The sequence below is a fragment of the Misgurnus anguillicaudatus genome, chromosome 13 (genome assembly GCF_027580225.2).
Source record: "Misgurnus anguillicaudatus chromosome 13, ASM2758022v2, whole genome shotgun sequence".
NCBI lineage: Eukaryota > Metazoa > Chordata > Actinopteri > Cypriniformes > Cobitidae > Misgurnus > Misgurnus anguillicaudatus.
The window spans coordinates 12,368,804-12,512,982 of NC_073349.2; the positions used below are offsets into that span (position 1 = coordinate 12,368,804).

The following is a 144,179-nucleotide window of genomic DNA, read 5'->3' on the forward strand; positions in this document are numbered from 1 at the left end:
GTTACACAATGCACCTTTAACTACGTTGTAACATTAAACATCACAAGTCAGTTTTTAATTCGGGGATTTTTATGTTGGTGTTATTTTAAGTACTAGCTTTGATTTAAGTTTCTAAACTTGATATCACAGTCTGTAGTGAGATGTAGCAGACTCCACGACTTCTGGATGACACTCCGTTAGCCGATGTGGTGTCCGCGCTATAATTCAGTCCCTCAAAATGAAAAAGCAGAGCTGCAGAGGGCCGCTGGAAATTCTTCATGTGATGCGGCGGCCGTCCTAAAGAAGGGAGAGTCCCCCATGTTTACGTTTGCCACAAAACGAGGGGAACTATTCTGTGGTCTGCACAGCTATTTGGAAAATGTTAGATACGTGAGGGGGGTTCTCAGCTTGATTCGGCTGTGTGTGTAAGTGAGTGATGGATGTCTGTAAGGATTGTTTTCAGACAAACCTCTATGTCTTATTTGCGCTAATACTGTACCAGATACTGTACATGCGAGTGACTTGAATTACAAAATAGGTTTCGCATACACACTATATGTATTTGGTTTGGTTTGGTAACAGACAAGCCACATGGCTCCAGAGGGGGTAAACATAGCGTCTGCCCGACAATTAGCTTTAAATATAGACTTTAACTGGCATTACATTCGTGCTGTCGTACAGCAGCGTCGACACACTGACAGTTGTGGACACGCGCCTGTGAAATTAGGCTTTAAATATAGAGGACACGTTAAAATTGGACACATAAAAATCTTAGTCATGCACTGTTTGGGGAATTTGCTGCGCTGGGCGATGGCTGGGTTGTTTGTTCGCGGGGACCTCAGGGCAGAGAAAGTGCACAGGGGCCACACACGCTCACAAGGGGCCGTCGCGTCCGCACACTGTTGAGTCAGCAGTCCGGCACGGCAGGGGAAAACACACTGGTGTAGTAAAACTACTGTTACGCTCACAAACAAAAAGCACATGGTCGCCACAGACACAAACTAAAATGAAGCCGATGTGGATGAGTGTGTGCGTGCCATCGTCAGAGAGACCATTAGATATTGTGCATGAGATCTATATGTGTGCGTGTTTATGGGCGAGCACGTCCCTGGCGCCTAGCATGCAGTTTCTCTGAAGAGCGAAGCTGCTGTAGATCCTGAGAGGGTGGTGGAGGAATGGGGGTGTTTCTGGGAATTGTGCTGACATTGGTATGGCTGTGAATATGTGTGTGCGTTAGAGAAAGAGGGATGGGTGGACAATAAGTGCAGATATTTACTTTTTGCTTAACAGCGTATATAACTCTGAATGTTTTTTTTCATCTTCCGACATCGCAAAAAGTTTTATGCGCCTATAACTTTATGTCATCACATATAAACATGCACACGCATTTATAGAGCCTGTAGTATATTCAACCCTAAGAAACACTCAAATATGCGCTGAAGCATATATTCACAACCAATTAAGATCATCGCCTCCATCCAGTCAACCCTACACACTCCCAGGAGGCCTTTCAAAAACAATTCCATGCCACAAGACCTGACACAATGTGTGCAGGCACGCCGAAATATATAACGGCCACACGTCTCGGCCCCCCTCATCTGTCCTTAACAAAACCCTCCCAGAGTCCGACTGAATCAAAGCGCGGTGAGATCACGAGATACATCATTTTAAATATTTCACACAGAACTGAGAGTTCCCATACGCTAAGCAGATCTGCTCGCTGGTGAATCCAGAAACGCTGATGGATGAATCTCCACGGTGATGATCAGCATGGGTGGAGATGAATGCAAAGAAATAGTGCCTTCAGCTAAGTAAAAATAAAACAGCATGGGGCTGGAAGCGATTCATAAACAATACGAAAACAATTTTTATAGAGATGGATTACGGGTTTATCTTCCCGGTGACCTTGCGAAGCACTAAACGTGATGTGGCACCGCAACTAGAATTGATATAGAATATCAGATCGAGCATTTGTTTTGACTAAATAGGGTACTTAGTATTTTCTTCGAGGCCTGTATACATTACAATGCATGCATAATTACTTTTAATACATAGGATAATCATATAAACAACAATAAGACTTGACTTTCATTACAGGGGGTCTTCAAATTGCTTACAAAGCACAAATGGGTGATTCTTGCGAAATTAGACTTATGAGGTGTCATTTTGATAATAAAAGTAAATGCTATCAAAATAAGAAGCATACAGTTACAAACATCTCTTCATGTGTTATTTTGCACATGATTTCAAATGACATCATACAAACCAATTTTGTTGTTTTTTCCACATTTAGGGGGAAAACTTTCATTACCGCAACGTGTCCATGACTGGATTTGGGTTCTTTGACATGGAAATATTTATAATTAAAAAATCTAAAAAATAAAAAGCTTCAGTGCATGTTATATTATAAACATTAACAGTAAAGAAACAAGTGTTATTTGGTGATCATTGGTAAATGTAGAGACAATAATAAGGAATATAAATGTGTCCAAGAAAAATGTTCTCATCCTCCGCAACAATTTTCAATCAATGTTTGAGCCCTCAAGGAACTAACATTTAAAAAATATATTTTTTTTAAGGGACATAATTGACTGTGACACTCACCAGTTAAGCAGTTCTTATTTTTTCTCTCCAGATAAAAGTTAAAGTTTGTTTGTCATAGTACCTAGACAACTTTTTAGTTCTCATTACCGAAACATGAGTTTGTAAATGCATATATTTATTGTAATATCATGTTGCGGTAATGATAATTTTTGATAATGATAACCTAAAAATTTTTCATAATTCTATAGAAAATATTTTTAAATCTTATATGTGCAAAAATGTGTTACTGTAAATGCATCGGAGTGAAAGGTTTAATACTTGAGAATACAAAACCCAGAATGTTTAAGAAACATATGTGCGATATACTATTATAATGCATTATATCCTATATAGTGGCATCACAAAAAGTATTTTTTATGTTTGAAGGAGCGTAACTGAATTGGGTTTGTATCAGGAGACCTCACAGGACACGAGGAAGACCATGATGGAAGAGGAACAGCAACAGTGACAGAGTCCTAAGCAGCAGAGGAAATGCGCACACCTCACGCTTACCGTACCTCTATTCTTCTGCCGATCCCGAGGGAGGGAGAAAGAAAAAGAGAGAGAGAAATGAAAAAAGAAAAACGAACAAAACGACCTAAACAAAAAACAAAAAGGAGTGTGTGAGCGCGATGGCATGCGGGCAGCCGGAGGAAACGTTAAATGGGAAGAGCGGCGAGGTGCGTGTGAGAGTGAAAGAGCTGACGGCTTCCCACACAGAGTCCTGCAGTACGGTGGCCCTGCTGAGACGGGCCGAGGGGAAGCACTCAATTCCCCTGATGGACGGGGTCAAGGCTGGGCATATGAGGAGAGAGAGGAGGAGTGGTCAGATGGAGTCAGTTGGGGATCTTGAGGGGGAGAGTTGAAGGAGGTGTCGAGGTAAAGAGGGTCTTGTGGGACAGCAGGCAGGGATTCAGTGCTACTGTAGTGGATGACAAGTCACGCTAAGGTCATGCATGGGTTCGATTCCCATGGAACATACATACGGATAAACGATGTGTACCTTGAATGCACTACACACTTTGGAAGTGTCATGTTTATGAGAGAGAGAGAGAGAGAGAGAGAGAGAGAGAGAGAGAGCAGGTGGGAGGTCTGGAGATTGAGGTCAGTGTTTAAGGGGGAGCAGGGTGGTAGAAAGGAGGTGAAAGATTAAACTGAGATGTTTTGCTACTGGATTGGGGGTAACTGGTTTGTTTGGGGGTAAAGGAACAAATGTTTTGGGAATATGAATATGTGGAATTTTAACAATGGGAGAATTTCATTAATAAGCAAAAGATGACGAGGTGATGTTTGATAATGAAATGTTAAGGTTGTGTTTTATATCTGGTTGGAGGAAAACAGGAGGTTATTGTGCTGTGTCCGATGTGTGCGTGATGTGTTTAATGACTTATTGTGTGGCTGCATTATTGTACTTCCTGTAGAGAAAGGCAAAATCCCTGTCTGGGGCCAGCAGTGAAAACAATGATGTCATTAGTCTTTAGATGTCATTAGACATATTGATCTTTATTAGTAAGGTACTTTTGTTGTTGCTCATCATTGGGGATTTGAAACACCACACTTTGGGAATTAAGCTGGGCACACACCAAGCAGACAATTTTTGTAGTTCAACAAAGTCTGCTAAAGTAAGTAACTGTCACCTTTTTTTTTTGCCCGATGAACCATGTTAAATCTGAGGTGGCACTCGTCTGGGAGTCGGTTCATTATGATTGGCTGTTTGGCATAGCCATTCAGTGCACAGAAAGAAATGAAAGTCAAGAGGTCTAATTTTTTTCCAACTCTCATTGTAATACGTGAATATTTAACTCATTCCCCGCCATTGACGAGTTAACTCATCAATTAAGGGAAACATTTGCATAAAAAACTTGTTCCTGATGAGATTTTATGGTTATCTGTAATATGGCGATTATCCACTAGATGGCGCTCTTACCCAATTAATAAAAAAACTTGAGCTTTATTATTAATTTTACACAAAATTACTTCACAAAAATGCAATTATTTTAGCTTCTTGCTAAAAAAATTGTAAGTTTAAAGAAAAAAACCATATTTAAGAGTTTATAAGCAGAGAAAAAAATATAGATAAGATGAATCCAGTTTTGTGTGTTTGTCTGTTTATTGTTTGTTTGAAAAAGCAAAGGGTCTGTTCTTTCACTTGATATATTTGTATGTTTATATATTTTTAAATTAAATTTTCCTGGAAGGAATTTGTGCTGCCGGGTATTCAGTTAAAAACAGATATCGCTTATAAGTCATTACAGATATATTATTATATATTATATCTATCTATCTATCTAATCACACACCCACCCACCCATCAGTCTATCTGAACAACTGAACAAAACACCATAGCCAGAACTGCCTTGCAACTACACACAATGGCTATGTTTACATGCACGAAATTTTGTGAATCCAACTGAATTTAATCAGATTGAAGGTTACGACAATACAGTTTACAGGCACCCTATACATTGCAATCTGATTAAAATGTTGGTTTACATTTACATTTTTATATAATACGAACCAAACTTCTGTGCAAGCGCACAGCTAGGGTTGCCAGATTCTCGTATTAAAACCATTCTAATGGACATTCAAAAAAGCATCCCAATGACTATCCCAAAAGTATCCCAATGACTATTCACAGCCCAAATGCCAATAACTAATAACCAAAATATTTTCATCCTTACCCTACAGAAAAAAAAAAACTCATGGAAACAGTTTATATAGTAGCCCAAATCTGAACTCGAACAAAGCAGAGGATTTGGCCTGCCATGCTGCGCACAGCATCTCTCGTCCAGTTCACGCTTTATCTCTGGATTAATGTACAAAGTCAAAGCTAAATTGGAGAAAGTTGTTTTTTAATCAAACATTACTAAAATACTAAAATAGATTTTTACCCTTTTTGGTTTATATTTTATCAGATATAGTGAGTGGTACTTGACAGTGCAAAACTCATTAGCTACGTTTACATGCAACCAGATACAGCAATCGTTTGTAATCAGATTGATGGCTCAATCAGATTGAAAAGCCTTCATGTCAACACCTTAATCAATACGAGATCGATCGGATGCGAATTTTGCATTGAAAGGGGTGGTGTAGTCCGATCTGTGATCCGATCATCTGTGATCAGTAGAAAAGTATGCATGTAAACGCGTGAATCGTAGTTTCTCAATTAGATGCAAAAATACATTGTGCGAGGAACAATTGTGATCAAGTTCACGTCTTTTTTTTTACCTTTACATATCACATATTTCTCATCACAGAAACATGCAATAGCAAGGCGGTGGCAATAAACATTATTAAGATAATAGCGTTGTGCCTTTCGAAAATAGTGTTTTTATTGCCTATATATGAAAATCGCCTGCAATTAAAAGTGCGATATTTCCCCTCTTGTCAGTGAACTACAGCTCTGTGTAGTAAATGCCGCTTCATGCGATTTACTATTAATCATGAAACCGGCATTACTGTTGAGATGTGCGTGACAATCACATGCAATTAATTGTGCAGCCCTAGTTTTAATTATTCTGAGAAACTTTATTACTGCACGTTCAGGACACAGTCAGTGTTGCAGCCAAATTTTGCTTAAGTAGCAAAGATCTGACCTTTATGCTCCGCTATGATAAATGCAACTGCAAAAGCCTAATAGCAATTCATCTGAAATGAGCCATAGAGAACAAAATATAATCAATATCACATTTCAGCACTAATAAGATTAGGAATAGCAAGTTCTCCTGAGATCCATATGCAAACTCGAATCTCATTCATTAACAACATTTAAATTGAGTTGTACTTGCCTGTGCAAGATTTACTTCCACAATGCTAGTTAGATTGTTGCTATTGCTATGCGGTTGCCGTAACTTACCACATTAGAAAGATATTTAAGCGGCAGTAAAATCGTTCCAGTCACATTGCCACCTCACAATTGTTTATGCTACATGCAATGCAAATAAAAACGAATTCTCTCTTCTGATTGGGTCGGAGTTATCAGATCTTGCATAAACAATGTGAAGCGTCAACAGTAATGATACAAATAATTCGCAAAAGTAATAGTACTGCTTTTGCATTTATTGCTCTGACTGATGTAGGCTATACAATCAGACATACAAGCAAGCAGATCACTGCTGACCTGAAATCTCTTTCCCAGCATGCCTGAGGCCGCTCGTACAGCTCTACCGACACTGTTTTATGTGCTCTGATACATGTGTTAAAAATCAAGAACATACACTTTCCTTTTAGACAGAAAGGACCCTTGACAGAGAAAAGGAGAATGCCTCTTTGTCTCTAATAGGATCTTGGATGATGTTCAGTCCCCCTCTCCCTAAGTTTTTATGTAACTCATCATCTGCCTCAACCAGACTCACATGTTTTTCGGTATCTCGCTGAATGAGGGACTGCCCGAGAGTAAAAAACACGACAAAAAATTACTCCAGACATTAATGTGGCACAGACTAATGTTTGTTATTTTACCGGGGACGGCCAGAGAAAAATACATTTGTTACAAAGGTAACGCGAGAACGCGGTTCAGGGACGACAAACGAAACTGCACTACAGGGACTCGCAACAGTGAGCTAAATAAACACGAGCTCACATTTAGGTCAAGCAGATACGCTGCATGCACCCAAGCTTTTTTTGACGCTGGTACGACGGTGCCTGTGTGATCTCGTAATAAATGCATACCAATGTGTTTACATGCATGACAAATCCAAGCCCTGCCAAAACTGTTTGCTAGTTCACATAAGCTTGATGACAATGTCAGACAGCTCGCACTCACTCGAGCAATGTTGAATATCCTCTGTGAGATTGTAGAAGATGTAGGTTTAGGACTAGTAGTGGTCAGCATCTGATATCAATTTGAACGTGCTTACTGACAAAGTGATCTGTTTAAACTTTGCACACATGATATGCATGAGATGTTACCATCTCTCTCTCTCTCTCATTCAAACACACAGCTCTGTTCCCTTATGTGCAAAGAGCAAAGCTAAACAAATGTACACTCATTAAAGTATGAAAAAGAAATACGGATGGTTTTAAATACACTGTGTTAAATGTACAAGTCCTATGGATGGATGCACAAATTTCCACAAAACTACATTGATGATGAGATATTCTGATATAAATCTGATCTTTTGCTATATTAAACTGTTACTATTTTTCAGAATCTTTGAGATTGTTAATTATTTGTTATGATAAAAGTTGACTTTTAAAATAAATGTTACAAATGTGACCCTGCTTATGAAAACGCAACTAAAGTATTTTTTGTGATTTACTGTTTTCTACATAAAATCATCTTAAATAAAACATCAATGACAGAAATTGTGTCCGGTAAAAAATAAATATGCATCTTTGAGGTACTAATATGCACTCTTTACTAATATGTACCCACTAATATGACTTTTTGGGTGAAATGGTACTGCCCTAGTGAAAGGCCATTTTTGACCTTCATTTAACAGTGTATTTAGATGACATGAGAGATTTTACAGACTGGGTCACATATGTGGCAATTTTCTATATTAAAGAATTTGTTAAAGGAGACATCATGAAAATGTGACGTTTTCCACGTTTAAGTGCTATAACTGGGTCCCGACTCCCCAGTGCTTCTATCAACCCAGAAAATGTGAAAAAGATCAATCCAGTAACTTAGTTTTGGTAAACCATTCTCTGCAAGCATGCGAAAAAAATAGGTAATTGAAATTTGGCTCCCCTTGTGATGTCAGAAGGGGATAATACCGCCCCTCAATCTGCACTATCAAACCTAGACACTGCCATTTAGTCAGAGATGCTCACAAGTCTCTGAGCTTGAGTCCAAGTCAAGTCTCAAGTCTCTGGGCTCGAGTCCAAGTCAAGTCTCAAGTCTCATTGTAATAAAACTCTAATAATAAAGAAATTACAAACATTTATATATATATATATATAAAAAACAAAGTTGCACATTAAGTAAGATCTAAAATTAGCATTAGGTACAGAAATCAAATTAAATTAATAATGAAAACATTTTTTTTAGAGCAACAGAAGTGATTTTCTGTTTGTCTTGGGTTGTTTGATTAACATTAATGACACAGACTTAAGTAGGTTAATTGAGGTTACTGTCTCTTTAAGAACAAATAAGCACAGACTGGTTTCTTACGACATAAACAAATGTTTTTATTAGAAAAAGAATACTGTGAGATCATTTTGTGTGTATGTGCCCTGTCAAGAACAAAAAGATTTTTTATGTTAAATTGTTTTAAATCATTTGAATGTTAACATTTACAAGCCCTAGAAACACGTTAATGATAAACTTTCCCTATTTAAATTGCATATTACTCCACGAATCGCATGCGAGCCGAACCTCGGCTCCATCACAGCACTACCCAAAGCTTCCGAGGAATGGCACAGCAGCGGCCGGTGCAGTCGACATGTATGTTCGCTAATGTGTGGCCGCGCGCGCAGAGCAGATACGTAGTACGTCACGTGTTATGTCGTGGGCAGAGGAATAATAGCGAGCTTATCCGACGTGTCCTAAAAATAACCTTTGTTCACGAGTCCCGTGGCTTGAGTCCGAGTCGAGTCTGAAGTCTTTGAGGACGAGTCTCAAGTCGAGTTTGAAGTCACTGTCTCAAACTCGAGTCCCCATCTCTGCATTTAGTACAGAGATCAGCTTATTTGCATTTAAAAGGACACACCCAAAACGGCACATTTTTGCTCACACCTGCAAGTGGCAAATTTAACACGTTTTAATAAATTTTCTATATGATATTTTGAGCTAAAACTTAACATACAAACTCTAAAGATACCAAAGAATTATTTTACCTCACAAAAAGTCTTGTGAAATGTCCCCTTTAAGAAAAAAAGTCTAAACAGTTTATAAAGGTGAACGCAAAAACGACAATATAATCTGTAATTTGCCATTTACATGCAGTTTGACACAATGTCTGGTATTGACAGATTGATGCAAGGCAGCAGTCTTGCACTGATAAACCGAGAGAAATAAATCACATCACACACGCTTAGTTTTCATGTCAATCAGCACATTTCCAACACACAAAAGTCCGAAGGCTGCCAAACGCCTGTGTGTCTCTCCAAATTGTGAATGTATGACAGGAACAGGGCATGATCCAGCGAGCCTGCCGGGCTGGCTTAACCTAGTCCAGTTATAATTAGAGATGACCTCAGCAGGGTGATGAAGACCGGGTTTCCTGCTCGGGTGAGTGAGACCTGAGTTGGCCATTTCGGGGACTCCCCATCCCCCTCGAACTGGTTCCCTCATAGCTGAGGTGGGGTTTCCTCAGCTGTACATGCCATTCTGTTATCCTCACTTACATACATATGCTTGATCTGCACATACTGGAGTGTTATTTTTAGTAGGGTATTATGGGTTAAAGTATTTGTTCTCAGAGGTCTGGCAAAACTGGTGTAATCTTTTTGTGTATTATTCTGACAAGATTATCACATAGTCACAGCAATAAAATGTACAATTTTTGACTCAGATTTTTATATTTTTGGGGTTAAAACTACATTCTTACACTGAGTTTCCGTCATTTACACTGTAAGGCCATTTCACACCAAGGAAAATAAATAAAACTATATATATAAAAAATACATATAGATATAATATAAAGATAAAGTTTAAACTCATAATATAATAATAATCTAAATTTAAAAATACAGTGAAGTAAACACCACAACTATAATAACTAGACAGATCCCTTTTAGAGTATTTCTTTCAGCTGATTTCTTACAAAATCCGATAAAAACGTTTTCATATGTTGAAGTTGGTTGAAGTGCATGCATTGCATATACAGTATACAGTTGAACTTGCGTGCAAAATGCATTATTTGGCAATAAAATAAAATTACATACAAGGGTTGTAAACTTGGAACTGGATTATTTTTGTAAATGTAGTTATTATTGTATGTTGTGGATAGATACGTAAATCATTGTTATGTGAAATAGCTGTTTATTTACTTTTTTTAATGATAAAATTATTGAGTGCCCCTTTAAATTTCCCAATATAACTACCCTTATGAAAATTAACTATAGTGACCATACGTTAATAAAGTGACCATGCATAATAAAGTTTACTACAGTTTATCAATCCACTATAGTTAATACTACATAATATTATAGTATAAATTAATAAAGTGTAATAAATACTATATTATACTACATTATACTTTTCTACAATTTACTACAGTAAATAATAAAGCATAGCCTACTACAGTATTTACAGCAGTTCATCAATTTGCTATTGTAGCCTACAGTACTATAGCATACATTAACAAAGTGTAGTAGCTAGTTATGGCACAGTATACAGTTTACTACTGATTACTAAAGTATTTTATTGTACAGTACTTTTACTATAATAAAACCGTGGTTAATTTTCCTACGGTTATTTCAGATGCTTTACAATGACGCCCTCTACTGAATGATCCAGTAACACATTTACTAAACTGAGGCCCCACACTGTCACAACAACACGCGGTATCTGACACAATGATAGCAACTCTCTGTTCCCTTTTCGCAAAGTTTCAGATTGTCCGACATGATGTTTCACTAAAACACATGTAAATCGTTAATACAACAACGAAAATTGATCCGCTTACCACCAGACTAAAGTCGCTGCATCTGGCATCAAAGATGTAGGGATGATTCAAATGTGTTACCTCACCACACCACACCACAGTGAAGGTTTCAGGTGTGTTGGACTATGTGGGTACATCATGTCATGACATCAATGTACCGCGAGAGCGATTACACAGTTGTGATTTCAAGATTACGCTTATCGTTACTCTCGCGGTACTTTGATGTCATAATGCGACCGGTCTGCGCAGTGCCGCCTGAAATCCAGCTTCAGTGTGCGCTGCGAGGACCAAATGAACTACACTTCCCATAAACGCCGCTTCACAACAGTCCAGAGACCCGAGAAAAGCACCGGATTGCTCTCATACTGCCACAAAAAGAGACACAGAGGCGCGTTTCCCCACATAAATGGAGGCACGACCATTGGGCGCCATCAAACAGCCCTAAACCTTTAAACATGGTGAAGGACCAAGAAGTGGAGCGCATCGCCAAAAAGCTGGACAAAATGGTGCACAAGAAGAACACGGTAAGTGTGACCGATTTCCTGCAGCATCTGAAAAGCAGGTAGCAGAGAATCACGGCACTCACAGTTATGGAGGAAATTTCCAGAAATGGATGCACGAGTCTGGTTTTACGAGCGTCGACATTTGCTTATAAATCTCACGTATATCAATCCATTACGGTCACGTTAAAATTAAATGGTGAAAAACGTGAAACGTTATTTTTAAGCGATATAACAGTTGTACTTAAACTCTTTGAAAGCAGATACGACAACCTGCTGAAGGGCTCAAACTTAATTGCATTTTAAAATAGTAACGTTAACGTACATTTTGGAAACCTACTAGCGCGAGGCCGATTAATATAATCCGCGCGCGTTTTATGTTTGTTCTTTATTAAATGAACAGGAGATCCGGGTACAGTGTTTGATTATCGCCCGTTGTTTCATCCTCATCCAGACGCCAACTGACGACTTCAATGCACGCGTACATATGCGACTTTAACCCGCGTTTGTCTGTTTTGATGAGCTGGCAGCTGGTTGTTCTCCAAATTTCTCCAGTGCAAACAAAAGACAGATTTCTCCAATACTTCACAGCAGCCAGTCACTGTTTCGTATCCAAAACAGTACAATTAATGTATGTGCACATAACGTTAGCCATTTAAGGATGCACGGATAGTTTTTATTTTATTTTACAGATTTACCATTTATTGACATAGGTAATCAAATGCATACCTTGTAATGCACTGTAAAAGTCCCTTTGCATACAAGCGTCTGCCAAATGCATAAATGAAATGGATAATAAATTATATTGTCCTGTTCCTATATTTCTCACTCGCATACCGATGTTTTGCTCAAATATTTTTTAATTGGACATAAAAATGGGATAGTTCACCAAAAATAAAAAATGTCATAAATTCACCCTCACGTTGTTCCAAACCTTTATAAATTTCTGTATTCCAGAAGTCATATAACTTACAGGTTTGGAATGAGTCACATTTGAAACCATATGTTGTTTTACTGGTCACTTGTCGTCTTTTCCAACCCTTGTGATTTTACTTTCAGGATGGTGCCATTGATCTTCTCCGAGAGCTGAAGAACATGAAAATGTCTCTGGAGACCCTACAGGTAGCTTGACTGGATGAGAAATCGTTTCTGTGGGCTGAACTTTGTTTTGTGTTGGATTACATAACCATCATCCACTCAAGGAGTCTCAGACTGCTTTTGCTGTGGTTACTCTGCTTTTTCCCCACACATGAATCTGTTTCAAGACATACACATACACACCATAGCCTCTACACCGTAGGCTACACATCAATATTCATTTGTAATTCTGTGTCGTTGTTGACGTTGACATGCAATTACACATGCAGACAAGAATTGATGCATTGTTTACATTTTTGGAGCGGTGCCCTTCAGGCTACGCAGAGCTATGCACAATCGTACAGCGTAGCTGCTAGTAATGCGCGGGTCAGGGTTTTTTCAGAGGCTTTATTTCAGCCAAAAAGTGCTTGGAAACAGCCATTAGATTAGTAGCAACAACATACGCTTATGAACCACAGAAACCAGCATGTGCATTTTAATAACAAGATAGAATAATGATTAACATTTTTTACATTTACAAAGCAGCGTTTGTATTATCTATTAGAGTCTGACCTATATGCGTTTTTTCGGGCCGATACAGATATTAGGGAGTATTAAAAGACCGATAACGATATATCGGCCGATATTCTTTAGGTGTAAGTACACATATACTACAGTATATTATACTACAGTACTGTACATAGAATACACTATATACATTAACAGAATATACTGTATATAAATAAATACAATACAATGCAATGCAATAATCACTTACAAATGTGGTGATCAAACACTTATATTGATGTGACAACTTCTTGCCTATAGTACATATCTTTAACAATAAACTTTATTTTCTAAAATGAGTCTGATATCAGTGCACTAACAGTAAACTTGACTTAATATAAATAACTTTAAAACACGAACAGAACAAAATACATAAAACTTGCATCACTTGCAGTTTTGACGAGAATAACATTTTGAAAAGGGAAACTTATGAAGTCATTGGTTATTAGCTTTACAGTAAGTTCTGTACTTCACAAATTAGTTAGCCACTAACCGTTACGAAGACAATGCTTGACGGAGCACATACTGATGTACGCTAATGTTTAATGTTGTGCACAACGTTTTTATAACACAAACCCACAGTGTACGGCGCAAACTTTAGACTTTTATAAAACTAAAGCGTCTTTTCCCCGCCTCTTTTATTTAGCAAGGGTGTAGAGTTGCGCGAGCTTATTAAATCAATTGCTCTGAAATGAGGATGTTAACTAACAACACAAGCAGCTGTACTCTCATATACTGTTATATAAGTGCACGGCTGCGCGTAGTTTAAATGTAGAGTTTCTCCGTCTCGCGTCATTTCCCCCGCTTGCGTTTTAATTTCTCACAAGTCGACAAAAGAGACGGATTAAAAACACCAAATGTAAACGGAAATTGGTCTCTCTTGTCCACTTATAATACAATCGACCAAAGCGCGTCTTAATTCCAGGTGCAAAAATGTTGCGAAGAGACACTGTGTGACTGCTGCCACCTGAACTGAGAGACAACTGACTGAAGTGAAGGGGGTGGGGGATTGGCTGGTGTCACTATAGTGAGTGACCTGGGTCACCTTTAGCAACCAGTAGGGCGCGCTCTGCTGGACAAACAAGTACTTACATCTTTCAAAAGCATTAATTTGTTCTTTAAGAAATGTTTATATCGGCTGCATATCTGCGGCTTATATGCCGATACAGATATATCTGCAACATGCTCATATGGGTCGATAAAATCGGCAAAACGATAAATTGGTTGGGCTCTATTATCTATTCACAAATTCCCAACCTTAAATCCCCCTCGTCTTTCATCTTCACTTTTATTTCTCCGTTTGTTTTGTTGTTGCCGTTTTCGTGATGTGAGGCCAAAGGTTTGGGGAAATCAAGTTACGTTGCGCAAGTTACGTTGCTACGTAATTTAACCTTATCAAAGAACCCTAATAAAATATGAAAATATACATTGTTTTTATTTTATTTTTAATGACCCGCCCCGCAATAAAGTGACTAAATGCTGTACAAAACGCTACTACACGAAAATAGCTGTAGCCGTCGGTCTTCGATTAATTGTCGATAAAAATTAAATCGATAAAACTTAATGATTGTCGAAAAAACCAAGCTCATGTACGTGAGCAAAAGCACATACACTACAGCCGGTGAAAAAATGAAACAAGCGCGCAGAAGTTAAACTAGCCATGATCAAAATGATGCTCGATGCCAAACACACATCTTGGCCTTTTAACATCATGTAAGACGAGGCTAACGCAACGAAATGGCACCCGCAGTGGATCTAATAGGGTCCGATACAGAAAATGCAAATACGGTTAGGATACTGAAAGCAAAGACACTCTTTAGGGAACCCTGCAAGATTAGCATAGCAACACTGCTAACGCTGCTATACACAGGGAAGGAGACCAGAAGGCATTTTTAATGAACAGATTAAAATGTAATCTTAAATTCTGGCAAGAAATAAAAATTTAAACTGTAAATGACTGTCATTACACTCGCAACATAAATCATTGATCATCATTATTGACTGGCTGAGGCACTACACGATAAACACTGTTGCAGGTTTTCTAATGGAAGGTTGAAGTCTTCATAATATAAGCATTTTTGCTGAAAGTACGCAGCAGTCTAAGCTGAGTTGACATAGGGAAAAGTGCCCTTTGTGTGCTTCTTGGATATAAAATTACAACAAACAGCGTATCAATGAGTCGGAAAGTGAGGTGAAAACTAGAAAAATAATACTTGATGATAATGAAACTTTTATTTTGTCATGGACTGCGACTGTGCAGAGTGCCCATGTGAGGCGGAGTTATACACTGTGTCTATTAGCCATCATATTATATTACGAGATTAAATTGATGATTTTTATCAAAACACCAACTACAGTACGTTGACTCATTTTACAATCCCACTAGCATGTTATTTAGACAAAATAAAAGATTTTAATTTGCGTGAGGCAGCTGGCATTTTTACGCACACTTTTATGTCATTGGCTATGCCACTGCAGTGAAGGCTTATTGCACTACAGTTAACGATTATTCGATTGATTGATCGTTAATTTAAAAGATCATCGAATATGGGAAATTGCATAAATTGACATCCCTAATTTGAAGCTTTTTTGTGCTATAGTCAAATCATTGCAATCGTAAGATGCTTTTTGTTTTTTTCGCTCATCCTGTGTTTGAGAAGGTGTTTTGTTGCATTTTAACTGCCATACTATCTAAATTTGTACTTTATCTTTGAACCTTTCCCGTCAGACAGTAATTTATACATCTTTTAGACAGCAAAAACGAGTAAAATTGCATTGTAAATGTGCTCTTTCTCTTGTATCGATGTGCTGCTCTCTGTACGCTACAGTCCACCCGGATTGGGATGTCCGTGAACGCGGTGCGGAAACAGAGCTCGGAAGAGGAGGTCCAGACTCTGGCGAAATCACTCATCAAGGCCTGGAAGAAACTGCTGGGTAACGATTTCTGATTGTTTGTAATTTTGCCACGGTACCTTTAAATTATTTAAAGACTCCGGTTTCGTCCCGCAGTCCAAAAACTTGCAGTTTAGGTGAATTGGAATTGCCCTTTTCCCTGCTTGTGCATAGTTTAACTTGTGTGGATTAACTTGTGTATAGATTAACCAGTTCTCTGCATAAATATAGCCATAGATGGCGTACAGAATGAATAAATAAATGATTTAATAAATTCATGTTGAATTTCTATACGCCTAGACCTTAAATTCATTTTCTCTTTTGTACAGATGGAGCGGAGGGTAAATCAGAGGAGAAGAAAAAAGTAGGATCTCCTCTCCAGTCGTCCTCTTCTAAAGACTCTCCTGGATCCAGTGACACCAGGTGTGTGGGATCTAACCATTGACATGCTTCAAAATCAGTGGTTAATGTTATAAAATGTTTAGCTTATTGTTACCCTTTGTTAATATTGTTGTCTAGTTACAAACCGGAGACGCCTAAAACTCCCACAACCCCGGTAACCCCCAAGTTTACCTCCTTCCCACCTACCCCTGTTACGACGGACAGCGTGCGGACTAAATGCAGGGAGTTGCTGGTGCAAGCCCTGCAGACAGATGGTAAGAGATGAACACGTTAACAGGAACACAACCACTGATCTACATCAGCTACGATAAATATAAGTGAAGAATCAGAGTTAGAAGTACTAACTTGTGGTTTTTCGCAGGTGATTACCAAACTATTGGAGCAGACTGTGAACATCTGGCAGCACAGATTGAAGATTATATCCTTTTTTGTTGCTTAAAGGCCACCTGATATGTATTTTTGTTTCAGGTGTACCCAAAATGTGCCTGTGAAGTTTAAGGTCCAAATACCCTATTGATAATTTATTATACCATGTTGAAAAGACTTTTTTTTGTAGGTGTTGTTCTGTGTGTGTGTCTCTTTAAATGCAAATGAGCTGCTGCTTCCCACCCCGTTTACTGTTTGTTATACCAAAAACACCCAGTTTTTATAAGACAATCCCCATTGTTCATAATGAACAATATGTGAATTATGTAAAGTCAGATTAAAAGAGAAATTATTACCTAACTGTGGGAATTGGACAGTTGTGGGGGGTCTGCACAAAATGAGAAAAGTCCGAAAATACCAACAGCTTGTCCCATGAGACTGTTAAAGTTTAACAGGGATTTAAAACTTTTGCTGTATGTGCAGATTTTTATCATTAAAGGGTAAATTTGTACACACAATTATATTAAAACAATAGGCATGTTGCGATTGTCAGTGTAACCAGTAATACGCGGTGCTTTAGCCTCTCACCAATTTTCCGATTTTATTTATTACTATCAGAGTGGGTGAGGATATCTGACTGACGAAGATAATGGCAGAAGCTGCGTGCTTACTCTTTTTGTTATAATATGCATATATAATGTTTAAATAAGCAAGATCATTTTGTTGTTGTGTTTTTCATTACGAATAATAATAATTAGGGGTGTCACGATTCTCCAAATCCTCGATTTTCACAGACGCCGCTCTGCTGTGCATGCTCTGATTAAGTTCAGCTGAAGGCTGGAGGCGTGTGCTGTTTTTTGTTTCCCCATGTAAATGGTAAAATGCAGCTCGCGTGGTGTCTCCTGCATTTGCCATTCTATCTTTTGACTGGCTGTAGCTAGCGAAGTTAGAGGAGGTTGACTCGCAGCACTCAACACGTGTGTTTTTTTTCCGCTTGGCAAGCAGACCGGACTTGAAGTGGGGGCGTGGCAGCATCGACAATTCTATTTTTTAATTCGAAGTTCGAGGCTGTGACTTAATTTCGATGATTTCGAAATCGTGACACCCTTAATAATAATAAACCCATCATTCAAGCAGCGCTTTTAATAGAGAAAGAACCATTTGCTCAGCTTGGGACTGGTGCGCACACTGGCTCAACAATTGTTGCCCTCGCGTTGTACGTGGGGTCATAAGTGATTTAAAGCAGCATACGCAAGCTCTGCATTTAACTCTTTCCCTGCCATTGACTAATTATCTCACAAATAAAAAAAATGCTTCCTTGCCAATGACAAGTTTTTACGTTGATCCATATTTCCACTATTATCCACCAGGTGGCACTTTTACACAACTTATAAAGCACTGAAGCATCCTTTAAAGGATTAGTCAATTTTCTTAAAAGAAAAATCCAGATAATTTACTCACCACCATGTCATCCAAAATGTTGATGTCTTTCTTTGTTCAGTCGAGAAGAAATTATGTTTTTTGAGGAAAACATTGCAGGATTTTTCTAATTTTAATGGACTTTAATAGAACCCAACATTTAATACTTAACTCAACACATAACAGTTTTTTTCGGGGGAGTTTCAAAGGACTGTGGACGGTCCCAGACAAGGCATAATAGTCGTTTTGCTAGATAAGACCCTTGTGCCTCGTTTGGGATCGTTTGTGGTCCTTTGAAACTCCGTTGAAAAAAACTGTTAAGTGTTGAGTTAAGTATTAAATGTTGGGCTCTATTAAAGTCCATTAAAATGAGAAAAATCCTACAATGTTTTCCTCAAAAAACATAATTTCTTCTTGACTGAACAAAGAAAGACAACAACATTTTGGATGGCATGGTGGTGAGTAGATTGTCTGGATTTTTCTTTTGGGAAAATGGACTAATCCTTTAAAGGGACACAAGGCAGCATTTTTATGTTAATAAATCATCTTCGTAAGTCGGTATATGGTTAAATGACTCATTACATGACGAATGAAGACTCTCTCGCCCGCCCCTAACGTCTGTAGGAAGAAAACCCCACTTGCTGTATCCGACCTGGTGTCCTTCAGCCTCGTAAAGTCTCAGATATAGAAAGCATTTACTCCCAGACACTAGGGGGAGCTAGTAGAGAAATAATACTCAGACTTGCCTTGTGTGCCTTTTAAAGCCAAAACTCTGTGTATGTTTTGATCATCGCCCCGAATCTGATAAAAAAAATGCAATTATCTCAGTTTTTTTGGATAAAGCAACCCATATATGAGAGTTAATACGCAAAGGATCTGTTCTTTTATTTGGTATATTGTATGTTTATACGTTTAAAGAAAAACAATTCTGGAAGGCATACATTTTTTGTGAAAATCATAAAAAATGCTGCTGGTGACTGGCAACTTTTTTTTTAAAAACGCTTGTGGGGAAAGAGTTAAATTATTGCCTCTCATTCAAAAGTGAAAGTAAAATGCACACGGCTGCAGGCGAATTTATAAGCCCCTCTTACACGCATCCCTATTAAACAACATAGAAAAGTGAATTACTCCTTTTAGGTGACCTTTAAATGTATTTTTTTTTTTGCTGAACTAAACCAAATCCTGTCCAATGCTCTGAATACCTTTGGCGATGATTCAAAGTGTATTTTTTATCAGAATGTGTGTTCTCTGTGGATCAAACCAATGTCCTTTTCCCTGCTACTGCAATGCTCTTATCAGTTGAGCTACAGGTGCAAACGCGGTGCAAAAGTTTGCTTATGTACTTTCTCTCAATGTTTAAAGGACAACGTGATTGTTGGATTGAGCACCACATGTTTAAAGTCAACACTGTGCTTCCTTGACCACGTGATTCACCCATCTACCAGGAGTTTAAATCTACTGACATAAAATATAAGACCAGATTGAGGAGTCGCATCTCCAACCTCAAGGACCAAAAAAACCCAGATTTACGCCGGAACGTTCTGTGTGGCAACATCGCAGCGGAACGGATCGCCAGCATGACTGCAGAAGTATGTGTATGACATGGTCAATTTATAAGATTTGATTTGAGATTACAGTAGCTGCTTTTCAGAATGTGAGATATTTGTAATGTGGTGTTTGCTACAGGAGATGGCAAGCGCAGAGCTGAAAGAGATCAGGAAAGCGCTGACCAAGGAGTCCATTCGAGAGCACCAGCTTTCCAAAGTGGGCGGCACAGAGACTGATATGTTTGTCTGCGGCAAGTGCAAGGGAAAGAACTGCACTTACACTCAGGTATGATGCTACAACATCTCACCAGCTAGTAGGACCGTTTCACAACGTATTACGAAAGAGTTTACGCTGTAGCTACCATGCTCTGAAAAAACTTGCACAAGCCTGCTTGCACTATTATTTCACCTGTCTTAAATGTGAATGGAAGTTTGTAAATAGGCTTAGATTTCATTGACGCATGAAATTGGCAGGAATGTTGTGCATAACGTACAATCTCTCTGCAGGTCCAGACACGCAGCGCTGATGAACCCATGACCACCTTCGTGCTGTGCAACGAGTGTGGAAACCGGTGGAAGGTATGAATGCTTTTATACACACCCTAGCAGTGCAAAAGACGTTGCATTAAATGTGGGTTGCAGAATGAACCTAAGGAGCATGTACATTGTGTTACAATGCTACAATGTAGCCACACGGTGGCAGTATATACTCACTATAGCTCAGGTGTTTCCAACCCTGCTCCTAGTGAACTACCATCCTGCATACTTCAGCCTCAACCCTGCTCCAACCCACCAGTCTGTAATTAACGAGCAACCTTTGAACAACTTGATTAGCTGCTTCAGCTGTGTTTGATTAGGATTGGAGCGAATATCTGCAGGACGGTAGCACACCAGGAGCAGGGTTGGAGACCCCTGCAAAGCTAAATGTTGCACTTTTTTTCTTTTTTAGAAAAATATGAGAGTTTATAAATAGGGCTGAGTATCGATTCAGATGTTCCAGATCGATTCGATTTCGATTCACAAGCTTTCGATTCTCGATTCAATTTTCGATTCTGGTTCTCAGGTCAGTTTTTATACTCGATTCAAGCATCAACGTTGATGAAGCACCTGACACTGCCATTTTAAGCACTGAATGAATGAATGACAGGCTTGCCTCTCGCTTCTTGGGAACATTGCGCAAGGCAAAAAAGAGGGTGACATCTAGTGAAGAAGACTATTAATTAGATTAACATTAATCTTACGTTCAATGTTTGCAGAAATAAATATGAAAGAAAAAATCGATTCTGCTCTTTGAGAATCAATTTTGAATCGACCACATTTTAAAAAACGATTAATCGAAAAGTCGATTTTTTTGCCCAGCCCTATTTATAAACAGCATTTAGAAAATATATGTAGTGAGATTAATAATTCTTGTATTAAATGAGAAAATACTTATAGGCTGGTATAATTGGGGCTAGTTGTCACATTGGCAAAGTCCAATTACAATTGCTTATTTTGAATAGCAGTAGTTTTGTATGTCGGTTTCAGACGTGTTTTTATTATTTAAGTATATATTGTGGAGAAGAGAAATTAACTAAACAACATAAATATTAATTGTAGTACACATTGTGACAACTAGCCCCAGCCTACCATATACAGTACAGTGGCCAACTTAAAGCCCAGGGTACACTACAAATTTTTTGGCTGTCCCAGATGAAAGTTTGTCATCGTGAAACAATCGTTGCGATTTCTGTGATTGTGGCTCTTCATCGGTGTTCCTATGTCGTACAGTGAGAGAGGTTCAAAGACGGACATTTTCCCAGTCTTGCATCCAAAGATAGCCTACGATAGTTTTTTGACAGTGTCAGAAATTAAGCTTGATCAGGGCACAGTTTGTTTGCTGCTATGACCTGCTTACTGGTATTGTTTACAACTAGCTAAGGCTGTGATGATGGATCTCGTAGAGGCGGCAAAAACGCGTTATTCGTGCGTAGTTGGACGCTTGAACATTTGAGTTTACTCGCTTCATTCACGTGGAAATTCGCGTCATGGGTTCTGTGACTCCGCTGAGACTCCGCTCGCTTACTGTAATCGCGTCACTACTACAGCAAGGTCCTGATTGGTTAACGTGGCACGGAAATCCGCTGAAGTTCAGATTTTTCAACTCGCATGTTTCCAGCGACAACATTCAATTCCCGCGGAATGGGCCATCCGCCCCGCCCCATTCACACCGCGCATACCGGGCCGCAGGATGCCTAATCGCGTCTTTGCATTGACTTAACATGTAAATCACTCGCGCTTGCCGCAAATGGAGTTTCTGCATGAGAGCGCCCTCTGGCTTTTGGATGTGGCGACATTTCACTGTAATTCATAACAATTTATTCATTCAGAAAATGCGCATTTGCACGATTAATCGTCCCAGCCTTGCCATTAGAGCATACTGGTGACGTTGCACTAACGTGTGACGCAGCCATCGAAACTTCCGATTCAATAGGTGTCATCATCGTACAGTCTACATGCTTGTCGTACCCAAGTTTAAATGCTCCATGTCGCACAGTGTGATCTTATAGGAGCGCAAAAATCCTGCAGTGTATCCTGGGCTTTAGATGCGTTCTGAAAATAAGCTTTACCTTACTTAATCTTATTATCTTATAATAGTGGTGTAACGGATCGCAGTTGATGACCCACGGTTCGGCTCGCATGTGATTCGCGGATTAATACGCAAATTTGAATAGGGAAAGTTTATCATTTGTAAGTGTTTCAAAGGTTTGCAAATGTTAACATTCAAGTGATTTTAAACAGTTTAACTGCAAAAAGGCACTAAAGTGAGCAGTTTACTTTACGGACAAACGCACGTGCGGTTAAATGCGTCCGGTCCAGCTCGAGTCAGACGAAATCATCCTTCAAAGATCAGAAACTTCAGAGAGTTGCACTACTCTCTCTCATACTGTTGTGTATTAAAATACATTTGGCTAATAGAGCAATGATAAACAACGTAACGTTTTTATGTGGGCGACTGTTTATGCTGCGCTGTTTGTAATTCGCCTCTGTCTGTGTGTGTGCGCTCGTTTAAGGGGACTTAGTAGTGCACACATGAAGAGATATGCGGTCTGTGCATATTTGGTCTTAAAGAGACAGTAAGCTCAATTGGCCTACTTAAGTCTGTGTCATTAATGTTAATTAAACAACCCAAGACAAACAGAAAATCTCTTCTGAAGCTTTAAAAAATAGTAATTACATTAAAATAAATACAATAAATGAAGTGTTATTATTCATTTGATTTTTGTACCTAATGATTTTAGACCTTACTTAATGTGCAACTTTGTTCTTTTTTATAAATGTTTGTAATTTCTTGATTTGTTATTAGATTTTTCCCATACTTTTTTCAAAAACCCTAATGTGATCCGAACCGTGAGTTTTGTGATCCGTTGCACCCCTATCTTATAATCTTATTAACAGTAACAGTAGGAATTTATTTAGATATTAGCAATCTAAAACATGTTTGTTTATTTACACAATTTTTGGGTGCTACATACATTGTTTTGTCTTCTTTTGTTTCCCTCAGTTTTGTTAAGACTAAAGGACCAAGATTCTTCATATGAAGAGATGATCTAAAAGTCAATAGTGTAAGAAAATACTTTTCTTTTGAGAAAAAAAAATGGATGTCTTTTTTATACATTTCATTTTCATAGCTTTGTAATATATAATGTGAGTGTTGCTACTTAAAAAGCACTTTCTGTATTTCTTTTTTTTACCGGTGTAATATCATTACCATTACGCACTGCCGATAACATAGACCTAGTAAGTCAGCTGGCTTGATGACTTTTGCTTTCTGCCTTTGGTATGTGTGCCTTTCTGCTCTATGAGTACCAAGTAATTGCTCAAAGAATTTGTACATATTCATACTAATGTTTTTTTTTTTTTTTGATTGTGTGCTTTTCATATATGTACATGCAATTTATGCATTTCATAGATGATTTATTTAACCAAATCGTGATAGGTTGGTTGTGTTTCAAGAGTTTAGAAAGTCATAAAGGATTACCAGTATCTGAGGAAAGCGTACGCTTTATCCTCTATACGGCTAGACGTGGAGCAAATTAGAATGGTACATGATTGAGAATTCATATGTATTATATGAAGAAGTCAACTGTTTTGTCACAGTAAATTTGGCTAAAATAGTTTGTGGTTTGAGTGCTTTTTCTTTATGAAATCGATAGATTGTAGTTCCAGCAGAATTTGCAAGCAATCAAGCGTATGCCCCAACACAAGACCTGTTACAAAACACCCAAAAATGAAAATGCAGTTAACGTGTTGTTCTAAACCCAAAGGCATTTTGTTTTTCTGTGGGACATAAAAATTAAAAAAATGTTGCAAGGAATTTTGGGTTCCATCAAGAAATGTCATACAGCTTTGGAATGATATGAGGATGAGTGTCATATTCCTTTGAATAGTCATAATGTTAACCCTTCACTTATGCTGTTTTGCATTCGTTCCACTAGAGGGAGTAATAAACCAATACCCGCTTGTGTTTTTCAACCAAAGGCCTCAAGATATGGATAGTTCACCCAAAAATAAAACTTCTGTCATCATTTACTCGCCCTTATGTTGTTCTAAACTGTACCCGTCCCTCGCAAACACATAAAGGCCATAATTCGGCTTTTAAAGGAAAAATGGGTGAGATCCACTTCACCAGTCACTCAGTTATGTATTATAACTTGGGTGGACATTTGCATTGACATTTTGCATCACAATATGGTGCTGTTAAAGGGATAGTTCACCCAAAAACAAAACCTCTGTCATCATTCACCCACCCCCGTGTTGCCACAAACCTGCATGCACTCCGCCGTTCTGTTGAACACAAAGGAAGATATTTTGAGAGGTGTTTGTGGCCAGGCCGTTTGTGGACCCCATTCACTTTCATATAGGGATGGGACGATTTCCAGTTTCATGATTAACCATGATAAAATGTCCTGACGGTTAGTATTATCTTTTAAAATTTAATTATCATTACAACCGTGTTTGATTATTGTGATTTTGAAGACTCGCTGTAAATCCTGTCCAGCCAGAATCAGTTTGACGCAGGCGCGCACATGCAAAATAGTCTTTTGCACAAGAAGGCATTTAAGGGATGATGTATTGTATATTTATTCACGGTAAACATATTACAAATTTTTTTTACCACAGAAATAATTTCAGGGACATGAAATATTCAATTGTGATTTTCAAAAAATAAAACTTGTTCAAATGTTTTCTGTGTGTATCCGTTTTTTTTTTTAACATTTCCATCTCATTTTAACAAAACTATGATGATAATGATAACCGTGATAACTTCGGTCACTTTAATCATGATATGAAATTTTTATACCGTCACATCCCTACTTCCATAGTAGGAAAAAAGAATACTATGGAAGTAAATGGGGTCCACTTATGGTTTGGTTGCAAACGTTTCTCAGGGTGTCTTCCTGTGTGATCGTCAGAACAGTGAAGTTTATAGAGGTTTGTACCAACATGAGGGTGAGTAAATCATGACAGAAATTTCATTTTTGGGGGAACTATCCCTTTCAAGCAACACTAAAGAGTTTTTGCTCTTTGCTCCCCCTACAGGTTAGAAGCGTAATTGTCCTTTAACCACTGTCGTAAATACTGCAGCATAGCTGGCTCTGATTGGATTGTAGGTCTGCCGTAAAGCAAGTTTTTGTAGTTTTCACTCGAACTACAGGACCGCGACCCGACGGTTGGAAACTTCTTTAGTGCAGTTTTGGCCGATAGAGGGCTGCAAAGCAAATGTGAAAGTGCCATTCACCATGTTTCGAGTGGATGAACGACTGAAACTTTTTTGGAAACGTTATTTTAAGGTAAAAAAAAACTCTTTGGTGTTGCTTTAACAACAGGCTTGTATTTGATCCCTTCATCTCTTTCAATTTGAGGACTTTCATAACTGTTGACGTCCTTTGAATGTTTCTCTGTAGATTAACTTAATCCAATCTGGAAATAAATGACCTTTTGTGACTTGTATATAAGACACAGATGATGTTTCTGGCTATAGCCTTAGTATTAAGTAGTAATTGGACCCCTTAACAAAAAATTTGAATTATCCAAAAATAAATTCTGTCAGATCTGTTTTTGGATCAAAGAGATGGCTGAAGGTGCTTTTTGAGCTCTTAAACGCCACCCCTATTAGTTGAGTACCACCCAGTCGTCAAGGGCTTTAAACCTATGATGGATTAAAAGAAATATGGTGGACATCTTTCAAACAACCGTCTCCATTGTGTCTCTGCACAAAGTACAAAATAGCCTCCAGTCCTGAAGGAATTAAAGGGTCACTAAACAAGCGTGCTCTGCTGGTGAATTGAAACGAGTGACTGTTGTTTAAAAACGTTCAGGGTTTGAGTCAGAGAATAAACTACTAAGCCAAGAGCTTTAGGTAAAACGCAGTACAGGGGATCTGTAACATATTTATTTTTTCAATTAAGCTAAATGGTTTTGGTAAAGAATTGAATTAATATACACAGGTCAAATGATGTACACTGTCTAAAAAAGGTGAATAAATGGCTCTAGATGTCACTAGGGTGGTACCTTCATGATTATCAATAATTCCCATGTCTGCACTCTTAGAAATAAAGATACAAAAGTTGTCACCAGGGCCGGCACCTTCTAAAAAAGTCCTAGTATGTACCATTCGGATACCTTTGAGGTACAAAAGTGTACTTTTTGAAAAACTACCTTCGTTATTTCTTGAGAGTGTGCAGATAGCTTTTCTGCGTATTATGAGCCCAAGTTTCTGGTGTTTATTGGTCTATTAAAGGCTCCTTTATGATGTAACTGATCTCTTTTATTTTGACATTCCTGTTTCCCAGAGTTAATAATCTCTGTCAAGGCCTTATCGCCGGACACATCTACCACCAAATTCTTGTTGGAATGTCAATGTTAACTGAGACTCATGTTTGACTTCAGGAATGTTTGTGGAACTTGAAGGAGGAGGAGGAGAGAAATTCTGTATTGGTATTTCCGTCTCGCATTTTAGCCATTTGTTTTTTCCTTCATACATTTAAAGTTTATGCAACACAGATGTTCAAATGGTGCCTGTCAGATGCTGAAACATGCTTAAAAGTCGCTTCAGTCGTTTCTGTTAACGGTCACTAACACTCTTAGAAATGCTTGGTTGTTTGAACCCACGCTTGGGTAAATACGGCCAGATCTAAATTAAAGGTAGGGTATCTAATTTTGTAAAAATGCTAACGGTAGCCGTCTAGCAATGAAATCGCGATCCCACCCTCCATTCAAATCGGCATTCAAAGTCACGCCTCTATCAAAACGCATGAACACGCACAGATCAGACGGTAACGTCTCATGTGTCATTCACCAGTGAGAAAACTTTACAGTACAAAGTGAATAAAATTACCAAAATAACCAACATAAACGTGTTTACATCAGAATTAGTCAAAGCACACTTTCAGTTGTGTAGACGTAGTAACTATGTTGTTACGCTAATCTGTATAACAAACACAACTTTCATAAGCGACACAATGGTTCATCAAAGTTGAATATCTGAATCCATCTCAATACAAACATATCGCGTACCTACCTTAAAAAAATAAACAGTGCCATGACCCTTTCAGACCCTTTGGTGTCTGCGTGAACAAGCTTGCGCGGTGGCATTCAAACGCTTACGGATGAGGGACAAAAAAGGCAACGTGCGTTCGGACCGAGATCTAAGATTGGTTGAAAATTTTTGGGTCCTACACCTTTCACAGATGACATACATTTCTACAAATACATTTAAACAACTTAACATAGTAATCGCTATTAGGATGTGAGGAGACTTTTAATCAGCATAACTAAAATGTTTCTGGAGCAATTGTGATACCCTGCCTTAAAATAACCTGGAAAATGTCCATATCTGGCACCATAGATATATACACTAGATGTCGCGTTGGCTACGGCAGTTCATTGGAACAAATGCATCAAATAGAGCCGCCATCTTGAAACAGGGGAGCCTCTCTTCTTTAACGCATCAGCGTCAATGTAGGCAAAGGTGTAACGAAAATAAAATCACCATAAATCGTCATGAATGCCATTTTTCTAGGGGTTTTTTGTTCATTCCAAAGTTCTGACATGTATTTAGCATCGAGTCCAGATTTGGTATTAAGAAAATACTTTTTCTAAATATAATGCATAGCGCTAGTAGACCTAACATCCATACGCAGCACAAACGTCCGGCATCGTCCATGAATTCTAAGCACAGACGGAGATAGCAACTTTACCAAGCTACTTTCTATGACATGACCCCTGTTTCGGGATGGCGGCGGTTTTGACGCATGCTTTAAACCCCAAGGCGACATCTAGTGCATATATCTATGATTTGGGACAACCTAGCATAGGCTAATTTAAATCCAGTGGATGTTTTTGTCCATTTTTATCTAATCATAGGTTTTAAGAAGACATTTTTCATACACAGTTTAAAAAGGTACAAAACTGTATCCTCAAAGGTTAATTTTTGTACCTTTATAGGTATACAACTGAGGGGCAACCTTCCTATCTCTCTGATAAGCCAATACGGAAGTGATTTAAACTGCGATCGACTGTCCTCCAAAATCAAGTAAATTCCCATAGACCCCCATGTTAAAATGCCTGTCTTTAGAGCAGAAAAAATATGTTTACAGCCTGGTAGAATTTTTTTTGTCTATATAGCTAATTTTGCCTTTCATGACAACTGTGAGAGGTGTTTTATTTTTTGTAACTCATCCGTTTAAATTCTATTAAGCCTTATTACACGGCTCTCTGGAATGCTTGATTCTGATTGGTCAGTTGAGACATTTGCAGGTTCGTTCTTTTCAAATAATAACCGCTCCAAAGTAATAACGCATGGCCGGTACTACTTGTATGTTAAAAATCCCTCTGCGCCAACAAATATTACCGTTTGGCACCATCTTGTGACAAACACTGGACAACCACAATTAACAATGGAAAATTTCAATAAATTTTAACATGTACGGTACAAACAAAACGTTTGAACAGTGGATAGATTTGGACGATTCAAATGGCTCCCCAATTAAGACGAAAAAACGAAAATTGAACTACGAAGAACAAACAACGACAAGACACCCATGTTCCGCCTCTTTACCCATTTACGGATATCCGCGAGTGGTGCGCGGCCAAGACGGCAGGCACCGCCTACTTTTGGCTTAAAAAACGATCTTCAGAACCTATGGGTGACGTCACGGACACTACGCCCATCGTTTTAACAGTCTATGTATACAACCTTTGGAATGTTGTACCTTTTGGGTTACAGTATTACAGTTTACCCCTAAGGACCCATTAAATGTTAGGGGTACAAAACATTTAACTGTACCTTTAAATGTAAACAATAGGTCCTCAAGATACAGTAATGTACCCAAAAATATACAGCATTGTATTATGTTTAGTATACCTGTATAGGTACAATTCTTGGGGTACCACCCCAGTGACAGTTTTGTACCATTTTCTGACAGTGTAGGGAAAGCAGCATGTTTGTTTTGGCAATATGATAACATTTCCACACATGCCTTCAGCAATGGCAATGAGAACGATAAAGCCTGAGAAATCCCTCTGCGTTTTAAGCTTATCCTGCTTTTAAATTACTCGCTTGTCACATCGGCTTGGATAGAAAGTCAGGCCTGCTGCCGAAAGGTTTGTCAACTGAATGCTTCATTAAAATGATCACAGTAAGCCTTTAGTAGTCCTCTATGAAATGAGCTCTGCTAATGTGACATTCATGACAGAGATGAAATTGGAGAAAGATGATTCCCAATTTCGTATTTAAAATAGTTATTTTTAAAACGAAGGGCTGCATCTCAGACAGTTTCCTAAAAGTTAAACCAGAAGGGAGTCGTGTTTAGATGAAATGCTATTTAGAGGGACACAGTTGATCATATTACCATCTTAGGCTATCACACTTGAAGCCATTCACTGATGTCATTTTAAACCTTGTCTTTATCAAATTAAACTGTTTCTGTTCACATTTCGCTTAACTTTTTTAGCCCCAAGTCAGTATTTTTATTTGTTAATGTTAGTAAGATGTATCGTCATTGTTTGTAATGATGATAAAAGGCACAATATATAATTTTCCGTCGTAAGTCAATTTCTTGAAAAACTGCAAATGAATAATAACACAAATGTCTTTATTGTTGTTATTATAGTCATATCTTCTCTTAAAAAAAAAAAAAACATTCAAAAAATCTGCAACCAAGTCAAAGTTTATGGAATATTTCTCTGAATACTGGTAATGAGCTGGCCTGGGTTAACAGGGGACCGCAAGTCCAACCACAACCTGAAGAGGGCGCCCCGTCGTGGCACCCAAGTGTCGAGCAGAGGTTACGCAGTAATGGCAACCGACTCTGGGAAACAAAAAATGGTCCATAAATCTATAAACATACTTTTTAAAACATAGCTTGATTTATTTCAATACAAAATAGAATGCTAATGTCAATAAATAAGTGTCCGTAGAAGTCCATCGGTCAGGGACCGATCTCACTGCTGTACTGTACGTCTCGTAACACTACGAGAGAGTTTCACAGAGCAGCTGGAGAGTATGCAAGTGAATAAATGTGGGACGGTAAATGTGCGTAAGTGAAATTGAGGCTGACATGTGAGATGCGCATCTACAAGTTATGGTGATACACACTCATGGTAATGCAGATCATTGTATGGAAACACGCATCAGTCATCGATACAGACTCGTCTTGCATTCACGTCCATAGTTTGAGACCGTAACAAGGCTAGATTAATTTGGCACCTTAAAGAAATCAATGTAAACATAAGCAGCTATAGGTCACAATCTCTTTGTATCTGTCTTGTCCAGCCACGTTCACTTGAAAGACGTGATGACTATAATGTAACCTAGTCTACGGAAACACTGTGTACACCGCAAGGTAGTGATGCAAAATGTTAAAACACACTTATTGTGATCAACAAAACGGTTTACGCTGTAAATGAGGGTTTCAGCTCAATTGGTATTGTGTTTCCAACACAAAAACAAGGGTTCGATTTCTGGGTAAACATACTAATAAAATAATAAAAGTGTGTGCCAAATGCATAAATGTGACCGTTTTAATGTTTGAACGGATTTAATAATTAGTAATATTAGCATAAAGCATTTGCAGTTTTGTTCATTATAACTGGAACGTTCAAATTGTTTGCGTCACATTGTTTTACAATGTGCTGCGTCCACACTGTCAGCGATTTGCAGCGACAAAAGAATCAAGCCTTTTATGTTCGCAATTGTGAGGGACTAAATCTGTGTGCACACTGTTAGGGGACATGCACACCAAAGCTTTAATGCCCGCAACCGGCGCATTTTTTCAATTGTTTCCAATGGAAGCTCGTTGTTTTTCAAATAAGCCAGCAGCTAGCGTTTTTTTTTCCGCGCTGAAACTGGCGCTCGGTGCATAGCGTCGAGAGTAGGGCTGGGTATCGATTCAGATGTTCCAGATTGATTCGATTTCGATTCACAAGCTATCAGATCGATTCGATTCAATTTTCGATTCCGGTTCTCGAGTCTGTTTTTATACTCGATTATCGATTCAACTCAATGAATATAGATTCATCTAGTGAAAAAGTGACATCTAGTGAAGAAGACTAGTAATTAGATTAACGTTAATCTTACGTTCAATGTTTGTGGAAATAAATATGAAAGAAAAAAATAGATTTGGCTCTTTGAGAATCGATTTTGAATCAACAACGTAAACAAACAATCGAAAAATCTACTTTTTTGCCCAGCCCTAGCCGAAAGTTAAAAGAGATTCAACCTCGGGTGAAAAGCTCCGCTCGTCAATGTCAATTCTCACACGGCCATCCAATCACAGTGGAGGAGGGGCGGGACATTACTACAACAACCAACCAGCTCACAGCTCAAGTATCACAGCTATCAAAGCGCTCGGCGACATGAGCAACAGTGACCATCTGCAGCTTGTGGGGGTGTCCAGTCGTGCGACAAAGTTAAGAAGTGTTTTAACTTTATGCAAATGATGAGCCACTTTCTGGAGCGACTACCAATGAGAGCGAAGCAGTGGAGTTCACGTCATCCATCTGTGGTCAGTTACTGCAGAGGACGTTACTCATTTGTTTATGACAACCAGATTTAGAAACGCCCCCCAACGAATTAATTGAAAGAGACGAGCGGCACACAGCGACAAAATCGCTTATAATGTGAACATACTTTTAGCGACTAGCAACGGCACGGCAAAGCAACATGATCAAATTTTTCCAATGGAAGCTTGGTTACTTCTGGTGACATGAATGATGATGACTGTTGGTGACAGGAAGTAGGTGTGTCCACTAACGTGCAAAAAATGAGAGTTTTAATGAGTAGCGGCTTTCAGGAGTGATAACCAATAGGAGTGAAGTCGGTGGAGTACCGTTACTAGGACAACCATAATTAGGAACGCCTCCTACGACTTCATAGATGGGGCGACACACAGGAAAAAAGTCGCTAGCGGTGTGAACGCAACTTAAGTTGAGCAAAGTTTAACTTTTTATGCAGGTAAGCATGTGACAACATTTGGATTGCAGACAGTGGAGCTTCAAATAAATTTGGATTGTGTTGTTGTACAGTACAGTGACTTAAAAACTGAAGTGTGTGTTTTTTGTGGCACTAACATTAATTATTTAAAGGAACAGTATGTAGGATTGTGGCCAAAACTGGTATTGCAATCACAAAACTTGTGGCTAAAACTGGTACTGCAATCACACAACTGGTGGCCAATACACAACATGACAACATAAACATCAGTTGAGGGCTGCAACTCCACTTTTTAAATGACAATATCCGGACCACAATAGCCGGACCACTGTTGTCAGTGATATAAGTATTTGAAATGAAAATGATTTCTTAATGTCTAGTGACATATCAGGGCCATTTTATGATTAATTGATATAAATTTCTTACATACTGTTCCTTTAATTTTATGGGAGTGAAAAAAATGTGTTTTAACATCGAATGCAACACACGATTCAGCTGTAATTTGCTTTCAAAGTGAACGCTAAGTGCACGTCATGTGACACGCTGAGAGGTTCACCAGCACATTTCTCTCTCTCTCTCCCATTGTCTTGATATTTCACATTAAATCACACACACATACGCTCAAAAATCCATCTGGCTTAAGTTAGACTGGTCACGTCATGTTGGACAACAAGAGCAATGCTAAATATATACTCATATACACACATAATTTACACACCTATAATCAAAAATGTACATCTTCATGCACAACTGATGAAACGTAAAGAAAAATATAAAGGTATCAGTTGTTTTCGATACTACAGTACATGATGTTCCTCTAAGTTGCGTTTAGACGAAATCTTATAAATTCTCACCGTTCATTTAATTGGCTTAAATGAATATAGTTTGTATATCTCACTGTAAGTATATATTTACAAAGAAGCAAATCCTGAAAGTACCAGGATGTACCAGGCGTGGATGATTTTATCTATTTCAATGTGAAATGAGAGTTCTGACGTTGTTTGAGAATTGTCTCAAGCACTGGTCTCTGATCAGTTTAGACTGCTTAAACCACCACTACATAAGGATCGATGCTTAAACTCCAGTGGACGTGGACACGAGATTCTACACGCATACAAATGACAAATCAATATTCTGATCAGTGCTGTAAAAATAAAGAGTAGCTCTATAAGAAAATCCACTTTGGATTTGTATTACTGTGGTACCCACTGGAACAGTACTGGTTAGTTTCAGATTCACATTATGAAATGCTTAAACATTTGATGTGTATAGTGTACATGCATACTGTTGTATTTACTGTTCACCATCATGTCTAAAACCAATGAGTTTTTTTGAATTACTGTAACACTGAATTTTTTTTATCATTTTGTTTTTTATAATGGGTTTTATGGCAGCTTCTGGATTTTTGTAACAGTGCTTTTCATGTGAAAAATTACTTCTGTGTTTTGTATTTCTGCTTCTTTGTTTTAGTCACAGACCATTCACGAAACACAAGTGCACTATCACAAATAAATAGCAGTCAACTTGACGCCAAGGTTAATTTTAGATCCGAAACTTGAATTTGGTTACATGTCGGTTTTGCCAAAATATCTTGTAGATATATGATATTCCATCATGTAAGCAAAGTCAACAGTGATTACGTTTATATATTTTGGGGCTATGGTTAGACGCCTATTACTGACTTACAGACAAAATTTTGGCTTGTTTTAGCCCAGACATCTGCTGGACTGCTATTCGACACCTTTTAAGAGTAAAACCGCTTTCTCGGATTCTCTTGTGTGAAATTTGATTACCTTTTAAAAGCCTGCAAACATTATCACAACACCCAAGAGTGATGAGTGAGTTGTTGTTTTTGTGAATTACTGTGTATTTATCTTAAAGGGACACTTCACTTTTTTTGAAAATAGTCCCTAGCTATTGAAAAGTACCAAGGGCACTGCGTAATATCATAGCACCTGCTGCAGTCATGTTACTAGGGCTGGGCAACAAAAAAATAGATTTTTCGATCAATCTTTTTTTTTTTTACGTGATCGATTCAAAATCAATTCTCAAAGAGCAGAATCAGTTTTTTCTTTCATATTTATTTCTGCAAACATTGAACCTAAGATTAACGTTAATCAAATTACTAGTCTTCGTCACCCTTTTTTTGCCTTTCACATGTTACCAAGGAGCGAGAGGCAAGTCTGCCATTCATTCATTCAGTGCTTAAAATGGCGGTTTCAGGTGCTTCATCGACGTTGATGCCACCTTTACATAAAAAGTCAGAGGTGTGGAAGCATTTTAGGTTTCGCAAGCAAGATGACGACGATAGTGATGTGGCTTTTAATTTCTTTTTATTAATTACCCACTTGTAAACTGCTGTTCACTGTTCTTTTTTATTAATATAGTTTTTTGTATTAAAGCTATATTCATTGAGTTGAATCGAGAATAAAAAACCTGAGAACAGGAATCGAAAATTGAACCGAGAATCGAAATGATAGCTTGTGAATCAAAATCGAATCGATCTGAAACATCTGAATCAATACCCAGCCCTATATATTACCGTAGGGCCTCAATTATAAAGCGTGCGTACGCACAGGTTTGATCGTAAAGTGTGCGTAGGCAAAAATCCACGGCAAAGTCCATACTTATAAAAAACATCTTTGACGTGGAAAAAGTGCTTAGCAGCATTTTATAAATGAGGCCCCTTGATTATTACGCTAGGATGAGAGTATAGTTCCTAGCCATATCGGTCTAGAAAATCGCAACTTTTAATTTTCTGTCAGTCTTAGTACACAATGTAACTACAGAAGAGTCAAGTTTTAAATAGGAAAAATATTGAAACTCTTTGGTTATTTTTTAGCGCGATGCTAATGGTCTGATCGGATTCAATGGATTGTGCTAAGCTATGCTAAAAGTGGTACTGCCAGACCCGGAGATCGGCTGAATGGATTCCAAAACGGTAAAACTCAAATGTTTAACTCTAGGGGAGCTGGAAAATTAGCATATTTCAAAAAAAGTGGAGTGTCCCTTTTACATAAAACCAGTTTGCGATATCTCAGATTCTCTGTTCTTTAAAGTTAACACAAAACAGTGTTCGCAACCTGCATTGCAAAAAATGACTTTCTTAGTATTTTTGTCTTGTTTTCAGCAAAAATATCTACAAATTATCAAATTATAAAAGATTTTCTCGATGAGCAAAATGACCCAGGAAAATAAGTCCAGTTTACAGACAAAAAACATAAAATGTATAAAAAGCGAATTGGTGCCTAACCAAGCAAACAAATCTGCCAATGTAATAAGAAAACATTTCTCGAACCAAGTGTTTATGAAAAAGTAAACTTATTTCAAAAAAATATTTCTTATTCCATTGGCAGATATTTTTTCTTGTTGTAAGCACTAATTTATTAAAAGGTTAAATTTTTTTTTCTAAAAACTAGACTTGTTTTCCAGGGTAGTTTTGCTCATCGAGAAAATGCATCTTAATTTGAGATTTTTTAGATATTTGTGCTGAAAACAAGATAAAAATACTAAGTACGAACGCCAATTTTTACAGCGTGTGACATGTTTTTGAATTAAATACAAGCAATGGGAATAAATGAGGGGGTGTGGCTTGATTTTATCTATTGATTGGCTTGTATAAACCACTCCCTTCCTCAATTAAAATAACTTTTGGCTATTGGTGAACATTAACCAGTAGGTCATGGTGCCTACACTAAAAAAAGGGTGCTAAATAGCACTAAATGTAGGTCCCTAACTCGTAATCACTATGGTTCTACGCATGTGCTATATAGTGCATATATTTACTACACTTAGCACCAATATTTTTAAGTGTAGGTGACATAAGTCGAAAAAGAGGAGGAGCATGATATTGTATTTAGATAAAAGAATACAAAAACTATTATTTCTTCTTCAGAATGAATTGAACTGCTGAATCTAGCAGAACAAGTCCAGGAAAGTGGATTTATGTTTTTTGGATGGTTACAAAGAAAAATTGGGCAATATAGATTTCACATTGACTTTAAAATTGTCATTTTTGAATGAAGGGCAGGGAAGAACAGATAAATAGCTTTAAACAAAGCGAAACTGAGACTTAATTTCAGTACCTCAAATTACCTAGAGGGGGTGCCAGAGAAACTTTCACACTCACACAAACACACACACATACATACAGTGAGGGAAGAGACAGATACCGCTCTGTTGAGCACTCAGGAGGACTACGAGCTTGTTCGGTATGATGTATCTGTTCCAGATCGCCTTTAATATATGTACAAGAAAATAAAACGAATCACAGTTTAACAAAATAAATAACATTCAGAATACTCATTTTAAAATGTGTTTTGAGTGACCAGTCTAATTAAGACCCTGCATTCTCTCATGGTTTTTTTATTTAATATCTCTAAAACTGGTGTGGTCTTTATTTTATTTATATCAACTGTTAGAAATAACCAGGCCCATACAGAAACTATGCATAAAATTATGTCTATTTCCAAATAACGAATATGTGTCATTAAAGTAATAGTTCACCCCTACAATGAAAATGAGATGATAATCTACTCACTGTAATGCCATCCTAAGTGTATATAACTTCTTTTCAACAGCCAAGCACATTTTGACTTTTACGTTAGTATTTTAAACGTATTTAGCGATCGATACATTGCGTTTAATTGTAAACGCATGTAGATCTAAAATGGAGGCACTGCCGGCTCCACGTTGGTAGGTACGAAAAACATTGGTTGTTTTAACTAGTCACCATATACGTTGTGATGAAAACACGCAGTGACGTAAGAACCAATAATCGTCTTACGCACTGACGTAGAGCTAGGAAAATCCAGAATATTATTTAATACAACTCTTTAATATGTTTGGCTAAAGAAAGGAAGATATATATTATATATGTTTTTATATTGGATGGCTTTAATATATATTTCATTTTTGGGTGAACTATTACTTTTTATTATTTTCCTTTCAGCTATTGAACCAGGTTTATATTATTGAACATTAAAGTTCGCAGAAACATCAGCATTGAAAAGGTAAAAAATCAGCAGCTTCCGTCTGGGCCTGCGTATCAATTAGCGTTTAATATTTACTGTAAATATTTGTTCTACCTATCTATTTAGCACCTAAAAGTGCCGTCTCTTTTTTTACGATCTACCAGCCAATCACTTCTCAGCTCCTTGCCTCGAAGAGCCAATCGGAGCACAGAGACAGCGGACAGGTCAATGGTGACAGGTAAATGTGGTGATGAGCTGAACGGTCAGGCCACTCCAGTGTATGTTATTGCAGAGGCCTTTACAGCTCTCTTCCGCTAGAGACATAAAAAAGATGTATGACGGGTACACGTGTGCATACATAACAAAAAAATCAAGTCAGAAGATGGCTGTGTAAATCAGTAGTTGATGCTGCTGTACGTTCAGAGTGATGAAACAGGGACGGAGGGAATTACGAAAATGAAAACTGCATTTTCAACCCTGTGTTCCAGTTTGAGTCTGTGCAGGTTCAGAAGAAACACCCCAAAAATGAGGGATTCCCTCAAAAAGAGGAACACTGACCAAAAAATCAAGAAAATCATAATCCAACGATGATGACACAACAAAAGAGTACTTTATCCTCAGGTGGTTGTGCAGTGGGGAGAAATATGAAGGGGTTTGTGGAGAGAGGGTTTCTATGATTCAGACGAAGAGCGTGACCCTCCCTGCACCAGTGATCTGTAGATGGAGGAGTTGAGGAATCGTGGGTAGGAGTCTCTGTGCATGAGCATGTAGATCTGCAGCTGTGCGTCTTCAAATATATGAGGGGTCGGCTCCTGCATCCTCCTGTTGATCACCTCCCTCACTCGAGAGTCCAGACTCACCTTTAACAAACAGAGAGAGAAAGTGCTGTGTTAAGTAAATTAATTGTAATTAGAGCTAAGGCTTTTACTATACTAGTCTTACATCTGCACAATGTCTAATTCTACACGACAACTACAACTTCTACATTCCCATAAGAAAGAAAAATCACAGATAAGATATCTAAAATATCTAAGTTATTTCTCCTAGACATAATGTAATTAAATGAAGATCAAAGGTAAAACACTTGGTTTAGTCTACTAAATATTAATATAAAGACATCATTTCACAAATGCCTCCATTAGAGTTTCAGAACAGATCTCAACAATGTCCACGACTTGACAATAAGGATAGCCGGATGGCCCGTGAGCCGTGAGCGATGTTGACAAAACTGTCAGTGGCCCGATCGGGCACCATCACGAAAGTTTATCATTTGCACATGTTTTTAGTCTTTGCCGATTTAAATGTTTAATAAAAAAAACGCGAAACAGATGTCAATCGCTACTTACTCGCTGTTTGAGAAGATTCATGTGTGCGTACATCCGAAGCGTATACGCACAAATAGTTTAGACAGTGTGCAAATGTTAAGTTCATGTTTTTTTGCACTCGAGCGGACATATTTGGGTCAATGACGTGACGTTAATTATTTTGTGTTTGTATGGTTCAATTAAATGTAAAAGGGTTCAAATTTCAAAATGAATTTGCAGATTACTTGCATACATTCTCTTTTTTAACTCTTTCGCCGCTATTGACGAGATATCTCGTCAATCAAGAGAAAACGCTTCCCCGCCAATGACGAGTATTTCTGTCTTTCAACAATACCGCTATTTCAACAATGGCGCCCTTCCGCAACTTTTTAAACCCGGAAGTATTGCCCTATGGCAAGCAGCTGCATGTCCGTGTCTGTTTTAAAGATCGCTCTGAATGGGAACTCTATGAAAAGTCCGTCACAAAAATGGAATTATCTCTGCTTTTTGCTCAAAATGTGGTGTTTTTGCAGAAACCTACTCATATTCAAAAGCTGATTACAAAAGAACTGCTCAAGGTAGGATGATAGGGTTTTTTTGTTTGAAAGCAGAGGGTCTGTTCGTTCATTTGATATATTGTATGTTTATATATTTGAAGAAGAACATTTTCTGCAAGGCATTAAACTTTTGTGAAAATCATGAAAAACGCTGTGCTGGCTGGCAACTTTTTTAAAAAACGCTGGCGGTGAAAGAGTTAAGGTCCAAGTCTAAAATGTCTGGTTTTATTTCATTTTGACAGAATATTTGGGGGATAATTGCAAAAATGAGGTATAACTGGTCTGTGTCAATTGGTGTAACTACATAAAAAAATATATATATATATATGAAGAGTTTGGTTCCAAAACGCAATAAATCCATTTTGACAAATTTTGGTAAAAACGTGTTTTCTATACCAAGAAAGTGACAAGATGAAAACAACTATTTTCTGTTACAAACTTTCACACAGCATCTTTAGGTTATAAAAACATAAAAAATTCAAATCCATAAGTTGATTTTCAAAGATTTATTATAAAAACGGATTATTTTTTCCACAAAATGCAATAAATCCATGACAAGTTTTTATTCAAAATGCTATAAATCTATTGAATCAATAGCCTATATAAATGTGCATTCATCTTTGCCATGTTATATTCATTTAGTTGACTAGTTGTACACACTAATTAAAAATATAAACATTAGTGTTATTAATCAAAACACTTACTTTGTCATATTAAGATCACTGTCATTGCGGTTACTTGACGTCTTCGCTTAACGTCTTTCACAGCGATCGACTGTAAAATGTTTTTGGTCCTGCTCGATTTTCGTTGACTTTGAGTAAAATTATGGAAAGATCCTCTGGGGTCAATGTGTTAGCATGAGAAGCTTGATGCTGTCGGGAGAACAAGCACCCGTCTCCCGAGTGCCTCTCAGGGAAATTGTTAGATGTTGATGGCTTACGTTTCTTTCCCATCACAGAAAACCATCACAGGTTTAGCGATGCAATTAAAGAATTATTTTGTTTTGTTTGTTGATCACGTAGTACAAAGTAGATGAGGAAAACCAGGACTCCGTGTACTACGCGCGTCCGCCATTGCTTGTTTACATTGCGTGAACGGTGGGCTGTAATATCAGAAATGGAGTTATTGCGTTCTGTAAAAAAGTGGGAGTGGCGTTTGTCGCATTTTGGGAAAAAAGGGAGAAAAGATGACAGAATAACACGGCGGATATTGGATTTTGCGTAAAATTAAGAATTTACTTTTAACTACTGACCTGATATAATACTGATTTTGGCAGTAACTCATTTTTTTCAAAAATGGCGTTTATTGCGTTTTGGAACCAAACTCTTCATATATATATATATATATATATATATATTCATAAAAACTGTGGAATAAAATATAATCTTCTAGTTTAGTGTAATATGATGTTTTTACATACAATTTTAAATCATTTGTCAAAGATTATTATAAAACAGAGCTGTTTTTAGCATATGTCAGGAAAAATATTACAAAAGTGCATTAAAATTTACAGTTAGAAATTACTAATAAATGATATTAATTTTTTTTTTTGGATGATTACGCTTACATGCCATCAAGGTGGATAAGATATTTTATATTTCTCATTCTTTGGCGCAATAAGCGGTTACACCATTTGGCATTTTCAGGTCCATTCAGCCCATACTAAATTAAAATCCTTAAAGGATTAGTCCATTTTCTTAAAAAAAGTTTTTTTGAGGAAAGCATTCCAGGATTTTTGTCTTTTAAATGGACTTTAATGGACTCCAACACTTAACAGTTTTAATGCAGTTTAAAATTGTATTTTCAAAGGACTCTAAACGATCCCAAACGAGGCATAAGGGTCTTATCTAGCGAACGGTTGTCATTTTTGGCAAGAAAAATAAAAAATATACACTTTTAAAGCACAACTTCTCGTCTTCCTTCATTCGTGTGAAGCGTCAGCACGACCTAACGTAATACATGTGAAGAGGTCACGTAATCATGTCAAAAGGTCCCGGATGACGTATGCGAAACTACGGCCCAGTGTTTACAAGTGTAGAGAAAGAGGACCGTTCCGACGTTGTTGTATGTTGAATGATGCTAATTAATGTCTTTGTGTCAGTTTATTGTTTAAAATGGTCTGCAAATATGCATTTCATATATGTAACACGTGACCTTTCCACGTCATTACGCAATTACGTGAGGTCACGCTGGCTCGTCACACAAACGGAGGAAGACGAGAAGTTGTGGGTTAAAAGTGCATATTTTTTATCAAAAATGACAATAATTTCGCTAGATAAGACCCTTATGCCTCGTTTGGGATTATTTAGGGTCCTTTGAAACTGCAAATTTAAACTGCATTAAAACTGTTTAGTGTTGGGGTCCATTAAAGTGAGAAAAATCCTGGAATGTTTTCCTCAAAAAACATAATTTCTTCTCGACTGAACAAAAAAAAAGACATCAACATTTTGGATGACATGGTGGTGAGTAAATTATCTAGATTTTTTTAAGAAAATTGACTAATCCTTTAACTATACATAACTTTTTGGAGTTTTAAAATCATTAATTTATGCAAATCATTGATTGATACACTGTGTGTACCTCTTTGGGTGAGAGTATAGAGATGTAGTCTTCATAGATCAAGCGTGCTTTCTCCTCGATTGAGCTCTTGTTGATCTCTTTCTTCAGGTCTTCACAGGCCAGCCAGAAGAGCATGTTCTCCTCACTGTACTCCGTCCGCAGGAACTCGCGAAACTTGTTCCGCCCCGCCGGGTTCTTCATCAGCTTATCGAAAGACTGCGCCCACTGTTTAATCTCTTCTACGGTCGGTTTGGTGCTAACAGAGAGAGATCCAATCACATAAAGCAACTTTCAAACAATGCGATCAAGCCTGACTTCATTAAACAACTAAATGTCTTTAATTGTGTCAGTGTATGCTTGTATGTGCCTGTAAATCTTACCAAGTTTCACATGGAAAGTACTCCAGCTTGGTCTCCTGGGCCTTCCTTCGCCCACGCTTGTCATCTTCACTCCTAACAGTGAGACTAGAAGGTTGTGAAATGGAATTGAGAAATAACAGCAGTGCCTGAACAAAACAACACAAAACACACTGCACACACATACAACATGCAAAGTCCTACAGTTTGATACATAGCTCAACTTGGTAACGCATGATGTGAGAAAATGTCAGGGTCATGGAGTCGATTCCCAGTGAGGTGTGCATAAAACATGCGTGTGAATGAGTTATTGTTTGATAAAGTGTGAATATGGCTTTCATTTCCTATAGGGCCTTGGGTAAAATTACAGCAATCTTAACCACGTTTACTCTCCTCACACACGGCAGACTTGACTTTCACTCATCCAAAAGTTTGAAACACACACACGGCACAATAACACATGGGGAAGTAGATTCACTTGTACCCACAGACACATAATACACCATACATAACACAAGCATAGCTCTCATAGACCTATAATGTGATGAGGGCATTTATGAATTATCTAATGGTAGATGTGAAACAAAATATGGAGTGATAATGCAATAATGTCTGTGTATATGTATTGAGATTTGATTGTCTTGTGAAAAGGAAGACTGATGTTATTGGTTAATATTATTTGCCCTTCCCAAAGAGCCTTGTTTATGTCAAGGGAAAAGAAAACTTGTTTTATAGGTAAAAATCACATTTCCGTGAGTAATTATGAAAAAAAATAAGACCAGAAACATTTACTAAAGCCTGGAGTACAATCTTTTTTTACATGTACATGAACGTACGTGCACGGGTTAGAACGCACAGCCTTGCAAAGCATAGTTTATTTGACTCATACCTGTACATAGACGTTTGAAGCATGCGCATTGCAACAAAATGGGCTACATACTAAATTCTCCTGTACACGCATGTGTGACCTACTCGTATAGCGTATGCAGGGTTTCAAATATTCGGCGGTGCACTCTTCCGATATATACTATTCTGATAGATATACTGAATGACAACACTGTAAAACCTTAAAGTTAACTCAACTCAAACCCTTTAAGTAAACCGGTTGCATTAAACCACATACATTTGAGTACTGTGAACTTAAACAAATTGAGTCATATGCAGTTCAGTTATGCACTTATATTTAAGTTCACACTACTTAAATATAAGTGTATAATTGCACATGACTCAAGTTCACAGTACTCAAATTTATGTGTTTTAAAACTTAAATGGTTTAAGGCAACCGGTTTCCTTAAATGGTTTGAGTTAAAGGCGGAGTCCACGATGTTTGAAAGCCAATGTTGATATTTAAAATCACCTAAACAAACACGCCCCTACCTCAATAGAATCTGGACCTTCTGTTGATAGATTCACCCCACACATACGCAACCCAGGCAACGATGACGGGTAGTAGACACGCTCCTTACTGCTGATTGGCTATAAGTGTGTTTTGGTAGTCTGCCCGTCTCCTTTTCCAAAGCGTTTTTCAAACATCGTGGACTCCGCCTTTAACTTAACTGTTAGGTTTTACAGTGAATAGTTAATGTGATGAACTACAGCAGATTGTAGTGGGCAACGATTAATCGCGATTAATTGTATACAAAATTAAAGTGAGTTTTTGCGTAATATATGAGGGTGTGCTGTGTGTATTTATTATGTATGTATATATAAATATACACACACATTCATGTTTGTATTTAAGAAACATTTAAATGTGTATATATATTTATTTATATTTTTTATCTATATTAAATATAAATAAATAAAAAATATATAAATAAAACATTTCTGAAATGTATACATGTGTGTGTTTCAGTTTAAATATACATAATAATAACAAACAAAACACACAGAAATATTATGCAAAAACATACTTTTATTTTGTTCGCGATTAATCCCGATGAATAATTTCCCTACTTGTGTAAACTGGCAGAGCATTGCGTTAGTAGCACAAAGGTCATGGGTTCGATTCCCAGGGAACAAACAGGCTTATAAAATGTATAATATTAATGCACTGTGGGGGGGGGGGTTACACAACACCGTTTTCACCTAGAAACTTAAAAAGGTTTATGAATTTTGGCCATTTATTTACATGACGACAATGTTTTGGGGGCCTGAAAATGCATATTTTTGAAAACGGGTTTTAAAGTGCAAGTTTTTAAAAACAATTATTATCCTCTCCGTGTAAACTACAAAAACGCACATTTGTAAAAATGGTCACATTACATACATGCGTATTACGCGTTTAGACATTTTCTGACATCTTCAACTACTGGCCTAGCATGCGTTACCCTTTTTGTCTTTTTTTACAGAACCATGTGAAAAATGTGAAGAATTATTTGTTGGTTCAACTTAATGTAAGTTACCTGGTTGCCTTAAAATAGTTATTAATTAAAATGTATACAAAAAGTCAACTCAATTTTAAGGCAACCAGGTAACTTACTTTTTAAGATGAAATCATTTTTTTACAGTGTAGACTATGTTGACGCACTGTTGTCTGTAAACAGAACGCTTCAACGCATTTTAAGTACGTTGTTGTTTTGGAAACATACCCTATGTTGCTTTGGATTAAAACATCTATCAAATGCATAAATATAAATTTAACTTCCTACATCCACCCAAACACCATTGGGGCAACTTGAACTAGCTGTTAAATGGTTAGGAAAGATGAAATCAGTTTAATACAAAGTTCTATCAGCATTTGTTTGCAGATGCCACTTGGTTTGTTATCAATTTTGATGTCTAGCTTCAGTGTCAACGTGCTTTTTGGGTCCTCTGAACTTGGTCAAGTTTCCGAGCAGATATGAAGTGAATTGAGAATGTACCATGTGCAGACAGAGACAGGCGAGTGTGGCTCGTACCATGAGCAGCTACAGCAGCAGCACCAGCAGAAGCAGCAAGTGTTGGGTTTCTGTGTGGGGGAGGGATGCTGGGCCCGGCTGGGGGACGTCTCGCTCCGCACCATCGGAGACTCGCGGTCTGCCGGGACAGGTCCTGTGTACTGATACAAACTAGAGTAAATACACAAGCCCATGTGCACACACTAATATCAAAAACAAGAAAATGAATAATAAAAGGGCATAATCTAATTTCGGTCATCATCTCCAAGTAAACAAATATTAATGTTTCAACTTTCAAAGAAATTCATCCAAATCCCACCCTTAAAAAGGCCTAAGACTCAAACTGTCACCTTAAGCAACCAATATAAAATAAATATGCCGGGAAAAATGTAACTTGCTAGTTACTTAGTTTTAGAGCGCACTCATATTACGCACAATTGCCTTGAATCGTGCCCGAGCTTGCTTTTGTCATTAGGATGCGACTGTTTAAAGAAAACAGGAAGTAAACTCTCTCTCTCTCCCTTTCAACACTGGAGCCCATCACAACGTTAAGTTTCGGGCTTCAATTTTGAGTTGTTTGGGACGCGATGACACGCATCCCTCTCATCATATTGCTTAGACAATCTATCACTTGCACCGCTCAGACATTCATGTAACCGTTCTGCGCACATCAGAAGATTTTTACGGGATGAAGGGATGCAAAACTAGGGATGTTTTAAGGGATCAAGTTAAAGCAACACCATTTAGTTCTCCATGAAGATTGGCTTACGTCTCCCCCATTTGGTTGAAAAGCGCAACCGTGCCTCTTCTGCAGGGCTGTGTGCTCCTACCCAACCATCCAACTTACAGAGTGTGGTTTTAGCCGCTAGGAGGTTGAAGCAGCAGTAGAATTCGTCCAATAAAGAGTTACCACTCTTTTAGAGACGTTATTTAAAAGTCGACTACATAGTGTTGCTTTAATGACTGTCGCGCAGCTGAACCACACTCTGTAAGTTGCAAGCGGGCCAGACGCAATTAACCAAATCACACTAGTCAAACAGACCAGGCTTTGGGCATGGTTTGGTTTGGATAATGAGTGCACCCTTAAGGCTTAAGTGTACTTCCCTTTTAACGCATACGCAAGGGTCCCAAAATTCGTCATCAGAAAAGTATGCACATACTATATGTGCACCACTGGATTGTAACCGTGCATACTTTGTACTCACAGGTCAGAAGTATGTAGTATGTAATTTGTCGCAATGTGTATGAAGTATACCTTGCAAGGCTGGCCGTTTGAATGTGAGGGAACGCTAGTGTGTGTGTGTCCCCTATATGACCTTCTCGCTTCTAAGGTTATTTTTTATTTGCTAAAAAGCCTTAACTATAATTCTTTTACTGTCACGCTGCATACATAACTACTAGGGATAATCTGATCGATCGGCAACCGATTGGTATCGGCCGACAATCGGCATTAAATGACTCGATCGGTGCTCGCTAAATCTGCCAATCTCATGAACAGAACTTTCTGTTTACTTTTGTCATCATAGAGATCCTGAATGCGGCTGCAATTAGAGACAATTTTTGTTGTTGCTCATGTGCGACGTGCAGATTGGATTTCTCTCTTTGCCTTTACAGAGATGTGTATTTTCGATGAGGATGCCCTCCGGTCAACAGCGCGACCCATCTTCACATCCTCATCAAACAGCGTATACAACACATATCTATCGCGGACAACTGCATCCTCATGCCAAAAGTTTATTATTTGCATGCGTTTTGATCATTTAAACTTAAATTTTCCTCACAGCTGCTCTTGTCTGCTGCGTGCTCTTGCCTGCTGCGTGCTCTTGCCTGCTGCGTGCACCCGCAGCGCGCGCGCACACAGCAGCAGCAGCAGCCTGTCATCAGTGCATGTGAACAGAGCGATCTCTCTTCCGTATTAAAGCTACAGTAACCTAATTCATATCTCAGTAAAATTACTCTCTCCTCTTTACTGAAGAACAGTTGTACTTCATACAAATGTGTGTATATTTAATTCATACAGTAAAGACTGTAAAGTGTTTTCTTTTCATTACTTTAAGAGGCATAAAGCTTTTAAAAGGTATATTAAATATCTCTTTGCAGAAGAAATATTTGTTGTGCTTATTTATTTGATTCTCTATGTAAGCAATAAGGTACGAGAGGCTGTGCTGTGTCGTGAATGGGTAACGGCTGAAGGGCGTTGTTAGGCACGAAGCGAAGCGGAGTGCCTGCAACCCCTTCGGCCGTTGCTTATTCACGATGCAGCACTTGCCTCGAGTACCTTATTGCTTTTATAAAACGGTTACCACACAATATTAAAGTAAAAAAATATTAGTGCAACTTTCATGAAGTTAAATCAATAAAAGCATTCCTTCAGCTAGAAAAAATAACACGAAAGCTCAAATAAAAACAACAAACTGTTCTCAGATTTTGTCTCATTATATGTTTATGTGTTGCTAAGAGTGTTGCTAAGGGCAAAGTGATATTAAATAGAACCGTTGGGTGAAGCGGTCATAGCAGTGTTTTATCATGAATAAAGCACACCTATTGACCAATCAGAATCAAGGATTGGAACTAACCATTTTATAATAAACAATAATATACCTAATTACTGCAAGTAATATAACAAAGGCAACATATGTGGTATTACTTTATCTAGAATTTTTTTTAACAGTTACAGTCATCAAAGAGCTTGCATATCAGCTTAAAAACCTACTAACTAGTAACTACATCTTTAAAAAAATCATAAAACAGCTACAAACATAATATGCCTGCAGGAAAAAGAACTGGAAAGCATTAAAACAAAAGGCTTCTGTTTTATGTAAAGACTAGAGTATAGTTCAGAGTATAGTGTTATAAACAGACAAACTTTAATGCATATACACAATGCTCCTATAGTCTCACAAACTTCCTGCACTCATGTCCTGCCCCTGGCCAAAACCAACAACAAACCCTTTAAGTGTCTCTAGACTCAGCCTATATGATATATGCCAAACAAATAAACATACAAAAACAGGACACAAAGTGGCCATATCTTCAAATTTAATCCCAGTAAAATCGCAGGCTTACAGTCCACGACAATATATTTTGCAGTCAAGTTGGTCAATCTGTTGCCCACCCGCATGAGCCCCCGTGTGAGTGGTACAGCTACAGTATTTCATGAATGAAAACAAAATAAATCAATAAATCCTAAATGAGCTCCAATAAAAATATGTGGTCTTCTTAAGACCTCATGCTAGAAGAAACATTCTACAAGTGGGGGTTGTCGAAAACTGGTCATTGAGAAAATTACACAATTTATTGAAAGGTATGGCTTTTAAATGTGAATAAATCAGTGTTAGCCCTTTGATGATCAGACAGTGTCTTCATGTTTCATGTGATGTTCACACTTACAGCAACAAAAGGACTAGAGGTCAGCCATTCTCCAATAGGAAACATATAGGAATGCGCATCCACCAACCATCAAACATTCAGCTTAAAAACAGTCAACATGAGCAAGATTTCAGCAGGCAGTTCTTATAAAACTGCTGATATTCTGACAAGACTTTATGGTAATAATAAAAAAGTTTAACAGTATTGCAAGTCTCTGTAAGACGCCAGCACCTATGAAACTTAAAATCACTGACTTTGTAACTTTATATGTAGCTTGTTGTCATTTTTGTCCCTCCTTTCTTCACAACTTTTCCTTATTCCCCCTCGTGCGTAAAACGTTCTCCGCTGTAAAGATTGCTGTAGCCGCTTAAGTTATTTTTAGCTTTTCGCAGACCCCCATTCATCCTCCCCCTCTCGTCTTTCTTTGCCTGAGAGCTATTTTCTGCGCTGGGGTCAGTGGTGGCCAGAAATTTTGCCAACGCTCTCCACACTTCACAAATACTGTTGAAGAAACCGAGGGTTGAATCCTCCCCCATTCCTTCATTCTGACAGCGAGTGGTGTTGTATTTCCCTCTGGAGAATTTGTCCACATTAAACGCCTCCCCTGTTTGCTTTTGTAGCGCTGAACAATGACATCTCAAATGATATCCTGCGCACAGTTTTTGTTTAGTCTGCAGTTTTTCTCATCTTTTGTTTCATTTCATTTTCGCTCAGTTGACAGAGATGTGGACAAGTCTTTATATCGCATTTAGTTATGCAAAACTGGGAAGGGCAAAGGAACGATTTGTATAAAATATCATAATATCTTTCAGTATTTAATTATCATTTAATGTAAGTGAAAATCTAGTTGAGTCGTGTTTTCTACAAATTTGTATACACACAACAACATAGAGAGGAAAGAATGATATTTGAAACATATTATATATTTTTTAATATGTGTTATGCTGTATGCTCCATTATGTTGCAATAAACTAATACTTCCCTACAAATATGACTAAAGCATTTTAATACATAAAAAAATGCCATGCTACTGAGAATGCCTCGAGTTATGGTGCATATTAATTGCTAAACTGATTCACTGAAACAGTTTAAACTAATTTACAGAAATTAATATATAAAAAATATATAATATATAAAAAACTGCGTCATAGGTATTTCCGTATGTGACGGTGAAAACAAAGATGAGCCAAGTTGAGAAGTGATTTAACTCAAACTGCATCAAAAGTCGCTGTTTATTAACTTCCATCATTGCGGGTCTTCTCAAATTATACACAACAAGTTGCTGTTTCTTCTTCGTTTGTGGGTTAACTTGCTAAGCTTCTTCTTCTTTGACATTCGCGCTGCTACTGTGGTTACAAGCGTGGCTACTGCCTACCAGCGGCCTGCGTGTGTGTTTGCACCTCAACGCGGATGACAACGCAAAAGTATAAATGAAAACCAATGCGGAACCTACGCACAACTATAACGAGCCCTTAAGGCTGCGTCTTAATTTATCCAACAACGTGCTAGGCCAAGGGTCAAACAGAAATTGCGCGTTGCATTAATCGCACGTTAATAAAAATTGTGTAGTTAAAATAAATTTACGTTAATGCGTTATTAACATGTTAATTTTGACAGCCCTAGTAATAAAACAATAAGTAGGGCAAAGATAAATGGCTAAATTATGCAATAAACTATATAAATAATATCTATGAATAATAAAAAATAAATAAATCTAAACTAAGGCTGCGTCTGAAACCGCATACTGTACATAAACAGTAGGTACTGTATAGTATGAATCCTGGTAGTATGAATGAGATTCAGACATACTACATCCGCCGTACTACACGTGACATACGTCGTCATCACGTCATGTCATTCCAGCGCGAAAACAGCCGCATACCTACTCTTCTTCGTTGGATAACTTCTCTCCCGAGGCATCATGGGATAGTGAAGTGTCCATCGTATACACACTGCAAAATCTAACCGGCGATAGTAGTAGGTCATCTGGGTACTTTTCGCATACTGTTTTTCGAATACTATGTATTCAGACATACTACTCGCCTCGCCTACTGCTTTTCACGTACTATATAGTATGGAAGTAGGTGGTTTCGAACGCAGCATAAGACTCATATTGATGTTTTTTACAAATATTTTGTATAAAGTTTAATAGCACGTTATGTAGATGAATGCTTTATTTGTGGCAATCACTTCGTATGGTTAACAGCTATTGCTTTTTTATCTAATATTGCCATCGATAGATTGTTTGTTTGCAGCCAACATAAACTTTCAGAGTAGCATCGCTGATGAAGCAAACTTAATCTTGTGTCATCTCCACCTTCTCATCCAAAAAAGTCACATCTGTTCTTTCCACTTTGTTTGTTGTATGATGATTCGATCTAACTCCTGCCTTCTGTCAAATTGAAGTGACTACCTCCTCACGCTGTAACGGGTGGGATTGTTTGACTTTAGATCCAGGGAGGTATTTTAACTCTGTCCCCGCCATTTACGAGTTATCTTGTCAATTAAGAGAAAATGTTTCGCTGCCAATGATGCTTCCCTGATGAGTTTTTACAGTAATCTATAATTCTGCTATTATCCACTAGGTGGCTCTCTTACCCAATTTATAAATAACTGAAGCATCAACTAACAAAATTGTATGTTTTGATCATCGTTCTGAAAAATGCAATTATTTCAGCCTTTTGCATAAAATTTGGTATCTTTGAATAAAGCTACCCGTACTTGAGAGATCATAAAAAGAGAACAAATGAAGATAGGATGAAACTTTTTTCCATTTTGCTTGTCTGTTTGTTTGTTTAAAAGCAGAGGGTCTGTTATTTTTTTGATATATTGTATGTTTATATATTTATAGAAGAAAATTTTCCTGGAAGGCATTTGTGAAAATCACAAATATGCTGGCGAGCAACTTTTTAAAAAAGGCGACGGGGTATAAGTTAAGGATGGAGTTTACGACTGAGCTACTGGACCGACAAAACGTGTCTTGATTTTGACCTTGCAGCTGGACTTCAGAGGCTTTTGTTCCCTCTTGGCTCATTGGGCAGTGGAAAGGGGTGTGAGTTTGTATGTGCATAGGGGTCTGGTGCAGAGGCATAGTGGTGGCCCTTTCTAATCTTGTTAACGCTGCCTCTAATCCTGTTTGGAGGGATTTGGTCAACTCTTGGCAACCCTCAAAAACTGTCCCTATTGACCCACAGAGTAAGAGAGAGTGAGAGACAAAGCGTGCGAGAGAGAAAGAGAATGACATAAGCCAGGTTCCCTTAATCGAGACACAAATTCCAATGCAGGCATGACAATTCATGTTGCAAAACAATTATTTATGGATAACTGCATCCAAATCCTTTTGGGTGTTTATTATTTAGCTATGCTAAGGCAACTAAGCTATGCAAGTTCAAATTAGTGCGTCATTGCATACTGAAATTTGAGTTCATTTCATAATTCAAGTATGCGTTGCATTCTCAGGGTGGCCACAAGGGGCGCTTAAGTGAATATGAGCATAAATTCACGTCCTTTAGCCTTACCCTTCAGGTCAACATCTGTCATGGTAAGCAATAGTTTAGTTTAGCAATAGCAATAATTTAAATAGACCGTGCCAAGATTCTGCGTTACCGTCATGTTGAGGAGTTTTTGAAGGTTGAATAATAGACATAAGACATACAAGTCTAGCTGAACAGTAAAATATCAAATTAAGTAATGTGATACAGAAATTCAACACTACAACCCAAAGGAAATCTATTTCTGCACGTGAGAAAAAGAAGAGAGGGAAAATGTTTTATAGAGAGACACCAATACAGTGTGATAAAATAATACTGGCCCCTGGGAGCTCCGGTCTTATCGTGTCCCTGGAATAACACATGGCACATGGAGAAACTCTGAGAAAGAAAAGCAGAATGAATGCATGCTGGGACGCGTCTCTCTGGGTGGTGGAGGATTGAATAAAGCTCTGCTGTTCATGCCTGGGGGCTTAAACCAATTAAGAGCTCATTTGAGAATTAATCTGTGTGATTATTCCCTCATAATATCACACAGAGATCAGTGTTCAAGTATAGGATCAGAGAGAGAGAGAGAGATTGTTTAAACAATGCAAGTCAAAGGTTATGTATACATGCACAATGCACATACACTATACTGCTATACATACACACACCATAGACCATATACTGTACATTTCTATTTATATATAGTCCATAAGCCACCATGCTCTCTACATATCATCATCAGCCAATAAAAGTCATACTGACTGGTTGAGATTACACACACATTTATGACATCTGAATCTGTGCCATTCTTATTACTGCATGTAAATTCCCTGACAAGCTCTTGAATGAATGAGGTTAGTTGTGGGGACAGGCAGAGACATGCGATTTATGTACAAAACAAGTAAAAGCACACAGTTTGGAATCTGGCTCTTTAAGTGTGACTCAGAACTGCTGCACCTCCGGAGGGAATTTGGTGGCTGCTGCACAAGAGGTCAGAGGTTAAATGTGCAGAGGCGAATGACAGACGCATATTCTTTTAGTGCGAAATTGCAACTCTGACTTAAATCAATAAGATGATAAATTACCTCTAAGTGAATGTTTTATTAACATGGTACACATCGTCACAAAGCGACCCCTTGTGTGGCTTGTCAAATGTTGCCCATTAAATCAAATACTGTATGTTACACTTTGTGATATCGATAAACTAGTGTGCTTGATTTACGAGTTGATAAGTCGTGTTTACGAAGTCACTACCGTATTTTCCAGTCTATAAGCCGCACCGGAGTGTAAGCCGCATCATTCAAAAATGCGTCATTAAGACAAAATAACATATATAAGTCACAGTGGACTAAACATCGTGTTTATTTAGAAAATTATTTTACAACATTCAAGGCGAAGAACAGACATTTAATCTGGAAAGGCAAGTTATTCAAACAATAACAGACAGAACAGCAGGCTGAATAGATGTCTGTACATTAAAGTAATATTATCAGTTATTTAAACGATAAACAATAGCATACAGAACTTATCTGGAAGTTTGAATAGGCTAAATTAACCGAACAAGCCAACTAGCGTGAAGTTCGCAGACTCGTCATTCCGCATCACTGAATCCATTGAATTACATAAATACAGAAGCAGCATATGGCGGACTCTCACGGCTGTAGACGGTAATGTTGTCTCTTGCCTTATAAATGTCAAAATTAATTCATACTGACTTACAAGGCGCACCTGACTATAAGACGCATCAACCAAGATATGAAAAAAATGCGGCTTATAGACCGAAAAATACGGTAGCTTCATTATAAATTGCAGATTTGCGCAAAACTTATATATACTAAATGTTGACCAAAAAACTATTGCGAAATGACGGCATTTCCATTAATTGATTATATGTGACTGATATGTGACTCTCGCAATAAGTCATTCCAAACATCACGTCGACTGATATTGGTATGTTCACTTATATCACATCCACCGCACTAGACATTATTTTTAAACAAAGGAGGCGTACAAGTATTATCCAAACATTAATGCCAGGGAAAGCCCCTTACACTTAGGATAGGTGACGTATAGGTGTTCCTTGAAGGTAATAGTATATTATTATATCAAAAGAGATGTAGGAGTGTATTCAAACATTATTGTATCATCTTCAAACAATTAATTAAGTAACTTACTTACACCAGGTGACCAGAAAATGCTAATAAATTTCCATTGTAGTTTTGCGAAATACACCTTTTCCGAATTGCCTAAAAAAAACACCTCATGCAAGCATAAAAACGTTTTGCGATATATGGGAGTTTTTGCAAAATCGAATTTATAATTGGAAAGGTCAATTTATGCAATTTAAAGGGTAATGGAAACGCAGCTACTGTCATCAGGACACACCCCCAACTCGAAACTCGTAACATGAGTTTCCCACTCATGTTTAAAACTTTGTGTTGTCGTTCATGTGCATTTACCTCGTAAATACGATATCCGACATGACTTTAATGCACTAAGCATTCAAAATATATAAATGTATGATTCAGACGTCACTCTGTACTCATCAAATTCCAGGCCCGGAGGGAAAACGAAACACTATTGGCTATTTAAAAGGAGAAAGAGACACTCAATATGTCCCGCCCCAACTTCCTGTTTCAGTGGAAATAATGTCAATGCATTAAATAAAAACACATATTCAAAGGCACTATTTTAAAGATAGTGCCATAATGCAGCTACCCTCACACACACACACATATAATATATACTGTATAAGAAAGGTTCATATGCAAAAGCCTCTAAAAGCCATCTCTATCAAAAAAAAAAAGTATGCTCTTGACGCATACTATACGTTAATCAAATACTTTTGCATCAAATCCACTTAATCCCGCCCTCTGGCCATTCAAAAATAAAAATTTTACCAGGCAGAATCCATTAAGAGTTTGATAAAAAATGCCAAGAATTTCAAGAAATCAAGCTAGATGCACTTAGCCGGTTTTGGATCTGTGCTCTTCATATATTTAGTACCAGTAAATCTACAGTACCACAAAAGTGTAGACACACTTAAGCAGCTTTTTCTTTTTAAATGTCTTGAATTACTGTTAAACTATTTTTGTTGATAAAAGAAAAAGTGTCAACAAGCATACAGCATAAATGGGAACTCCTTTAATTCAGTTAAAAAAGTATCCCAAAATCCACCTCATGAAGTAGTTTAAGAGAACACCTACAAAGAAACTATCACTAGTACGGACAGGCACAAACATAGATTCAATGATTGTTTTTGCAATGTGTAACATTCATTAAAAGGACGTCAGTCACAATAAAGACTCAAACATAACAACCTGAAGATACCATGAGAAGACCTGTACCAAACATGGAGCTCTAATGAAGTTTTTAAAAATGAACATTTCCAAAACACATACTATCCTTTATTTTGTTTTAAATTATTTTACAGACTGACAGATTTTACAGTTGACACACAACCAACACATCACAGAAGACCTATCAAATAAAAAAAAATTTAATTGAAGAAAAGACGTGAGGGGAGATGTGACGAGAAGTGATGAAAGGGATCTTGTTCTAACAAGCTATGAAACTCAAGCACATAGGCCAACAATGAAAACAAGTTTTTAAAACTTTACCGTGTGTACACACACTAATCTACGTCAAGGATTTGCAAGCCAAGGGTATATTTGCTTTCTTATATCACTTCAATCATCAACTCTGCCAGGAAAAACACATATTGCTTTAACCCATGTGATGATGTACAGGTAATGCGTGTCCAATACAATGAAGAAACCAACCTGAGGGTATGGGTAGCAAAATATCTCATTTATGAATTTTATTGTAATTGGAAAAGCAACGAGCCAAAAAATCCGGGATAGGATCCAGCCTTCCCAAGAGATACGTTTGAAGATTGAATGGATGTGTTTCAAAGTAATATTTATAGTATGGATATTTATTCAGTATAAATAGTATGCACTTGGAAACACTTTTATCCGAAGTGACACTGCATTCATTGTATGTGTTTGCATGTTCCTTGGGATTCAAACCCATGACAAATCACCAGCTGAGCTACTGGATCACGTATAGCAACATGCAGACATTCAGGTGACTTTGGTAATTGGTCACCACAATGTCTTGTGGTGTTACGACCAACTATGACTGACTTTTGTTTATTTTTGCCCATTGTTTTTGTGGGGTGTATCTGGTTGTAAAAGGTTGTATCTTTATTATTCCTACATAACTTGTACCCAAGTTTGTTTATATTACTTTTAAAAATTTAATTACCCTGGGTGATGTTTGGGACAATGATAGTACCCTGAAGCAAAGAGGGCACGATAATCAGGGTTCCCACACCTTAGTTAACTTCAAATTCAACAATCTTTCAAGGACTTTCCAGGTCCAATACCCTCAAATTCAAGGACTAAATGTGGGGACACATTTCAAGTGAGGTTACATCGTGTTACCTTTAAAGATACATTGTTACAGTTCCCTTTCAAGGGAACTCGCGCTGCGTCACTGCGGTGCCACTTTGGCGACGCCTCCAGGGGTAAGTGCGTCTGAATGCATATATCAAATTCAACCAATGGTGAGGCTTAACGACAAAGACAGGGTGACGCGGGAGTCAGGAAGTATCTCGCTATTTGAAATATTGCCAAAGAAGGCGTTACAGGGACTCAGGAAGTATGGCAAGGGAGACGCAGCATCTCGTTCCCTTCTCAGGGAACAACAGTTACATACGTAACACAAGACGTTTTCATGTGTCAAACACAACTATGCAAAAAAGCATTTTGGTAAGAATCAACATTCGCATACAGAAGATATAAGCACTTAAAGCGAACAGTTTAGCGTGTGTGCTTAAAAAGTCTAAAATTTTTATGATAATATCCTACACTACACAGGGAATAATATGGATTTTTTCCAAAAAAATTCTTGCATAAAATAGATTCAAGCACTTTCAATGACCTGTATCTATGTATGTATATTTTCAAACACTTCCCAGGGCCTTGAATCCCCCCCAGATTCACAAACTTTCAAGGATTTCAAGAACCCATGGGAACCCTGAACAATGCTGGTTCATGTATTGGCACACGTGGGTTTAAACTTGCAACCAATAGCTAAATCATGGAGCTAGTAATGGGTTCAGTTCCCAAGAAATGTACATAATGATAAAAAAGACTGTAGGGTACATTGTGATTAGGATATAAGCATCTAATAAATGAATGAAAAATATGTATTTAAGTGTAAAAAAAATCTTAAAAACAAGATAAATGTAATCTTCACTCAGATAAGGCATTCATTATTTGGTACGCTATACATATTAAACACAAAACTTGTTGCATTTTCAACATTATATTTTCCATTACAAATTTCTGCTTATAACAAGAAAAAAACTGCAAACTGCTAATGAGAAACTCTCAAAATCCATATGGATGTGCATTTATTTTACCTGGAAATTATTTTTTGCAGGGCTCACTGCTATTGAACACAATGACCAAATCCATGAGACTGTAAATCTACCCAAACAAACACGCAAAAACGGCAAAGACAGAAATAGTTTACTTGGCCAAGAGATATATTTAATAGCATGAGCTGCGGCAAATATGTTGTAGTTTGATGTCCATTTAAGGAAGTTTAATTCCGGCTCATTCGGTACAGTCGCACGGGAAACGGAGACCTCAGTGAAGAAAGAGACATCCTGAGTAGCATGAGAAATATGAATTGATCAATACATCTCTCTGTCTCTCATTCTCTGTGTAATTTAAGCTTTAAAGGAACATTTCACTTAAAAATAGAACTTTTGTCATCATTTTTCGCACAAGCTATTGTGTGGCTTTCGAAAACTTTTGATGTGCCACGCAAGAGATATAAACCCCCTGACCCCTTATTGAGATGTTTTGTAATCTTTGAAACTTGACCAAGTCTCTATTTACTTTACTCGAAGACCAAGTCACCATTTACTTTACTGTCCTGCAAATGGTAAAATTGATAATTTACTTAAATAATTTAATTAAATCTGTATTTATATTTATTCATTTAGCAGATCCTTTCATGAATTTTTCAGAAATGCAACTTTTGTGTTCAAAAGGTAAAAATTAAGATTCGGAACGACGCAAGTGTGTAAACATCATCAGACCTGTTTTTTTTTAGAATTTCCCTTTATGTACCGCACAACATCCTGTATGGCCCTAAAGACAGTCAGAGTAACACAAAAACACACCTAAAGTGAGAGAAAGAGAAAATCGGGGAGAGTGAGAGGAAGTGTTGAAACTCTCCAGATGTTGTAAGTGGCACAGGGCGCTTGAAATCTATTGAGTCAGCTACCATCCCTTCCTCTTTCTGCGTGCTTACCTCTCACCAGATCAAACCAAACATCATTACACCACTGATAGCCATCGGTTCTGACAAACAATGTGTCCACAACACCACTACTGCTGCAGCTAACAATCCCACATGCCCTCTTCATCTGATAACATGCACGCCCACATTTCTACTCGACACAGCCATATGAATAAGCCACTTGTTAATGTAACATGACCTATATGTTGTACCGGAAGCCTCTGTAACTTCCGAAGAAGATGTAGAAACCTCAAGATCACCATTACTGATGCATGTTAAACTAGTAATGCAAAACCAAATCATTCATTTTTATTCATGAAATATGTAAATTTACTACAAAGTATGCATGAGTATATCTAGACTTAAAAGAGTTTTAGAAGAGAACTTGCTGGTTACTAGGGTTGCTAACCCATTAAGAGGTAGTTACTTAGGTTACTTGTTTCCCACCCTAGGTCTTTATGATATTTTGGTCAGAAAAAAAGGTAAAAAAGGTCACTAGCTATCACTGGGGCAGTACTCTTTAAAAAGTACACATTTGCATTTAAAGAGTTAATACTGTATTAGTACCTCAAAGGTACTGGTACCAAATGTAAACATACCTGTACCTAAATGCTATGAGGTTCTTTTTAAAGAGTCTTGCCCCAGTGACACCTAGGGAAAATTTTTGACCATTTTTTCTGACAGTGAATATAGAATATGGGCCGCGTCCTTTCTTCAATATAAAGGGCTCTTTATAGTTGTGTGTATATCCTACGGCGTAGGATACGCGTCGGTTTTCATATATACTTCTGCGTCGTCATTCGCGTAAAAGTGCAAACACACATGCAGACCGCTGGTAGGCAGTATTCACGCATGAAACCACAGTAGCAGCGCGATCGTCAACAAAGAAGAAACAGCAGCTTGTTGTGTTTGTTTTGAGAAAACCACCAGTAACGGAAGTAAATAAACAGCAAATTTTGTAAACTCCTCAACTTGGCCCATCTTTATTCTCACCGTCGCAAGTGGAAATACCAATGACGCATTTTTTTGGTCTAGTGGACCAATGACAGCGCTTGTGGTCCACATAGAACTGACGCACTGTTAAAAATTTGTCGAAGTGCACATCAGGCTACGGATAATCTACGGCATAGCTATGACGTAGACCTTACGCACGACTATAAATTGGACTTAAGTCTATAGGATATTTTCATCTTAAAAATGTTATTGTTCCAAACCTGTTTTTTCTAAAGTCCAACCTCTTTAAAAAGTAATAGTCCACATTTAATCAAGAAACTCCTTTAACTCTTTCCCCCCTATTGGCGAGTTAACTCGTCAATTAAGAGAAAATGCTTCCCTGCCAATGCCGAGGTTTTTCCGGCAATCCGTATTTTATTATCCACTAGGAGGTCCTCTTAGGGTGTTTTCACACCTAGTTAGTTTGGGCCCTCCAAACGCTCTCAGAGCACTTCAGGGTGTATGTGTGAACAAACCAAGTGATCTCAGACCCCCCTAAAGGGACCCAAAAGTGAACCGAACTCAGACCACATCAGGAGGTGGTCTGAGTACGGTTCGCTTTTGGGTTCTTTTTCGATTTCTTTTTGATATGTGAAATCAATGAGGTCCCAGTACGCTTTGCGTGTTGTTTGGACATTGTATTAAAATCAACTGCTGCACAGAAAGCTGGGATCTGAGTTCTTATAAAGTTGTGATGTGAACAAGAAAGGGTCTGAGATCACTTCAGTTCTGAAGAGGACTAAAAAAGAACTGGGTCCTCTTTTGAGTCCACTTTATTGTGAACACCAAAAGGACTGAGGTCACATTCGGCTAGTTCCTTTTCTGGTTCACTTTCAGTGAACTGGGTTTGGTTCTTTTGAACTATATGTGAAAACACCCTTACTCAACATATAAATCGTAAGTATTCCCTTAGGGCAAACAGTTCAAACTCCTTGTATGTTTTAATCATCGCTCTGAATCTGATCTCTATCAGAAGTCTTTCATAAAAATGCTATTATTTCAGGTTTTTGCTCAAAATTAGTTATTTTTGAAGAAACCTACCCATATTTGAGAGGTGATAAAAAGAGAACAAATGAACGTAGGATGAAACCTTTTTTTGTTTGAAATCAAAGGGTCTGTTTTTTCAATTTATATTGTATGTTTATATATTTAAAGAATAACATTTTCTGGAAAGCATGCAACTTTGTAAAAATCATAAAAAATGCTGCGCTGGCAACTTTTTTAATAAACGCTGGTTGGAAAAGAGTTAAGATTACAGTTTGAGAGTAAATAGACTGTCAAACCTAAAAGTTAACTCAACTCAAACCATTTAAGTAAACTGGTTGCATTAGTTTAAAAACACATACATTTGAGTACTGTGAACTTAAACAAATTGAGTCATATGCAGTTATGCACTTATATTTAAGTTCCCGTCTACTTAAATATAAGTGCATAATTGCACATGACTCAAGTTCACAGTTCTTAAATTTATGTGTTTAAATGGCCTAATGCAATCGGTTTACTTAAATGGTTTGAGTTAAGTTAACTGTTAGGTTTTACAGTGTAGATTTTAATGTAATTGTAAGTGGGCTGGTATAGAGATACATCATGTAGTGTGTTGATGTAGTAATCAAAACTGACGTGAGACCAGGGGCCTCATTTATAGACGGTTTCATCGTACGCACGTGCAATGACGCGATACGCGCCTGGTCCGAATTTTACTTCCGGTTTCTGTTTGTTTAATTGTCTGACTAGTTGCTAAACTGAACTCTTGAACAAATACCTCATCAAAAAAAATTTTGGGTTTCCTAGGTAATCTACATGTTGTTTATTTAGCTTGTTATATAAATAAACTACATTGACCCCGGATTTCCACCGACTGCGGAACGGCTGCGGATCCGCTGCGGAACAGCGGAGGAGTCAATCGGTTTCCATTCAAGTCAATGTGTGTATTTCCACTAGTGTTGGGCGATATGCCCTATTTTCAGATCGTCCTATCGTCAGCCTGTGAGATCGGTGATACACTATAGTATCGGGGGGCGGGGCAGTAGTTTACTAATTTTTTTATTTGTTAATTTTTTACTCATTATAACAAGTCCCTTGATTGGTGGACAAAAAAAGAACAAGAGCAACAACTTCATGACCGCAACCTTCTTAAAACTGATGCCATTAATGCGAGCGGCGTTAAAACCCTAACCATGATTACTAAATAACTGTAAAAACATGCATCTGCACACGCACACACACGTGCGCGCACATACAAATAATTCAATGCATTGGTTTAGTGCTGTTGCAGAAGACTACACATGTCAAGCAGTGGTGCTCTCATGAGGTGCCTTTTTAAACGCATCGGTCCAGCGGAACGCGATCATATTTTAAACACAATCATATATTAAACACGAGGTACGTGTTGCTACAACTCCTTGAAATGCATATCATAAACAGGATTAATACCTAGTGATCTGACTTCGGACAGAGAGCAGCTTTCTGCACGTACGCGAGAGTGAGAGAGAGGCGCTAATATGCAGCGGGTCATATTTGAATTCGCGAGATCTTGTGTTGTGATAATAGTATCGCGTGATCATACCTGAATTCGCAAGATCTTGTGTTGTGATCTGGGCTGGTCCAGCAAAACGTCATAATTTAACGTCATAATGGGTGGAGACAGAACTAGATATTGCGCGATCATCACGCGAATTTGCGAGGCCTCATGGGTCCTCGTAACTTCAGCACGCAGCCGCTCTGCAACAAATACGGAACTGGTGGGTATTGGCAGACGACGGAGCCGTAACGCAGCGGAGTCGATCTGCAGCCGCTCGAAATCCGGGGTTAAAGTACTTTGTTGTTATTTATTCTTAGCGGAGTTTACCAGAAGTTACGTGTTGACCACGAAAGCTGCTTGTTTATGTTGTTACTGCTGAAACCGTCTAAAAAACGCGCGTATGCACAGATATGATCGTAAAGTGTGCGTACGCAAAAATCCACGTCATAGAAGTCCATAAAAACTGACTTTAACGTAGAAAAGTGCTTTGCGCCACGTCAGGGTCTGAACATACGTACGCACTTTTGCTTGTCCGATTGCTGCAGGTTTTTGAAATATAAGCCATTGGTGCACGAAAAGGGTTTAAACATTGACAAGCACTTTTTTGTATGTCAATGACATTAATTAGGCGTCGTGTAAATGCATCAGCTGCGCACAAGTTTAATATCATTTGCGATTTATAGATTTCACATTTGAAAGAAAGGGGTATGTGCGTTTTCTGTATGTAAGTTCTTTTTATGACACGTATGCATTTTTGATAAATGATCGTAAGATCAATGTAGGATTTTTATAAATGAGGCCCCAGGACTCTTGAGAAATTTTTCCCTATTTGTTGAAGTTTAGATGAACTGAAGGTTTTGTCACACCAGTGTTTCTCATGTCAACCGTGGTGACACACACCCTTGACTATTTTCTGAGTTAACATGTACCATCAGAAAAAGCAGAAGCACATTGTGCCCGTGCTTAAGCCAACGTGACATGCCAGCTTCCTCTATGAGTCAATAAAACAGTCGCTTTTCTCAAAGCTTGCAGGCATCATAAAAAGGTCACAACCCCTGGGTGTAAGAGGCCAGATGTAAACTGTACACAATAATTAATAGGTCTTATTAAATAAGTCTGAATATTTGAGCTGGTGAATGAATTGGGAAATTGATTTTATCAGGTTTTCTCAGAAGCAATTTTTTGAAAGGTGGGAAGCAAAGGGATCGTTCCCAGACCCAGCCATTTTCAACAAGATCGTTTTCGACTTCCTGTTGGAAAATATCAGTGGGGTTTAGGAAACAGGGGGCATCTCTGTGTCAGGCCACTTGTGTGCTCATTTAACCCCATAAATAATAGATCATTGGTGGACTGATGTTATTCTTGCCATAAACTGTATTTTGGGCTTCAGGGTCTTAAACATGGCCATGTTTAGAGATCCAGTACCTTTGCACTCTCAGCACCAGACAGAGTTGTAGTATCTGCTTGACCAAATAAGCTGGAGACAGAAAACCCTACATGGGAGTTTGTTAAGTTTGTTAGGGTTTAAATTATAAAACATTACACAGATTGTTGCGATTGTTAAATGAAGACATTATTAAACATTTGTGCAACATGTTGTTGGTTAATGGGATGAACTCAACCTGTGTGTAAACTAAAAGGGGAACTGACTTCATAGATTCATCAAAACTTGAGATTAGTTTTAATTAGATTAATATCATTTGTTTGTATCGAAAATTCATATAAATTAGCACATTTTATTTTTTTTAAAAAGTGTCTGAAAACTTGTCAGGGTCAATGCGTATTTTACAGACTACATATTATTTGTTAATTTGATATCTTATAATTGTTAATGTGTATCCTAAAATACAATGTAAAAATGCAGCATGAAGTTTAAACAACTTAATTATGCAAGTCAATTTAACCTACTTTTTAAAGTTTGACTTTTGTGATTAGTTGAAATAACTTAGAAATTGTTTAACTTTATATTTTAAGTTAAAGTAACATAAAAATATATGTTGATTTTCTTTCAACCCAATGCCTGGGTTAAGTTGGTTGGGTCATTTTATTTTTTTTTTTTTCAGTGTTGGGTTACCCAGTTCGCTGGGTTAAAGGTCACTTTCACTTTCAACTTGACGCGGCAGTTTTAAATCCCATGTAAAAGGAGGGGTTTTCAGCAAGGACAAATTGTTAGATTTATTTGTATAAACAAGGTTTGTATCAATGTTTTAATATATCATCTACAGTTGCTCGCACAAAAGTGTGCTGAATAGGACAGCTCACATTACATTAAGCAAGGGATGTAGAGGCAGCCGGTAGTTATTGGGAAATAAGCCCCGACAGTGTGATCAGGACCCGACGCGAAGCGGATCGTTGTTCTTTCTTGTATCCGCTGTTTAAATGTTTTGTTTTTTCTGTACATGTTAAAATGAATGTCAAAATTTTCCATTCTAAATTGTGGTTGTCCAGTGTTTGTCACAAGATGGCGCCAAACAGTAATAGGGATTTAAAACATACAAGTAGCACCGGCTATGCGTTATGACTTTGGAGCGGTTATTATTTGAAAAGAACGAACCTGCAAATGTCTCAACTGATCAGAATCAAGCATTCCAGAGCGCCGTGTCATAATTGTTACTAAAAGTAACGCAAGCTTTGTCAGCTTTGGTTAGTCTGTCATAATCTCATTTGTTTTTACCAAACATTCACACGGGGCAAAAGCGTTAACTTTTCTTATTTACTTTTAATTGGTGACATCAGGCGTTGCCGAACTGAATTGTGGAATTGTGATTGGTCAAGTTGGGGCATATGCGTTGACGCTTCCCATTCACTTTTAATGGGTGACGTCATGCATTGCCGAACTGAATTGTGGATCCATCGGTGCCGGATCACTGCCGTTGCACACGGCAGAAGTTGAACATTTCTCAACTTTTTAAGCGGCAACGCATGCATCAGCCAAACAGATCGCCTTATGCAAATAACCTAAACTGAGCCAGCCAATTACGTTTATGCGTAATAATCAAGGACTTTGCTGCTGTAACATGGCTGCAGGAGGCGCAATTATATTACCCACCGCCCGAAAAAAGTCCCCTTAGTAACTTTCAATGGAAGGGGACTATTTTCGAGCAGTGCATAATACATTTTATAATTTAAAGTTATCGTATGTAATTTGTAATGATGTACCACAAATGGTAAAAGGGTGGTTTAATTTTTTAAGAGTGAAAATATAATTACAGTATATAAAATATTATTATTTTTTAAAAAGAACGAACCTGCTAATGTCTCAACTTACCAATCAGAATCAAGCATTCCAGAGCGCCGTGTCATAATTGTTACTAAAAGTAACGCAAGCTTTGTCAGCTTTGGTTAGTCTGTCATAATCTCATTTGTTTTTACGATACATTCACACGGGGCGAAAGCGTTAACTTTTCTTATTTACTTTTAATTGGTGACATCAGGCGTTGCCGAACTGAATTGTGGAATTGTGATTGGTCAAGTTGGGGCATATGCGTTGACGCTTCCCATTCACTTTTAATGGGTGACGTCATGCATTGCCGAACTGAATTGTGGATCCGTCGGTGCTGCGTCACTGCCGTTGCACGCGGCAGAAGTTGAACATTTCTCAACTTTTTAAGCGGCAACGCGTGCATCAGCCAAACAGATCGCCTTATGCAAATAACCTAGACTGAGCCAGCCAATTACGTTTATGGAAGACCGGAGCATGTATTGCGTCCACTATGATTAGCTGTTGGCCACGCTTCAGACAAGCCTTCCGTCAAGCGTTAACGCTTTCGCTCCGTGTGAATGTACCTTAACAGAATTGGTGTAAAGGTCATTTGAAATAGAAATGTTCCTCGCATGTTAATGGTTCTTTATGGAACCATACAGACAAATAGAAGTGGGCAATAAACCAGATGGTATGATAAACCGGTACAGATTTTGGACTATCAAGGTTAGGAGCCCACGCTCTCCAAAAAAAGTTTCTACACATAAGTTATTTAAGCACTGCGTATTTAAAACAAGTGATTTAAGCCATTAAAACACAAACAGCAGTGCTAAAAGCGTGCACTATTTCTGTGTGAGAGGAGCGTGCAAGCCGCTCTTCCGCTGCTCATTAAGCTCGTGAGCATTTTTTTGCCGCTTTACTGGCCTTAAATACACATATGCGTCAAAAAGTATCCTCATAAACACAGCGATTTAGGTCTTAAGAGAAAGTAAACAGTTGAAAAAGCAAACACATGTGTAACAGTATATTGGGTCCAGAGTGACTTTGGTCTTAAAGAAGTTACCTAACTGCATGGTTCAGCTATGATCCCAGCAATAAACGTATAAGTTTATATAAGGTGCAAAAACAGTGCCTTAAGATTGAGCAAAGGAGACTTCGAGGCATTGTGTAAAAAGTAAGAGTGTGAAATACGGGGAGAACACAGGGAGCCTCAGTGAGATGATGAGAGGAGGAAGTGGTTTTGCTGAAGAGCGACCGCAGCGGAGCAGCGAGCCACTAGAAACTGACCACACTTCAGCCTTAAATCACTGTGAACACACACACACCAGCCCTTAACAATAACACACAGATCAACAACACCAACACGCTTACTCAACTCATGGCTTTCAGGTTACATCTCAAACAACTGAAAACAGCTGAACTTCACATTAAGGGATTTTAGGATGACATCTGCAAAGAAGGTGGACCCTTCGAAGCATTTCAACATCTCTGCAACACCAACAACACACCCAGCAGATCATGAATGGACCCATGCAAGATTTGAACGTACAGACCTTCTAGCTACAAGCCTGGATCTTTGACTATTATGGGCATTTTGCACGGTACGCGGCAGCCGTGACTGTCTGGTTAATTCTGAATAGGAGAGGCGGAAAGCGTCAAAACGGGAGCGGTTGCCGAGGTGAAACGGAGTCTGTCCGCATGCCTTGCTCGTGCACCCAAAATTCTGCCCTTTCCACGGAGACGTCTCTTCACAGCAGGCAGCATTAAAGATAAACATATTTGCACTAAATACTGCACAAAACGCTTCTACTACACTAGAAAAGCTATAGCCGTGCGACGATTTCGGTGCTTGCTGCGTACCGTATGCCCATTAGGTTGTTATGCCATTAAACCAACAGACTAAAAATATGTTTCTTACAAAGTAGAACATTAAGTTTTAAAAGGAAATTTAGTTAATAGTAATTTAAGATAATTTACTAATTTTAGCCCCTACTGGGTCAGGAGGCCTTTTTCCGGGTCCTCCGGTTTCCTTCCACAGGCCAAAAACATGCAGGTTAGGTGAATTGGAAATGCCAAATTGCCCCCACCATGTGTGTATTAATCAACTTGTATGGATTAACTTGTGTGAAGATTAACCAGTTCTTGCCATGAATATAGACATAGATGCTGGAACGGCATTATATTAAAGGGACACTCCACTTTTTTTGAAAATATGCTAATTTTCCAGCTCCCCTAGAGTTAAACATTTGCTTTTTACCAATTTGAAATCCATTCAGCTGATCTCCGGGGCTGGCGGTAGCACTTTTAGGATAGCTTAGCATAATCCATTTAATCTAATTAGACCATTAGCATCGCGCTAAAAAATAACCAAAGAGTTTCGTAGTTGACTTGACTCTTCTGTAGTTACATTGTGTACTAAGACAGACAGAAAGTCAAAAGTTGTGATTTTCTAGTCAGATTTGGCAAGACTCTCATTCTGGCGTAATAATCAAGGACTTTGCTGCTGTAACATGGCTGCAGGAGGCGCAATGATATTACCCACTGCCCGAAAATAGTCCCCTTAGTAACTTTCAATGGCAGGGGACTATATTCGAGCAGTGCATAATACATTTTATAATTTAAAGTTATCGTATGTAATTTGTAATGATGTACCACAAATGGTAAAAGTGTGGTTTAATTTTTTAAGAGTGAAAATATTATTACAGTAGATAAAATAAATATATTATGTAAAATATTCAATTGCTCTGTCTTATGCCCTGTTAAACATCCAACAAATCCAATCCAGTCATGTTCAGTGAAAACCACTACATGTTTCTATAACTAAATGTCTAAGAGTATATTTTGTAGTTGTGTTCATTTATAAACAAACCACAAGTCATACACAAAATAAAAAAGTGACAAAACATTAGAAATCAACAACCTTTGTCGTTTTTCAAATTCTCCCAGAAATTAGTACATCCTCTAATTCCCTGTCAGTAGATGACTTCTTCTCATGCCATCCCACGGTTATCTGTTCTCTGATATTATTTCAATCATATCATTAACTTTATTATTCCTGAACCTTCTCAAACCTTCTGAAAGCAGCAGTGATATCAACAAGCCCGTGAGAACACCCCTAAACCTGGCATCAAGCGTGAGAAACTCTGGGACCTCCTGAGGGCAAGAAACTAGACTCAGAGACGCAGGCGAAGGAGCTGCATGCAGTGATGTTTGGGTTTGTATATAAATTAAACTGATAGGCAGTTGTAATCTATTAAAGATATGCAACTATATCAATTGCTGGAGATGTGTTAAGTTATTTACTATTAAAGACGAGGGTAAAACTTTACACACAGAATGGACGTCTGCTTGTCTGTTTATAGATCTAAATCGTACTTTCCTCTAACTTTATCCAGATGTCATGGCCGACTAGTCATGAATCATGTGACTTATGACTCCTTCCCTCCACTGTCCTCTCTCGCTTTCTTTCTTTCTTTCTTTCTTTCTTTCACAGTTGTTCTCGTTCACCAAGGGAAAATTCCCTAAACAGATACATTTCAGTGCAAAAACTTTACCACCCACTATCCAGGTTAACCTTCTAAACCAAACTTTTAAAATATAACAAATATGGTAAAACTTCATAAAAAGACTCGCTGACTAAGTTACTAGTAAAAAAATGTATACAAGGACAGAATAATGACTTAATGATTATGACTTTTATGCTGTGTCTTAAAACCGCTCCCTATTCCCTATATAGGGAATGACAATTGAGTGCACTATATGGGGAAGAAGCAAATGAAAATAAGTGAGCGATTTCGGACACTGACTTTAATACCATGCGTCAGAGAGTTGTTGCAGAGATTCGTCATAAACTCTTACACATGTGTGGCTTTATTGATTTTACTGTGAAACGGTAAAGTCTACTTTCTTACTGTTTGTCACATTTGTCATGTTTATTGTATTAGTTGTAATAAAGAGAACAAAACAACTGCTTGTCATATTTATTTACTGTTGTTTATTTATTGTTTAATAAATTTGTGTTTTATATTTTAAATAAAAGATATCACAATTATTTTTAATTTGTTTATTTTAAGTAGAAAATAACTGACAACAAGAACTAACAAAAGTGTATAAACGTACATTTTTGATGTTTACTATCAGTATCCTTTAGCTGACTCCAGTTTGTCTCCCATTGTATCATGGGAAATAGTGTGAGCGAGTGTACATCAAATGTACTGTCAAAATCAGAGTGCATTGTGGGTAAAAGTAGTGAACGAATGTAATGCTGCGTTTACACCAGCCGCGGTAGAGGCATGAAACGCGAGTGATTTCAATGTTAAGTCAATGTGAAGCTCTCGCGGCGCAGATGAGGCATTTGGCGCAGCACAGAAGACGCGATTCCGCCTCATTCGCGCGTCTAGTTCGCACCTGGCACGGTACGCGCGCTACACGCGAATGGTGCTTTTTGTGCATTTTGCGTTTGACGCAAATTGGCGGAATTTCGCACCGTCTTAACCAATCAGTAGCCTGCTTGCTGCTGTGGCGGCAGCCTCACCCGGAGTCACTCATTCAACCTGAATGAATGCTTGATATTGTCCGTGAGCAGTCGCCCGGAGCTATACGACACAAGTTCTTATTTCTATAGAGGAGACAGGAATAAAAAGGACCTCGCATGGAAGAGTGTCAGTGAGGACATTGGGCAACCTGGTAAGTTGTAATACACACTTCACTTTTGAGTCACGTGACGTTTATCGACCCGCGCTGTTTATTTTCCCCCTATAGTAAGGTTACCAAATACAAACATTAACTCTCTCCATAAATGCACAATCAACATCAGCCATCCTGCAAACAGACAACCGCATAGCACTTGCCCCTCCCACAAGAAGCGGATTTTGCCTATGACGCGCATCAAATGCTTGCTTTTTCCGCCCGTCTACTTAGCTATACATGCGCGCATGCATTCAAACTGTTCAAGCGGCAAACTAGGCGCAGTAGACGCGATTTTGACGCCTGAAACGCGGTTGGTGTAAACGCAGCATAAGGAATGAAGTTGTTTACTCAGATTTCGGACACTACTACAAAATGGCCAACACTTGATACAGTGCACTATATAATGGATTGGGAGCGGTTTTGGACACAGCTCTTTTATTTATAAAATATTTAGCTATAGACGTTTCATTGGATGCACGGTCGTTGCCGCAGTTATGCGCATGAACCAAAGGTAACTTCCAGTCAATATTTATTTATTGATCTGGCAAGTGGCTAAACAAATACCTGAAACAAATACCTTGTCGAAAATAAAATGTTTTGTTTTGTTAAAGACTAGGGGAGATGACTTTTTTAGCCAAATGGTTTTGCATGCAACTTCCAAATCAAAGAAACATCAATTAATCTGTTGATTGTGTTACATGTTACTCTATTCAAAAGGAAGGCACTGCAGACGCAACAGCGCAGTCACAACAATGCAGTCGCAGACGTTATCACCATCTGAGTGTGGTCGTGGGCTCCTTGCTGCTGCATTTTGCAATCTGATTTCCAAACCCCAGTATGGTAATGAGCATTTAACCTCCGCTCTGTAGAAAATGTATGGTTTAAAATGTGATTTAGTAGATTTCTAGATTCATCTTGGTACAACGAGTTTACAGGGGTGCGGAATCACAGGCAATAATTTAAGGACCTGTAGCTAACATTGTATACATTCATTTTACACGTTAGTAACGTTAGCTCAGTGTAATAGTTGATACACTTTAGATATGATATTTGAACAAAGGTAATTTACTTTTATTTACATGTCATTTATTTTGTTTGTTACCAGAAATAAACTACTGTAAAAATGTGTTATTCATTCTACGTAGAAGTCTACCGGAAGTTGCGTTTAGTCATTGTTTATGTTATTGCTGCTGAAACCATCTACATGGACAGCATCTTTGATTTCAACTCAACTGGGTGGAGTTTGGTCTTTATAAAAGTAATCTGAAGATAAATATGTATCATGTTTATATCATGTTTCTTTGCTACCGCTGCGTTTATGTGTGACATGTACTAATTTTTGTGTAAATAATTTTTGACCTTGTGGGAACATGTTTGGTTTCCATGAGGAAAACAGCTTATAAAACAAACTAAATTATGTTTGTTTGAAAATGTAAAAAGGAAAAAGTTTTTTTGTGAAGGTTAGGTTTAGGACTTAGGTTTAGGGGTAAAAATATGCAGCTTTTACAGTATAAAAGTCATTACGTCCTACAGATAACATAACACATTGAAACCAGTATGTGCATGTGCGTATGTTTAAAAGTATCTATCAATATCTATCAAGTGATCTCTTGAAATGACTGAAAAAGCCACATCATGACTATCCCTAATGTTAATCATATCAGAGGATCTATGTACCACCCAGCAACATTTACTGTAATGTTATCAGCACTAAGCAAACTGGCATCTCTTTCAGCATAATGTAAGGTTAAGAATTTTTCGCAACACTATTTCGCAACAGTATTTTGACATATCAATATTTCTGTCATAAAGTCAAAGTGGGACGCTAAGACTGTAGAAGGAGCCAGCAAAAACAGCAAGACTGTCAATCAGAAAGTGACCACGCTTAAAGTCTTAAGAAAATAGATGTCCCTTTGATAAAGAATAAATCTTGCTAATTTCTCAATCACTCCTATTTATTGACAAGCTGATTTATTACTTGTGCATCACTGCAGCGCATCCGTATTTATCATGCGAATGGTCAGCAACTTTCCTACACTGCAAATATGCATACAAAACAAAAAATGTGAATAGATCAGATTAAACATATTTTTTAAGCATCAATTTAAATTAGTGCTGGGCATAGATTAATCTAGATTAATTTTATACAAAATAAAAGTTATTTTTTGCATAATATATGTGTTTGTGCGGTGTGTAAATATTATGTATATTTAAACACAAACACACAACCATATATGTGCATTTAAGAAATGTTTTATTTATATATCATTTATTTATTTATATATAATATATAAAAACATAAATAAATATATTTACATATGTAAATGTTTCTTAAATACATACTTGAATGTATGTGTATTTATATATGCATAATAATTACACACAGCACAAACTCCTGTATTATGCAAAAAATTACTTTTATTTTGTATGAGAATAATATAGATTAATCTATGCCCAGCACTAATTAAAATTAATGCTTAAAAATTGTTTACTATTGTAAATCTACACGCTGCTCTTGCACGCAGTTTGAAAACCACTGCACACAAATCAAGAACCACAAACACCAATGAGATATAAAGGACAGTTACCAGAATGTCCATCATGGCTTGGCGGAGGGCAGCCTACTAGTCTTAAAATCCTCAATGATGTTAAATGCCTGGACACATGCATGTCATCCCCCCGCAGGCCGCGGACCTCTCCTTTATACATACACAGAGGCAGGGGTGTACAAGAAAACACAGAGACAAACGCAGACACAGGAAGCAAGAAGATGCACAAACAAAAAGGGGAGAGAAAAAAAAGAAGGAGACAATGTTAGTCATTTTATGCAAATCAGGCATGCATTTTATGTTTACAATTAGTTAAGTGATAGGCTAATTTGCTCACAAATGTCAAGTTAATGTCTAATAAAATGAACATGCTGTATGGTTTTAGAATGTAAATTCTTTTAAATCATAGTTAAAGCTCCAATCTGTAGCTTTTGCCTCTCTATTGCCATTGTTACTTGCATAGTTATTTTTTACGCGGTTGAAGTCAAATAAAGTCATCATTACTCACAAAATCACTTGGTTATTTTATATTAGTGTTGTCACGATAACATTTTTGTTTCAGTCCCGATACCAGGACAAGCATTGCGGTTCCGATACTTTTTCGGTACTTTTCCTGAAAAGCGAGAAACAATCTCAAATCTCATTGCTGTGCTTTATTTTTAAACGGGAAATTTGCATGTTATTGTAGCACTTCCATCCGTGAAACAACAAGTGAGGAACCTTTTTGGGGTTATAATGTTTTCAGCCGCGCTGAAAACTTGTTCTGATGCTTTACTGGCAGCGCAGATTGTTACTTTTTCGCAACTTTGAGTGACCAATAGAGAACGGCCATTTATCAATCCGAAGGCTGCAGCCTTCGGAGGTCGCAAATGTCATCAAGCCTAGTTAATTTGCAAGTCATAAGCATTGTTATGACAACCGTCAAAGCCCTACCGCAGCCACAGTATCACTTGCGTGAGAAGAAAAAACACAGACGTCCACATGAGGCACTGGAAGCGTGCGTTGCACACCAACTTGAAATGCGTCTCTTACAAATCTGGAATGCGGTCATTCTTAGAAGTATCAACTAATGTTGGGCGATATGCCCCATTTTGAGATCATCCTATCGTCAGCCTCTGAGATCGGCGATACACGATAGTATCGGGGGGCGAGGCAGTAGTTTACTAATTCTTTTATTTCTTAATTTTTTACTCATTATAACAAGTCACTTGATTGGTGGACAAAAAAAGAACAAGAGCAACACCGTCATGACCGCAACCTTCTTAAAACTAATGCCATTAATGCGAGCGGGTCATTAAAATCCTAACCATGATTACTTAATAACTGTAAAAAACATGCGTCTGCGCGCGCGCGCACATACAAACAATTCAATGCATTTGTTTGGTGCTGTTGCAGAAGGCTACACGTGTCAAGCAGTGGTGCTCTCAGATGTGCCTTTTTAAACACATCGGTCCAGCGGAACGCGATCACATTTTAAACAGAATCCTATTTTAAACACGAGGGATGGTGTTGCTACAACTCCTTGAAATGCATATCATAAACGGGATTAATACCTAGTGATCTGACTTCGGACAGAGCGCAGCTTTCTGCACGTACGCGAGTGTGAGAGAAGCGCCAATATGCAGCGGGTCATATTTTAAAAAAAGGAAAGTTTGCCTAAGCTCGCATGAAACGCATTAAACGGAACAAATACATAAGGATTACTACTTTAGTTTATGTTTAGACTTCGGACAGACGCGAGAGCGCGTGCACGTGAGACAGAGAGAAGCGCAGCTGCTCATGACACGATGGATTTAGTGCTAGAAGGAGTCCAAGATGCGCGCATTAAGTAAGGAATAATTGACGACGGGCCATTGAATTATAAGAAAATAATGCACACCAAGGTGGAAATGCGGCACGACGCGAAGCGGAGTGCCGTTACACCGCAGGTGTGCATTATTTTCAAATAATTCAGAGGACCGGAGTCAATTATTCCGCTTATACCACGGTTACCACAAACATTGCTCTGGTGCCTATTTTTAAGACATTTGAAAAGTTAGGTGTGCGGTTTACAGAAAAATAATCAACACCCATAGAACATTTCTCAGCCAATCAGAATGCAGCATTCAACAGACCCGTGGTATAAGTGCAGGTAATGAATCCTCTCTCTACAAGCTCTCCGCGTAAAGTAAAGCCCACCATCTCTCATGCGAGGAAAAGCATGCAATGTGGATGTTAATATAAAACTATGATGATGATGATAATAATAACAACCATTCGCCAACTATCGTCATGACTATCGCCATGAAAGCCTACCATTGCCGATATGTCTGGAGATCGTCGATACATGATACTATCGTCTATCGGCACAACCCTAATCGATACTAATAAATGTAAGGAACCGTAACGATTTTTATTTCCGAGAATCGCGGTGCTTTTGAAGTATCGGTGCATTTTATATATAAAATAAATATTTTATATATATTTATATAGATATTTATTTATTTTTTATTTTGTGCCACCATACTTTCTTATGTAACTACTCATGTAACAGTCTTTAAATTGGGAAAACATGGGTGTTTGGTGGCTTCTAAATTCATCCCTGTTTGGATTCTAAGGAATAAATGGGGCTAGGCTAAATGCTAACACAGTCACAATGGCTGTACAAAGATAAAGTGCACACATTGAAAAAAGATAGGCATGTATTAAGTTGAGGTTAGAACATAGTAAAATATTGAAAAGCGGTGGTGTTTTCCTTTAAGATACTCAACTAACTATGTAGATTTACTGAAGTACTTTACACCTCTGGCTATTACCATGAAGAAAAATATATATATATATATAAAACACAAATCACATCAGCTCAAATCTACTTTTCCACACATCAATATCTGTGAATCACTTCTCTAAAGTCTTATAGCTTTCTATTCGAGATCTGCCAAGAATCAGCCTTGAATCATGACAAAATCAGATCCAGATGGTTCACCAGCTGCCACGTTCCTGTGCCACCCTCATATACACACAGATGTGAACAGCTGTGGATCTAAAGGTCAATCTATTTGTGACCCGCAATAACTTGTCAAATATGACCAAAACAACAAATCGTTTCTTTATTTTTATCAAATTATATATAGATTAACATTCATAATATGTAACCTGTACGTGGGAATCAATAACCTGGCACTGTGATTTTATTTTAATATATGGGTCATTAAATGATGTTAGGTGAATAATTAATTATGCTTTTATGAATTGTTTTCATTTGTTAAGCAAGTTTTATTTTTGGGATGATAATAAAATGTCAATGTTGAGATTTCCCTAAAAATTCAGTGTGAGACACCGGCATTATGTTTCAAAAAGTAATGTGTGAGATGAGTATGGATACAGTAACATAACGTAAAAAAAACAAATACTTTAAAATCAACCCCCCCCCCCCACTACACTTACAACTACTAACAAACTTGTTAAATTACGTTAATCACCATAAAAAGGCCCTATAGATCAGGCAGGCTAATACTTACATGGCTCCGGGTTCGAGAGATTCTGTCAACTAATCTCTATCAAAGCTAGAGAGTAGTGCTTTTGACTACATAGAGAAATGAAGACACTGCTGAGTCTGCTGTGGCCAAAATCTCTTACTTCCCTTTTAACTCTTTGAAGGAGAGGTAGAACAGAGAGCTCAACCCAAAAAGAGGAAACGGTCAACATAAGACGAGGAAGAGAAGATGAGATTGGCAAGAACGTGCTTACAAAAGCTGAGACAGAGGGCAAAAACATGAGTGCTCAAAAGTTTAGTAAATTTGAAAGGAATGGTCTCGGTTAACAAGCCTCTCTATGGACACAACGTGATATTTCAGTGATGTATGCGTTTTGAAATGTCATTTGGACACTTGTAAATGTTGTGACAGAACTGGTTTTCAGTAGCTAAGAGTTAAAGGACCAGTTCCTCAAAATGAACATTCTCTCAACTTCATATCCTTTCAAACCTGCATGACTTTTTTCAACTTGAAATAAAACATTTTTGGACTATTACTTGGACTAATTTGCTATATCCCATATGGGCCATATCATTTTGTCAGATTATTTATTTAAATTTCCAGTTTTTGTAAACATGAATAACTCATTATAAAAAGATCCAACTGAATGATTTGTTTACAAAGTTACTTCTCTCATAACCTATTACGATTTTCTGCAACCTTTTTATGTTTTAAATCGGCAGTTCCCATTCATTTTAATTTTGGAAAATTGCAAAAATATATCTTTTTACAATTTCTTTGTTTGTGATTCTTAAAAGAAAACATTGAGGGTGAGCATTCCTTTTTATAATATACTGTAGTGCAGTGCTTCCCAATCTTGGTCCTCAAGGACCCCCTTCCAAAAAGTTTTAGATGTTTCCTTATTTAAAACACCTGATTGAACTAATCAGCATTCTTCCAAAATAATGAACATGTCCCCCTAACAAGCTGATGAGTTAAATTAGTTGTTTTAAATTAGGAGACTTCAAAAACTATTTGTGAGGGGGTCCTCGAGGATCAGGATTGCGAAGCACTGCTGTAGTGGTTACATGGATCATAACAATTAGTTTGTCATTTTATTAAAGAGACTAAATAGACTGAATGTGAAAATAAATTCATATCCACATAAATTAGGTGCGAATAAGAGTGAAGAAACTGATTAAGAAAGAGAGATAGAGAACAAAAAAGTGTAAAATGGCTGTAGAATGACATGAGTGACTCATGCTTCCTTCTTAAAATCTTTTTTTTTTTTTCTTAGAGCAACACTGATGACTTACACTTTAGTCTTTTCCATCTGACCAAAACTAATGAAAACCCCTGAAACAGCAATAACATAAACAACTGCTGTTCATACGAGCAGTTTACGTGCACATTTGCATGAATTCTGGGGTTTGACCTATGAAGTGATTAAAGCCTATTTAACTATTTGAACTTAAGAGCTTTAAACTCTACGATTTGTATATCAAAAAGATAAATAAATAAATTACAAATAAAGCAAGTATATATATATGACGTGAATAAAGTGTTTCTCTGAACTTTGACAGGCACGATGTTCAAGTTGGGGCCTGGTTTTGCCGAGCAATGACACTGGCATTATGTTTCAATGCTGGATAAAAGAAGCTTTGTTATGAATACACTCTTGGTCGTTTCTGACCAGCTTTAATTTCTTATTCATCTTTTTGACAATTTTACAACACATTCCTTCCCGTTTTAACCGCATCACAGCAGCACGTATATACAGCAGGACGCGTATAGTCTGTCATTAATGCTAATATAATGCACTCATACTAACTATACTATTTATAGTCCCCCTGTAGTCGATAATTTTATCACTTAAAACTTTGAGCATCATAATAGCATATTAAAGTTTTAATAGCAGCATTAATACTATCGGCTCGCTTTCATTTTGCCATGTTTAAAGCCATGTACAAAAGGCCTTATATTCTTCTATTGGTCAACGACAACGATGGGACAGAACCTGTCATGGAGGACCAAAAAATTAAACATGCTGGTCTCTATGTTAGGACATTGGTTGTCATATACTATGAGACTCATACTAGATAAAACGATCAATTATTGTGCCTCAACGTCTATTGTAATTTGTCACTACTACACCCTACATCAAATGTATCGTGCTAAACATGGTTCAGATCACATTAAGTAAGGTCTAAAATTAGCATTAGTTACAGAAATCAAATCAAATAAATTATAACACTGTCTTCATTGTATAAATTAAATATAATTATTATTTTTTAGAGCTACAGAAGTAATTTTCTCTTGTCTTGTGTTGTTTGATTAACATTAATGACACAGACTTAAGTAGGTTAATTGAGGTTACTGTCTCTTTAAGACCAAATAAGCACAGACTGGTTTCTGGCTGTAATCTATACATACACGTAAGACATAAACAAATGTTTTTATTAGAAAAAGAATACTGTGGAGCTCATTTTGTTTGTATGTGCCCTGTCAAGAACAGAAAGATTTTATGTTCGCTTGCTCTTTGAAAGACTTTTGATTGCCCTTAAACCCGCGCACAAACACAGATGGAGGGCAAATTCCAAACGACACAGCATAAACAGTCACTTCACATACAAAGGTTACGTTGTTTTTCAGTGCTCTATTCACCAAATGTATTTTAATCAACAACAGTATGAGACACAGTAGCGCAACTCTCTCTAAAGTTTAACTTACACATCAAGAGTTCTGATCTTTGAAGGGCATAGGGATCATCACGTCTGACTGGAGCTGGACCAGACACATTCATCAGCATGTGTGTATGTGCGCACAGAGAGCTGCTCACTGTAGCGCATTTTTGTGGTTAAATTGTTTAAAATCACTTGAATGTTAACATTTGCATTCCTTTGAAACACGTGCAAATGATAAACTTTCCCTATTTAAATTTGCGTATTAATCCGCGAATCGCATGCAAGCCGAACCGTGGGTCGTGATTCGTACAGATCACAGATCAACTGCGATACATCACAGCACTAGTTGATAGGGTGTAGTTTAAACTCGCCATTAGCATTTGGCTTTTTCAAAGAGACTGCATTTATTGCAGTATTAAGGGGTATACACACCAAAAGCTTTTAAACGCGTCTGAAAACGCCCGGTGGGCGCCAACTGCCAGCTTTTGTTCTGCTTGACTGCCAGCTTTCTTCAGCTGAGCGCTTTGGTTTCTGTGATACTTCTGCTGTGTTTATCAGTCGTTGTACGATGTGCCGGTTGGTTGTTGTGATATTTGTCCCGCCCCTCCTCCACTGTGATTGGACAGCTGTGTGAGAACTGACATTGACGAGCTGAGCTTTTCACCCAAAGTTGAATATTTATCAACTCTTGGCGCTCAACGCAGAAAAAAACGAAGAAAAAAAAACGCCGAACGCCAGCTTTCAGCGCAAAAAAAAAACAGCAACGTAAAAGCTTTGGTGTTCACGCCCCCTTATGTTCACCTAGTACAATGGTGATAGTTATTGTGTAAGTGTACCCAAAAATATTTTGGTTATCAGCTGAGATTATTAATCAATGGATAAACCATTCCTGTACCCTACACTTGCAACTTCCAAGCAGGCCAATACAAAATCTACGGCCACAGAAAGCAGATTTATTCAGAATGCCCATCATTTACAAAGTACTTCACACAACCCCTCCCTTCCCCAATTAGTCCTAACAAGTTGGTATTAAAGTACACAAGACTTTTTTTCAAAAAAATAAAAGATTCAAAGTGAAAACTTTTTGAAAACTCATAAGAGTCATTTAGTTGTGCTATATGTTTATTTTTAGCAATCCAAAAGTGTAGTGCTTTGAGCAATGCTTAACTTTTTAAACCATATCTAAATTCATTCTGAAGAAACCTCCAGAAAAATTCAATTCTGCCGATTCTGTTTGGGCTTGCTAATTGGTTACACTTTGAAAACTCTGCCCAAGCGATCATTTATAGCAACAACTTCCCACCAAAACGAACATAAAGCCAGCAGTCATTAACTTTAGCTCCTCAAGTAAAAACTGGCACGCTCAGTTTTAACTTGCAAGAGAGAAACACTTTGGTTTTAAAAGGAGCTGTGTTTGTTAAGTGGTGTTCTGATTGAATTAGGGCTTCAGAGAGGCAGACTAGCCCCTTATGAACCCTGCACAACCCTGCAGGCTCCGAATAAGAGAATCATTTATTCAGGATTCTGCTCCAGTGACTGGTCACATTGCTTTTCTATTTTCTCCGGTTCTGTTCATTCAGAAACTTCTGTTGAATAATGCCTATATTGCAGAATGAGTAGTAGATTGCAGTAGGATGTGGTTTTGATATATGCTGAACACTGTTTACCAGTTATCGCTGCTATCTCTAAACCTTACCGATGCAGCTCATTATATTTTGGCACAACTGCACATTTTTAGATCATTACACTTCATCTATTAAAATCAGTGAATGTAAAAATTAGAAAAAAATGAATAGATGTGTGTCAACATCAATATGTGCTATCACATCACAATGAGCCCATATAGCAACTTCCACTTGAAACAAAGGACAAAGTACTTTAATTTAAGGTAAGATTTAGCTACACTACTAAGGATGCACCGATTTGACCTATGCAAAAAAATTAAGAACTCAAAACTAGGGGTGGCACGGTTCACAAAACCTTTGGTTCGGTTCGTATCACGGTTTTATGGTCACGGTTCTCGGTTCAGTACGATTCTTCTTGTTATTTTTTCTTTAAATTTTTTAACACTCCAGAAATGTATTATCTTATTAATGTATTAATTATCCATATTTTAGGATACAGTATTAAAAAGTTATATCATGTAATCATGTACAAACTGAATTTGACTTTAAGCACATTATTGGGACCATCTCTGAGGAAAGCCAGGCGAGATTTTGATACAGCAAGAGGGAAGACATTGATGATTTCAACATGCTTTTCATTTATTTGGCAAAAAAAGAGAATGTGTATTGCCATCTACATGAACTTATGTGCCTTTTTAGCACACAAAGATAACTAGCATTTATCAAATTGCCAACTTCAGTGTAGCTCTAAGATTTATCACTGAGAAAATCTGTCACTTTTGACCACTTCTGTCCTGATTACTTTGAGAGACGATTTATGAAATAAGATCGCGCAACTTTCACACGCTAGCAAAAGAAGTCAGAAAAGACGTAAAACAATTGTGTTCAGTACCTCAGATTAGATAAATGGGCGGAGAGAAGGCTGTCGCGTGTGGCTGTTCGAACACATTCAACCCATAGAATGCAGTTCTATATTGTTTTATTTCCGCTGTCATCATAGGTAACATGAAATAAAAAATGTTTCCACACACCAAACTTATACGACGCTGGCGCATCCTCCAACTCCGGGCAGACTTCCTTCTCACTTGCCATTTCTACACGTAACATGACCTGCGGCACTCACTCTCCACACCAGTCACCTCTTCTTTCGGGCGATTCGCGAAAGGGAAACACGCTATCTGAGGTCACATACAGGGCACGAGGCTGCATACATTGCGCATGCCATGAACCATCGAACCGTGCGACGCACACGCGCTCCGAACCGAGACAAGCGAACCGAACGGTTCTGATTTTTTTCATGAACCGTGCCACCCCTAGATCTTAGGTCAGCAGCTATAATACAATCACTAGTGAGATTGTAATTGATTTGTTGCTGATATAACATACATTACTTTAGTAAACTATACGTTATATCCAGTGTTATACAGTTAGCATATTGTAATGATATGAGTGGCATATCCTTTACACGTTTCTCATCTTCTATCTAGTTTTCCTGTCCTGGGATGTCTAAGAACTTATTCTTATCTATAATTATTTAGTTTTTTATGTTAATTTAGAAGTTCTCTCATCTTTGCAATGTCTAATGACCCGGTGCCTTCTCGTGGTTCTGAGTGAGATGTGTGTTTGACTTTTATGGAGGTATAAAGGTGATTGTGAAATTAAAGGGTGTTTAAAGATCAGAGGTTAAAATATTATGCAAATATTAAGCAGTCCAAAAGCTATATAAAAAGACTAAAAATAGCAAGGTATGGATGGAGGTATGAAAGTGATTGTAAAATTAGAGAATGCGTATATGTTAAAAAAATATTTTACTGGGTTTAAAGGAACAGTATGTAGGATTGTGGCCAAAACTGGTACTGCAACCACAAAACTTGTGGCTAAAACTGGTACTGCAATCACACAACTGGTGGCCAATACACAACATGACAACATAAACATCAGTTGAGGGCTGCAACCCCACTTTTTAAATGACAATATCCTGTCCGGTGCACCAAGCCCTGAAGAATTTAAACATTTAAACATTTTATGCATCCAATTATGCCTCAGTCATTACACAGTTATTACAATAAATAGTGGCTGCCAACACATTATTAAATATATGTATAAACTTGTCGAACTGCGGTGCAGTCGTTATCCCATGTGAGACAAAAGATATCAAACCTTGGTCAGCATGCCCACTTGAAAGCTCACTTTGTGCATCAAAACATGTCGTTCTTTTTACTAAATATAGACCTCACTGTTGTCACCATAAACTAAGAAGGCTACATATTTACGCTATGATGATTCATTTACAAGACATGCATGTGGTCAACAAAAAAAGCCATGCTTGACTTCCTCTGAGGAACAGTAAGGTCAAAGATAGTCACAGATTGCACAAAAATACCTCGGGAATTCTCGCGATGACGTCAGAGGTGCACGAGCACCGTGTCTCCCCTCCGTTTTCGATGCGCGCGCCCCACGCAGGGCCACGCGCGAGCGCGTTCGAAGCTCCACGCCGCCACGCGACACCGCGGTCCCGCCCCCCCCCCACCCAGACGAGCACGCGCGCACAGAATTCATTCACCCGAAGGTCCCGCGCCTGAATCGCGAACGCGCTTTACTACACAGCCAGCGAAAGGAGCGAGAGAACATCATACGAGATAAAAAAGACACGCGAAGGCACAAAGAACGATGCGTACTGGATTTAACTCTCATAAAATACGCAATGAATGTGTGGGAAAAGCAATACAAACATGTAATGATATCCCGAGCGTCATTCTTCCCCACTTCCTATTTCATTAGAAAATACAACCCGTCCACAACGATATTTCGCAAGCGTTAGCTTTCACCATACGATGTCTGTCACTTATTTATCAGCGCATATGTTGCCAGACCAAACCAAGCAGCGGTACAAAACGACACCTTTCCAGAGGTCACTTCAGCATGCTGCATAGTGAAACCAAACATTTGTTTATGCATATATAGTTTTCTGTTACGAAAAACTACTAAACCCGTAGTCCCCGTGACACACACACACACACCGGGTGCTCGTTCTTCCTGCAATAACTACAGAGAACACACATCACTCCCGGAGCAGGACTGCCGCACGGGGCTTACAAAACACGATTGATGCACAGCACAACATAGCCAGATGACAACACAGTTTAGCTTTCAAACCATACATACATCTCATCCCGACAAAGCAAAACAAGCAATAGCAGAGACGGGGAAAATAAGCGGTGCTCGACTGCGAATAAGCATTGTAGTCTATCGCGAAGACATTCAAAGCCCCTATTTCTAGGAAAGCTTCATTCTCTCCAACACACAGAAGTAAGTTGCTGTCCATTAGACTATGCAAAAACAATGTTTTGTGTTAAGAATAAAGAACAGATCAGGATTTACGCCATTCTTTGGGAATCACGGACCTTTTGAAAACGGGAAAAAAACACCATCCACTGGCAAACTCAACGTTTTTGCGATGCCGATGACAATACTTACAATTTTTGCATTAAAATGATCTGGAGGGCGGTAGCCGTTTCGTTTTCTGAAGCACATCCGTTTCTTTTTGCCTGTTTTTGTGTAAAAATACAGTATCTTTTTCTCCAATGTTCCAGCTTGAGAATCGACACCCTTACGGAGGCAGGCTGAGGATGAATTGCGCATGCGCTGATTTAGACAGTTCTACTCAGTCGATTGACGAAGGACTTCCTCAGTAATTGTCGTTTCCAACGGAACTTTTCCAGAAAAGGGATCTTCCAATTCCAATCATCAAAGTATTACAACATCTGTGGCGTTAAATAATAAAAATAAGATTATAAGTTTTATTTTGAACTCTGCTTTTGGTGGTAAAAGTTTGGCATCATCAGATAATGCTGAATTGGTCTTTAGTTTTGGCCTTAGTTATTAACAATTATTTTTCTATACATTTTGTTATATATGTCAGTGGAAAAGAGTCCAAATTCAACGTCACAATCATATAGCTTGACTAAACAATCGAAGGCATGCAACAGGCATATAGGTTGTTACACGACAAAGCAGACATATAAGATACTTATTAATTAAAACTTTGCTGAATTTCAATAAAAGTATTCATCATAACTAATGATGCATAAGCACTGTAATTCTCATTTAGATAATTTTTGTACATATCCAGCAGGAGGCGCCAAACACTAAGGAGAGCAACAGGGTACAAAGATTCACAGCAAGTAAAAGTTCAGAATAAAGTTATACAGTTTTGAACATTTAACAGTTATATAAATACATTTAACTCATTCCAGTCACTATACAAATGTTATTATTTTAAAATCAACTAGATGTGTTTTAGTGTCAAAAGCTGCTAAAACGTCCTCTATGTGCAGCATTAAAATTCTCTGATTCATTCAAAATACCTCTGCTGTGCTGATAACACTGCTGTTACTTTTCCAGAGAGTTAGGAGACACTGTAGGACACGGCTTGGGTTACGAGTGGTCACCAGCGTGGCTACCACTTGGTGTCAGTAAAGCTCTCTTCCTCATCGTAGGGCTGCAACCCCTCCCCTCCAACAACATTAAACCGCCAACAATTTGATTCATTATTGGTTGTTATGCTGATCCCCCTAAAACCATTTTGCTGAGCATTTACTTAGTGTAAGCTAAGAGTGTCTGTAAAATGAATTTGGTAGTAATATACCTTTTACATATAATTGATGATATGTTGTTAAAAGCCGCAAGTAATTTTCTCTACCCACCTGTAAGCAGTGTTGGGGTTAGTTACTCAAAAAAGTAATATATTACTTATTACATATTACTCTCAAAAATAGTAATGCCTTACTTTACTTTATTACTCCCTGGAGCAAGTAACTAGTTATATTACTAGTTATATTACTAGTAGTTACATTTTTTTTCTGGGCAAGAATGTTTATTTGGGCAAGCCACGGCCAAGAAAACGTTAGGTTACTTACGTAACCCCGGTTCTCTGATAACATGAGTGAGGTATCTCACTATGGGAAACGCCTCTGGCGTGACAGATCATGGAAGCACCAATCACACCACGTCTGTCGGTTGACAGACCAATCACGGCAGTGATGCTGGAGTCCCGCCTCCCCACCTTAAATATCACTGCCTTTGGTACCTTACTTCATTCTCAGCATATCTCTTCTCCGTGTAGCTACTGCAAGGAGGGTGGTGTGGTGAGATACCTCACTCATGTTATCAGAGAACCGGGGTTACGTAAGTAACCTAACGTTCTCTTTCAAACATTCGCTCGGTATCTCACTATGGGATATAGACAACTCCCGTATTGCAGATATGCTGTCCGAAGCAGGCTTGTCAACCAACCCGTGATTATGCAACTTAACTTAAAGTCATTTGAGCAGCTACCTTCCTAATAGCATACTCATATTATGGCCAAATTTTACACACTTAAGACAGAATGAGCCAGCGATGGCTCTGTAACGTCCAGTCTATAAAATCGAACAAACGTGTGAGGCGAAGCCCAACTTGCTGCCGCACATATGTCCTGAACTGAGACACCTTTAAAAAGTGCCCAAGAAGTGGCCATACCTCTGGTAGAATGAGCTCTCAACCCCGCTGGGGGAGTAAGACCTCTGCTATTATAACTTAATATAATAGCTTCTACCACCCAGTGAGACAAGCGCTGACGAGAAATAGGTTTCCCTTTGTGAGTGTCAGCCCATGAAACAAATAACTGATTATTCTTCCTTATCGCCCTAGTTCTGTTCACATAGCAACTTAATGCACGAACCGGGCACAAGCAATGAAGTCGCTCTTCTTCTGGTGAGGAAAAAGGCGGCGGGTGAAAAGCCATTAAATCCACTTGTTTACACGCGAGAGCTGACTCGCTCACTTTAGGTATAAACGCTGGATTTGTTTTAAAAATCACTCTAGAGAGATCTGTAGCAAACACCATACAAGAGCTATGAACAGACAAAGCATGAAGTTCACTAACACGCTTTGCCGTTGAGAGAGCCAACAATAAAGCCACCTTTAGCGAAAGGAACTTTAAATCAATATCATCTAAAGGCTCGAAAGGGGGCTGAGATAATGCATTCAGAACCACGGATAGGTCCCACGGCGGAATCAAAGGCTTCACAACCCTTTTCAAACGCCTTGCACCTCTCATAAACCTGCTTATTAGCGGGTGCTGACCAACCGTATTCCGGTCGAAACCCACATGACACGCCGAAATTGCGGCTAGGTATACTTTTATCGTAGAAAAAGATCTGCCCTTGTCTAAAAGATCTTGCAGGAAACACAACACTTCTGCCAACGAGCAAATAAAAGGAACCGTATTCCTGAGAGCGCACCAGCGCTCAAAAACGTTCCATTTCTTATCATACACAGAGCGCGTTGACGCCGCCCGTGCGCTCTGAATCGTCTCAATAACCGCCGGCGACAATCCGGTGGCACTTAAGTTTAACCTTTCACGTGCCAAGCCCAAAGAGCTATTTTGTCCGGGGCAGGATGGAAAATCTCTCCTCGCGCTTGTGACAGAAGGTCCCTGCGCAGCGGGAGAGGCCACGGCTGGTCGCATAGCAACTGCATTATCTCCGCCAGCCAGATCCTGCCTGGCCAGCGTGGAGCGATCAGTATTACCGAATGTCCGTGCTCTCTTATCCTTCTTAGAGTTGGCACAATCAGGCTCAGTGGGGGGAACGCGTACAACAGAGCTTTTGGCCACGGGTGTGCTAGAGCATCCACACCCATAGGTGCACCGTCTCTTGCTAGAGAGAAGTATAGAGGGCAATGAGTGTTTTCGTGCGAGGCGAAGAGATCTACGGCAGCTCGGCCGAACCTCAGCCACAGCTGACTCACCACCTCCGGGTGGAGAGTCCATTCCCCGTACAGGGGATTCCCTCTGGACAGAAGGTCCGCCCCCGCATTCAATATTCCTGGGACATGTGTCGCCCGTAGTGAACGAAAATGCTTTGTCCCCCAAACGATCAGCTTCTGTGCTAGATAATGAAGCTGAGCAGACCGAGTGCCCCCCTGGCGATTTATGTATGCCACCGCCGTTGTGTTGTCCGATCTGATCAGAACGTGGTGGTTTCTTAGGAACCGCACAAAGTGCTTTAGTGCAAGGTAAACTGTTAATAGTTCCAGAAAGTTGATGTGCGCGTTCTGGAGCGTGTCGGGCCATTTTCCATTTATTGCTCTGCCCTCGTACACTGCACCCCAACCCCACAGAGATGCGTCCGTCGTCACCACTTTCCTCTGTGAGACCGTCCCTAACGGGGTTCCCGACTCGAGAAAAGAGCGTTGTCTCCAGTAACGGAGGGCATCCATGCACTGAGACGACACTACCACCCTGCGGTTGAGGTGACGTTTCGGACACAAGCGCTGCGCCGCTATCCAGTGCTGAAACTCCCTCATTCGCAGCAATCCCAGCGGAACGACTGATATCGTAGAGGCCATAAGCCCCAGGAGGCGTAAACACAGTCTGAATGAAACCTTGTTCCCCTTCTGAAATAGGGCAAGGCAACCGCGAATCGATTTGATTCGTTCCTCCGATAGAAAAGCCAGATACCGGGCTGAGTTCAGTCTGAGCCCTAAGTAAATTATCTCCTGTGTGGGTACTAAGCAGCTCTTTGCCTCGTTTATGTTGAAGCCTAAATTCACTAAATGAGACACGAGCCTTTTCGTATCCCTCTCCGCCTGTACTCGTGACGGGGCACAAAGGAGCAAATCGTCTAAATAAGCTGTCACTCTGAGCCCCGCTACTCTTAACGGCGTGAGCGCTGCCTCGACGCATTTGCTGAACACCCTCGGTGCTAAAGAGAGCCCGAATGGAACCGTCAAAAACTCGTAGGCTGTGCCTTGATAGGCAAACCTGAGAAATTTTCTGTGCGCTGGGTAAATGCTTATGTGAAAGTAAGCGTCCTTCAGATCTACTGATGTACACCAGTCGTTTGGACGAATAAATTGACATAGTGTTTTGAGTGTGAGCATTTTGAACTTGTACGTCCTGAGGTGTTTGTTGAGGCTCCGCAAATCTAGGATGGGACGGAGACCCCCCCCTCGTTTCGGGATGAGAAAATACCGGGAGTAAAACCCCTGATGGCTGTGCTCCGGTGGTACCACCCGAATGGCTCTTTTGCTCAATAAAGAGTTTATTTCCTCTTCTAAAACCTGAGCCGAGGCCCCTTCTGCTGTTGACATTAGAATTTTGCTGAAACGTGGTGGTTTTACAGCAAATTGCAGGCGATAACCCCTTTTTATCGTGGACAAAACCCAGGGGTGTACTGCGCATGCGCGCCAATTCGCCGACTGAACAGCAAGGGGGCCGCTGAAACTCTCGTTCACCAGTGGCGCGGTGGCGCCATCTAGTGGGAGAGCTGGGGATTGCAGCTCCGAAACAGACAGATTCATTGTCATTTGTGTCTTTATTTTTATATGACTTTTTATTTTTATATTTGAACATTGCTGTGCCCTCGGCGCATTGCCTGGATGCACAGGGACTGATTTTATTAAACTCACACCACACTTGTGTTTGTGCAAACTGTCCTCTGTCCTCCGTTTCAACCCCGTGGGTGGAGGAAGGGAATTTCTTAAGCGGGGCACTGGGGGAACTGGTGCCGAACTCACGCTTGACCTGGTTGAACACGAACCTGTTTCGTTGAACCATTCCCGATTCCCACACCTTCTCTTGGTGGGAGGGGGAGAAAATAACCTTTCTGAAGGGAGGAACGTGACAGAGACTCCGTGAGTGCTGCCGTTCATCCCGTCGTCCTGTGCGGGAAATGTTAGGTTGCCCGTCGTTTCTTGCCGCCCTGAGGGTTAGCCGGCCGGTGTCTAGCCGCAGCCGCTGCATAAGACGGTTTTCCTCTCGGCGGAGCGGGCTTTGACTGCGGTTCTGCCTGTTGAGGCTGTGCAGGTCTATGGCTGTGACCTCTAAATGCTACCTGGCCACCCCGGTGAGGGGCATCAAAACTGGGTCTAGCCGGCGGAGGGGCCCTAGCGGTATGCCTCCGGGGAAGGCATGTTTGAAAAGCTTCCCCCTCCTGTTTCTTTAAGTCACACCGCTGCCTCATAGCCGCGACCGAAGCTCCGAAGAGGGCTTTGGGCTCAACCGGGGCGTCCAGGAAGTCCAGCTTTTCTCTATCTGACAGTCCCGACAGTCCCAGCCAAAGAGCTCGCTCCCCTGCCACCGCCAGGCCCATGCTACGGCCACAGCTCTGGACTGCGCCCCGAGACGTTCTCAGATTAAGATCTGAAATAACACACACCTCCTCCCAGAGACCCGGGTTAACAGTGCCGGCGTCCATCTGCTTTCCTAACTCCTCCATGAGTTCTGCCTGATAAGCAGTGATAAGAGAAGTGGCATTAAGAGCCCGCACCGCCAGGGCTGAGGAACGGTAGATCTTCTGAAAAACTGAGGCTGTTAGGCGCTCAGTACGACCCGGTAGAGAGGTTGAAGCCGAGGACAGAGCCGCTCTGCGGCTGGGATTTAAATGATTCGCCACCGACGGCTCCACGGGAGGGGGGTTTGATAATCCTAACTCCTCCATATTCCCGACATCCAACCTCGAAAACCCTTTAACAGGGACCCTGTGAGAGAATGGTTTATCCCAGAATCGTTTCATTTCCGAGATGCATGCCGGGACCGCTGGAATAAGTTGCTTCGCCGCCGGGGCTCGCGACGGTAGCCTTTTCCCGTCATAAAGGTCCCTTTCTGCTCCCTGCTCTGTCTGTTGAGACGGCCAGTCAATACTAAGTTTCTCCGCCGCTCTTCGACATACTTCGAGCAGGTCGAACTCCGCTTGGGCTGGGGGGGGGGACCCTTCGCTTAACGCGCTGTCCGGTCGGGAAGGATTCGGTGGGAGGATGGCATCATCCTCATCCTCTTCACCCTCCTCTAACAAGCGAGCGATCGTTTCATCGTCGTAATCGTCCTCCTCTTCTCCATCGTCTGGCAGAGACCCAAAAAGGGGAGGTAGGTCAGAGGAGAGTTCATCCATCATGTCGCCCCAGTTGTCAGGCTCCGGGGGCTTCTTAGTCTCTCCCGTGACTGACTGGGAAAGACAGGGGTCTCCTTTATTAGCGGCCGCTACTCGCACCCTTCGCTCTAGCACCCTTGACGGGAATCGAGAGCAGTGCGGGCAGCATTCCGGGTTAGCGTGGGCCGCTTGCGCGTGTTTCACCCCCAAGCAGACGATGCATAAGGGGTGAGAATCTCTGGCCGAGATCATCGATCCACACGCACATGGACGCGGGGTCGCCGCTTTTGCCCCGTCGTCCGAAGCACTAGCCTTTGAAGTACTAGCCATTCTAAGTTCACCACAACGTGTTACTTAGTACAATCGATGTCCAATACCGCAGCAAGAATTCACCGTGACAGTGAAAAATCGCCCGTAAGAAAGAACAGCTGCGCTCAACGACGTACCTTGACAGCTCGTCTTAGAACCGTTAAACAGCTATTTCCTACGGTGCCTGCTGACGGATAGCTCCCAAAAAAAAGATCTTCACGGGGAAGAGATCGAGAATGAAGTAAGGTACCAAAGGCAGTGATATTTAAGGTGGGGAGGCGGGACTCCAGCATCACTGCCGTGATTGGTCTGTCAACCGACAGACGTGGTGTGATTGGTGCTTCCATGATCTGTCACGCCAGAGGCGTTTCCCATAGTGAGATACCGAGCGAATGTTTGAAAGAGAACATCCAAACACAAAACTCCCAAATCAATAAAAAGTTACAATTTTATTAGATTAAATTTGATAACAATTTACTCATTCAAAATACAGGGATGACAACAGGTTGCAATTATTTTTAGATGGACACCTTTAAATGGACAGCTGATGAAATAATGACGGTTCACAATAAATTATTTCCTGATTAAGACTTCCAAGAGTTCTGTATTCTTAGCAGGGGGATACCATGATGTTAGTGCACATTATTTACCCACCCACTATACACAGCAATGCACAGCAAATTCATCCAACACCCAAACATATAAATATATCAATTTAACACCGCAAAGTAATAAATACACAATCAATTCAATAAATATCATTAAAATCACTCAAGCTAAAGACACAGCCTTCGTCAATTACGGTAAAATCGATATACAAAATTGATGGGATAAACAACCTGCACGCAACCCCTGTTTACATACAAACAAACAATGAAATGAGTACCGGGAGACCGTGGCATAACCTCACATTCATCAAGGTCTCCACGGCGAGAAAACCCACCGTAAATACACCACATTTTAATACAACATAAAAATTACTGCTGGCTTCCTTACCCGCTACCGGACGTGGGGCACAGCGTTCGGAGAAACATTAAAGAGTGTGCACTTCACCGTCATTTGAAGTTATTTTCCTTCCGTTGAACATAATAAAATAATGACTGAATCTCCTCCCGTCGAAACTAGCGAACCTTCCTCTGAAAAAAAGCTTGCCGTTGTTGACGCTTCCATTTTCCCGATCTGTCTTTGAGTGTGCCGCTCTGCTGCCGGCTGCCGGGTGTCGACCAATCGGTGATGGTAAATGATACCTCATGCCAAACTTAGACCAATCACTGTTCCATTCACGCCCTCCTCCACTTCCCTTTTGTTCTCTGTGTTGTGTGCCTTTGTGTGATGAAGGTGCTACTGGCGAATGTAACGCAAGTAACTAGCTCGGGAAAACTGTAATAATATTACCATTTTCAGACGGGTAATGCGTTACACTACTAGTTACTGAAAAAAGTAATATTATTACAGTAACGCGTTACTTTGTAACGCGTTACACCCAACACTGCCTGTAAGTAGCAGCTCGGATAATTGCATTATCTGCTTCCTGTCATATTCAGCCTCATTTTAATCTAAGAGACATGAAATTGACCAATCTTTTACTATCCCTCCCCTCTAACTACGACAATAAGACCTTTAAGCCAAAATTAGATTGGATCTTGATAATGTTTTTCTGCATCTGACCCAAACCTTAGTCCTTGCACATTCTCTAACGCTGGCCACACACTTGACATCTTTACACACAAATCTGGGTCCGATTTTTACGCCCCAGCGATCGATCGAGGGGGTGTGTCTTGAACTCCAAGACATTCTGAATTGTGTGGTGTCATTATGATTATTTTAGTGCTCAGAGTCTCCTTGACCCCAGATTGCCATTATTATACGTATTATTATTTACAAAAGCAGTTAGTTCCGGTCCTTGATTCTGATTGGTCAATAGCTAGTGTTTTATTTACGACGGCTGCACCTATTGATTCTGTGTATCACTGCACAGCACCCTTGAAAATGTAAACATATTTGAAACGTTGCTGTTAACATTCGGCCATGGACTATTTTTTCCAGCGGAAGAAAGGCTTTTAGTGATTTACTTCATTAAAGTTGGGTTGATACATATATTTTTGCCTTGATATTTGTGTGGTAACCGTTTTGAAAAAGCAATAAGATACTCAAGGCTAATACTGTATCGTGAAAAAGTCATGGCTAAAGGGGTTGCGCTGACTGCACTTCATGTCATGCCTAACAACGTCCTTCAGCCGTGATTTATTCTATGAAATTGCACAGCTTACATTAAAATCATACATAAATACACTCACCTAAAGGATTATTAGGAACACCTGTTCAATTTCTCATTAATGCAAGTATCTAATCAACCAATCACATGGCAGTTGCTTCAATGCATTTAAGGGTGTGGTCCTGACCAAGACAATCTCCTGAACTCCAAACTGAATGTCAGAATGGAAAAGAAAGGTGATTTAAGCGATTTTGAGAGTGGCATGGTTGTTGGTGCCAGATGGGCCGGTCTGAGTATTTCACAATCTGCTCAGTTACTGGGATTTTCATGCACCACCATTTCATAGGGTTTAGAAAGAATGGTGTGAAAAGGGGAGAACATCCAGTATGCGGCAGTCCTGTGGGCAAAAAATGCCTTGTTGATGTTAGAGGTCAAAGGAGAATGTGCCGACTGATTCAAGCTGATAGAAGAGCAACTTTGACTGAAATAACCACTCGTAACAACCGAGGTATGCAGCAAAGCATTTGTGAAGCTACAACACGCACAACCTTGAGGCGGATGGGCTACAACAGCAGAAGACCCCACCGGGTACCACTAATCTCCACTACAAATAGAAAAAAAGGGGCTACAATTTGCACAAGGTCACCAAAATTGGACAGTTGAAGACTGGGAAAAAGTTGCCTGGTCTGATGAGTCTCAATTTCTGTTGACATTCAGATGTTAGAGTCAGAATTTGGCGTAAACAGAATGCCAACATGGATACATCATGCCTTGTTACCACTGTGCAGGCTGGTGGTGGTGGTGTAATGGTGTGGGGGATGTTTTCTTGGCACACTTTAGGCCCCTTAGTGCCAATTGGGCATCGTTTAAATGCCACGGCCTACCTGAGCATTGTTTCTGACCATGTCCATCCCTTTATGACCACCATGTACCCATTCTCGGATGGCTACTTCCAGCAGGATAATGCACCATGTCACAAAGCTCGAATCATTTCAAATTGGTTTCTTGAAAATGACAATGAGTTCACGGTACTAAAATAGCCCCAACAGTCACCAGATCTCAACCCAATAGAGCATCTTTGGGATGTGGTGGAACGGGAGCTTCGTGCCCTGGATGTGCATCCCACAAATCTCCATCAACAGCAAGATGCTATCATAACAATATAGGCCAACATTTCTAAAGAATGCTTTCAGCACCTTGTTGAATCAATGCCACATAGAATTAAGGCAGTTCTGAAGGCGAAAGGGGGTCAAAAACAGTATTAGTATGGTGTTCCTAATAATCCTTTAGGTGAGTGTATATTTATGATCGTGCTGCCTCCGACCATATACCCAGAATAGCCAATGAGAGTGAGCAAGCATCCCAAAATGTATGTTACATGCTTTATAGCTGAAACATGACAGTCTAAACATGTCACAAAAGTAGAGTTTTGAGAAAGAACATCGACTCATAAAACTATGGCGACAGTACGAATTATAATGCGGCATGCAAGAACTATCCCTTCCTCCATATTTTTCCTCTGAAGTCATGTTTGATCACAAAAAACTGAGATTTTGTGTCACTGTTAAATCTTATGGTCTTGCAGTGTGGCTTCTGTGTGCGTTCGGAGGATATAATGTTAAAAATAGGTTGAAACTCTCCTTGTCATGGTCTCACATGGATTTAAAATAGGTTAAAATGTGAAAATCGTCTCATGTGTCCCAGGCCTAAGTACTGTATGATGACACATGACTGCACCAGCACTTTGATCTCGTTGGTTGGTCATGCTGCATCTACACGAAAACTGCACCATCCTTTTTGTCATAATGCTGCAATCTGCAAGATGATCAGAAAAGCAGGTCTATGACTCAAGCACTTTTACACATTCATCCGCTCACAGATCAACCCCTGCTGCTAGGCAAATAAAAAGCCATGCTGCCTGCAATCTGTAGTTGACTGCTACTGTCGTGGCAAGCTGTCCCATTCTTTGTTCTCGTGTCTATTTGCCAGTAATGTCAGTTTTATTTGATAGTACTTATTGTTGGGTTTTGGCACCTGAAGGGCTTAGCAGAATGCTTTCATTTTGCATACACACAGTGGGGCTTTTGTGCTTCATTGAGAATATAGTAAAATTAGATCATATAAAAATCTAGTCCATTATTTGGCACCCCTCTTAGTGAAGAAATGGCAGATTGTGGAAGTAAGATCATTTTAAATTTTAATCAGTTTTAATCAGTTCAGAAAATATGAAATATGAATATAGTTATGCAAAATCATTTATACCAGAATGAATGAAGCAAAGGGTCTTACCTTGAACACAAAAGTTTCATGTTTGTGCTTGGGGGGCACCTACCGGCAAACAAGGGTACTGCAATAGCTACTTTGAGATTAGCGAAAGAGTGCAGCTTCCTGGTTTTTAAATATGATTTAAATAAATTTAAACTATTTTAGCCTCATGTTACTCAGTCTACCTATTAAAATATTAAGATTAAAGAAATAAAATATGAATTCTCATATTTCTATTTCATTAATAGCTCAGACAAAATTATAATTAGCTATGGTCAGGGGGCCGGGGGGCACTGCCCCCCCCCAAAAACTCTGCCTATGCTTGAATTAGTCTGTTGTAATAAGTTAATGTTCAATACAATTACTTCATAAGACTCATAGGACAAAAAGAGGCGATTACAACCACCAATGAATAAAACTGACCCTATTTACTTTAATGCACAAAACACGTTTCTACATAAAATGATTTTTCCTCTCTGTAAATTCCATTACCATGTAAAATAAGTCATATTACAGAATTCAAATGGTTTCTGAAAGCAGTTTAATGGACCAGTGCTGCAATATACTCAGCATTTTATAGTTTCAGAAATAGTCCCGTCTTCAGTAATCTGCGGTGGATAGTCAGGCCTAAAATCTCTTATCCTCTAAAATCTCCTCTACTCTTCGCTTCTAGAACAAAGCAGAGAAGAAAGAAACAGAAAAAGTATCAAGGTTATGATATTGCTTTCGGCATGTCTCAAAAAAGCTTTACTGCACAGTTTGAAGTGGTGTCCTTAGGTCCAGGAACAATGGAAATTTTATCAAAGGGTACTGATAGAAGCAGATGGAGTAGGATCCAAGTTCAGTAGATAATAATAAAAAATAAAACCATATTACAGATTCCACAGAAACCACTCAAAAAACTCTGTGCACAAAAATACATAGGTACAAACAAGACCTGACAAAGGACAAAGATCATAAGGGCTTAAAAAAATGAAACTTCTCTCATCATTTACTCACTCTCGTGTAGTTACAAGCCGGTTTAAATTTCAAACCTGTATAAAAGAAGACATTTTGAGGAATGATTGTAACCATTATTTTTACTATGGAAGTCAATAGGGGTTCTGATCAGTTTGGTTACAAACATTCCTCAAAATGTCTTTTTTATACAGGTTTAAAATGTATACAGGTTTATAACTACAAACCAATAAGCTTGTACATGATGACAGAATTTTCATTTGTGGGTGAACAATCCCTTTAATGCACAAGCATGTTTGTGTAAACCCATGGTTAAAGGGACACTCCACTTTTTTTGAAAATATGCTAATTTTTCAGCTCCCCTAGAGTTAAACAATTGATTTGTACCATTTTGGAATCCATTCAGCTGATCTCCGGGTCTGGCGCTACCACTTTTAGCATAGCTTAGCATAATCTATTGAATCTGATTAGACCATTAGCATCGCGCTAAAAAATAACCAAAGAGTTTTTCCCTATTTAAAACTTGACTCTTCTGTGGTTACATCGTGTACTAAGACTGACAGAAAATTAAAAGTTGGGATTTTCTAGGCAGATATGGTTAGGTACTATAACTGGTGTAATAATCAAGGACTTTGCTGCTGTGGCATGGCTGTTGCAGGAGTAGTGATATTGCGCACTGCCCGAAAATGGTCCCCTGCATTTAAAATGACTAAGGGGACTATTTTCGGCTGCTGCGTGGTATCATTGCGCCCCCTGCAGCCATGTTGCAGCAGCAAAGTCCTTATGCTATGATTATGCCAAGCCATGCCAAAAGTGGTAGCGCCAGACCCGGAGATCAGCTGAATGGACTCCAAAAAGGCAAAAATCAAATGTTCAACTTTAGGGGAGCTGGACAATGAGCATATTTTCAAAAAAGTGTCTCTTTATTTTAACCCAACACTTGGATTTGTCCTTTTTTTAACCAACCATAGATTAAAACAATCAAGCATTTTTCAAAACTTCTTCAATTTGAGGGCGAACCTTTTGGACTCATTTCACTGATCCACAATCACAGTTCAATGTGAACACGCGTGGTATCTTGACCCTGTAAGGCCTTGCATGGCAGAAGTTTGACCATTTCAAAGTTACCCAGATGACACTTTGCACTGACATTTATCTTTCAAAGATAACAGCTTTTTAAATGTCAATCAGATTAAGATCCTCGTTTTCATTATAAGAATCCTTTAAAGCTTGAGACAAAACAGAAGCAGTCTCTTAAATATATGCCTGCTGTGAGAAGATAAATACGTCTCTCTCCACCTGTCCGAATGTGTAGGGATCTGGAGGCGTCCTCTTTGGTCATTGTTATTTAGGAGATAGCATCAGAACTGCGACGGTCAATAGTCAGATGGGAACTACTTAACACTTACAGAGCTTTATAAAAGTACACAGCAAAATCACCAGTGTTAAATTTTCAGGGATGGTGTTAAATACACAGTGTTGATGCTGTTTTAACACTATCTGGTAATAAAATAACACTGCCATTGCTAGGGCAGTGTTATATCCACAACAGTGTCAGTGTAAAACAAGGGTGTTATCAGATTTCACTCTGAGCGGTGTAAATCAAGCCACGCCTCCACTAAACATTTCCTGTCAGGGATTTTACCGCCATTTTCTTTCAAAGGAGGACTGAAGAGAGCAGGTAAATCTCATAATATTCACTTGGTTTAGCTAAATTAATCTGTTATTTCTCTGTCTGACTCTACGCAGCCATATGCCAAATAACCTAAATAATATATTTTTCCCATTTCCCCTTTGTTCGTTATTGGTTCAGTTTAATCAGAGCTACCTTGTGTTACGTTGTTCCCTTGTTAGTTTAGTATAAAGTTAAACTGCTAGCTAAAAGTTTTAACCAAGAAGGATCCCAGCTAACAATTTTACGTTATAAAAACGTTCCCGGAACGTCTTACGAAAGTTTGGAAAACGTTTATTTTTTAACGTTCTTACAACGTTAAAAGCGTCCAGTTTTTTAGACGTGGTATTAACGTTAATGTGTGGTTGTAAGAACGTTATTCAAAACGTTTTTAGAAAGGTTCAGTCTGTTGTTATATTAATGGTCTAATAACGTTTTTAAAAACGTTATTGAAACGTTCCATTCACCATTATATTCATGTTCTCAGAACGTTTTTTTAACGTTCGTAACAGGTTATAAAAACATTGTTTAAACGTTCTTACACAGTACAAACGTCCAGTTTTTTAGACGTAGTATTAACGTTATTGTTTGGTTACAAGAACGTTTTTAAAAACGTTTCTAGAATGGTTCGGTTTGTTGTTATGTTAATGTTCTAAGAACGTGTTTTAAAACGTTATTAAAACATTCCAATCACCATGATATTACTGTTCTAAGGACGTTTTTAAAACCGTTCTTGAAACGTCCCATTTGCCATTATATTAATGTTCTAGGAACGTTTTTCTAACGTTTGTAACTGGTTACAAAAACATTCGGTTGAAACGTTCTAGGAACGTTAAAAACGTCCAGTTTTTTAGATGTAGTATTAACGTTATTGTTTGGTTACAAGAACGTTTTTAAAAACGTTTCTAGAATGGTTTGGTTTGTTGTTATGTTAATGTTCTAAGAACGTGTTTTAAAACGTTATTAAAACATTCCAATCACCATGATATTACTGTTCTAAGGACGTTTTTAAAACAGTTCTTGAAACGTCCCATTTCCCATTATATTAATGTTTTAGGAACGTTTTTCTAACGTTTGTAACTGGTTACAAAAACATTCGGTTGAAACGTTCTAGGAACGTTAAAAACGTCCAGTTTTTTAGACGTAGTATTACCGTTATTGTTTGGTTACAAGAACGTTTTTAAAAACGTTTCTAGAATGGTTCGGTTTGTTGTTATGTTAATGTTCTAAGAACGTGTTTTAAAACGTTATTAAAACATTCCAATCACCATGATATTACTGTTCTAAGGACGTTTTTAAAACCGTTCTTGAAACGTCCCATTTGCCATTATATTAATGTTCTAGGAACGTTTTTCTAACGTTTGTAACTGGTTACAAAAACATTCGGTTGAAACGTTCTAGGAACGTTAAAAACGTCCAGTTTTTTAGACGTAGTATTACCGTTATTGTTTGGTTACAAGAACGTTTTTAAAAACGTTTCTAGAATGGTTCGGTTTGTTGTTATGTTAATGTTCTAAGAACGTGTTTTAAAACGTTATTAAAACATTCCAATCACCATGATATTACTGTTCTAAGGACGTTTTTAAAACCGTTCTTGAAACGTCCCATTTGCCATTATATTAATGTTCTAGGAACGTTTTTCTAACGTTTGTAACTGGTTACAAAAACATTCGGTTGAAACATTCTAGGAACGTTAAAAACGTCCAGTTTTTTAGACGTAGTATTAACGTTATTGTTTGGTTACAAGAACGTTTTTAAAAACGTTTCTAGAATGGTTCGGTTTGTTGTTATGTTAATGTTCTAAGAACGTGTTTCAAAACGTTATTAAAACATTCCAATCACCATGATATTACTGTTCTAAGGACGTTTTTAAAACCGTTCTTGAAACGTCCCATTTGCCATTATATTAATGTTCTCAAAACGTTTTTCTAACGTTTGTGACAGGTTATAAAAACATTATGTTTTAAACGTTCTTAGAATGTTAAAAACTACGTTTTGACATTATATAAACTTTGTTTGGTTATTATAAAGTTATTAGAAAGTTTTTTAGAACATTCCAGTCTTGTTATAAAAATGTTCCTATAACTTTAAAACATATGTTTAATCCCCATTATATTAACGTTTTCCTAACGTTTGCATTAAATTATAAAAACTTTGCTGAAGATTTTTGGTTATAAGAACATTATTCAAAACATTTTTAGAGGAACATTCAAGTCACTTGTCAGGGACAGAAGACAACAGAGGCAGAGAGTAAAATCAAACAGTTTATTAAAAGTTGTGGTAAATTGTAATGGTAAAAAATGAAAGTCCAGGTGAAGAGCAGGCACAAACACACCACCCAGTCACAGGTGTATTCCAGAGTATCCAAATATCCAACACAGATGATGACAATGACTGGAAGCCTCTGGTAGATAGAGTCAGATTAGTCCATGCAGCATATAACATAGCTAGCACTGGACAGTGTGTTTGTGTGTGAGAGTCTTAAATGGTGCAGAGATGATGAGGTGTGCCAGGTGATCGTGATTAGTAATTGGGTGATTTTGATCTGGTGAAGTGAGTGAGGGAAAAACCTGGCAAATCCGTTACATCACTCATATAAACAATGTTTTTTTATATATATTTTAAAAAATAACATTCCTTTCACTTAAATATTCTCAATGTAAATGTTATTGCAATTATATTTGTCTCTAAAATTCCAATATAGAAATTATAAAATGGAAAGCTAAAAGATTATTCATTAGACTTCCCACCCCACAGTTGAGTCAAGACTGGAACATTGAAATAATCAATTAGATTAAAATAAAATGTGACTAAATCACAAAAACCAGTCATAAGTAGCACATGTATATTTGTAGCAATAGCCAACAATTCATTTTATAGCTCAAAATGTTAGATTTTTATTTATGCAAAAAAGCATTAGGATATTAATCCAGGACTAGGCATTTTTATTTTTCTCATCCTTACATTTACTTAAATTTCTTTAAATCTAGGGCTGGGCCGATACAACTTTTTCATGTCTGATACCGATGTCGATGCCATAACCTTGAGTATTTGTTGATACCTAAAACCTAACCAGTTACAAACGTTAGAAAAACGTTCTTAAAACGTTAATATAATGACAAATTGAAGGTTTCAAGAACGGTTTTAAAAACGTCCTTAGAACATTAATATCATGGTGAATGGAATGTTTTAATAACATTTTGAAACACGTTCTTAGAACATTAATATAACAGTAAACCGAACCATTCTAGAAACGTTTTTAAAAACGTTCTTGTAACCAAACAATAACGTTAATACTACGTCTAAAAAACTGGACGTTTGTACTGTGTAAGAACGTTTAAACCTAATGTTTATGTAACCAGTAACAAACATTAGAAAAACGTTCTTAAAACGTTAATATAATGGCAAATGGAACGTTTCAAGAACAGTTTTAAAAACGTCCTTAGAACATTAATATCATGGTGAATGGAATGTTTTAATAACGTTTTGAAACATGTTCTTAGAACATTAACATAACAACAAACCGAACCATTCTAGAAACGTTTTTAAAAACGTTCTTGTAACCAAACAATAACGTTAATACTACGTCTAAAAAACTGGACGTTTGTACTGTGTAAGAACGTTTAAACCTAATGTTTATGTAACCAGTAACAAACGTTAGAAAAACGTTCTTAAAACGTTAATATAATGGCAAATGGAACGTTTCAAGAACAGTTTTAAAAACGTCCTTAGAACATTAATATCATGGTGAATGGAATGTTTTAATAACGTTTTGAAACATGTTCTTAGAACATTAACATAACAACAAACCGAACCATTCTAGAAACGTTTTTAAAAACGTTCTTGTAACCAAACAATAACGTTAATACTACGTCTAAAAAACTGGACGTTTGTACTGTGTAAGAACGTTTAAACCTAATGTTTATGTAACCAGTAACAAACGTTAGAAAAACGTTCTTAAAACGTTAATATAATGGCAAATGGAACGTTTCAAGAACAGTTTTAAAAACGTCCTTAGAACATTAATATCATGGTGAATGGAATGTTTTAATAACGTTTTGAAACACGTTCTTAGAACATTAACATAACAACAAACCGAACCATTCTAGAAACGTTTTTAAAAACGTTCTTGTAACCAAACAATAACATTAATACTACGTCTAAAAAACTGGACGTTTTTAACGTTCCTAGAACGTTTCAACCGAATGTTTTTGTAACCAGTTACAAACGTTAGAAAATCGTTCCTAGAACATTAATATAATGGCAAATGGGACGTTTCAAGAACGGTTTTAAAAACGTCCTTAGAACAGTAATATCATGGTGATTGGAATGTTTTAATAACGTTTTAAAACACGTTCTTAGAACATTAACATAACAACAAACCAAACCATTCTAGAAACGTTTTTAAAAACGTTCTTGTAACCAAACAATAACGTTAATACTACGTCTAAAAAACTGGACGTTTGTACTGTGTAAGAACGTTTAAACAATGTTTTTATAACCTGTTACGAACGTTAGAAAAACGTTCTGAGAACATGAATATTATGGTGAATGGAACGTTTCAATAACGTTTTTAAAAACGTTATTAGACCATTAATATAACAACAGACTGAACCTTTCTAAAAACGTTTTGAATAACGTTCTTATAACCACACATTAACGTTAATACCACGTCTAAAAAACTGGACGCTTTTAACGTTGTAAGAACGTTAAAAAATAAACGTTTTCCGGACTTTCGTAAGACGTTCCGGGAACATACACAATAGTAACGTTTTCAAAACTAGGGTATGAAGAACGTTCTGCTAACTATGCAAATATAATGTTTGCAATGCTACCGTTTGAAGAACGTTACATTACATACACAATAGTAACGTTTTCCATGCTAGGGTGTGCAGAAAGTTCTGATAACAAAGCAATTATAACGTTTGCAATGCTACCGTTTTAAGAACATTATCTTACATACAAAATGGTAATGTTTTCAATGTTGCCGTTTTAAGAACGTTACATTACATACACAATGGTAACGTTTTCCATGCTAGGGTGTGCAGAATGTTCTGATAACAAAGCAATTATAATGTTTGCAATGCTACCATTTTAAGAACGTTACATGACATACACAATGGTAACGTTTTCAATGTTACCGTTTTAAGAAAGTTACATTACATACACAATTGTAACGTTTTCAATGTTACAGTTTTAAGAACGTTACATTACATACACAATGGTAACGTTTTTAATGCTAGGGTGTGCAGAATGTTCTGATAACAAAGCAAATATAACGTTTGCAATGCTACCGTTTTAAGAATGTTACATTACATACACAATGGTAACGTTTTCAATGTTACAGTTTTAAGAACGTTACATTACATACACAATGGTAACGTTTTTAATGCTAGGGTGTGCAGAAAGTTCTGATAACAAAGAAATTATAACGTTTGCAATGCTATCGTTTTAAGAACATTATCTTACATACAAAATGCTAATGTTTTCAATGTTTTCGTTTTAAGAACGTTACATTACATACACAATGGTAACGTTGTCAATGTTGCCGTTTTAAGAACGTTCCATTACATACACAATGGTAACGTTTTCCATGCTAGGGTGTGCAGAATGTTCTGATAACAAAGCAAATATAATGTTTGCAATGCTACCGTTTGAAGAACGTTACATTACATACACAATGGTAACGTTTTCCGTGCTAGGGTGTGCAGAATGTTCTGATAACAAAGCAAATATAATGTTTGCAATGCTACCGTTTTAAGAACGTTACATTACATACACAATGGTAACGTTTTCAATGTTACAGTTTTAAGAACGTTCCATTACATACACAATGGTAACGTTTTCCATGCTAGGGTGTGCAGAATGTTCTGATAACAAAGCAAATATAACGTTTGCAATGCTACCGTTTTAAGAATGTTACATTACATACACAATGGTAACGTTTTCAATGTTACAGTTTTAAGAACGTTCCATTACATACACAATGGTAACGTTTTCCATGCTAGGGTGTGCAGAATGTTCTGATAACAAAGCAAATATAACGTTTGCAATGCTACCGTTTTAAGAATGTTACATTACATACACAATGGTAACGTTTTCAATGTTACAGTTTTAAGAACGTTACATTACATACACAATGGTAACGTTTTCCATGCTAGGGTGTGCAGAATGTTCTGATAGCAAAGCAAATATAACGTTTGCAATGCTACAGTTTTAAGAATGTTACATTACATACACAATGGTAACGTTTTCAATGTTACAGTTTTAAGAACGTTACATTACATACACAATGGTAACGTTTTTAATGCTAGGGTTTGCAGAAAGTTCTGATAACAAAGCAATTATAACGTTTGCAATGCTACCGTTTTAAGAACATTATCTTACATACAAAATGCTAACGTTTTCAATGTTGCCGTTTTAAGAACATTACATTACATACACAATGGTAACGTTTTCCATGCTAGGGTGTGGAGAATGTTCTGATAACAAAGCAAATATAACGTTTGCAATGCTACCGTTTTAAGAATGTTACGTTACATACACAATGGTAACGTTTTCAATGTTACAGTTTTAAGAACGTTACATTACATACACAATGGTAACGTTTTTAATGCTAGGGTGTGCAGAAAGTTCTGATAACAAAGCAATTATAACGTTTGCAATGCTACCGTTTTAAGAACGTTACATTACATACACAATGGTAACGTTTTTAATGCTAGGGTGTGCAGAAAGTTCTGATAACAAAGCAATTATAACGTTTGCAATGCTACCGTTTTAAGAACATTATCTTACATACAAAATGCTAATGTTTTCAATGTTGTCGTTTTAAGAACGTTACATTACATACACAATGGTAACGTTTTCCATGCTAGGGTGTGCAGAATGTTCTGATAACAAAGCAAATATAACGTTTGCAATGCTACCGTTTTAAGAATGTTACGTTACATACACAATGGTAACGTTTTCAATGTTAATGTTTTAAGAACGTTACATTACATACACAATGGTAACGTTTTCAAGGTTACCGTTTTAAGAACGTTATATTACATACACAATGGTAACGTTTTCAAGGCTAGGGTGTGCAGAATGTTCTGCTAACAAAGCAATTTTAACGTTTGCAATGTTACCGTTTTAAGAATGTTACATTACATACACAATGGTAATGTTTTTAATGGTAGGGTGTGCAGAATGTTCTGATAACAAAACAAATATAAGGTTTGCAATGCTACTGTTTTAACAACGTTACATTACATACACAATGGTAACGTTTTCAATGCTAGGGTATGTAAAACGTTCTGCTAACAACGCATTTATAACATTTGCAATGCTACCGTTTTAAGAACATTATATTACATACAAAATGGTAATGTTTTCAATGTTGCCGTTTTAAGGACGTTAGATTGCATACACAATGGTAACGTTTCCAATGCTAGGGTATGTAGAACGTTCCGCTAACAATGCAATTATTACGTTTGCAATGCTACCGTTTTAAGAACGTTACATTACATACACAATGGTAACATTTGCAATGCTTGGGTGTGTAGAACGTTCCACTAACATTACAATAAAAACGTTTCTAATGCTAACGTTTTAAGGACGTTTATTAATTGCAGATAACGTTAGGGAAACGTTCTACTAATGTTATTGCAAGAACGTTTTTGGATATCTTTGGGAGAACCTTAACAGAACGTTAGCCAAAGTTATAAGAACGTTCCCTGTTAGCTGGGATAATAGGAGATATGAACGAAAGAATTGAACCATGATAAAACGCGACATGCACTACAAATTGAAGGTATGAAATTAAGTTAAATGAAGCTCGTTTATTCACCATATGATGCTCGTTATGAGGTAATCGCTAGATACCGTGAGTTAACGAGGTCGTTTACATGCACGTGAGTGCACGGATATCGGTTAATTATTCAAATTACTGAAAAACACGGAGAAAACCACAACCGCATTGCCATGTGTTTTTCTAAGATGTATGCAAACAGAGGAAATATCACCAAACCAACAATTCATTTTACCTCAGAATATATCATCATTTGTATGCACAGATTGCTGGATGCGTTGTATGTTGTAAGCTTTTCGTGGCGCTAGATGTCAGACAGATGCAAATGGCAAATACATACGAAAGTGTAAAACGTGTATGGCGAACATTTGTTTTTCTTTCATTATAGATGCTAGTTTGGTGAAAGTACACACTGAGTGCTTCAAATCATTCAGAAGAGATGCTGTTTTTAGGGCAGTTTATTAAAGAAGACCTGACATGGATGACTTCCAATGACAAACGACTGCTAATACTTATATAAATTTATTACAGAAGGTAAGTTAAAATATTAATACATATAAATCATTTTATTTGACATAATTGAACAGTTAACCAATCTTTTTAGTATATATAGTTTTGTACATATTATGGTTATTAATCTGGCAAGAAAGTCACATGACCTGCTGCCAACTTTAATAAAAATATATTATCTTCTCATACATCGTTTTGCTATTGATATCATATTAAATAGTAATCAAATTGATTACTATCTTGAAAATGTATAAATGAAGATTCATATTGTCTTGAGTGCTTTTTTAATATAAAAAGAATGTTGAGTTTTCAGAGTCTTTATTGTCATTTTTTTGTGATAGGACTCTACCAGACTATATTTGAATACGGCATACCCATGAATTCTGAACTGTTATTCCTTAACCCAGTTTGGAGGATAAGAGCTTACTACTAGTTATGTGAGTACACACAGTACATTAATACTGTACACTGTCTCTAACATGATTTATTATGCTGAGATGATTTTGATTCAAATAACGGTTAAAACTGCACCCTTTTTGGTATTTTCTTGACTCTTTTTGTCTTTGAAAATCTGCAGAAATATGCTGAGGCGATGTATTGCAAAATAGCCAACATACAACAATTAAAGGATAATTGCAGACTACATCCTGATGAAGATATGGATGACCCTCTGTCTGGTCAACAGGAGTTTAAATATGGTAAGTGTAAATGGGTTTGCTACTTTTACGGTTTTAAAGTTTAACTGTATACTCATGGTGTTTAAATTCTGTTTTGCTAGGACGGGACAGTTATGTGGCAGCTCTTCCCTGACTCATTTGTGAAAGGAGGAAAGACTGGAGAGGGTCAATGTGCAACTGAAGCTACTGATTGTTCTGTGTAAGTTTTTTTGGTATTTTGTTCTAGTTGTTTATTCAGCAGTTAGTTTGCTTGCATTGTTCACCCCATGTAAATGCATACAAGTTCATAAATACACATCAAATACATTCATCAAATACACTCTTTTAAAACACTTAGGTGATGAGCATCAATCCATGCTTTGAGGTGGATGGATCAGCACAGCTCTGCCTGCTCTGCGTTGGGAACAGAATTTTTGCATCATTCTGGACCAATAAGCCATTCCCTGCATGATGAAGACCACTGATGCAGCCTTCCACTACATCATGAGTAAAACAACTACAGAACTAAATACCAGGTTGGAACGTATTTAAAAAAATGAAATGTTGTTTGAATTGAAATGTCTGTTTTGTTATGGAAAAATCTTTAGTATTGTGAAGGATAACATTTCTGCTTGCCAGTAAGGTAATTGCGATGTATTTTAATGTTCAAGTTTTGAGTAGGGTGGCAAATTTTTTTAAACTCTCATTTGATTTAATAAAGACTTTATAATAAGTGGTTTTCATGTCACTGCGCTGTGGTATAAGATAACTTTCATTATTCCATACTGTATTCTGTTTCTAATTGTAGCTGAGGTATTTCAATAAGCAGTGTTAAATGCAAAGTGTTGTGTGTATCAATATAAATATTAAATGTGATGTACTTTAATAAAAAGAGGTTTTGCAATATTTCTTGTCATTTGTCTTTTATAGAAACAACCCATTAGCAACAAAAGTGGCTATTAATCAGTTTTTTAACACTTAACATTGTTGAAATCACATTACACTGGTGCTGACCTTAAATTAGGAGTGTTAATTTTTAACACTGTATTTCTGTGCCAACACCAGTGTAGTGTGTAAACAACAATGAATAGTGTTGAACAAAGTGTAAAATTTAACAATATTGAGTGTTAAATTAACAAATAATGGGTGTTGTTAAATTAACACTACACTTTTGACTAAATTAACACAGTGTAGTGTGGACACATATACACACTTTGCCGGTGTTAAATTTGACACCGTGGGTGTTATTTTAACACCAGTGATTTTGCTGTGTAGCAAAATGTAACAAAAAAGTAACAAATAAGAGGAAACGGCAATGATCAGAGATTTTATAGATGTATATGTTAAATGGGATATACAGTACCTGTAGTGGGTCCAAGTTGTCTTTGTGGTTCATCCTCTTATTCACTGATCTGCATGGTTTGAGTAAGTACTCCTGACGTACAGCACCCCGGGCGTCTATTTGACGTGTAATCATTGCGTTAATTTCCTCCGCCTGGCCATAAGCAGAAAAGATTAAATTTTAAAACATGTGGCATGAGCAAATGCTTTGAAAACACTACTAAAGAATTACTGAGAAATATATTGTCCACATTTCCACATTAACCATGCATCTCATTCATTTGCAACTTAAGGGCTCATTATTGTGCGTAGGTCCTACGGCGTAGCCATCTATGCCATTACATATAAACTTTGTGCAACTTTTAACATATACTTGTGGATCTCATTCAGTATATTTGTGAATTCATAAAATGTTCATGTATTTACTCGTGGGTCCTAATCTGTTGGTAATATGCAACAAAACACCATACTGATCTGACTCCAACGACTGCTATTACCCACAACAGCACACCGGGTGCAAGAGGTACACAGCAAAATCACTGGTGTTAAAATAACACCCACGGTGTCAAATTTAACACCGGCAAAGTGTGTATATGTGTCCACACTACACTGTGTTAATTTAGTCAAAAGTGTAGTGTTAATTTAACAACACCCATAATATGTTAATTTAACACTCAATATTGTTAAATTTTACACTTTGTTCAACACTATTCATTGTTGTTTCCACACTACACTGGTGTTGGCACACAAATACAGTGTTAAAAATTAACACTCCTAATTTAAGGTCAACACCAGTGTAATGTGAATTCAACAATGTTAAGTGTTAAAATACTGAGTAATAGCCACTTTTGTTGCTAATGGGTTGTTTCTATAAAAGAAAAATGACAAGAAATATTGCAAAACCTCTTTTTATTAAAGTAAATCACATTTAATATTTACATTGATACACACAACACTTTGCATTTAACACTGCTTATTTAAATACCTCAGCTACAATTAGAAACAGAATACAATATGGAATAATGAAAGTTATCTTATACCACAGCGCAGTGACATGAAAACCACTTATTATAAAGGTCTTTAATAAATCAAATAAGAGTTAAAAAAATTACCCACCCTACTCAAAACTTGAACATTAAAATGCATGCAATTACCTTATCGGCAAGCAGAAATGCTTATCCTTCACAATACTAAAGATTTTTCCATAACAAAACAGACATTTCAATTCAAAAGACGTTTCATTTTTCTTAAACACGTTCCAACCTGGTATTTAGTTCTGTAGTTGTTTTACTGTACAGTAGTGGAAGGCTGCATCAGTGGTCTTCATCATGGAGGGAATGGCTTTTTGGTCCAGAATGATGCAAAAATTCTGGATGCAACTTTTGTTCCCAACGCAGAGCAGGCAGGGCTGTGCTGATTCATCCCCCTCAAAGCATGGATTGATGCTCATCACCTAAGAGTGTTTTAAAAGAGTGTATTTAATGAATGTATTTGATGTGTATTTATGAACTTGTATGCATTTACATGGGGTGAACAATGCAAGCAAACTAACTGCTGAATAAATAACTAGAACAAAATACCAAAAAACTTACACAGCACAATCAGTAGCTTCAGTTGCACATTGACCCTCTCCAGTCTTTCCTCCTTTCACAAATGAGTCAGGGAAGAGCTGCCACATAACTGTCCCGTCCTAGCAAAACAGAATTTAAACACCATGAGTATACAGTTAAACTTTAAAGCTGTAAAAGTAGCAAACCCATTTACACTTACCATATTTAAACTATTGTTTACCAGACAGAGGGTCATCCATATCTTCATCAGGATATAGGCTGCAATTATCCTTTAATTGTTGTATGTTGGCTATTTTGCAATACATCACCTCAGCATATTTCTGCAGATTTTCAAAGACAAAAAGGGTCAAGAAAATACCAAAAAGGATGCAGTTTTAACCGTTATTTGAATCAAAATCATCTCAGTATAATCATGTTAGAGACAGTGTACAGTACTAAAGTACTGTGTGTACTCACATAGTTGGTAAGCTCTTATCCTCCAAACTGGGTTAAGGAATAACAGTTCCAGAATTCACAGGTATGCCGTATTCAAATATAGTCTGGTAGGGTCCTATCACAAAAAAATGACAATAAAGACTCTGAAAACTCAACATTCTTTTTATATTAAAAACAGCACTCAAGACAATATGAATCTTCAATTATACATTTTCAAAATAGTAATCAATTTGATTGCTATTTAATATGATATCAATAGCAAAACGATGTATGAGAAGATAATATATTTTTATTAAAGTTGGCAGCAGGTCATGTCACTTTCTTGCCTGATTAATAACCATAATATGTGCAAAACTACATATACTAAAAAGATTGGTTAACCGTTCAGTTATGTCAAATAAAATGATTTATAGGCTATGTATAAATGAAACTTACCTTCTGTAATGAATTTATATAAGTATCAGCAGTCGTTTCTCATTGGAAGTCATCCATGTCAGGTCTTCTTTAATAAACTGCCATAAAAACAGCATCTCTTCTGAATGATTTGAAGCACTCAGTGTGTACTTTCACCAAACTAGCATCTATAATGACATAAAAACAAATGTTCGCCATACACGTTTTACACTTTCGTATGTATTTGCTATTTGCATCTGTCTGACATCTAGCGCCACGAAAAGCTTACAACACACAATGCATCCAATCTGTGCATATTCTGAGGTAAAATGAATTGTTGGTTTGGCGATATTTTCCCTGTTTGCATACATCTAAAAAAAAAAACACATGACGATGCGGTTGCGGTTTTCTCCGTGTTTTTCAGTAATTTGAATAATTAACCGATATCCGTGCACTCACGTGCATGTAAACGACCTCGTTAACTCACGGTATCTAGCCTATATGATTACCTCATAACGAGCATCATATGGTGAATAAACGAGCTTTCATTTAACTTAATTTCATACCTTCAATTTGTAGTGCATGTCGCGTTTTATCATGGTTCAATTCTTACATTCATTCATATCTCCTGTTAATATTATCCTTCTTGGTTAAAACTTTTAGCTAGCAGTTTAACTTTATACCAAACTAACAAGGGAACAACGTAACACAAGGTAGCTCTGATTAAACTGAACCAAATAACGAACAAAGGGGAAATAAAATGGGAAAAATATCTTATTTAGGTTTTTTGGCAAATGGCTGCGTAGAGTCAGACAGAGAAATAACAGTTTAATTTAGCTAAACCATGTGAATATTATGAGATTTACCTGCTCTCTTCAGTCCTCCTTTGAAAGAAAATGGCGGTAAAATCCCTGACAGGAAATGTTTAGTGGAGGCGTGGCTTGATTTACACCGCTCAGTGTGAAATCTGGTAACACCCTTGTTTTACACTGACACTGTCGTGGATATAACACTGGCCTAGCAATGGCAGTGTTATTTTATTACCAGATAGTGTTAAAACAGCATCAACACTGTGTATTTAACACCATCCCTGAAAATTTAACACTGGTGATTTTGCTGTGTAGGAGTTTAGTGACGCAACTGAATTAATAAACAAGTGATGCTTCACTGCATTAATTAATTAAATTATCGCAGCATATATAGCTTAAAAAATATATCATAAAAATGAACTATTAAGAAATGACATGCCTTTAGGTGTTGATGGCGCAGCCTCATGTTTCGGATACGATCTTGTGCCTCGGTGGCCTTTAATTGTGTAGTAACTTGCTTTAGATGATCGGTCTTAGGTGCAGGGGAAACTGGGTTGCAGATCTGGCTGCACTTTTGTTTAGTCTGATAAACAGACACGCGCGTTCTTGCAGCGGACGTCCATTTCTGCACATCTTTAGACGGCTCATCGTAAGCCTGGAAACGAGCTGTCTGCTGAGGACACGTCTTCATCATTTTCTTTCTGTCTGATCTTGCTCTTGCCATCTTTCTCATGTTTTTTTTACATCATTGTTGCCTGTAGTTATTTAAAAGAGCAAAGTTAAAAAACAAAAAGGTTGATGGCATTGAAAAATATTGTAGTATGCATTAGCAAATTATACTACTGTAGTAGATACTAGTTTTTATTACAGTTAATCAAATTTACTTTAGATAAAACTACAGCATAGACGTTAGTATACTACAATTTAATGATGATAAATACTAAACTATTCTACAGTATTTACTACAGTTTATCATTTCACTTGATAATACTTAAGAATACTGGATTATACATTAACAAAGTAGTAATTACTATAACATATTACAGTTTACTATGCTAAATAATAAAGTATATTATAATTTCACTTGATAATACACTAGATTATACATTAACAAAGTAGTAATTACTATTATATATATCAGTTTACTATGGTAAATAATAAAGTATATTACTACAGTTTATCATTTCACTTGATAATACATTAGATTATACATTAACAAAGTAGTAATTACTATAATATATTACAGTTTACTTTGGTAAATAATAAAGTATATTACAGTTTATCATTTCACTTGATAATACATAGATTACACATTAACAAAGCAGTAATTAATATAATATATTACAGTTTACTATGGTAAATAATAAAGTATATTACTACAGTTTATCATTTCACTTGATAATACATTAGATTATACATTAACAAAGTAGTAATTACTATAATATATTACAGTTTACTATGGTAAATGATAAAGTATATTACTACAGTTTATCATTTCACTTGATAATACACTAGATTATACATTAACAAAGTAGTAATTACTATAATATATTACAGTTTACTTTGGTAAATAATAAAGTATATTACAGTTTATCATTTCACTTGATAATACATAGATTACACATTAACAAAGCAGTAATTAATATAATATATTACAGTTTACTATGGTAAATAATAAAGTATATTACTACAGTTTATCATTTCACTTGATAATACATAGATTACACATTAACAAAGTAGTAATTACTATAATATTTTCAGTATACTGACATTTACTACAGTTTACTATGCTAAATAATAAAGTTTATTACTACAGTTTATTATTTCACTTGATAATAATTAAGAATACTGAATTATACATCAACAAAGTAGCAATTACTATCATATAATTCAGTATACTGATATTTACTACATTTTACTATGCTAAATAATAAAGTATAATACTACAGTTTATTATTTCACTTGATAATAGCTAAGAATACTGAATTATACATTAACAAAGTAGTAATTACTATAATATTTTCAGTATACTGACATTTACTACAGTTTACTATGCTAAATAATAAAGTATATTACTACAGTTTATTATTTCACTTGAGAATAGTTAAGAATACTGAATTATACATTAACAAAGTAGTAATTACTATAATATTTTCAGTATACTGACATTTACTACAGTTTACTATGCTAAATAATAAAGTTTATTACTACAGTTTATTATTTCACTTGATAATAATTAAGAATACTGAATTATACATCAACAAAGTAGCAATTACTATCATATAAGTCAGTATACTGATATTTACTACATTTTACTATGCTAAATAATAAAGTATAATACTACAGTTTATTATTTCACTTGATAATAATTAGGAATACTGAATTATACATTAACAAAGTAGTAATTACTATAATATTTTCAGTATACTGACATTTACTACAGTTTACTATGCTAAAAAATAAAGTTTATTACTACAGTTTATTATTTCACTTGATAATAATTAAGAATACTGAATTATACATCAACAAAGTAGCAATTACTATCATATAATTCAGTATACTGATATTTACTACATTTTACTATGCTAAATAATAAAGTATAATACTACAGTTTATTATTTCACTTGATAATAGCTAAGAATACTGAATTATACATTAACAAAGTAGTAATTACTATAATATTTTCAGTATACTGACATTTACTACAGTTTACTATGCTAAATAATAAAGTATATTACTACAGTTTATTATTTCACTTGAGAATAGTTAAGAATACTGAATTATACATTAACAAAGTAGTAATTACTATAATATTTTCAGTATACTGACATTTACTACAGTTTACTATGCTAAAAAATAAAGTATATTACTACAGTTTATTGTTTTACTTGATAATAATTAAGAATACTGAATTATACATCAACAAAGTAGCAATTATACTATCACAAATAATAAATTACAAATAATAAATTATACTATCATATAATTCAGTATACTGATATTTACTACATTTTACTATGCTAAATAATAAAGTATAATACTACAGTTTATTATTTCACTTGATAATAATTAAGAATACTGAATTATACATTAACAAAGTAGTAATTACTATAATATTTTCAGTATACTGACATTTACTACAGTTTACTATGCTAAAAAATAAAGTTTATTACTACAGTTTATTATTTCACTTGATAATAATTAAGAATACTGAATTATACATCAACAAAGTAGCAATTACTATCATATAATTCAGTATACTGATATTTACTACATTTTACTATGCTAAATAATAAAGTATAATACTACAGTTTATTATTTCACTTGATAATAGCTAAGAATACTGAATTATACATTAACAAAGTAGTAATTACTATAATATTTTCAGTATACTGACATTTACTACAGTTTACTATGCTAAATAATAAAGTATATTACTACAGTTTATTATTTCACTTGAGAATAGTTAAGAATACTGAATTATACATTAACAAAGTAGTAATTACTATAATATTTTCAGTATACTGACATTTACTACAGTTTACTATGCTAAAAAATAAAGTATATTACTACAGTTTATTGTTTTACTTGATAATAATTAAGAATACTGAATTATACATCAACAAAGTAGCAATTATACTATCACAAATAATAAATGACAAATAATAAATTATACTATCATATAATTCAGTATACTGATATTTACTACATTTTACTATGCTAAATAATAAAGTATAATACTACAGTTTATTATTTCACTTGATAATAATTAAGAATACTGAATTATACATTAACAAAGTAGTAATTACTATAATATTTTCAGTATACTGACATTTACTACAGTTTACTATGCTAAATAATAAAGTTTATTACTACAGTTTATTATTTCACTTGATAATAATTAAGAATACTGAATTATACATCAACAAAGTAGCAATTACTATCATATAATTCAGTATACTGATATTTACTACATTTTACTATGCTAAATAATAAAGTATAATACTACAGTTTATTATTTCACTTGATAATAGCTAAGAATACTGAATTATACATTAACAAAGTAGTAATTACTATAATATTTTCAGTATACTGACATTTACTACAGTTTACTATGCTAAATAATAAAGTATATTACTACAGTTTATTATTTCACTTGAGAATAGTTAAGAATACTGAATTATACATTAACAAAGTAGTAATTACTATAATATTTTCAGTATACTGACATTTACTACAGTTTACTATGCTAAAAAATAAAGTATATTACTACAGTTTATTGTTTTACTTGATAATAATTAAGAATACTGAATTATACATCAACAAAGTAGCAATTATACTATCACAAATAATAAATGACAAATAATAAATTATACTATCATATAATTCAGTATACTGATATTTACTACATTTTACTATGCTAAATTATAAAGTATAATACTACAGTTTATTATTTCACTTGATAATAATTAAGAATACTGAATTATACATTAACAAAGTAGTAATTACTATAATATTTTCAGTATACTGACATTTACTACAGTTTACTATGCTAAATAATAAAGTATATTACTACAGTTTATTATTTCACTTGAGAATAGTTAAGAATACCAAATTATATATTAACAAAGAAGCAATTACTAAAATATTTTACAGTATACTGGCATTTACTACATTTTACTATGGTAAATAATAAAGTATATTAATACAGTTTATTATTTCACTTGATAATAGTTAAGAATACTGAATTATACATTAACAAAGTAGTAATTACTATAATATTTTACAGTATACTGATATTTACTACATTTTAGTAAATAATAAAGTATATTACTACAGTTTATCAATTCATAAAATTAAGACTACATACTGTTGCATACTTAAACAAAGTGTAGTAATTACTATAATATTCTTTAGTAAACTACAATACTTAAGTATGCTACAGTATTATTTCATGTAGGTGTTGTGTAAGTCTTTTAAAGAAGAGCATTTTGAAAAATGTATTATGTGTCAGTATTTGTACAGTCCAACATTTTTGCTTATTAAAGTGTGCACTTAAATTATGAAAATTGCAGAAACAAATATACCTGATGAAACTAATGAAACTTTACCTCTGTAAAGGCACATGCGTTTCTCCCTTTAACCGCTGAAGAAGTAAACAGACAATGTTTACTGATGGTGTCATGGCGACAAGATCTTTGTCTTGTAGACAGAGGCTATAAGCATGTGTTCATCTATAGACCATAAAGTGTCATAACAATGACATTAGATTGTAATTGTAAATAATTGCAGTTTAATAAGTTTATCTTTACAACACAGCCTGGTATTGTGTAAGGTACCCCAGAATACCATGGTAAATTAATGTACAGTAATAATCATTCAGTCTCTTGTGTATTATGCAGTGCTGCAGACAGCAAGACTCTCCAGCGGACAGTGAACTTAATTCTGGACATCTTCTTTGCACAATGCTCTGGAAAGCCAGCGGTATCGTGAAGGACCCCACACATCCCTCCCACAGCCTCTTCAGCTCCTGCCATCAGGAAGACGGTTCAGGAGCATCCGAGCCCACTCTGTAGACTTCTCAACAGCTTTTTCGCACAGGCTGTGAGAGCCCTCAATTCCAGCCACCTCACCCCCTCTCTTATCCAGAATATAAACTGTTAAATAACTCAAAACTCTGAGTGTGCTACACACAGGTGAGTGGGCTGTACAAACCAACTGTAGTAACATACTCTCTCCCTTCAATATGCACCAGACACTTTATTATTAATGCTTCATCTCACAAGGAGCTATTACGACCTGTCAATGCACTAAAAATCATTTGCACGATTTCAACTATATATACTGTGCAAAAGTCTTAGCAAAGTTTTAATGCACATCCATATTTATTACCCCTTTGTTCCCCAAATATTATAAATTTTTCCCTTATAATTACACGTACGTACTTCATAAGTATACTATAATTACAGAAACATACGCTGTAAATTCGCTGTACTTACACAGTACTTTCGGGGCTGTAATCTAAAGCGTTACCGAAAAGTTTGTTGGTTTTAAACAATTTTGCCTAGGCAGAATATTTCTGGAAAGGGAGGGAATATTGGCACGCGTCCAGGTTTCTCTGTACAACAGGTGCTGAGAAGATGAATGATGAGATGCACACTGACCGCCCGCTCCCTGTTCTGCAATGATTAAACAACCGAGGGCAGCAATTCAAACATACTTACACTTCCTAAAATTTAACTTCTGTACACACACCTGCATCAGTTTTTTTCCTCACCTGCCCCCGCTGGGTTTTAATTGGTTCACTGCGGGATCTGCTGCAGGGAAATTGCACTGGCTGCTCTTTTCTCCATGCGATTTACATTGATCTCATGGGTGCTATTCAAAGTTCAAGGTTTTTCACCGCTATGGATCCCACAGTACCAATGTTTCTACAGGCCGATACAGTTCAGTTTCTACACTGTCAGCAAAATGGTCATAAAATGTTCCCTATAGTTGTCATTGGGGCGGTACCCTTTAAAAAGGTCCTGATATGTACCTTTTAGTTTTTTGAAAGGGTATTGCCCCAGATTCCATTTTGCATACATGCATAAGATTTCTTTTAGTGATATAATCCAAAAACACTTTTTGAAATTATAAATGCTTTAGCCACTGTTTAAATAATTTAAACAGGAAAGTTACAGATACGCTGAATAAAAAATCAGTTGTTTCATTAAATCCTTGGAAAAACATTATTTTTCCATCAAGGATGAAAACCGATAGTGAGAATTACCTTGTATTTTATGTTATAAATGTGAAGGTTCATTGTCAAGTAAACAATGAACAGTCTATTGACAAGAATGCACCTGAAGGTTTGTTTAACAAACCAATATAGACAGATGTGATGACATAAAAAAGTCCTTTTGTTCTCATTTATAACTTAATGACTGCAAAGGTTTTTTCATTTTAAGAGAAATAGACATGAACCTTCGGTGCATCAGCAGAGGGTTTTATTGTAAAGTGTATTTCTAGAAGCTTTCTCTCTTTGGCTTTGTGCCAATGAAGTCTCTGAAAGCTCTTGAAAGGAAAGCCTTTATTAGTCTCTGGACGTCCACCGCACCAGGGTAAGAAAGAAAAGGTTAGATGCTTTCAGTGTGCGAAATGTAAGTTGTGGAAAGATTTACAGTTGCTGAAGTGCTTGTGTAGACTTTCAAGCGTCCCTAATATATAAAGACTACCAGACTTTAACCTTGATTCCAGTGCAGTATATCTACTGAACGTGTGTGTATGTGCGTGTGTAGTTAGAGATAAAAAAGACTATACACATTATTGCTTTTTAACGGCAGGACAGACAATTTATTGTATGCTGGAATTTGGGCTGGGATTTATCAAAAGCCTTTTTTTAAGACGTGATGGTGATATTTGCGATAAAGAGGACGGTATTGATGTGTCTGTATTGAAGTATTTGCCTACGGTTTTATATATCCAAACCATCTGCTAACTGTTGTAAGATTAGATCTGGGACAGATGGTATTCAGGCACATGGACAATTTTATTAGAAACATTTAATTGGACAAACATTAGTATATGCAAGTATGAGATAATGGTCAGAAATAATTGAAATCTGTTTTCAAGAAAGTATGCATAAGTACATTTTTTAACTACTGTATGTAATTTTCTCTAAACCAGAGGCATGTTTCAAAACATTTATTATTCTTCATAATATTGCTTGATATATGAATGCTATTGGAGCAGAACATTTCTTTTATTTGAACATTTATGCAGACCTGTCAGTGACACATTGATGTCTTGGCTCATTTGCATTAATGCGTCCAGCCTGATCTCATAGGAATTCGTACATATTTTATGAGTTGGATAATCTTATGAATCTTTATGAAGTGAATACACTGTAAAAAGTTGAACCAACTTAAATTATTTCAATTGGTAGCACCTAAAAATGTAAGTATTTATAACTTAAAATTTCACTTTAGTTTTACTTTAGCTTGAATAAACTTAAATTTTAGGTGTTACCATCTAAAGTGATTTTTTTAATTTGCTCTTTTCACTTTTTACAGTGTAGGTGAATATGATTATTATAAAAACAATAAAACAACAAAGTGACAGAGGAAAAAGCAGAATCCACTTTTGCTGATTTAACAACGGGAAAAATGGTTTGTGCGCCAAGCGCACAGTCTAAAAGAGTTGTTCCTATTCTCGTAATAAGTAATGGGTGTGTAGCCTGGCTCCGCCCTCCTAGGTGCTTCTGCTAAATTTTCATTTCGCTTCAGTACTATGTCTGGGACTGCTGTGTAGAGGTTCGTTTTCTCCTGCAAAAATCTGCAGGTCCAATCAGCGAACAGAGGGGGGTGGCTAAGAACGATGACTTTGAGGTTGTGCGTCAGTTTGAGTTGTAGTTCAGTAATGGCAGCGGAGAAAGACGTGAGAAAAGCTATTAGGTCCGTTGCCGCAAAACTGCCGAATATACAGAAGTTAAAGACGGAGCTAGAACCAGGTTTGCTAAGTTTTGTTGTTCTGATTATTCGGACTTGTTGTTTCCGGCCGGTTTCGGCGCATGATATACGTCACGACCGCACGTTAGCGATCGCCTATGGCAGATCCTGAGTGACTCTGGGCAGATCCAATAGTTTTAAACTTCAACAGAGGACCCTCCTTAACGGAAGTAACGCTTTGTAATGGAATGTGGCCAGACTCTCTGTACAATGTGTCAGCTCAAAATACACCACAGATCATTTGTTATAGCATGTCCAAAATGTATTTGGGTGGGAGCAAAAATACGCTGTTTTCATGTCTGTACCTTTAAATGCAAATGAGCTACAGTTTCTCACTCCCTTACAAACAGACAGTGAGTGCTTTTTGTTAAAAAGAGATCTGATTCCTGTGAATACAGTCTGAGACAATAATATCTTTAGTATCTTAATAGTATCTTAACAAACACATTTAGAAAGCTTTAGAGTAAAATTAACCAGTAGGTCGGTAGCTGTGGGTGGAGCTTTGTTTGTGTGATGTCACATTAACAAGAGAATCAAAACAGCATGTCTAAAGAGACGGCTTTGGTTTAATTGGCGGTTAAAAAATGAGAAAGTGGATTTTTTCATTGTAGGGTTGTTGTGTTCACACACTGCCAACACACATTTATGTCCAAACACCTTGTAAAAGTGGACTTTGCATAATATGTGCCCTTTAAGCAGAGAGTCTACTAATACTATGGGCTATTGAAATAAAGTGGACTATTAAAATAAAGTGTTAACCATATCACAAGTGTGCTGTTGTATTTATGCTTGTATGTGTAGAGAGGGACAAAGCTAAAAGGTGAGTCAACTCAAGTAATGTGCATTGAAAAATTATACCCACTGCCACTTTCATGTTCTTGCGGCTTTTCAGACATCATTTGATGCCTATGCAGGAGAAGCACATGACTGCAGAAGAACAAGGCTTTAATGGCCCGCCGCCGTAAAAGATCTCTGACCTTTAAGAAGAGTATAGAGTAGGGTAATGATGTATGGACCATGCAGAAGAAAAGAATGTTCCTAAGCATAAGATGCTAGAAGAGCATGACAGCCATTTTATTGAAAAAAGATTTAAAAGCTCGACTTGACGTCAAACTGACTTTAGTTGTACTCACTTGATGCTTGGGAAATCACATTTCGTCTGGAAGATTTCACACATAATAAGGTCTAATTTAATTTCTCTTCTCTTAATTACTTTAAATGCGGATGTGACAAATGAAGCAATCTTTGCAAATTATGTAAAATGTGCAAATTGGTCCCTTGGGGTAAAATGTGACCTTGAAAAGAGTTCTGTGGGAAATTGTGACAGTTCTGTTTAGATCTCGAGTGGGTTTGTGACAGTAACTCTCGCTGCTAAAATCTATTCATACAGGCCAACAGCTTCAGATGAATACCATGCCAAAGGTAAAACAAATATAAAAGGTGTGAAAAAATTGAGTCGACATGAAGTCAACTGTTCTACTTGACAGTGAAAAGCTAGAAAACGTGCAGATTTCACTTTTAATTTGCAGTTACTTTGTAAACCCAGACATCATCACACTCCTTTGGTGTATCAACCTTGGGTCTCTCCACCTGTCTCTTTCTTTTATTCTCTGAACTTTAAGTCTTAACTAAAGATTTAATAAATCCCTTAAATGCATATTATTTTTATAGAGACATGTAATTTTTTTATTATCTTAAGCCTCTTTCACTTTCAGTAAATTATCATTATTTACCAGAATGACTTTGTAAATGCAAAAATGTGCTATTCACAGTTCACACAGTTAACGATGTTACATCTTTTTACCAATAAAAGGCTGTTTACACTTGGTATTAAGATGTGTTTTCATCGATCGGATCACAAGTGGAATAGAGAGACACATTACGTTTACACCTGGTATTTAAATCCGTCTCTTTTGTCCACTTTCGACCGCTTCTGTGCTGAATACTATGAGGGGGTGGTCTGTGAGACGGTGGGCGAGTCTCTCTGCTGTCATTCAAACCCGAGCGGGAGTAATTATGAGTTTATATGGACGCAAACTAATATTATGTCGGAGCGCACTGCTTGTTTAGCAAGTAAACATGCTGCACAGTGTTTTGTAAGAGCTTTCTTTGAATTTTCAGCGCAATTAATGAAATAGGATCGCGCAACTTTCACACGCTTTCAAAACGAAACTACGGAGATCAGCCGCTTAGTTTTATCAATGAAAGGCTAAAAATAGCGCTGTTCATCGAATGTTCACGCCAGAAGTCAAAAAAGACGTAAAACTTGTGTTTAATATCTCAGATTAGATAAATGGGCGGAGAGAAGGCGGTCGCGTGTGGCTGTTCGAACGCATTCAACCACATGTGCGTTCCGCAACTCCAAAGCGATCCGATCGAAAGTGGTTTCGACCACCTCTGGATGTGGATGAAAGTGGTCGAAAGTGGACGAGCTCAAAACGTTTTGAACACCGTTTACACCTGCCATTAACGTCGTCCACTTGTGATCCGATCGACGAAAACACATGTTAATGCCAAGTGTAAACAGCCTCTAAGATATCATTTACACATTACCAAAATGGTCGCCGTGATTTCACCAAGTAAGTTGTGATCCTGGATCAACATTTTTTGTTGATCCTGCATCACATTTTAATCAAAGATACCCAAACCTACCCTTAACTCAAACCCTAACCATTTTTGAACCCTCAAATTAGTGTGAAATAATAGTTTGAGGAGTATTTCTTAAAAGCCCCTAATCCAATTCTAAACCTAAATCTAACATACACACTAATCCTAATCATGCAATCTGATTGGTAAATGAAAGTGTTGATCCAGGACCAACAATGGTGTTGATCCAGGATCACATCTTACTTGGTGAAGTCACGTTCACCTTACCAAAATACAGGTAAACTCTGACAGAGAGTGGAAATTTTGAATAGTATGGCAAACAATGGTGGGTTATGACTTTATATCAGCGTATCCATATTTTTGTTGTTTCTACTTCTGTGGCAAACGCTGAAAGGCGTGCACATGTGCTCTTGACCAAATAAAGTTACGACTTCAAACTGAACTGTAGGAAAATCTGTGCTTTTTCTCTCCTCAGTGCAAAACACCCCAAATCCCCCTGAGTCCTTCTGATTCTTTTGTGCAAACTTCAAGAGGGCTTTCATGTGTTTTGCTTTGAGGAGAGATCTCTGGAGGGTCAGTCAGGGTGACCATCGGGTTCTTGGTGGCCCTTCTCTCCCGATTGCTAAGTTTGGTTGGATTGCAAACTCTTTAAAGAGTTCTGGTTGTGCCAAACTTTTTGAGGTGATTTTTCTACTGTGCTCTTGGGAACCTTCAGTGCAGCAGAACTTTTTTCAGCCTTTCTCAAATCTGTGCCTTGCAACAGTGTCTCTGAGCTCTGCATGCAGTTCCCCATGGCTTGGTTTTTGCTCTGATATACATTGTCAGCTGTGAGGCCTCTTATAGAGACATGTCTGCTTTTTCAAATGATGTAAAATCAATTTAATTTACCACAGGTGGACACCAATCAAGGTGTAGAAACACCTCAACAACAATCAAGGTTGCCTCTGAAATCACAAACTGTGACAGTTGGTAATGAATTAGGGGCCGTTCACATATTGCGTCTTTTGCGCGGTCAAGTTTGTTATATCAAATGTAGGTGCACGGTATGCACACTCATAATAGAAGCAACGCGGTTGTGACGGCATGTGGTGCAACGCACTTGTTCAAGGCGCGTCCACACAGCATCGAGTTAAAAACATTTCAACTTTCCAGAATGCGGCAAGCGCCTAGAACCTACGCGCCTAGCATTTTCCACACGTTTTTAGGCACAACATGTGAACGGCCCCTAAGATGTTGTACCTACTCATTGACCACATTTACATGCACCATCATAATGCATTTATAATGGGATTTTGGCAAAATTGCGATTATACTTCACCTCATGTAAACACAAAACTTCAATAAGAATAATGCGATTATGCTCATAATCGCATCAAACATATTCGTATTAAAACAGGTGGCATACGCTGTTTTTAATCACAGTATGGGGCAATGTAAACACTTTAATCGCACTAACTGAAGTGTGCATGTGTTCTGCAACAAACCTTAAAGGCGGAGTCCACGATGTTTGAAAGCCAAGGTGGATATTTGAAATCACCTAAACAAACACGCCCCTACCCCAATAGAATCTGGACCTTCTGTTGATAGACCCGCCCCACACATACGCAACCCGGCAAGGATGTCGGTTAGTTGACACGCTCCTTACTGCTGATTGGCTATAAGTGTGTTTTGGTAGTAGGCCCGTCTCCTTTTCCAAAGCGTTTTTCAAACATCGTTGACTCCGCCTTTAAGCGCCAATTCATTTTAAACTTGACATTAACTCTGAACTCTGTCAGCATGACTCGCTGTTAGCAGTCTGCCTTTATCCAGAAACAGCTCAAATAACATGACAGTAGTGTATGAAACCGTTACACACACTGTCATAATATTTCTGTCTTCATCATGGCACAGAATAACGAAGTACATCCATAAGAACGTGTTTGTCATTTAACGTAAGTAAATTAAAACGGTAATATATGAGTTCATCATTTGTGCTCTGCATGGGGCTATTTGTGAATAGTCTGAAAATAAAAACCGCATGTAAACAGGATTAAAGAGGTTTGCTCCAGTCCTGTAAACATTTTACGGAATTAAGTCCTTACTCTGATTAGTGGAAATAATTGCATTATTGGTGTACATGTAACTGACCATTTAAACAGTAGCTACTATGCAGTATGAATATGAGTAGTATGAATGAATTCGTACGTACTACATCCGCCATGTTGATACATCACGTGACATACGTCGTCATAGTCATTAACTGGAATGATGTTAACCAAGCACAATTTAACCTCAATGGACAGCTTTGCATTTGAATAGAGATGCGTTTCTTATTTCAGGCATTTGTTTTTTATATAAAACAATGCCCCTCCGTCTTCATATACGTTGGATGACTCCTCTCCTGGAGGATCACGGAATTGCAAAGTGTATATCGAATGAACACATCCGGGTACTTTTCGCCTACTGTTTTTCAAATACTATGAACTCGCAGGGGCGGACTTACCCATTAGGCAAAGGTCGGCAATTGCCTTGGGCCCCGCGTTACCAAGGGACCCCAAAACGCAGGGGTGTACTTGGTGAACTGCCACTTTTTGCCCCTGGTTATCATCAAGATTTCCAGAAGACTATAATAATTTTGTTTAATTAGAAATTCTATTTAAACATCTTTTGTGTTTTTCAGTATATTCCCATAAAAGATTTGAACGTTATTATTACATCTGCACGAATCCGCCCCCCATTATAGTTTAGAGTGGATCATTCCATGCACCAGCGCATATGCAGGCAGCAGCGAGTTAGTAAGATACATTAAAAGAGCGAAGCTGCAAGGAAATAAACTAACAGTGAAACGTTGCTACACCAATGGAGCAGAAAAGATGATTCACACAAAAAATGTAGCCAAAGTCTCCACTTTTCTCCACACAAACACCACACGGTCTATGCTGCTCTCAGCAACCTCTTTTCCGTCAGACACCGCTCTCTCTCGGCCGCGGACACTGATAGTGTGCCGGTGAGTATGCTCCGCAAATAATACAGGTTCTACAGTTTATATAATATTAGCGTGTAATCTCAGGTACAGTAGCCTTTAGGTAACCTTTAGTCCGCCGAAATGTCTGCCCAGCGCCACTAAAGATTGTAATTCATTTCGCAATCTGCACACGAATTTGTGATCGCTTTAGTCTCATTTAAATCTCAAATGAAAACCGTAGCATGCTTCGGCTTTGCCCTGTATTTCACTAGCGAACGTCAAAGTACCAGATGTGTACATTAACTGATAAATGACAAGTGTATAGTTCATTAATATAAAAACTGTTTACATAATGTAATGCAGAAGCAATACATGACGCTTTACCATCCACTGTATAAAGTCAAATTTCACCCCTTGTTTATCTTATCTCAAGTTCTTAACACCTATGATTGCGTTATTTTAAAACCATATTATGTTTCTTTTCTTCGTATTATGTTCATTTGAATACAAAGTATTTTAATTTAAAATATATTGTGGATGTAATGTGGCATTAAATGAAAATATATTAAAGAAATTCAATACACAAAGTAAAATAAAAAAGTACATAAATGTACACATCTTTTTTACATGTAGTACTGTGGTTAATATAAAATCAAATCATAGTATTCAAACAATGCTGTATGTATTTATATGTATGTACAGGAATACAAAACATAATACAATTTTGGGTAGATTACTGTACCTTAAGGACCTACATTGTTGGAAAAAACAAAAATATGTACCCTAGCTGTTAGTGGGGCAGCACTCTTTAAAAAGGTAATTGTATGGACCATTAGGTACAGATGTAAACATTTAGTACCAATATTTACCTTTTGAGATACTAATATGTATTTTTGAGGTACTTATAAGCTCTCTATGGTATATCTGAGGTAGTAAAATGAAATCCTCAGGTGCAAAGCTGTACTTTTTGAAAGGGTACAGCCCCAGTGACAGAAAAGGTACAGTTTTGTACCTTTATTTCTGACAGTGTGTATATGAAGAGTTTGGTTCCAAAACGCAATAAATCCATTTTGACAAATTTTGGTAAAAACGTGTTTTCTATACCAATAAAGTGACAAAATGAAAACAACTATTTTCTATTACAAACTTTCACACAGCATCTTTAGGTTATAAAAACATAAAAAATTCAAATCCATAAGTTGATTTTCAAAGATTTATTATAAAAACGGATTATTTTTTCCACAAAATGCAATAAATCCATGACAAGTTTTTATTCAAAATGCTATAAATCTATTGAATCAATAGCCTATATAAATGTGCATTCATCTTTGCCATGTTATATTCATTTAGTTGACTAGTTGTACACACTAATTAAAAATATAAACATTAATGTTATTAATCAAAACACTTACTTTGTCATATTAAGAACCCTGTCATTGCGGTTACTTGACGTCTTCGCTTAACGTCTTTCACAGCGATCGACTGTAAAATGTTTTTGGTCCTGCTCGATTTTCGTTGACTTTGAGTAAAATTATGGAAAGTTTTTCATAAGATCCTCTGGGGTCAATGTTTTAGCATGAGAAGCTTGCTGTCGGGAGAACAAGCACCCGTCTCCCGAGTGCCTCTCAGGGAAATTGTTAGATGGTGATGGCTTACGTTTCTTTCCCATCACAGAAAACCATCACAGGTTTAGCGATGCAATTAAAGTATTATTTTGTTTTGTTTGTTGATCACGTAGTACAAAGTAGATGAGGAAAACCAGGACTCCGTGTACTACGCGCGTCCGCCATTGTTTGTTTACATTGCGTGAACGGTGGGCTGTAATATCAGAAATGGAGTTATTGCGTTCTGTAAAAAAGTGGGAGTGGCGTTTGTCGCATTTTGGGAAAAAAGGGAGAAAAGATGACAGAATAACACGGCGGATATTGGATTTTGCGTAAAATTAAGAATTTACTTTTAACTACTGACCTGATATAATACTGATTTTGGCAGTAACTCATTTTTTTCAAAAATGGCGTTTATTGCGTTTTGGAACCAAACTCTTCATATATATACACACACTGTATATATTAATCTCAACCTCATTGGGGGCTGAAACTTAGGTAACCTCGAGAAAAAAAGAGAGAGATAGCGATGAGAAGTAAAGGGTGCATAGTTAGGGCCCCGACACACATGATTTTGCCTTGGGCCCCCAAATCACTAAATCCGCCCCTGTGAACTCGGACATACTACTTGCCTCGCCTACTGCTTTTCACCTACTGCTGTATATAGTATGGAAGTTCGGATGCAGACCAAGAGAAATTGGAGACACTTGAGCTAAATTTTAAGTGTTGTTAAGCAGGGCCGGAGTGGGGCCACTTTTCAGCCCGGGAGTTTCAGGCCCAAGACCGGCCCACTTTTTCCATAGTGTTATTCCAAATTAGCACTTTTTTCAAATTTGATAAATAAAGCAACAGTCCAGCTCTTACTATAGTTTCTATTAATATCATGGTTAAACAAATAAGGTAAAAGTTAAATAATATTTCACTTAAGATGAGAAGTTAACAAAAATATTCCTCTACACTCTAAAAAAGGCTGGGTTATTTTTTACCCATAATGGGTAAATATTGGACAGAAAACATGCTGGGCCAAAAATAACCCAATGCTGGGCTGTTGTTATGGAACCATGGATTATAATAACCCAACAATCGGGTTAAAACAACCCAGCATTGGGTCAATTTTAACCTAGCAGCGTGTTCTGTCCAATATTTACCCATTATGGGTCAAAAATAATCCAGCCCTTTTTGGAGTCTATTCCACAAGAAAAGGTTGATAAATTATTAGCATTGCTAATGCTATGAGGGCTATGATTAATCAGATGCAAATAGAAATATAAAACCCAGTTCTAATTAAAAAAGAAAACAATTTGACAAAAATATTGAATCCATATAGCATAACAAGTGATTTATAAGCTTTTTTTCGGCTGGTCATTTTTGACTGGGAACACAAAAGGTGTTATAGGGTTCTGAACACAACCTGAGGGTTAAATAACTTTAATTCATATTGTTTTCTCATGGCCTCCTCATTTTCAGCGGCGAACTGGCTTATCTGCTGCTCAGAAGCTGCTTGCCTAATATTTGCAAAGTCTATGAATCGCCATACACAAAAGGCTAATATTTTAACAAAAAAAAAGTTGGCTTGTAAATAGTTTGTGTCACAGGGTGACTTCGGGCGGAACCAAAAATGGAGAGGAGAGGTTCCGCCCGGACAATTTTTTTTAATGCACCGGTTTACTTCCTGGTTTCCAGGGCAACGCTATCAGGGCTTTACGAGCCACAGGTGTGAAGCATCAATGAAGCAAACTGTGATTGGAGGCTGGGGGTTGATGAGACACATAAATAGCTTCATAGGAACACAAGTAAGGCAGCAATGGACACGAGAGCGATGTACACGAGAGGCGATTGACACGGGGGAGCTCCTTTGCCAAAGGCAAAACAGACACGCACCTTTTGAAGAGCCCGGAGGCTCTGTTGATCCGGGGATCGCTGAAGCGACTGGAAAGAGGACAGAGCCACAGGAGGCGAAAGGAAGGCAAGCCGTGGATCTTTTAAAAGGAGCACCCCGAAATCGTTGTTGGTGTTGTTGGTGTGTATTGAAGCGCTGAGTTGTGCTCGCCTGATACGCTGATCGATCGCTATACTTGCTCTCTCTCTCGTCTTGTGTCATGGATTTATGTTGATGGAGATACCGAAGACCTTATAGGTTGAAGAACAAACGAATATTGACATCCGGAGGAGAGAAACAAAGGAAGAAGAAACGTACTGTTGTGAGTATACACCTGTGGAAAAGTGTGTGTTGGCGACTGGAAACCGCCCTGCCTGTGCATCTGGAGTGTTTGCAGTGTGGATTAACATAGAGGAACGTGAGACGAAGGAAGTGCAGCAGCCGTGAGTAACAAAACCCATTCTATGGGAATGAATTGCATGTACTTGACTTGTAGATCTTTTTGAGTGCCTCCAAGAGAGAGCGGGTGGCCCTACCCCTGAGTCAGTGTGGTGGGTGAGCCGAAGGATCCTTGTATGAAGCAGCTACAGTGACGAAAACAAGCAATAGGCCGTGTTATCATCGCCGTATCTCGCCCAGAGCGAAGTGGAGGAAGACGGGCGTCTTTTGTGTGCACTGAGCGTGGTGGGTGAGTCTTTGGATGTAGAAATTTTCACTTTGAAGTGGTGCTGTGTAATGCCGTGTATTGCAGTGAGATTGCTGTGTCTTGTCAGACGTATCCCCGCCTCCACTCACTCGTCACGGGAAGACGAAGAGGAAAGCGGTCCTAGAGCAAACTTGTACATGATTATGCTGTGAGTGTGTTTCAGTCTTGAATAACAGAGTGGCATCCTGGAGTGTTTTCGCAGCCGAACGCTTGGCGGACTTGTGTTTGGGAGTGGCGGTGAAGAACTGTGTAGTTGGCGGTGTGTGAGTATTACAAATAACATTGCTACCTTACCTGTGTAATTTCATCGTCGCAGAGCTAGAGGCGAAGGAGATCCGCCGCCCCGAGGTCTCTACAAAAGGGCGCCCCTGTCCAGTGTTCGATCGCCCAACGGGTACCGAGGAAAGGGCAGCGCTCGACCCGGTGTGACGGCGTGACGTTCTCGCCCCTCTGCAGACCAACGAGCTCGCCGAGAGGGTTTTGTCCCCGGCATCATATAGAAACCACTGTCCAGCTGACACACTGCGTATGCCAGCTGTCGTAAGTCCGCCACCCTGTAAAGTGCATACTAATCTGCTAAGTCTGCCGATCAACAGAGACGAGGAGGGTGTCGTGTATATCGAGCTGTGAAGGAAGCCACACTTATCAAGAGCTATAGCCAGCGAAGAGGTGAGAGAACCAATTGAGATCGATTCATTGTATTGTGTCCCAGTTGCTGTCTGTGGAGAGAGAGAGAGCCAACGTGAGCGCTAAGAAACCGAGCTGTGAAGAAAACCACACTTACCAAAAGCTGTAGCCAGCGAAGAGGTGAGAGAACCATTTGAGATCGATTCCTTGTGTCCCAGCTGCTGTCTGTGGAGAGAGAGAACAGGAGTGAGCATTGAGAGAACGAGCCGTGAGAGAAACTGCATTTACCAAGGGTTGTAGCCAGCAAAGAGGTGAGAGCCATCCCGCCTGATTTAATTGTGTCCTCTGTGTCCCAGTCACTGCCTGGAGAGAGAGAGACGGAAAGGAGAGTGAGTCGACGACAAAGAGCTGTGCGAGTCAAGCGGTGAAGTGCCGCAGGTGAAATACAGGTACGCAGACAGGAAAAGCCAATACCAACATTCATTGTATTTTGTTCTGCCTCCAGGAAGGAAGAGGAGTGCGCCACGGGCAGAAGGAACCAGAGGCGGGAGCCTGTTCCTCGACGTTACCCCCCCACCCTCTGTCACTCACTCGGCCGTGGCCCCCTGGAGGGCAGAGCCCGAGATTAGTTTTAATTTCCCTTTCCCCAAGTCCCAGTACATTTTAAATATTTAAATAAATAAAGAATATTTTTATACTTACCTGTCCTCGTTGTTTGTCTGGTCATTGGGTTGGTTTTGGGGACCTCCTCGAGGTGGAAGTTGAGAAGGGGCGTGGCTTAACAATTAGCAGCCAGCCCCTGGCTTGTGACAGTTTGACAACGGTATTAGCCGAATAATTACGTTGCTAATGCTAATCATTACTAGGCTTATTTCTCTTTAAGTTACCTGTTGTTGTCCTCTTCATGGGCGAGGCTAGCCCCTTTTTAGGGGTGCTTCAGCACCCCTAAAAAGGAGCTCAGCACCCCTAAAACTTGGGGCAAGAAATTTAATTATTCTAAAATGTTCGTTCGTCTTTGACCAGGTCAAATAATGTCCAAAACATACTCCGTAGTTTGTGGTTTAACATATATAATAAGGTAGAAAATAAAAACCTCCCCGCTTAGCAAATGGTGTCATCCTCTTCTACTTCTCTGTACCTGCATCGCTTAGCCCGTCCGGTCCGTCATTCAGCGTGAAACACACGCAGAGTGAGAATCAGATAGTGTTGTGATGCAACTTTTTTGTTCAAATCTTACAAAATGTTTACGTTATGTTTATAATGAGCGAGTACATAACGAATCAATCTTTCAAGTCGTGTTTTTGTCTTATAATGAATCACCATGGTACACGTATAATAAGTGTTTATTTTCGGATTATTTAAGTCCGGCGGGTACCCGCGCGCTGCGGAGTAGCACAGTACCTGGGTGACTCGTCCATAGACTTAAACGGAGAGAAGTAGCGCCGGTTACAATGTTCTTCCGCAAGACGCATGCAGTGCGTCTCAGTGGGTAGTTGCATACGTGTGTCTCCGTTGTTAAAGTTTATTGTATGATTTATCGTTAATTTGAGACTTATTTTAACAATCGGGAGTCATGTAAACATGACATCACGGGCGTCTTTTCTGGTCAGTCGTCATGAAAACATGGCGTTTGGAACAGAGTGAAAACAAACTATATATCACTGTACCAGTAGGCTACCGGTAAGTTATGTGTGAAATCACTAACTGTCTGACTATCAAACTAGACAATAAATTTTTTTTTAGTTTGTCACATGTAGACTAATAGAGGGGTTGCAAGTTTACAAACATTGCAGGGTGCGCGCGCATCCAGGGGGCAGAAAGCCCGATTGGTGAGCTGATCCGCTACTGCAGCAACCTTAATTATTGAAGCGTTCTTTATTGTTTGTATATAAATAAGACTTTATTTTAGTTGGATCTGTTTTTCCGTCTTTATTTTTGCAGTGTTACTGTGATACATGTATGAATTATAATGTTATAATTTTAATGCTAGTAACGTAATAGTCGCATCTACTGGTATGTTAACATTAGGCACCCAGCACTGACTCTGTTGGTACTATTTTCCACACAAAAATTCCTTGGCATTTTGACTTACAGACACCGCTACTAGCATACAACACAATGCACGTCTCTTCTTTCTGCCCCTCGGTTGCGCGCGCAACCAGTTAGTGACGTCGCCGTGCAACCCGTCTATATGATAACGTCTTTAACCCTTAGTGCAGGAGTCACAAGTGTTTTGTTTTAGACATATAGTAAAGGTAATGGTTCAATTAAAGGACTGTTAAAAGAAAAGCTGCAAATGAACAAACTATTAATAAACCTACCATATGTTGTAGGCATAAAAGTTATAAATTAGGAGATTTGTCATTTTGACAAAGGCTTAAAACGTACACTGTATATTCACATAAAACCATACCCACACTGCTGGTGTAGCCCACCTTTTGTCCTGAGATATCACTCAAAACAGTATGGATGGATTTTTTTCCAAGTTTGTATGCGTGTGGGAGCATCAGAGACACATAATAACACCCCAAAACCCAGAAAAAGTGAGTTTTTCATAATATGGGCACTTTAATATGGCATTAATGGCAAAAATGTGCTAGCTCACCATTAATTAGAAATAAAAAGGTTGGCAAAAAATGCATCTGAAAACTCACCAGATTGATGCTTTAAAATATGTAATTTTAAAAAAATTCTAAGGGGGAGCATGCTCCCGGACCCTAGGGGTAATATTCTTCTCATCTTTTTCACCCCTGACTTATTTTCATGCCTGAAAGGTCTCCAAAAAATCTTTATTTTGGAGTTAGTTGAACCAATGTTAAAATGACAGCTATTTTACAATATACATATTATTGGTTTCTGTAGGAAAAAAGAGCGGGTGGTGGCAGCGGAGCTCATTGGGTGCTCAGCACCCCTAAAGCTCTAACCCTAGAATCGCCTCTGGTCCTCTTGAAAATAAATCTGTAAGTTTGGCACATTTGGCAGCATCATCCTCTAATGGATTTTTTCTTCAACCTGTTTTTTACGCCCTCCTCCTCTCAGACGCGTATTGTTATGGTAGGGCCGGTGTTGTGTCGAAGTCTGTTTCCCCCTATGTTCCCCCTATTTTTTCCTTCAGTGAAGTGTTTTTATGGCATTTTTATCACGTTATAGGTTTTATTATTTATATATTTAAAGTTTTAATGGCTACTGAGATGTATATGTGTGCATTTCTGTAATGTATCTGTATTGTTCTTAATGGTAAGTCAATTATTTTTACAGTATGAATCATATTATATGTATAATATTTATTTAATTATGTATGCAAACATTACATTTTTAAAACAACCAGTAAAGGAGAAAAAGACAGGCTATATTTTAAAAGAAATACCCTAATAGAAAACTGTCAAATGTATCAAATATTTAATAAATTGTATTATAAAATACATGATATTATGCCTTTTTAGTATAGCCAATTCAAATCTTTAATCTTTCTAAATGTAACGTGATGAAAACGCTATAAAAGCACTACACTAAAGGGAAACATAGGGGGAACTGAGTTCGACACAACACCGGCCCAGCCTACCGGAGAAAAGTTTTCTTGGACGTGCTATGGACCGAACCAACTCTATGGGAGGGGAGGGGGAAACTCCCTCACATGGTACAACCCATGCAGAGGCTGCGCGCTGCAGTGTCAATGTAAAACGTGTGAAGTGTCATTTAAGAGAAGATAGACTCACACACTAACGTGACAAATTTAAAAAAAAAAACTCGACCGGCCCAAAAAGTGAAGCGGCCCACCGGGAATTCTCCCGGTTCTCCCGATTACCCACCCCGGGCCTGTTGTTAAGGGTCTGAATACTTACGTGAATTTGATATTTCAGTTTTTTCTTTTTTAACTTTTTCCCGCCAGCGTTTTAAAAAAAGTTGCCAACCAGCACCAGCCTTCCAGAAAATGTTCTTATTTAAATGTATTAACAAACAATATATCAAATGAAAGAACAGACCCTCTGCTTTAAACAAAAACGTTTCATCCTACCTTCATTAGTTCTCTTTTTATCACCTCTCAAATATGGGTAGGTTTCTTCAAAAACACCCAATTTTGAACAAAAAGCTGATATATTTCCATTTTTGTGAAGGACTTTTGATAGAGATTAGATGCGATCTTTAAAACAAACACAGAGTTCTTTCTCTTTCACGTGAGGCGCTACTTCCGGGTTGTATAAGTTGCGGAAGTGCGTCACCTGGTGGATAATAGCGGTATTGCGGAGAGCCGGAAATTCTCGTCATTGGCAGGGAAGCGTTTTCTCTTAATTGACAAGTTATCTCATCAATGGTGGGGAAATAGTTAAACCATTCAATAACATTTCTTAAATTCTGTTTTCATTTTGTTATTATGGGGTGGTAGATTAATGAGAAAAAAACAAATGTTAACAATTGTTGTATTAGGCTACACTGCAACACAACAGAATTGAAAAAAGTAAAGTGGGCCTAAATACTTTCTTAATGTACTGTATATCTTCTGTTTTCAGGGATTGGATTGAGAGACAACAAATTGTGTCATAGTAACTGTTTATTGCTTATCTTTCTCTCATCTCTTCCCCTCCCCTCCACTCTCTCTCTCTCTCTCTATGATAAAAGGGCTGTGTATATCTTTATCTTAATAACTATGAACCCGTAGAGAGGGTCAACTGCTGTTTAGCTGGGTCTGTTGCATCTCTTTGTGTCTTACTGCATAATTCTAGCACACTTAGCGATTTCAGTGCCCTCTTGAGTAGCTGTTTATAAGAATAGATAGGTCAGAAAAGTGATACCTTTTGAAAAGAGAAACAAGGGCGAGGTAGGCAATGGCACTCAGAGGTATTTTAAGATTGAAATTCAATCGTTGAAGTCCGGTGCGTCCTCTTGCCACCCTCTGCTGTCTGGACTTTAAAACTCGATCTGTCCTGCCAGCTTCTTCTTGTGTATGTTTCAGCTTTGCCCATATGTGTTTTAATTTCCAGCCTTTGTTTGGAGTTTCCATACCTGTGTGGGTTTACTTTTGGTGCTCTGGTTTACTTCCACAGTCCAAAGATATGCAGGTTAGGTGAACTGTAGATGCCAAATTGTCCTTCCCTGACTTTTGTATAGATTAACTTGTATGTAGATTAACTGGAATATAGCCACATATGCTGGAATGGCGTAAGTAAATAAACAAATCTGAGCTATTTGTAGCTACAGTAAATTATTTTTGTGATGTTTGCTTTAACAAACACATTTTCATTCATTCAGTTAGCAGACATTTTTATCCAATGCGACTTGCTAATAAGAGCTTTTAACACTACTCATTCTGTTAAGAAATATGAGGCACATCCACTTGCTTTAATTATACACTTCAGATGACTTACTATTTTTGAACCATAGCCACATAAACTTGTAAACATCATGATTAAAAACATGGATAAATGGTTGTCAGTGTGATTGTTAGATGGTAATGCTTAAATTTCTAGTGGTGACAGATGTGGCTTTCTTGCAGTAGGAGAAAATAAGCAGACTAATTTAAATGTGTGAAACACAACCAGTCCGATCAAATAGCAATGAACATGGTTGCAACCAATCAGTAAAGTCAGTTACTATGGAAAGAGAGTGATAGAGAGCCCATTAAAGCTGTGTTTTAAAACTAGGTGATCTACCTTTGTACTAGTCATGTGCCGGTATAAAATTTTTATGTTGCACTCTAAAAATGGCTGTGTTATTTTTGACCCATAAAGGTTAATATTGGACAGAACACATGCTGGGTTAAAAATTACCCCATGCTGGGTTAAAAATAACTTATTGTTATGCAACCTTGGATTATCAATCCAGTATTGGGTCAATTTTAACCCAGCAGTGTGTTCTGTCCAATATTTACCCACTATAGGTCAAAAATCCTGTGTGGCTTAGACACTCCGGCTTCCTTGAAATCACGATCTGTTTCTTTTGTACGCTCTGCTCATTGGTACAATGATGAGCTGCGTTCAATGAAGGCTATGTGTCGCAAAATGGAGCGTAGATGGCGCATATCTGGTTTAACTGTTCATCACTAGGCTTGGAAAGACAGCTTACTCGTATATAAGACTGAAATGGTGTCAGCTAGATCTGTTTACTTTTCTCAGTTAATTGTCAGTAATCAGAGAAACCCTAAACAACTGTTTTCCTTAATTAATAAGCTGCTTAAAAATCACAGCCTTTCCAATGTGCCTGCTTCTACTCACCTATGTAATATGTTTGTGGAGTTTTGATAATATAGGTAGTCAAATTGTCAACACCTATCCTTCTGCTACCTCCTCCTTAAATATGTCTGGATTCTCTGGTACCTCTTTCTCTAATTTTGCTGTTCATGACTCTCAGTCACTATGCATTGTGGTTTCAAAACTGAAAGCCTCGACTTCCAGAGTTGACCCAATACCATCTTGTCTTTTTAAATTATGTTTTGATTATGTTGCCTCTCTCCTGTTGTTTTGACAATCATCAATGATTCACTGTGCACTGATGTTGTGCCAGCAGCATTTAAAATTTCTGCTGTCACCCCTGTACCTAAGACTAACAACATGAACTTTGATTATCCAAATAATTTTCCTCCCATTTCTAATCTTCCATTCCTCGCCAAAATTTAAAAACAAACAGTGGCTTCCCAAATGCTTTCTCACTTTTCCACTAACACTACTTCAGCTGGATTCTGTAAACTCCACAGTATGAAACCGGCCTTAGTTAAGGTCACTAATGACTTGTTAATGGCTTCTGATTCTGGCTGTTTATCTATTCTGATTCTTCTTGATCTTAGTGCCGCTTTTGACACTATAGATCATTTTATTTTAATCACCTGGTTAGAGACTATATTTGGCATTTCTAATTCTGCATTAAAGTGGTTTAAGTCCTACCTCTTTGATCGTAAGCAGTTTGTTGTGATGGGTGACTGCAAGTCTGAGGTCAGTATGGTGCAATCGGGTGTTCCCCAAGGATCAGTCTTGGGCCCATTGCTTTTTAGTATTTACATTTTTCCACTTGGCCAGCTTTTAAGATCACTTGGTCTCAACTATCACTATACTCAGATCTATATATATTCAAAACCAGATACCACTATGTCTGTGTCCTTTCTTTCTCAATGTCTTATTGAGATTAAGAAATGGATGTCTGACAATTTTCTTTGTCTAAATAGTAACAAGACTGAAGTGCTTATTGGTTCACCTCACCATTTGGGCAAAACAGAGTCCATAACATTATGTGTAGATGGCTCTGCTTTGCAATTCCAAACTAAACAAAAAAAATTGGGGGTGATTTTTGATGCCAATTTAACATTTGATTATCATTTTCATAATACTGTCAAAACATTGTTTTTCATCTCAGAAACATTGCCAAACTGCTTCCTATGTGTCATGATTCTGCCAGTCTGTTATAGTTATTCATAGTAATTCATGGTCATGTGGCAGGATTGTGGCAGTACCCATGTTTTGTGTTGTAGCACATGGCCTTTTGTTTGTGTAGTGTGCTGCAGTGTCTTGTCTCTGGCCCCGCCCCCTTGTTTCCTTGTTAGTTATTCATTATTGGTTAACTCCCCACACCTGAACTTCCCTTGTTATCTTGTTTAGTTTCCCTTATTTAAAGGAACAGTATGTTGGATTGTGGCCAAAAGTGGTATTGCAATAACAAAACTTGTCGCTAAAACTGGTACTGCAATCACACAACTGGTGGCCTATACACAAAATGACATCATAACCATCAGTTGAGGGCTGCAACTTGCCTTTTTTAATGACAATATCCTGGCCATAACACTGTTGTCAGTGAAATAAGTATTTGAAATAAAAATGATTTCTTAATGTCTAGTGACATATCAGGGCCATTTTATGATTAATTGATATAAATTTCTTACATACTGTTCCTTTAAGGCCCCAGTGTGTCTTGTCCTGTGCTGAATCGTTTTGTATCTTTTGTATGTTCTGGTTTGTTGCTGTGTGAAACATAGTCGTCATAATCCAGTCAAGAAAGCCTAGTTCTGTATAGTTTTGTCATATTGTGCTGTTGTCTTGTCTAGTTGGTCATTGTTATGTCTTTTGCCCCTTCGTGGGCTCTTTTGGTTATTAAACCCTTTTGAGTTCACCTTTACCTTTGCACTTTGGTCCCATCCTTTGTAAACCATGACACTATGCTGACTTTCTCTGTGACTGAACAGTTAATCAACACTTTTGTTTTTTCACGTATTGACTATTGTAATTCCTTGTTGACTGGAGTTCCTAAAGCTATCCTAAACAAACTACAGTTGGTACAAAATTCTGCTGCTAGAATTCTGACTGGGACCAGTACAAGGGAGCACATTACACCTATCCTGGAAAAATTGCGCTGGCTTCCTATCAGTTTTTGTATTGATTTTAAAATCCTTTTGCTCACTTATAAGGCCTTAAACAATTTGGCCCCTCAATATTTGTGTGAGCTTTTAACCCCTTACACTCCTACACGTGCCCTACCCTCTTCTGAAGCTGGTCTTCTAACGGTCAAAACAACACGCCTAAAAACTATGGGTGATCAGGCTTTTACTTGTTTGGCTCCCAAATTGTGAAAATTCCTTGCCCTCAGAGATTAGGAATGCAGAATCCCTGGGTATTTTTAAATCACACCTTAAAACTTACTCTTTTAGGGTAGCTTTTATGTGATTACTTTGTTTGTTGTTTATTGGCTTTTACCTTTGTATGTTTAGTTTTAATAGCTGTAATGTTATGTGCTCTTTTTAATTTCCTCTTTTTATGTAAAGCGCTTTGAGATGCTGCTTTTAAAGGCGCTATACAAAAAAAGTTTTTATTATGTTGGCTTTGAAAAATTCCCATTGACTTAACATTGAGACAAACTTTGACGGGTCATAGCTGTGAGTGAGAAACTTGTAGAAACTTGTGGCTTACCACATTTAAGGAGGCTGGCAGACTGTGTAAGAACATACCTCACAATGGGGTGTAAGCTGTACCCCTAGGGTGTAAGAGGCCCCCAAAATTTCCCATTGACTTATAATGGGGCAGGAAACATGCCCATATAAGGGAATAAAAGCGTCCCAGATGGAATATCTTTACTTTAGAGTGTCATAGAGACATGGGGGTGGGCTCATTTTACTCAGTCATCCTATCAGTCTCTTAGGATCGCCCCAAAGCTATTTAGCCACGCCCCTAGCAACAATTTTGGGTACCCTAGCAACATCTCCCATAGACTACCATTATAAAAAGCCCAGATGGATATCTTTGCACCAGAGTGTCATAGAGACATAGGGGTGGGCTCATTTTACTCAGGCATCCAATCAGTCTTAATAGGATTCTTATTGAGGTGTTAAGCCACGCCCCTAGCAACCAAATATGAGCACCCTAGCAACATAATAAACAAAGCCTTATATCTCTGGATCTGAACATCATAGAGACATGGGGGTTGGGTCTTTGGGTCATGTTAGCTTCATGCTAGCTCCATGCTAAGTCATACTAGCTTCATGCTAGTTTCATGCTAGCTTTATGCTAATTTCATAAAATAGCTTGCTAACTTCATGCTAATCATGCTAGCATCATGCTAATCATGCTAACTTCACGTTAAATCATGTTAGCTTCACGCTAATCATGCTAACCTCATGGTAGCTTCATGCTAATCATGCTAGAATCATGCTAGCTTCATGCTAATCATGCTAGAATCATGCTAGCTTCATGCTAATCATGCTAGAATCATGCTAGCTTCATGCTAATCATGTTAACATCATGCTAGCTTCATGCTAATCATGCTAACATCATGCTAGCTTCATGCAAATCATGCTAGCATTATGCTAGCTTTATGCTAATAATGTTAGCATCATGTTAGCTTCATGCTAATCATGCTAGCATTATGTTAATTTCATAATATAGCTTGCTAACTTCATGCTAATCATGCTAGCATCATGCTAATCATGCTAACTTCACGTTAAATCATGTTAGCTTCACGCTAATCATGCTAACATCATGCTAGCTTCATGCTACTCATGCTAGCATCATGGTAACTTAATGCTAATCATGATAGCATCATGCTAGCATCATGCTAATCATGCTAGCATCATGCTAGCTTCATGCTAGTTTCATGCTAGCTTCATGCTAATCATGCTAGCATCATGCTAGCTTCATGCTAATCATGCTAGCATCATGCTAGCTTCATGCTCATCATGCTAACATCATGTTAGCTTCATTCTCATCATGCTAACATCATGTTAGCTTCATCCTAATCATGCTAACATCATGTTAGCTTCATCCTAATCATGTTAACATCATGTAAGCTTCATCCTAATCATGTTAACATCATGTTAGCTTCATGCTAATCATGCTAGCATCATGCTAACTTCATGCTAATCATGCTAGCATCATGCTAGCTTCATGCTAATCATGTTAACTACATGTTAGCTTCATGCTAATCATGTTAGCTTCATGCTAATCATGCTAGCTTCATGCTAATCATGTTAGCTTCATGTTAGCTTTATGCTTATCATGTTAGCATCATGCTAAATCATGTTAAATCATGCTACCTTCATACTTAAACATACTAACAGCCAGATAGCCTACTCAACTAAACTTCTGTCAAACCGTTTTAAACGTTCAGGCTACGCTTTTTCAAGCCAACATAAAGTTTGTCTTCAAACTTTAATATCTAGTTATTATTATTATTAAAATAACCCAGTCATTTTTAGAGTGTGGGTAATCGATGAAACCTTTATTACACAATGAACAACATTTCGTTGTTATATTTTTTGTAAGTTATATTGTTTGGACATTTTTGTTTTTAGTTTAACAGTGAGTGAGAAGAGCATAGGAAAGTACAGAGAGAAAACAGGGGTATGGGATCGACAAATGACCACGAGCCGGAAATCAAATTTGGGCCAGCAAAAGTGTGAAAGCACCACATGTCGGAGCACTGCCCACTACACCATTGGCTCCGACTAAACAACATATTTCTGACCAACAATTATACCTGATTATAAATTTGGTTTCTTAGGGGGTGTGCAGCAACCAAAGCACTCAGCTGAAAAAAAGTATTTCGAAAAACATGCAGTAAAGCATTACCTCTATTTCAGTTTAATATGCAGAGACTAAACATTTGTAAATGATTGATTAATATTATCAGTTAAAAAAATATTTGTTAATGCACAGTGCATGTCACCACTTTTCTATCCTTAATTTGTGAACGGTCTGTGAATGACGCAAATTATTGCTGCCATGACAGTCTGGTAATCATTTGAATGAGAAATCATTTGTACTGCATATGTGTCCATGCTTGCGCACACACATCTCCGTGTGTGTGCAAGATGACGCGTTCCACCTCAGTCTCACGTGCATCCGGACAGACCTTCGCTGATCGCCTCTGTCATAGATCCTGACCATAAACATCTCTCTTTTTTTGCACAAACAGAGAAAAAAGACGCAAGCAAAACTTTATGAAATGTGTCCTGCTTTAGAAATGGCCACTGTGGTAGATAAAAAAGAGACAATTCGCCCTATTTAGAAATTAATCCTCTGGACTGATCACGAAAATATGATGATCCTGGACCTGTTGCTGCTGTTTGCACATTCAAATTGAATAAAATGTTTGTATTGTATTTACTGGGTCCAGGTCACATACAACATCAACTGTATTTTTACTCAATGATAATATAATATTAAAATCTTATCAGTTAATGGTTAATGTTCAGTTAACAAGCTAAGGTTGTCGGTCAGGAAAATGAACTGAAATGAACATCCCTAATATGTACACTTTGTTTGGTTTCTATTTTTTGTGTACATTCACTTTAAGAGGAAATGGTAAAGGCTGGCTTCAGCATTGAGCTTTAGATAAATGGTCAAGCATTTGCAGCTTGTTGTTTGCTTTTAATGATTTATATTACCTCCAAGCCATTCCTTGAGCATCAGGATGGGGTATTGATCTTGAGGGGGTGGGGGATTTTAGAGGGGGTTTGCTTGTTTGGTGTGAATAACCTTTGAGCTCTCTGGGATTCAGCACTGCCCAGTATTCATGAACACATTACAGTAGCGCCGTGATCCTTTTCAATTTATCATCTAGATCAAGGCTCCTGACTTCAGTCCCTGGAGACCTCAGGGTTGGCGTTTAGGTCCAACCCTAATCTAATAATTTTACCTTTAAGTAATAAATCTTCCATCTGCAATCTTCACGCAGCCCTGAGATCTCTGTTAGCTTGTGTTTTATTATATTACAGCTGAGTTCAAACTCTAGGAAGTCAAACCGAGCAACAAATTAAAAATATTTCCAAAAACATGCAGTAAAGCTGTTTTTAATGACTTCTATTTCAGTTTAATATGCAGAGATTAAACATTTGTAAAAGAAGTTTCACAAAACGTTATAGGTTACACTTTACAATTAGGTTTTATTTGTTAACATTAGTTAATGCATAAGCAAATAGAAATTAACGACGAATTGCATTTATAAATCTCAGTGCATGTTTATTTACGTATAATTTTTTTAAGTCACAAGTTTAAACTCTTAACATTATTCAAAGCTTAATACAGTAATAGAACCAACATTAATAATTAACATGTTGGGGAAAGTTACATTTAAAAGTAATGCATTAAGTTACAATATTAAGTTACTAATTGCCTTACTTAGTTACTTTTCATGGAAAGTAATGCTTACATTACTTTTAAGTTACTACTTTTGTGTTACTTTTTCTTACTGGGCTGAGGCTTGATCTCTTTTAGGCCTTGCAGGTGTTTTTTATGATCGCAAAAATGTCAAGCTCTGGCCTGCCATCTCCGTTTCTGACTCAAAGTGTTCCTGCTCAGGCACGTAATTCTACGTTGATATGTTCAGTTTAATTCAGTACATTGCTTATTTTTTATTTAATTTAATTTAATTAAACTGAAAAGTAACTCGCATTACTTTTTTAAAAAAGTAACTCAAATATTAATGTGTACAATTATTAAGTAATGTGTTAATTTACCCGTTACTTCATAAAAGTAATATTATTACGTAATGCGCGTTACTTGTACTGCATTACCCCCAACACTGATAACAACATTAAAGGCAGGATAGGCCGGAATTATCTAAAAACTTTTTTACAAATTTGTTTAAACTGTCTTATATACCAATACATAAATAAAATGTAAGTACTCTGAAAAAGAGAGTATAAAACTTGAGTGTCTATAGACCTTTCATGGCTGTTTTAAACACAGCTAATTATTTCCATTTGGAATGAGACAAATGATTGGCTTGGGCGACTATCACTCTCTCTCGCAACCATGGCACCACCCCTGTTGCTATGGGATCTGCACAGACATGCGCACACCCGATTGATTTGAACGTACACGAGGCACTCTAGGAAGAGCAAAAGTACGACAGAGAAAAAGCATTCAGAACTCACAGTACCTGCATATGCAGTCAGCGAAGGCAGACAAGGGAAAAAAGGAATAAACGAAGAAATCAAATGAGAGTAAATATCACGTGGCTTTTCCTCGTGTCGACGATGCAGTAGCGGTATTGTCTCCGGTGTGTAGTCCTCATCAGAATCAATAATGCTTTTATCACGGAAACTCTTACATGCAAATCACCGTATATGTTATGAATCTTCCACGAAATTCACCTTCATCACAATGTAACTGATGGTAATAAAAAAACTTGTATCAATGCAATCTGTTTTTAGCTTTGTCTTATAAATATAACTAGCTCGTTTGTTACCGAATCAACCAAAATATATTTTAAACTTTACCAGTATCGATATGCTAGCTTAATAGTGAGTTCTAAAAGCCATCCTATTTGTTTATATTCATAGTGATAAAGTTAGGTGTATTATTTACATGTGATTGTGACATGTTACTACATGCACCCCGCTCCTTCCTCTCCGCTCGTCTCAGGTAAATGCTTCTCCCTGCAGAGCCGGTCAGTGTCGCGGGTTCATGTGTTTTGGGGGTGTGTCTTTAGAAGAAATCCAGAAGGGAGGGGGTGGAGTGAATGGAAATAATTAGCTGTGTTTAAAACAGTGGTGAGAGGTCTACAGACCTTCTATTTTTATACTCTCTATTTCAGAGTACTTACATTTTATTTATGTATTGTTATATAAAGACAGTTTAAACAAATTTGGAAAAAAGTGTTTAGACTTTTTTAGACTTAAACCTGCCTATTCTGCCTTTAATTAAGATGAATAAATGCTGAAAAACTGTACTGCAATATTGTTATCATCATCTTGCCCAACCAAAGGGATTTTTTAGTAAACTTGTTTGCAAAGTCATATGTCTGGTGTCATTTTTAGTTCTGGATCAACACAGTGACAAGAGCCCATTTTTGGGAAAATGCAATGCAATTAGATTGCAGATGAATTGTGTTGTGCCAGAAATCCTGTGTTTAAAGTAATACTTGCAGATGATGTGTGGGATTATTCTGTACTAGAAAAAAAAAACCATAAATAGCTGAAGTAAAACATTGCCAAGTGGGTGTTTAAAGAGAAGATTAATGTCAAGTGCACAGAGATAAAGAATACAGCTGAAAAAAAAAACAAGCTGGGAAAAGCCCAAACAAAAGAACCAGATGCCAAAAATACCATTTCACAGTTTACAACCATGCAAGTAATTAAATGTTACCATTATAGGCGTGTGCTACGACGCCAACAGTGAATGTGGACAGGGC

General features: G+C 37.7%; 4 protein-coding genes and 3 long non-coding RNA genes across 14 annotated transcripts; 2 read left to right on the forward strand and 5 right to left on the reverse strand.

The window, feature by feature from the left end:
• Window positions 1-9,408: 9,408 nt before the first annotated feature.
• On the reverse strand, window positions 9,409-11,216 carry LOC129430688 (uncharacterized). Its single transcript, XR_008639588.2, has 2 exons — window positions 11,139-11,216; window positions 9,409-9,870 (listed from the first exon to the last, which is right to left on the reverse strand). It is a non-coding gene; the product is annotated as an uncharacterized lncRNA (long non-coding RNA).
• A 201-nt stretch (window positions 11,217-11,417) lies between these two features.
• Window positions 11,418-24,044, forward strand: tcea2 (transcription elongation factor A (SII), 2). Its single transcript, XM_055188129.2, has 10 exons — window positions 11,418-11,641; window positions 12,677-12,739; window positions 16,090-16,195; window positions 16,483-16,576; window positions 16,673-16,809; window positions 16,917-16,973; window positions 19,775-19,929; window positions 20,027-20,173; window positions 20,395-20,466; window positions 23,432-24,044. Exons 1-10 carry the CDS (start codon window positions 11,573-11,575, stop codon window positions 23,438-23,440), a joined length of 909 nt encoding a protein of 302 aa, XP_055044104.2. The 5' UTR covers window positions 11,418-11,572; the 3' UTR covers window positions 23,441-24,044.
• A 12,525-nt stretch (window positions 24,045-36,569) lies between these two features.
• On the reverse strand, window positions 36,570-83,552 carry rgs19 (regulator of G protein signaling 19). Of its 6 annotated transcripts, none has more exons than XM_055188556.2 (6): window positions 83,355-83,495; window positions 72,153-72,263; window positions 45,015-45,154; window positions 42,139-42,222; window positions 41,780-42,014; window positions 36,570-38,198 (listed from the first exon to the last, which is right to left on the reverse strand). In XM_055188556.2, the coding sequence occupies exons 2-6, from the start codon at window positions 72,165-72,167 to the stop codon at window positions 38,010-38,012; spliced, it is 663 nt and encodes a 220-aa protein (XP_055044531.1). In that variant the 5' UTR covers window positions 72,168-72,263; window positions 83,355-83,495; the 3' UTR covers window positions 36,570-38,009. The 6 variants fall into 6 exon arrangements, with proteins under 6 accessions (XP_055044531.1, XP_055044530.1, XP_073731141.1 ...); XM_055188555.2 differs by lacking the exon at window positions 83,355-83,495 and adding an exon at window positions 75,614-75,761; XM_073875040.1 differs by lacking the exons at window positions 72,153-72,263; window positions 83,355-83,495 and adding exons at window positions 48,384-48,464; window positions 48,617-48,904.
• A 1,696-nt stretch (window positions 83,553-85,248) lies between these two features.
• Window positions 85,249-88,479, reverse strand: LOC129439410 (uncharacterized). Its single transcript, XM_055198019.2, has one exon. The coding sequence runs from the start codon at window positions 88,477-88,479 to the stop codon at window positions 85,249-85,251; it is 3,231 nt and encodes a 1,076-aa protein (XP_055053994.2).
• A 6,625-nt stretch (window positions 88,480-95,104) lies between these two features.
• On the reverse strand, window positions 95,105-115,951 carry LOC141369280 (protein LKAAEAR1-like). Of its 2 annotated transcripts, none has more exons than XM_073875042.1 (4): window positions 115,828-115,951; window positions 111,156-111,471; window positions 107,531-107,662; window positions 95,105-95,246 (listed from the first exon to the last, which is right to left on the reverse strand). In XM_073875042.1, the coding sequence occupies exons 2-4, from the start codon at window positions 111,447-111,449 to the stop codon at window positions 95,208-95,210; spliced, it is 465 nt and encodes a 154-aa protein (XP_073731143.1). In that variant the 5' UTR covers window positions 111,450-111,471; window positions 115,828-115,951; the 3' UTR covers window positions 95,105-95,207. The 2 variants fall into 2 exon arrangements, with proteins under 2 accessions (XP_073731143.1, XP_073731142.1); XM_073875041.1 differs by having other exon boundaries at window positions 95,105-95,249.
• On the forward strand, window positions 96,950-107,437 carry LOC129430753 (uncharacterized). 2 transcript variants are annotated; one of them, XR_012372867.1, is made up of 5 exons: window positions 96,950-97,218; window positions 105,390-105,535; window positions 105,853-106,209; window positions 106,290-106,387; window positions 106,526-107,437. It is a non-coding gene; the product is annotated as an uncharacterized lncRNA (long non-coding RNA). The 2 variants fall into 2 exon arrangements; XR_012372866.1 differs by lacking the exon at window positions 96,950-97,218 and having other exon boundaries at window positions 104,944-105,535.
• Window positions 108,401-110,989, reverse strand: LOC129423271 (uncharacterized). The gene is made up of 6 exons (XR_012372868.1): window positions 110,774-110,989; window positions 109,950-110,095; window positions 109,536-109,629; window positions 109,279-109,399; window positions 109,101-109,198; window positions 108,401-108,961 (listed from the first exon to the last, which is right to left on the reverse strand). It is a non-coding gene; the product is annotated as an uncharacterized lncRNA (long non-coding RNA).
• Window positions 115,952-144,179: the final 28,228 nt, after the last annotated feature.

Excerpts from the sequence above, each read along its gene's own strand:
- rgs19 (XM_055188552.2), bottom strand. The coding sequence starts at position 83,519 with ATGCGCAATTCATCCTCAGCCTGCCTCCGTAAGGGTGTCGATTCTCAA. Across the intron at positions 45,155-83,354 it reads ATCATTTTAATGCAAAAATT|TACACAGGACCTGTCCCGGC; the intron begins GTAAGTATTGTC and ends AGTTTGTATCAG. Across the intron at positions 42,223-45,014 it reads TGCTGCTGTAGCTGCTCATG|TCTCACTGTTAGGAGTGAAG; the intron begins GTACGAGCCACA and ends ACAACCTTCTAG.
- LOC129439410 (XM_055198019.2), bottom strand. The coding sequence starts at position 88,479 with ATGGTTCAACGAAACAGGTTCGTGTTCAACCAGGTCAAGCGTGAGTTC.
- LOC141369280 (XM_073875041.1), bottom strand. The coding sequence starts at position 111,449 with ATGAGAAAGATGGCAAGAGCAAGATCAGACAGAAAGAAAATGATGAAG. Across the intron at positions 107,663-111,155 it reads TGCGCCATCAACACCTAAAG|GCGGAGGAAATTAACGCAAT; the intron begins GCATGTCATTTC and ends GCTTATGGCCAG. Across the intron at positions 95,250-107,530 it reads ACAACTTGGACCCACTACAG|AAGCGAAGAGTAGAGGAGAT; the intron begins GTACTGTATATC and ends GCTTTGTTCTAG.
- tcea2 (XM_055188129.2), top strand. The coding sequence starts at position 11,573 with ATGGTGAAGGACCAAGAAGTGGAGCGCATCGCCAAAAAGCTGGACAAA. Across the intron at positions 16,196-16,482 it reads GGCCTGGAAGAAACTGCTGG|ATGGAGCGGAGGGTAAATCA; the intron begins GTAACGATTTCT and ends TCTTTTGTACAG. Across the intron at positions 19,930-20,026 it reads TCGCCAGCATGACTGCAGAA|GAGATGGCAAGCGCAGAGCT; the intron begins GTATGTGTATGA and ends TGTTTGCTACAG.